This window comes from Leptopilina boulardi, unplaced genomic scaffold, assembly GCF_019393585.1.
Source record: "Leptopilina boulardi isolate dan_hultmark-lab unplaced genomic scaffold, ZJU_Lbou_2.1 LbouV2_291, whole genome shotgun sequence".
Taxonomy (NCBI): domain Eukaryota; kingdom Metazoa; phylum Arthropoda; class Insecta; order Hymenoptera; family Figitidae; genus Leptopilina; species Leptopilina boulardi.
The window spans coordinates 618,171-755,136 of record NW_026137853.1 but is presented as its reverse complement, the minus strand read 5'-3'; the positions used below and the strand labels follow the sequence as shown (position 1 = coordinate 755,136).

Sequence of the window (136,966 nt, the reverse complement as noted above, 5' to 3'; positions counted from 1 at the left end):
TCTCTCTCTCTCTCTCTCTCTCTCTCTCTCTCTCTCTCTCTCTCTCTCCTCTCTCTCTCTCTCTCTTTCTCTCTCTCTCTCTCTCTCTCTCTCTCTCTCTCTCTCTCTCTCTCTCTCTCTCTCTCTCTCTCTTCTCTTCTCTCTCTCTCTCTCTCTCTCTCTCTCTCTCTCTCTCTCTCTCTCTCTCTCTCCTCTCTCTCTCTCTCTTCTCTCTCTCTCTCTCTCTCTCTCTTCTCTCTCTCTCTCTCTCTCTCTCTCTCTCTCTCTCTTATCCAAACTGGTACCACACACCGAACGCTTAAACCTCAACGCAATAAATTTAATAAATTAAATTATAGAAGGTTACATCTAATAATTAATAGCCTATCTTTTACTCTTATTATTATTAGTATTATTTGCATAATGTGAATTTCGCGGTTATATTGCATTTGCTTAAATTTACTTACATAATATTTTTACTTTTTTTTGCATAAATTGAGTATGTTTTGTTTACACAATGCAATTTGCATATTGAACATCAGTTTCGAGATCATCATTAAGTTTAACGCTTGTAGAAGCAACTTATTACAACAAGAAAATTTCTTTTAGAGATAAAAACAACTTTTTTTCTTATTCTTGGTTAAGGATATTTAGGATATTTAAAGTAAAAGGATTTTTTCAATTTTAGAATATTTTCAAAAAAGAATATTCTCAAGTTGAGGTTACTTCAAAATTAAGAGTTATTTCAAGTTAAGGAGATTTTAGGACGTTGAGAATGTTTTCAAATTGAAGATATTTTCAAGTTGAGGATACTTCCAAGTTAAGGAGGCTTTTAAGTTAAACATGTTTTAATTTAAGGATATTTTTAAATTGAGGATATTTTAAGTTAAGGATTATTTGAAGTTTATTTTAATTTCTAGTATAGAAAACATAAACGTTGAAGTTATTGTTAAATTAGAAAAATATTTAAGTTGAGGATAGTTCAAAAATAAGGATTCTGTTAATTCAAGGATATTTCAAAGTTAATGCCATTTTTTTTTAAACTAACAACCCAGAGAAACAATAAATTTTAGAATTAAAAACATTAATTTACAATACCTTGGAAATAATTTTATCAAGTAGAAATAATTTTTTTTTTCAAATTATAAATCTCAACATTTTTCTAAAAACAGTTTTTGGTTAATTTGTTGTAATAATTAAAAAACTTTGGAACCGTAAAAGTGAAATTGGACGGAGTTTTATGTGTGGCTCGAGTATTTTTCAACTAATGAAATTTCAAGTATGCAGTTCAACTTGGTTTTATCCAAATAACAACTCTTGGGTTCTTATCTTTATTATGACTTTTTGTATTACTGTCCTTAAAGCAGAGAACATTCAAAAATTTATTATTTTGCGGAAAAGAAATATAATTTTTAATGCTCCATAAAAAGCAGTAATCATCGACCTAAGGTGCATTATAAAGACTTCGCTACTGATAATTTCTCATGGGAAACATTATTTAACAGAGGCGATATATATATATTTTTTTTTTCCTTACAAACTTTATATTATAAACACAGATTTATTTGTTTTAAACTTAAAATTTATTCACTTGGGACTCTAGTCCCAATGTGGAATTTTTAATTTCAAGTTTAAAAACCTATATTTGTATAGAAGAACAAAGTATATATTGAAAATAGATAACGTGGGAAAATTTAAATATTTGTTTGACTTCACAAAATTTAGCGCAACTATTTTTTTTTTTTTTGTGATTAAAATACTTTGAAACATTTCTAAAATATTCAATTTTTTTATATGTCTTTTTTTTGGGGGGGGGGAGAGGATCAAAATATGGAAAATTGTGATGTGGATATGAAAAATGAATTTCAATGCCTCTGGGGTATAAACGGTAATATTACGGCGGATAATTTTGAAATAAATAGCCAGTTCGTATATATGTATATACTTGCAATGCTCATACCCTCCTCGTTATTACCGACTGCAATTGTTTCATTACAGTAAACTCAACCCATAAATAATTCTAGGAGCTTTACGTGTTCGGGATTATTGGGCAGATTATGCAGCGAAGTGGTTTCCCCTTTCCCCTCTATTCCATATTAAAACTTGAGTGGCGTTAGATCAGCAACTATTATTCCTGCTGAACAAGATTTGCACATTAACTATACGGGCGATACATAAATTTATTGTCAATGTCATGTAAATTGCAATTCTTTTTTTCTATAAATAATATATTGGACAGACGTCAATTTCAAAAGAAAAAAAAGTAACTATAACATGTAGAAAATAAATTTGTAATTTTTTTTTGTATTGTTAACAGTTATTGAGGATATTCAAACTAGTTAAGGATTTTTTTAACATTAGGATACTTCAAAATTAAGGATTATTCCAAATTAGAGGAAATATTCAAATTCAGGATACAAGTTAAGAATTCTTCCAACTTTTGATTTTAAAATTAAGGATGTTTTAAATTTTAAGTTAAGGATTCTTCCAACTTTTGATTTTAAAATTAAGGATGTTTTAAATTTTAAGTTAAGGATTCTTTCTATTTTACGATATTTTCTAGTATAAAATATTTTAAAGTTGAGGATATTCAAGTTAAGGATACTTCCAAGATAAGGACTTTTTTAGCTTCAGAATATTTTAAACTTGAGGATATTTTAAAGTTGATTTTTTTTAAGGTTAAGGATAATTTTAAGATAAGTATATACTTTTAGGATATTTTAAAATTAAGAATTATTTTAAAATGACAATAATTACAAGTGAAGAATTATAAACAAACTTTGTCAAATTGTTAAAAATGACGAATAATTAGTTGTATTTTAATTTCTTTTTGTTAAAAAATTTTTTTCTTGAGAAAATTTATAAATTCAGTTATTAAAAAAAGTTTTCTCAACTTCATCTTTATAACTCATTTTGTCGAGAGGTTTTTTTTTTAAAATACACGGACTTCTCTTTAATTTGTACATTTACAATTTTAAGTGGGTCTTTAAAATTCAACAATCGCGTTTGAAACGTACGTGACTCTATATTTTGAAGTCTGGGAGTAATAATTTCCTGCTTTGAAAATGTTTATATATATATATATATATATAAGTTGCTATTTATTACTTTTGAAGTAATAGAGTAATATATATATATATATATATATATATAAATTTTATGATTTAAAGTAATGTATTAAATAACATAAAATTTTTTACTCGCGTATTGTAAATCAATCTTATTTGTTAGAGCGAAATTTGTCGAGAATAATGTATTATTACATTTTCTAATTTTACCCTATTTTTTTCGTATGAATTTATAAATACAAATATGTTGATTATAAATTCTAATAGTATTTATTTTGTTAATATTTTTATTTTGCTAATTTCAGAAATTAGCTCTTATCACATTGCGTTTTAAATTAATTAGTGAACGCGCTGTTACTTGATTTACAATTTGATAACTATAATGGTAAAATGTAAATTTCTGGTATGGTGATCATGGGGACAATATATACATAAACTATACCTTTGCATTTTAAATATTGATCGCATAGAATTATGATAAATTGAGTTGTACGATATTTATTTTTTTTTATTTTCTCACTACGATGATCACTCTTTGTCTGTCATGTACGTTTATTTAAATACTTTTTCAAAAAATAAAAATATTTTAATTATAAAAAAAATAATAATTTTTTGTTTTGTTTCAACAAACTGAAGTTGATAAAAAAGAAAATGATAATTGTTTTGTTTCGAAAACCACTGAGAAAGCGGAAGTTTTATGTTGTTCTACAATAATAGGTATAACAAAATGGTTACAAATTCTGTTACTGCAGGTCATGGTCTGTATAACAAACATAAATAGTTGCATACAATGTGTAAGGGTAGCTTAAACTTAGCGGAACCTCTCCTATTTGTTTTGTATTTGTTTTTAGTCACTTTAGTCCGTAAACTAGAAATGTATGTATATGTGAGAGAAACGTGTGTGCAAGCTTCCGACGGCTTTTGCGGTTATGACTTTCGACTGGAAGCTTCAGTTCACCACACGAACGTCTGAGTGATTTCAAACAAACTGCACCTGTGAATTTCCATTCGCGAGGAATACACTATTCCATCATATAAATATTTCATTATTTTATTGAAATTCAATTAGTTGACAGAAAAATTGTTTTGCGAAACTTTTTAAGAAATTTGGTAATTTTTTTCAAATCTAATAATTTTTAATCTCAGAAGAAAAGCGTCGATAAAATTTTTCTTTGACATTTCTGTAGGCAAGGATTGTTATCTAAATCCTCGGACTCGAGCGAGTCAGAAGGTCTGGTAAATCTCTGGGACGTGTTGTCTGACGTACTATTGATTGCCCTGCGTCTAGCATGCCGTTTGGCCTCGAGTACCGTAGTAGTAGAGCAGCAGCACAGAACCCCCAAACTGATTGTAGTGCAAAGCACATCACACCACAATGCTAGTTGCCACACCTCTCGACAAGTATCACAACCCAAAATCTCATTCACTTTCCCAAGACAAATAATAAATGATAATATTCTCATAAATTTTACAACTATTGTCATACTCTCATTAGCCATTTCTTGCTATTCAACAAAAAAACTTGTAAGCTACAAAAACTATTGTTTCATAATAATTAATAGAAAAATTAGATTCTTATCTCTTCCACATTCCACAAGAAAGCCATTTATGGAAAGTATCTACATATTTTCACACCAAAAAAAAGTAGAATTTTTACCCCAAAATCGGTATAAAAATTACCTGCAACAAATTTTATCCTAGTTGAGGGTGCCACCGTCTATGTGAATTAGCATTGGTTAAAATTACCCGCAACAAAATTTATCCAGCGTTTTTTCTGTGATTACGAAACAAATCTTATTTCCCTCGAAAATTTGAAACGAAAAAATTCCTAAATGACTGTTTTTAAGATTTGATTTACTTAGAAGATTTTCTCTAACGGAAACTTTATTTGGAGTTTATTCTCTTTGAAGATACTAAGCATCGCTTCAACTTTAACGCATGAGAGACTAACGCTAGCTTTAGATGCAGTTCGGCCCTAAATCCCATGCAGAACGAACGTACGCTTCAAGTTCTTGGGTCATAGATCGTCGAACATCGATAAACCCCCCTCTCTCTTACACACAAGTTTCATTCTAATACTATATTCTCTCAAGGATGATGAATAATAAGATCTTAAGGAAACTTTACTACTTTTTGTCAGTATAGTTCGATTTTCTCAACTAACGTCAACTTTCAAATGAATAGAAACTTTCAAGTTCATATCTTAAAACTTTAATTACAAGACACAATTCTGTTGCTAATGTTATTCACAAGTTGCATTTGTTTTCGAAACTTGACGAGATTTTATTTTTAATAAAACATTTCATATCTAATGGAATATTCCATTAATCTTTTTGTTCAAAACAAAAAATATCACTCAAAAACTAGGAATTTAACTTGAAAATTAAAAAAAAAAAGTTTTTAATGACAACAAAACATTAAACAAATTATTAATACACATACATTTTGCGTGAATAAAATTTCGATTATCTCAATTTGGCACAACCAAACTATGGTTAAGACAACAAAATTTTTTTCTCAGTGCAAACAGTAAAAGATTTTAATTTTGAAAATGGAAATTATGTTATTTTTCCAGAAACATTAATTCAGAGAAGATAGGAAAAAAATTGTTAAAAAATGTATATTTTAATGGGGATAAATCTAATCCACAAAAGGAGAAAAAGCATTTTAACGATTTTTTAAAAAGCACGTGTATACTTTAGGCGTTTTAAAAATTACATGTCCTCACTTTTAAGTTTTACAAAAAAAAATATTATGAAAAAAGTCGAGACTAAATTCAATGCAAAGTATAGTAGCCGCTTTAAAATTTCAATTCTATTTAAAGGTAAACTACAGGTTTTAAAAATAAAAAAGTAGAACTAAAAAGAAGTACTTTTAAAATCAGTTCTTTAAATCTAAAAAGCAATCACGACATATTTACTATTCTCCCTTTAACAGTGTGGATCTTTTTTTTCCCCACTATTTTGCTTTATATAATAATTCACTTAAGAATTTTAATCAACATAAAAAGAAATTATTAAAATTTATAAAAAGAAATAATTCTAATATTTAATATTTTTAGAATTAGATATTAGATTATTTTTTTTTTACTTTTCTATAAACGATTCCTATAACTAAAATCTCGTTTTATGTTTTAGAAACGAGTGCACTACCTTCATTATTCATTCATTGCCCAACACGAAAACGTTACAAAGTCTAAAAGCTCGAAAATTTAGTATCGATTTTCATAATTTATTTACCTTCACCACAGACAGGCGCATATTTTCTAAAGGTGATATTCTCTCGACAATAAATTACATGGTAAATTAATTTCGCACGTGTAACTGGTAATTTTTCAAAGAAGAACCATGGAAAAAAAATCTCTCTAAGTGATCAAGAATGTTTAATTACTTTTTTAGTTCTATTCTTAGACGAATATATTTTTACATTTCAGTAAAGTTATTTATGCTCGAGTAGCACGTAATATTACTGTAATATTACATGAAAGATTCGTAATATTACGGTGCAACATTACAGTAATATTATAATATTCGTCTCAAGGTAGTATTACTTGTAATATTACCTGTAATATTAGGGGAATATTACCTGTAATATTGAGGTAATATTACACACGTAATATTTATGTAATATTCCAATGTAGTACTAAGACATTTTTTAATTTAAGGAAAAAATCTCGCCAGCGGGAATCGAACTCTGAACCTTTCGCACACGAGTCGGAAGTCTTAACCAATGAACCAACTTGACTTGTTGAAGATATTTAGTTTATTCACTATTTATTTGCTTTTTACGCACTGAGAAAAATATTTTCACTCTTTGGAAAAATTGAAAGCTAATGAAAAAATCAGTAAAAAAATAAAACACCTAAACTGAAAAATTGTGTTTTGATAGAAACTGTCTCATTTTTTTTTTTTTTTTGCTTCTGATTTAGTTGAAAAGGAAAAAGGCACTTGTATATAACTTAGGAAAAAGAAGTGAGTTTGCACGATATAAAGTACAAAGTAAGGTACGGTGCCACAAGACAGCTGTTTCCGTGCTCAATTTTCAAGCCACTGATTTATGGATGAACGCGTCATCCCTCAACTTTCTCTCAACCCCAAGACTTAAATGTTAGGGGTAGTTCCTTCAACTTTCACGCACCATCAGTCTCTTCTCAAAAGTCGTCACATTGACTTTTCCCTTAACTTACAACTATTCGTCATCTTTCTTCTATCGCGATCACACATGAAATTTTTCTTTTTTCTTTTTCCTATATACACACGAGAAAAACTCTTATGAAAAATTAAAATATATTTTATTTTTGTTGTTAAATTTACTTGAAAAATTAGTTTACTTCGAAAGGAATATTAAAAAAGAAAAAAAAACCCATTATAACCGGATACAAGAACAATTTACTAATTTCCGGTTGCTTAAACAAAAAAAAATTTTCCTAAAACTTGACATAAGAGTTATTTTAATGTCACGCGACATAGTAATTTTAAAGTCCAATGAAACTATGAATGTATAAAAAGCCTCAATGACTTCCGCTATTTACACTGATCGCGTAATCACTGAAAAATTATACATGAATCAGATTTTTTTTTAATTACTAATTTACAACGAAGCAAAATTTTATTTATAATCTAAATTTTTTAATTTCATGATTAAGTAACAAAATAAAAATAATAAATTTTTTAATATATCGAGATTAAAAAACTAAATCATTTTATTTATTTTTTATTTTTTAATCTTGTTTCAAATTTCCAACCTTTTGTATGAATATGAATTTGTTTAATTTAAAGTGACACGACCTATGGCATTAAGGATACACGATTCCCATAACGACCACACAATCTCATAATATAATTAAACATCGTCAACTCGAGACTCTATATGGAAATAAAGATACATCAAAAAAACTATATTAAAACCAATGTGAAATCACGGTCATATTGTCCCCAGTGTAATTTCACATTAAATGCATAACATTTTTATTTTTCATCACACACACAATATATATATATATATATATATATATATATATTTTTTTTTCTTTCTCCTTTTATTTTTACTTCTGTGTTGCCTGCTCAAAAGCTTTATCTAAGACATTAACGACTTTCGCGACGTGTTAAAAATATATGCAAGAATATAAAGAGCGAAAACAAATGGAAAATACTTTTGCGAAATACGCATTTCGTTCAAAAAAAAATTTCCCCCATGAATTTCTTGCAAGTCATCAAAAAGGGGGAGAGAGAAAAAACCATTATTTTGTGTGAAACCCAAGATTCTACATATATATAAAGAAAAAGATTGTGTTTTAGTTCGGAAATTACTTTCGAAATAAAAGAATAATGATGACGCCTAAAATATAGTTCTTTTGTTAGGAGAAAATTTTTATTTATTTATTTATCACCTCAAAAAATATTTCAATCAAAGAAAAATGACAAAATACTATGGAAAATTATTTCAGTGAAATTTCTCTTTTGTAGTTTTAGACTTTCTGAACAAAAAAAATGTATGAGCTACGAAAATCTTGCTTTGTATGAAAAGGTGGAGTTTGATTTTTTTTAATAATGATTAAATTCGCCAAATAACAAAAAGATTCAAACTCCAGCTTCTCACATAAAGCCAGGTTTAAATTCGTAACCCAGAAATACAAGACGAAGAGTAGCTTAAAGGAAAAAAAAAACTTCACCTTCACATAGAATGCAAGAATTTAGTTCATAACCCTAATATACAGGATAAAGAGTAGATTGAAGAAAAAAAATCAGAGTTGACTAAATTAAAACAACATGAAGATTAAATTCAAGAAAAGAAAGAAAGAATCAAAACTCAACCTTCTCACAGAAAGCAAGGGTTCAATTCGTAGCTGTGAAATACATGATTGAAGAAAAAAATCAAATCCAACTAGATTCAGACAATTTGTAGGTTAAATTCGATCAATTAAAAAAAAATTAAAACTCTACCTTCACACAGAAAGTAAGTTTTTAATTCCTAGCCATGAAATACAAAATGGAGAGTATTTTAGAGAAAACAATCAGAGCTGACTAGATTCATACAATTTCTAGGTTAAATTCAATTTAAAAAAAAAAGAATCAAAAACTCCACCTTCTCATAGAAAGCATTCTCTTAATAAGCCGTGAAATATATTATAGAGAATAGATTGAAAAAAAACTCTACCTTTTCACAGAAATAAACCTTCTGAAATGAAACACAAGTAAATGACAAATTAGAACAATAAAGTCACACATTAAAAAAATATAGACAGAATTTAAAGTGCAATGGGAATAAGAAGATTCTACTTTTAGAATCTGAATGAAAAGCAGAAGAGAAATATGAATTCAGATTTGCGGAAGAGAAACAGAGATAGAGAGAGGAAGTGAGACAGAAAGGGGGGGAAGAGTCACGATTTCCATTGGGGTTACCATTCTCCATTGCCCAAAGGGGGTTCTAAAATAGATGGCTTTTTAATTAAACAATAAATTAAATTCCAACAGTGAAAATCCCTCAAGAAATAACATTGCGTGATTGCATTAAGTTTGTTATCAAAACTTAAAAATTAAAAAAAAAACAAATTGTAAAATTTTTTTAGACAAGACGTTCCTATTTTTTTTTTTTTATATATAATGGATTTAACAAATATCGTTCGATCAGCAACGATGTTACGGATCGTAAACCAAGAACCTAAACAATGTTATTTAGTCATAAAATTAAATCTTGTAAGTCTAGCGAAATAGTATATGCGAAAGCATTGAATCGAAATAGCACACAACAACGATGTAATAATGACACATTTGTATAGCTTAGCTTTATACATATAACATAAGACACATAGGCTCACACAGGAACGAAAATGACATTTTATGGGAGACGATATTCTTGTTTACGATGAGGAACGTAGAGACATTAAAATTATAAAGAGCATCGTCGCTTTTACTGATAGGAATGTCTATTTTCTTATGATGAGAATTTCTTTTTTTTTTCTTGATAAACATAAGTACCATTCTAATATTAAATGTGTTAAAATCAATAGTAACCATATCGAGATCGCTTACATAGTTTCATCTCAGAGAAAAGCCACTGGAAAAAGCTTTTACGTTGCAATTTTCTCGTACGCGCGGACTTTACGCTTCGAGCCCTCTTGCCACATTGTTCATGACAGCGTGATGAGAATCTCTTAGCTGTACGAAAGTGGTCCGACTATCTTTTTCACATACACACACAGAATATTTTCGAAAATTTTTCCTTCAAAACAAACTTTTCTTTAATACCACATATATGGAAGTGAAACGATACAATTAGCGCCGGACATTAATGGCAAATCATACAAGTTACTTTTTTTTTTTATAATTTTATATAGAAAGTAATTTTTCTTTTGTGTACACACGAACCGCAAATGTAGAGAAAAGCACGAGAAATTTTGTCTTCGCAATGTTGGTTTCTAATATTCAAGATGGAAGTAAAAAAATTTGTAAGTCAACGTGGCTGCGTGGTTAGCGTAAACGAATCACGTCCCAAGAGTCCTGGGTTCGATTCCCCATGCGTGCGAGATTTTTCCAAAATTATTCTTAAGTGTTTTATAATACTCTATATGTTATTACTATTATTATTATTTAATTACTATTATGTAATTAGTAAAATGTAAGTTAGACATAAAAAACTATAAATTAAAAATAATTAAATAGGACAAATTGAGGTAAAATTGCCAAGGCCCTGGTAAGTTTTTCCCTATGCAGGCTATTTCTGCATTAGGGTTTAGTCTAAATTGCAAATTCTTTGTACAAGTAAAAACTAAAAATATAATTTTAACTAACTTACAGATTGTAATGGAGACCAACTGGTTGAAATAAAATAAGTTTTCATACTCACCTGAAACAAAAATAAAAATTATTAATAACATTTTTTATTAGACAGAAAATATAATTATAAAAATGCAGAAACAATATATAATTATAAAAATGAAATATAGAAAATAATGAACGTTAAATTTTTGTTGCTTTTATTTTCCAATTAATTTATGTCAGGAAAACATTCCTTAATTAGCATTTGAAGTTAACGTTCCGACAAGTTTCGAGTTTCTCTCTCTCTCTATCCCTCTCCCATTATTGGTTTGTTGACCAAGCAATCACTGTTTTACCCTTTGGCAGGTTGAGTTCGAATTTCACTTTGTCTAACGATCTGCTATTGGAGTCAAAGACGAAGAGTGATAGCCATTGGATATCTCAAACTACCATTCGCAGTGTCAGGCTAATGATTCTACAATCTTAGCTAAGCAGATATACACTGCTTCCTGGACAATAATACCTAACCCCTAAAGCCGCCCACAACAAACGACCCTTGCCTTCAAGGCAAATCATTTTCAAACCGTAAATGCACACCAAAAAACAATTTATTCTAAAAATGAGAATATTTTTTAAAAACTACAATTCAATTTATTTTTAAATTCAATATACAATATTCTTAAATTGAGTATTTAATATTCTTAAAATAAAAATAGATCCTAAATTGAAAATTTCATACTTTTTATTATATTCCTATTTTAATAGTAAAAAATACACTAAATAGCACCGAATATTTTTTTTCGGTATTTAGATTTTATTATTAAAAAAAGAGATTTTGTCCCCCCAAAAAAAGAGAATACGCGGTATTCATCTCGAAACACGAATATTAAAATTTGCCCTAAAACACTGTATTATTCTTGCCTTACGTTTTCCTCTTGTTTTTTTATTTTTTCCCTTTTTTTGTACACACAATAAAAGCAGGCTTGTAAAGCTTGAACAATGGCTTCATGAATATTTCAAATAAGAAAGTGTGAAAAATGAATCCAAGCAAAAAAAGAAAAGTGCCAAGATATTTTTCTTTCTATATAACCAAAAATCTTCTTTTCAATTAAGAATTTCTTTAAAAAAAAAAAAAAAAAAAAAAAAAAACTCAACGTGACAAAAATTCTTATTTCGAATTTAATTTCTCTAGAATATTTATTCCAAAGAAAAAAATAAAAAAAGAAATAAAAATTTTTTCCTCACTGAATCTCTACTTTCACCCTTTTTTTTTATCTTTTCATAAATTGTATATTATTCGATTTAAATGCACTTTTGTATTGAAAACATGCGCTTTAAAAATTTGTATGTTTTTTAGTTGAGGTTATATAGTTTTTTCTCTCTCTCTCTCACTCTCGTAATATTGTGATATATATGCAGCAGAAAAATAGAAGAAAAAAAAATTCTATATATATATATATGTCGGCAAAAACCATTTCCATGGAGTTATTTCTAGCAAATTTGATATCATCTCGTTTTCATGAAACACGTTCAATCCAACCACAGAATGTAATCGCGTGTCTGCGACATATATGTACTTACACGAGTACATGCAGCCGTAGGCCGTTGCATATCTCTAGTAAACTAGTGCGATGTCCCCGATTCGATCGATCAAAATTGTGTTTTCGTACAAAACCCAGACAAAGGTTATCGTTAGTTCGATATTGGGATATCCAATCTACGCGTTTCATCTGGCCATAGTCCAACGTAATACTACTAGCCAATATCCTCATCCTGCTGGCCACTTCCGGTCGACACCCCCCCATTGCTTGCCAAGAAATTTTTTTTTTTTTTCAATAATTAATAGCTTCAAAATTAATATCAAAATTCATTAAACCCTTACCCTCCATGAATCCTTACTGTATTATATATATAGTAAATGTGTGACACGTGCAACTGATGCCTTAGAAAATTAATTTCAACGTATGAATTTCATTTTACGAACTGTATCCGAAAATTGATTATTTAAAAAAATAGGAAAAAAATACTTTTAAAAAAGGGGTAATTAATTCGATGTCACGCGGTCCACAGAAACAGAAAGTACATTATTTTTATTCATGAACCGAATAACTTTTCTCTCTCTCTCTCTCTCTCTCTTTCTCGTGGTACTTTCCAAAATTAGGATATTAATATCAAGGTTAATTAAATTACGAACTTAAATCATGAACTTTATTCTTCTTAATACTCTCTTTCTCTCTCTATGATATATTTATGAAAAAAGTTCGTTACATTAATTTTCACAAATTAGGTCCAATCGATTCAAGACTGAACAGTTTTTATATATACAGAGAAAGAGAATTCTTTCCCTAGAAATTTTTCCCCAATTTAATTATTTAATTATTTTAATTCAATTATTAATTTATTTATTAAAAAACACGTTTTTTTATATCATCTATTTTTTAAATAAATTGAATGATAAAAATAATAAAATACATAATAAATGCATATTTATAATTTATATCCAAAATTTAAAGGATTTAACTGTACAAAATTTTTAGAGAAAGAGAAAGAAATCATAGAATTACATTTTAGAAAAGTTAGCAATTTTTTTTAGGGAACAAATCAAATAAATCCCGAATCAAACCAACTTGTATTATTTCAGTATAAATGAATCCAAATTTGGACCATTGTTATTTCAGTTGCAGAACTAAATCATTCTATAATCACTGTATATCTAACTGACATAATATTGACTTCACATTATGTTATAAAGCAACGAGAGAAAATAACATTCATTATTCATTGTCATAATTTTATATATTACAAATATATTTCACAGACAAAAAATATAGTTTTCAAAAATTTTGATTTTGAAAATAAATTTTTATCAATCTGAAGTTGTAAAAATAAAATTAAAAATTTCATAGGAGAAAATAATAATAAAATAATAAATGAAAAAATAAAAAGTAATAAAATAATATAATAATAAATAATAAATCTGTGAAAAAATCGATAAAGCACGTTATCTTCTTTGGAAGATCGTATTAGACGTTAATAAATCGAAAGTCGCGGAAAAGAGGAGAGAAAGTAAATTAAAAATAATTCTCCTTGTTGGCGGAAAGAAATATACTTTAGATTAATTGTTTCTTTCAACAAACGTATATATATATAGCGCATTTATTACTAACTTTTAGTGGTACTATGCATGATAAAAAAAAAGAACACTGAGCACACGCCTCTTATTCACCGTTTCCACACGGAATTGCGGTCATTTATCTGAGATGTGGCACGAAAAACTATGACAAAGGGAAAAAAATTCATGAAAACAATTAGAAGAACGCTCGTAAATTTTCTGACTCCTCAGATAATGGCTGTTGCCGACACTGCAAAACCTACACTACTGTATATATATATATACATGTATACATATTTTCTCGAGAGTATTGTGTATATGTGTGTATACACACAAGAACGATATTATTATTGCCTATTCGTCTCGACTTGTGAACTTTTTATTACATCAGCACATAATTCACACGTATGAGAGAACAAGTGCACCTAGGCGCACTTCTGATGCATACCTTGTGTGTTTTCCCGCAGTGCCCTGCCGTAACGGTCTAATTTTTCAAAAGAATCTCTTCACTCCCAGAAACACGAGTGATAAAAAAGTCAAAACACCAGAAATTGGGCTCTTTCATATTCTCCAAGGCTTTAAAAAAAGGAAAAATGAAAAGAAAAAAAAAGAAGATAAAAACGAACAAAAATGAAAAGAAAGAAGAGAAACGAAAAAAAAGAATAAAAAAGAGAAAACAAATCAAAATTGTTATTAAATAAAAAATAAATCACCTTTTAACAATTAATTAGCAAAAAAACAATTTATTTGATTCAAATAATCGGTTACTTTACTATTATCAAATAAATATTTACTGAAACCAAATAATTGAATTAAAAAAATTATTTGAACCAATAATTTCTGTATTTAAAATAAATACCATTTAATTGTCAGAAAAATTATTTGATTCTATTTATTTGACAATAGACCAATAGCCGAATATTTGAATCAAATAAATTTTTTCTTCGGTGTAAGATTTTCCTAAATTTTCCTAATTTTACAATTCTAATTGTAAGTCTAATCCTAATAATTGTTACAAAAACCTACTTTTAAAAAAAAATCTATTCCCTTTTTTATAATTTTGTTGAAATTAAAAAAAAAAGAATAAATTTTAACATTCACAAATTATAAAATATAAGCACAAGTAAAGTCTTATGGGAAAGTTTCTTTGCACACTCGCTAAATAATATATAATGAAATTAATAAACTTTAGGATTCATTTAGTTCACGGTGGTCAAAGGATTTTGTACATTATGAATTTTGATTCACAGGATGTAGATAATGAAAAGCTCTGAATCTATTTAATTAAATTTTAACTCTTTCACCGTAGTAGCCGCGCGTTTTGTGCGAGTTGACAACTGGCTATAAAGACAGGTGGAGTTTAATTAATACTTCTCGAAGGATTTTCAATTCTTTTTTTTCCCCCATTTTACAAACTTTATAGTTCACGTTTCAGTAGCTCGAAACAATTTTTCTACATCTACTAAATGAATTTTTTTATTTATCTTTATGTAGGAAATAAAAATTCCGAAATGCTTAATTTCGGAAATAAATTTGTCCAATTTTATTTATTTCGGAAATAAATATTTCCGATTTTAATTTATTTCAGAAATAAATATTCCCAATTTTAATTATTCTGAAATAAATTAAAAAGAAAAAATACAGTTGCAAATAATTATTGTACATCAATTAGGAAAATTGTTGAAATTATAAAATAAGAAACATGTGAATTAACAAGGTCATGACTACATTTGTACATATATATATACACACACAATAGTGTAACTTCCGCATTTCAAAGCACCTTCCGTTCATTAAACCTAGTGCCATTTCAATTAGTCCATACGTGGAAGTTTATGTCCCCCACGATTCTGACTCTTCGATCGAATAATTACTAATTAATCAGCTTAAGAGTTTAAAATGTATTAATGTTCGTTGGCACTAATCGAATTTCAACGCTGCGCGGAAATCTGAGTCCAAATAAAATATAAATCCTTATATATACAAAAAAAAAAAAAACAATCATTGCTTATGAAAAATATTATAGAAATACTCGAGAATTAAAATTAATTTAAAATGAATCGAATCGAATTATAAAAAATTGATTTTAAAAAATCAATTAAAAATTTTTTTCACAAAAAAATTTTTTTAAGAAATTTATTCAACCGTTTTTCCAAAAATTAAAAAAATTGAGAAAAAACTTTTTCTCGCCCTCATAACTCAATAAGAGCCTTTAAATTAAATAAAAAATTCTGTAGATGGTAACATGGAAATACTAAAAGAACGAGAAAAATGAAAAACTAAAACAAAAAAAGAAAAAGAAAATCTAAAAGTTAAAAAAGAAATAGAATATACTGAAAGTAAAATCGAGTTTGCTTATTTCAAAGACAAATAACTGTGTCAAGTAAATTTAAACTCCTATTGACATTCGAAGTTTATAGAAAGTCTGTTTTAACTAGCCAGTTCGAGAAAACAATCTCTAGCTAAAGCAGAGAGAAAGATAGAGAGAGGACTATTCTTTTGTCAATATTCACTTCAACTACGTTTAAAATCAAGAATTAAATTTTATTCTCACCCTTTATTTAAAGGAGTAAGGATTACATTTTACCTATTAATATCGATAATCAAATCCTACAGTTAAATCTGCATTATCATTAATCGGTAAAACAGATTTGATTGAACCAGTTAAATCTGCATTATCATTTATCGGTAAAGCAAATTTGATTGTACCAAATCCGCATTATCATTAATCGGTAAAACAGATTTAACTAAATCGGTTCTAATTCAATTCCAATTGAAAAAAGAAAATGAATTCTCCTATTCAAATTTAGATCGCTCATTCTGCTATAAAAACTCGTAGCTCTTAATCAGAAATGCTTTAATTCCAAAATCATAAGTCAACAAAGTTTCCATTTCAAGAAAGAAAAGAAATAGATTTTGTTTATGTGAATATCTAAGTTTTATTCTCATGGGATTGTCGCATAATAATAAATATGTTTTGGAGAAAGAGAGAGAGAGGGAGAGAGTCTCTCCTCGTTTTGAGAGAAACCAAGCAACTACCCCATTGGAGATTACGCGACAGAGTATATACAAGCCACAATTACAAGGGTTCGGTCGCAACCACAGCGAAATGGTGGTGCAGCGAGAAACTTCACTTACGTCTCCGGGGTTCCTAATTAACACCGCAACCAAGTCAATAATAATGCCTGCTGCCAGGAAATTAGAAAAAAATACCAATTCCTTCTTTTTCTTTTTTTTTTTTTAATTTCATCTATATCAAATTAATCGTGCACCTACGATAAAATCAAGTATACTTCTCATAATTCCAAATGCATATATTTTGGATCTCAAAATTATACAACATTTTCATTGCAATTACAATGTCTAATTAATGCGCAGCTAACTTATAATTAAAACATCTGGATAATTAGTACACGAGAAACGGAAAGATGACTAAAATATTACAAGAGTCCTTTAATTAATCAGTAAAATAACACTTTTCATTATTCTATTTATACTCTTATAATGTAAATTCTCCAAATTAGACAAAATTTAATTATCCATAATGGAAAAGAGGTTCCGTCACCTGTTTATTAATGTTTTAAGTAATTATAATTTGTAAAAAATTTCCATATGATTTTTCCCTTCTCTGAACAAATTATAAATTATAATATTAAAATTGTTTAACAGAAATACCTTTTTGGAATTTATATTTGAAGTTTACTTTAGAAAAGATTTAGATGCGATCAAATTACTTTTTTTGGGGGAAAATTTAATACAAACAAGTGATTTGTCCAAACTGCAGTTGACGTTTCATTTTCGTCGATTCTACACTGACCGATTTTACGAAAACAATGAAAGAACAAACATTAGAATAGAGAAAACTATACTGCAACGTCAAGAGCAATGTAAATGTCCGTCACAGACAGATAGTTTTTTTGTATTTCTAAATTTAAAAAAAAACATTCCCAAGAAAATCTTTCTCTAAGATTTAAAAATTTTTTTAAACCAAAAAAGTAATAAACTCCAAAATTAGGAACTAATAAATAACAATATCAAATGATAATAAAATTTCTGCAAAAATTATGAACGTTAAAAAATTGTAGTTTTAGAAAAAAATTTATTTGATTCAAATAATTAGATACTTGACTATTATTAAATAAATATTTCTTTGTATCAAATAATTTTTATTTGATTCAATTAAATTTTATTTGCTTCAAATACAGAAATTATTGGTTTAAATGTAGTTTACTTGATTCAAATAAATGTTTATTTAATAGTTAAGTAATCGATTATTATTTGAATCAAATACATTTTTTTCAGTACGTAGATAATACAGTTTTATTTACTCAATAAAATCTCAGATTCATTACGATATAAATAGAAAAAAAACCTGTTATTTTTTTTGCAGAGGGGAAACAAGATTTGATATAAAGAAAGAGAAACAATTGAGGTCTTTTTATTGGTTGAGGATATAAAAAGGTAAGCCTAAAGGGATATGATGAAATCTTAAACAAAAGGGAAGTAAAGTAAGTGAGTAAAGTCTGACTAATTGACATTCGGAAGCCTAAACTCGTAAACATATAAACCACCTACAACTGAGCCGAAAATTTAGTCTCTGTTGACTATACAACCAAAATTGGTCTGAACCCATTCAATTCGTTGTGTCCACACCAAAATTCTCCTCTCCTCATTCTCAAACGTCTCTCTATATACATATATACACAAAACTGCAGCACAACATATATACCAAATCGGCTCGGTTTCGTCGAGATAATTGGATTTCTAGGGACGAGTATTTCAAACTCTCGAGATATATTTTCAATAAACTCAGAGAAACATTGCATCCTAAAACTAATTCAACTTTATCTCAACATTTGCATTTTCTCAAAAGCAAAATAAAAACAAAAATAGCACAAAACAAATAATTCTACATAAAATTTTACACCCTCGGAAAACATTAAATTTATTCAACAAATGATGAATATACAGAAATTAATTCATCATCACTAGATTTCCATCTAAAAGGAAAGATTAATGATTCTAAAAAAGAATGTATTACATTATTTGCACAATAATCAAATTTTTTCCCCATAAAAAAAAAATGTGAAAAGAATTTTTTTTCGGTGGGCTAAAAAAAGAGAAAGAAAGGAAGGAAGGTGATGAAAATTGAAAGACGCTATTCGGGCAAAATAAATATATATATAAAAAAAAAGTTTCCTCAATTCAACCTGAGTTATTCGACCTATTGTTTGGTGCAACGCGAAGTAACAATACAGGGCGTTGCCAATATTTATCGCTGTCGATTTTCCGACTGGCGGAAGCCACGACCTAGAGAGAAAAAGAGAGCATGGAATAAAGAAAGGAATAAAAAAAAAATAAAAAAAAAAATTTGTTAAAAAAGGGTTCGTTGGGCGGAAAAGAAGAGGAAAAATTCCACTGGACTTTTCTACAAGCATTTTCCTTTTGATTCACTCTTTTTTTTCCTTTCGCGGCGGCTTTCTCAAACTGACGAAGGCAGAGTATAAAGATTACTTTTCCCGAGTCGCGAAAGGGCTTATTGCAAATCCTGTCGTCAGACCTCCATCTTTTACACCTACATTCGTCACAAATTTCTTTTCCCTCTTATCTTTCGATTCAAAAAATTTTACCATTTCTCTCTTTTTCTAATTGTAGAATTTTTGGGGCCGAAAAAATTATTCTATACTCTTTAAATCTGAAGCAGTGAAAAAGTCTAGAAAGCACTGATTTAATTAGCTGAAAAGCAAATTATTTCGAATTAAGTCATTAGTGACTTTTTCATCAATCTGAATTAGTAAAAATTTTAACTAATTACTCACATTTTGCTTTTGAATTAGTAAAATTTAACTAATACAAAAGTCAAAAAAAAAACTAGCCAACCATAATTGTACTTTTCGAAAACTGTTTTCACCACCAAAAAAAAAGGGGAAAAATTTGATCTAACAAATGCAAAATAAATCGCTAGAGAGAAAAGTTTACTCCGACAGTTTCTGAAAAATATTTCCAAACTTCGGGGGTAAAACTATATATAATACAAGTATAAATGTTGATATCGGTTATATTGAGTTGAAGGCACTTCCGAATGAGAAACGAGCCTACAGGCGTGCATATATAATAAAAATAGGAAGAAAAAAAAGTGTAATACCGTTTCGTTATTGCAGTGGAGCAATTTCAATATCAAGAAGAAAAAGGAAACCAAAAGACGTTCGAGATCGGTCATGAAAGTTTCAGCGTGGCGTCGCGACGTCTCACGGATTTCAAGAAAGTTCTCCGAACCCCCGACCTGCCGTAAACAAGGGGTGCTCGTAAGTATTCTCCAACCTCAAGAGAGAAAGAGTACGAAAACGCATCCACTTATCAGTGGAGAAAAGAAGACGAAGAAGGAGGAGAAGAAGAAGAAGAAGAGAAGAAGAAGAAAAAGAAGGAGGAGAATAGTGAGACTGCACCAAAATGCACAGACACATCTGCAAAATTGCTGCTACTGCTGCTGTGTGTACTATACATTTTCCGGGGAAGAAGAATAAACGTGCAACGAGACCCTTTTGGTTATAGTATAGTACTACCCTTTCTAGACCCAGATTCCAAAGACTCCTCTACACAGAAAGAGAGACAGAGAGAGAGAGAGAGCGCGAGCACTTTGACCGCGTGCCAAGCCTGCAATTCTTAAACGCTTTTCTGGATTTTCCAGAGAGATAATCCATTTTGGAATGGGGATGAGAATAGGGGCTCTACTGCTGGGTAAATAATATCTCGAGAAAGATTATATTCCTACCACACGGGCAAAACGATACTCGCAAGAATCAAAACAAACTTTAAATTCTCATGAAAGGAAAAAAGAAAATTCACGCAAAATTATTTGCTCCTTCGGCAGTTAACATTATTCACAATATTACAATTGCCGTAATAAAAACAAATTGCATTTTTCGATGCAAAATATCCAAATAATTTTTTCTTTTTTTTCCATAATAAAAACAAATTACATTTTTCGATACAAAATTCCAAAAAAAAAGTATTTTTTCTTTCTTTCATTTTTTATACTAATAATCTTAATGAAATCTAGCAGCGCTAGCTAGCGCCATAAATTTCTTCTGCAATCTGAGTTATCATTAATCGGTAAAACAGATTTAATTGAACCAATCAAAATCTTCATTATCATTAATCGATAAAACAGATTTGATTGAACCAATTAAAATCTGCTTTATCATTAATCGGTAAAACAGATTTGACTTAATCGGCAAAGAATTCTACTAATTTTCAGTGAAATAAGACTGAATTTTAGTGTCAATCTTACTGAAATAAGTTGCTAAATTCCAACTAGAGTTTCAAATTTAAAAAGTAATGTAAATAAGGTGAATTCAGTAAATATAGAATAACTAGAATTTTTGTTCCAGTGTAGGTTAAATTTTAAAGTAAGAAGTCAGTAATAAACAAAAAGAGTTCCAATATAATTAATTAGAGAAATAAAGTCAATGGTATTCAATTATTAAATACATAAAAAATTCAAACGATATTAAAATTTAGACTGCTTCCGACAAAATTCATCTTTTAAGTATAGAAAAGCCTATATTAATGAAAGAATTAATTTTTTTAGTCTGGTCTTATGATTTTAATTTTTAAACAAAAAAGAATCCTATCATATCAGATGTGAATTAATTTTCAAAAATGAAGAACGAATCTTAGGGAATAATTATTCACGAATATTTTAGTAAATCATAAATTTTAAAATATGAGGCTCATATACATTTATTTCAATTTCAACTATGAAAATATTTTATCTAAATATTGAAACAAATAAATAATTTAAATATTCTATAAACAAATTTTAAATAACAAAAGGACAATACCTATTAACTATTTAAATTAAAAGCAATGCTGTGTATAGTTTTTGCAAAGCACAGCAAATGACTTTATTCAAAATGGAAATAACAAATTCTTTATTGCAGTCGTCAAAAACTGAATTTAGTAAATTGAGTTCATAAAGCTCTTTGTTACCCACAGGACAAGAGGGAATATTTAAACTAAAATCCATCAGATAGATTTTATGAAATGGACATTTAAACTTTACGATCAGTTTATATCTATCTCGTAAAATTACATTTTTAATACTTTCGCTTCAATACAATATATATATTATATAATTTTTGGGAAATGCACACTATAAAATGTAACAATATAGTGTGCTTAAATTTTAATTAATAAATAAAAATTGACATTTTTCTTCAATTACAATAACCAATTTTCAATTTGTATATATAATTTCCAAAAATAAGTATGTAATAATAGAAAAAATTTATTTTTAAAAATTATTAAAAAAAGATTCTAATTTTTCATTTTTTAAATGTATACAACAAACTTGTTGTGTCAGAAAAAATTTACTTTTTTTAAACTAAAAACCATGTTTTTCCTTGGACAAACTTCTTTATTATTAAGGGAGCTAAAAGTCAATATATTTACAATACGCCAAAAAGTAAATTTGAAAACAAAGAAAAAAAAAGAATTCACCATACTTAAATTTCTAAATTCTAGTGTGACTATAACGAAAGCTCCCGGATATAGGGAATGCAATAACGCCCTCTGACAGCTAGCCTAAATCAGTTCAATTCAATTCAATATTAACTTCATTTCGTTGAAGTAAATCTCTCATGAAAATCCCCTCTTTCCTCCTCCCACCCCCTTGAACTCGGAAGCGTATAGGCGAGTGACTTTCCTTAACTCACCCCCCCTAAAATCTCCCGCATCACGAAACCGAGTGTCGTTTCCTCCTTTGCAATGTCAGAGCCACCCGTACGGGTTCTCTCTTCCCAAGTGAACCATTCAAAATGGAGAACCAAGTTTCATGGTACCGTGCGGCATATCTGGGAGAGAAACTCCACCACTTTGAGCCTCTGCCAACTCAATTCTTACTCGCAAAACGTTTGAGGTGTATAAGGGGTGAAAAAGAAGACGAAGAAGAAGAAGAAGAAGGTTCCCGAATGATGTGAAAGGAGGTGTATAAGAACAGAATGAAAATTGCTCGAAAATTCGAAATGTGAAAAGATATATGTCACACTATATGACAGCTTTTCATGAAAGATCCAAGTATGACTCACTACTTTCAACGGTAATTTTCACACACAAGTGAATCCCAGTGGTAAATGAAAAAAAAAAAATATCTACAAATATTCACTACAAAAAATGCATTTCAGAAAATTTAATTTACATAATTTAATAAATATATGAATATTAAAAAAAACAATTTCATTCAAATGGAAAATTTACACAAAGAAAAAGGATTGTTACAGTAAAAAAAAAATTTATTTGATTCAAATAATCGGTTACTTGCATATCAAATAAATATTTATTTCTATTAAATTAAACAATTATTATTAATAAATGAATAATTTAAAAATATCTTTTGTTATAATTTTACACAAATATGTTAATCTGTAATTAAAATACTTATACATAATCAAAACGAATTTTATAAAATAAAATTCCATCATAATCATGTAAATTAAACTAAATTTTTAATTGAAATATTCTACAATTCACATTTATATTATATATGCGAAAGGATTGAATTCATGATTTCTGCTCTAGAGACCGGTAATGAATTGAAATTTTCCATTAAAACTAAATGACATTTACATCGAAATTCAATTTTCAAAAATTATTTAAAATTAGTTTTCACTTTACAAACAATATTATGATACTGGTTATTTTAATATATAACGAACCTATTCATTTACAAAAACAAAAGATTACAAAATTTGGAAGTTTTCTGTTTCAAACAAATCTGTTTGATGCAAATAAATAATTATTTAATTAATAATTCATTTGGTTGATTCAACTTTTGGTTAACTGTATAGCAATACAGAAATTTGGTTGAAAATTATTTTATTCATTCAACCGAAATTTGGTTGTTTAAAAAAAAAAAAAAAAATTCGGAGTGTATCTCTATTTTTGTCCGAAAAAAAGTAAATTTTTCTTATTGAAACTGACATATTGTAAAGTAATTATCGATAAACGCTTCTTGCAAATTTATGCTGAGAATGTAATTTACGAACGTGTTTGTAAGCGACACAGGTGTAGAGAAGACCCATGCACAAGTGAATATGCAGCGGAGCACTGAAATCTGAACGTCGCACTCGGCGAATCAAATTTTAATGCATCTTGGCATGGGTTAGAATCGTGCAATGTAACGACGCACATGTGCAACTATACACGTGTGGCTTTATACGTGTACCGCAAACACAATCAAGCATAAATTATGCCATTCCTCTAAATCCCAGGTATAAGGCGTTTAATCAAGACCAGATTTCTGTTCAACGAAATTTCCAATCTTCGCGCATATATATATAACATCAAAAACACATTTGACAATTTCAATTGATTACTAATAACGTTAATTCATTCATTATATTAAAATAACCATTATAATAATTCCTTAACAATAGGGAAAAATTATGGTAGTTTTGTTTTGAATGATAACAACCAAAATTATATAATTTTGAGTAAGAAAAATTCCTTTCGAAAAAAAAGTTATAAAACTAGTATGTTTTTCGACTGTGTTGTTCACTCCCTTTAATAAAACAATTGTAATTTTTCAGCTTTGTAATTTTTCTTTTAAGGAATAGTAACAAATTAGAATGTCAGAATATAAAAGTTGCTTTTTGCCTGTATTCAAATCTCTCTCTCTCTCTCTCTCTCTCTCTCTCTCTCACACTGCGCACAGAAACGTTGTGTTTCAGTTCATTCCCGGTTTCATTTGCTATTCATAAGAGACATGCCCAGTTGCTACTACTGGGGAAACTTGATAGCTTCAGGGGACACTGATCTCCACTGGCAACACACCGACTACAGATGCCCTTTGCAACTTTCGCAAATCCTCGCATTGACACAGTATATCCCTGCTTTTTTAAAAATCTTTTTCGTTAACCTCATTTTTTTTTCTTCCCTCCAATATTATACGCGCGCGTTACCTTTGTAACGAAAATCTCAAAAGAAATAATTTTACCATTCTGTTTATATTTATCTTCTTTCTTTCTCATTTACATTGTCAAATACAAAAATTCATTTAGTTTAATTAATATTAATAATAATTATAATATGATTAACATAATAATTATACTTTTAATTTCAAAAAGAAATCAAGAATTAAAAATAATAAAAAATTAATTCCAAGTTTTAAGGAGGTTAACCTCAAAACTGAAGGTCAAGGGACGAACATAACCTTGAAAATGTAGACTTCAACATTCAAAGACAACATAACCTCAAAAATGTGGCCTAACATTTCAAGACAAGAACATAATCTTAAAATTTAAAATTGCCTGTGCATAAAATTTAAAATGAAAATAAATATTATTGACTTTATGACTTAAATTCGTCAAATTTTTGAAGTAGAAAAAAATTAAAGAAAAAGAGAATGAGAAATATTAACCAAATCCCTGCATATACAAAGATAGATAATGCTGACATAAACGAAGCGTTTATCTTTTTACACACAATGTGCTTATCATAGTCCCTCTTCCTTCCTCGTTGAGAATAGTAATTTAATCCAGACAATGCAAAAACATTATAGATAACATGTATAAATTATACAATTTGGTTATGTAATTTGAAAAAAACTAAAAATTTTGTTTTCTTCCATAAAATACAAGTCACAACAAAAAATATGTTTTCTAAGAAATCAACAAAAAATAAGATCCAAAAAATAAACCCTTGGAGATGTAATCTAATTTACAATCAATTCTTTAAGTTTCATAATTTATAATTAAACGAAATAATGATATTATTAACCGACAACAGAGATTCATTATTCAGAAGCAATAGAAAAAGCAAACGCCATAAAAAAATGTTAATTTATGTTCCTTGAGCGAAAATCCCATAAAGGAAACTACCAACAAGTCTATCTTCGACTTTTTCATAAAAGTCTTTGAAGTTTTTTTTTTATTTTCTGATGCTCAGAGTATTTAGTTTGACTACTTTGGCCAGGAGTTGTTTAAACATGCATATAGCTCTAAAGCAATAATCGCACATCAAACTTCAAAAAGGGACCCCTTTTCTCCGCGGAATTGAAATTTTCTCGAAATATGTAAATGTACTTCGGAGGCGAATAAACTTTTTTACCAGGGGCATCTAAGAAACCAATTTTCTATTTCCCTTCTCGCGCAGGTAAGTATAAAACTTACTTTCTATTTTGTTAAACATTACAAGTTCTACAATGAAGGTAAATATGAAATTTCTTTTGGAATAGAAAAAAATATAACAATAAACAGAAAAAAAATTCCACTTATCACAATAAATGATATACTAAATTTAAGAATATCCGTTTTCTAACAATATTCTTAAAACAAAAATAATTTCCTTGAGAAAAGAATATTTATTACAATTAATTTTAATTACCATCGATTAAAACTACCGAGGATTATAACCACCATAAATTTCATCAACTAAATTGCAAAAAAAAAAACCATTGTTTTAAAATTCTATTCATTTTATGCAGAAAATATTATATTTTCATAACTAAATGGCCCACAATTTTTAAGTGACATCATATATATGTGTCACATGCCCTTAATGCCAATAATTACAACTCTTTATTTAAATTCTTATCACGTAGTCGCGCGACATGAAACTTGTTAAAACAAGTTATAGCTATAATTACAAAAGACCTTTCGCAACATTCTCTCTCCCAATTTATATGTTCAAAATGAATTCTTGAACACATCATAACCTTCTCTTCCGGAGAAAGTATTTATAGGTTAAAGTTCATCGCACGTCTCATTTACGAGAAATATATATATATATATATATATATATATATATATATATATATATATATATATATATATATATATATATATATATATATTAAAAAAAGAACGTCCTATTTATTCGAAATTATTTATCCAGTTTGGTCCATTATAGGTCGGAAAATAATGATCCAATGTGCCCGATATATTTTTTGCATAGAGCACTATCTGGGGATAACTCTTCTGCTTTGCCGCGGAATTCATCTCGAAAATTTCAATTTTCAAAACTTTGCCCACTTTGGTCTATTGTAGCTCGGATGCTGTTGGTCCATTCAAAAATTTCCATATATACAATTTTTGAAGAACACCATTTTTTATTAGACTTTTATGATATTCTCGCAAGTTCATCTCAAAAATTTTAAGTTTCGAAATTGTTTGTCCAATTTTGGTCTATTGTAACTCGGATGCTGTTGGTCCATTCAAAAAGTTTCCTATACAATTTTTATAGAAGACCATTTTTATTTACCTCCTGTGGTATTCCCGAGATTGTATCTTGAAAATTTAAATTTTTGATCCAATTTTGGTCCATTTTAATTCGGATGCTGTTGGTCCATTCAAAAAGTTTCCTATACAATCTTTATAGAACATCATTTTTGGTTAACTTCTGTGGTATTCCCAAAAGTTTTGGACATTTTTTGTCCATTTGGTCCATTGTATCTCGGATTGTAAAAATTTTTGTCCACTTTGGTCCAGTACAAAACGGAAAATAATCCTAATGGCAATGCAAGTATAAACACGCTCGTGATCAGCCTCGTAGTTTTTCCAAAATATTACTTTAAAACTCAAAGAGTCTCTTAAAATTTATCGGGACTTAAAAAAAAAGTTCCTACAAGTTCTTATAGAATATATAATATTCCTTAAGGTAGACCAAGCGCACATTTTCTTCTTATTCGGAATAAAGTTTTTCTCCTTCTTCACAGTAAAAAAAAAAAAAAAGAAACATACACTCTTTTTATATACGCGTGTTTTTGCCACACACATTTTCAACTTAAGTGCAGCCAACGCCGTGACTGCTTTACATTTCATTTCGGCCTCTCACTCTCCCTGCATTTACACGCACCAAGAAAATCTCCAAGAGAGAGAGAGAGAGAGAGAGAGAGAGAGAGTGAGAGGGGGGGGGGAGATAACTCAAAATGGAATTTTATATGGATTCCTGAAATATTTACTACTGGTGGCTATGAAAAATATCTACTAGATAAAGCACACTACACTCTTCGAGGTTGGAACATTTATTATAAATTCTACACTTTTTTCCTATTTTATAAAGAAAATATTTTTTGGTTAGGTTATTTTTTTTATTCATCAGTATTTCATGACCTAGATTTTAAGGTATTTTTTTTTAAATATAATACTGCGATAATTGGATGAGAAAAAAATACGATCGTCAATTATGGTGTACAAGAATATTACAAACTTAATATAGCGACTCTACCCACTATAAACGAAAAGAGGTATTTAACTGTATTTAACTTTCTATACTTTCATTTTTCAAAAAGTCATTTTCTTCTATATAATATAATTAAATTCAAATTTGTACTCTCGAAAAAAACGATCCGTAAATAATAATTTAGTCTTTATCTCCTCGAGTTTTTTTTTGATTTATAAAAAAAATGTCATTATGTCACGACTAAAATAGAAATAAATTCTAATTTTGATCTTGGAGGCTTTGAAAATCAGACAGTTTGACCGAGCAATTGGCTGATATCGGTATACTAAATCTCCTGTGCTCTACTGACGTATATATATATATATATATATATATTCCGATGGTAATATCTTCTATATCTCTATAGTGCAATATGGGCAGCCTAATCCCACTTGATTCGTATAACAATCTCGAAGCCCGGAAACCCCCGAGAGTCGAGATGGGATGGATTCTGGGTTTGTTGGAGATGCGCTAAGGGCTACAGAAGCTTGTTTAAGCTTCAGCTTCGTGATCACGTATTGTGTGGAAATACATGCAAATGTTTATCGATATATGCAAATATATACCGGAAGTAAGAGTCAAATTATCTGAGAAAGACCAAGGCACATTGCAACTTGCAGTTTTCTCCATATGGAGTGTACAATTTCATTCATATTATCCCCTCAAAATTCAAAAGCATTTTCAACTTTCATATATATGCTCAACTGATAAAAATATCTTTTTCATATTTTTTTTTTTTTTTTATCAGGAAATTTCCAAAGAAAATGGAATCAATATATTTCCAATAAGATGATTGCAATTATATTTAACAACTTGTGGAAAAAAAAATAAAAATCTAAAATATCAATTTTTTATACCCAAATGAGATCTATTTTAATTTAACCTTGATGAAGATTGAAATTCAACCGAAATTCTTTACGAAGGAAAGTCTGAGAAAGTGAAAGGCGGACCTCGATACAAGAGATTTTTTATCTCTCTTTAGAAACTGGTTAAAGGACATTTTATATCACCGATGTTATCCTTTGCAATATAGAGAATTTATCGTAACTCTAGATAGAACACGAAGCACCAAGAAATAATTTAAATACAATTAAATTTAGTTTCTATGACTTCGCAAAAAAATTATTAATTTCTATTAATAATTTTTTTTGCAGAGAAATACAAGTTCTGAAATTTGCTACTTCAAATGCAATTTGATATTTCAATACTTGGGTAGTAATAACAATAACTAATAATAATAAATAATACTAATACTATACTGAAAAAATTTATTTGATTGAAATAATCAATTACTTGCGTATGAACCAGTAATTTCTGAATTTGAAACAAATACCATTTCATTGGCTCAACTAATAATTATTTAATACAAATAAATATTTAATGATAATAGTCAAGTAACAGATTATATTTGAATCAAATAAAATTTTTTTTAACTAGAAAAATAATATACTGTATGTATAAATTGGATATGGAATAACTTTTGAAAAGAGGAGTGAAAGAACTTGTAGAGGACCTTCCTTCGCAACTTGGAAATAATGCGGTCAATCGTGAAAAAAAAAGTGTGCAGAACAAGCAAAACTTTTCCTCCATAATATCTGCACATACGTGCGTCCACATCGAACAAAGGATAGTACATCAGCAACTTCAGATTCACAAAAAACAATGCCAATTTTCTGCTGTTGCTATATATAAAACTGTGCCCCGCGTGGACGTATAGTAACTATATTGCCTTCATTTTGCCTTCAAGTTAGTGACCTACTCCGCGTGCAATTTTGTTTTCCAAACTAGAAGGAACATATAAGAATCTTCTTTTTACGACATTTTTTTTTAAACAAAATTTTTTAAAAACACTTAAAATTTGGCTAAAGATAAATTCTAAAGAATTTAATTTCTAGTGAATGAAAATGAAAATTCTAACAAACTAATTTTAGAACCTATTTGTGTATCTCAAGAGGCCATTGATTGAAACTACTATTAATTAAAATCGAAACAATATAACTATAATTAAAAATACCATAGATAAAGTAGCAACTATCTCAACCATTGTCAAATATTGACAAGAGAGGGGGAATAAGGGGCAATATATGCAGTCCAAAGTGATTGTAAAAAAAGTTAATTTATACCTTCATAAATCTTTTATATGTTGCGTCTTTATTGGCAAGAAGTGGAGCTTTTCTATATATATATATATATATATATAGTAGCGAGAGAGCAAAGTTTATGGTTGTCGTAGTTATGTTATGCAGCAGAGAAACCCGTAACTATGAACATATCTTACTTATCCTCATATCCTATGTTTGTCTATCCGCAAAACCACAATCTCTATATAATTTCATTCCCACTCGCTCAGCGTTATGCGAAATTTAATAATATTAATTAAGTTCAGTAAGTTTTAAAGTGCGGTATAATAAAGCAAAAAAAAAAAGAATGAATAAATCTTTTTTGGGAAAAAAAGAGTTACCGACAAAACATATAATATATACATATTTTTCTCAATACAACGATGACGATGAAATTTAATTAGAAAGTGGAGCTTTAAAAGCTGCAGTGCTTTCAGAACGTTACATCGCACTTTAAACTCAGACTATATATATCATTTCCAGTATAGTTCCGTTTAAAGATGGTAGTATCTTTACTAGGATACTGTGTATATACATACAACTCAGACCAGTTTTCCCACTGTGATAAGTTTGGATGCTGAGGGCCTGACTTGATTGTGTATTCTCCCTAAAATACAACGACACTTTCTATCTCTCTCTCTCTCTCTGTCTCTGTGTGTGCTCGTATGCATATATTATTTTCATAAACGAAACACTTGTACAAATATGAATGCAAGGGTCGTAATAAAGGATCAGAAGGTGGTGTTATGAGATTATTCCTTACGAATCACAAATTCCCCTATAAAACATTCCTATTCTGTACTTCCTACTTCTAAATTAGTATACTCTAATTAGTCATTTTTTCCAACACCTTCTTTTGCTACACTGAAAAAAATTCAAATAATCGTTTACTTGCAAAGATTTTTGGAAAAATTCCGGAAATGACTTCTGAAATATTTTCAGAAGCTGTTTCCGAATTTTTTCCGGAAATTCTAATAAATAATTTTTCCATAATGTTTTCGGAAATCTTTCCACATGGGGCAAAAAATAGAAATTCCAATCGATTTTTTTAAAACTACTTTTTGTTTGTGAATATAAAAACAAAATTATAATAATCCAACGTAACATTAAATTTATCAAAATTATGAGGAAATTTCGAAACTCCTGCTTGAGACAGTTTAACGTACATTGTTGGAGGCAAAATGAGGAAGTTTACTAAACTCGATTCAAACGAAACAAACATTCTCCTGAGCGCGGTTATCATGATTCGTTGCAATAATGGATGTAAAATGAGGAAATCATATTTTCGAATAGGGGCATGAGGGGAAAAGGGAGTGAGAGATTAGTTTTGTTTTACACTTTTCCTTAAGCAAAAATCCCCTATAGATTAAGATATAAAATTCCCCTTCTTTTTTTTTTCTTTGTTATCGACACTTTAAATATATAAAAATAATTATGCGTATCAGACATGAAATGCAAAAGCTGAGAAAATTGTAATTTGCGAAACGAGACGTTGCTCGAGGGCATTTTGTAGAGCTTTAATCATGCGGGATACGTAAACAATGTCTATTGAATCTAAGGATAATTGCAATTAAGGATTTTACTACTTTACTATAATAAATTGTAGTTGAATTTGACTAATGAGTTCATCTCAAAAGCTAAGCCGCGGAGAAATTTCGCTTTTCAATTTACGTATAGCGAAAATTAACTGCGTGCATTAGCATCACTAATAATAATTACTAATTTCTCCTTTGTTAGTTAAGTTTAATTTAACTTCCAATTAGAACGAAACTCACTTTATTCATTAATTGAAATTTGATGAAATAATCATTTTATATTAAATTTCGAAAAGTGACAAGTCAATTTCAGTATTATTTAATTATTTTCACACTTAGAAAAAAGATTTGAATTGGCAACAAAATATTTTGGTTAATATATACACGTACAACCAATTTTTTTTTGCTGCATCAACAAAACATTTTTGTAGTCCCAATCAAACCAAAATTTGTACGTATATTAAACAAAATTTTTTCTAGAAAACAAACCTTTTTTCTTAATGGCAAAAAGTATTCAATATTATTATGTATTTTTATTATCCTTATTTTCATTTATTTAATTATACCCTAAATAATCTCTAAATTTCTGAATAAACTCATAATAATACCAAAAAAGTTAAAATTTTTAAGAAAATTAGGAGTCAGTGAACTAAAATTACTTCCGGATAGTTTATATCATCACATTCGTGTGCTTTAATGTAACCTCAACACACACACCCAAGCAAACTGAAAATTTGGGAAACCATGCACCAAAGTCACGTGTAGATTCTCACGATGTAGCAATCAATTATTTATTAAATTTTCCACACTGACAGCTGCAAATGGCTACGAGATATTTCTGAATAGAGAAATTACAATAAAGATTTATATGTAACAATGAAAGCAATTTTTGTCTCTAAAAGAGAAGCGCGACAAAAAAAAATAATAATATAAATTTACTAATTTCGCGCACCATTAAATACACGACGTATCTCATTTGACGTCATCGGTTATAGGAAATGAAGCGAAAATACTGAGAGGCTATTATACATCCTGTTTTGGGCGTGCAAAGAATACGCAAGAGATATATGTACTAAAAAAAAGAGAGAATCTGTTGACAATTTTTTCCTTTATCGATAATAAAAACTGTTTTTCTTTTTCTAAAATTCTTTTTTTAAAAAGTTTTTTTAGGTTTTTTTTTTTTAAAAGACTTTTTTTTAGAAGAAAACAAAATTAAAAGAAAGAAAAAATGTTCATGAAATTTAAAACTGCACATGACGCTACGGAAATGCGGATAGATGATTCTGCGAGATTACCTGTTCAGCTTTAATGGTTTCCAAGCGGAAATTTGACGAAATGGACTGTCGTGAATAAAAGTAATCTACCACCCTAATGAATCTCTTCATTCAAGCAACAAATTTTTTTGACAGAAAAGACTATTAATTTTTAAAAATTCTTTCCCTTTTTACCCGTTTATAGTGACTGCTATTATTTAACAAATCAATTTATAATTTTATATACCGACTAAATGTATGACAATAAATTTTCTTTTTTCAATTAAAACGTCAATATTTTTTTAAATATAATTCGAATATTTCTAAACCATATTAAAATCTACTCTTTAAATATATATATTATTAAATTTTTTTAACTAAAACAAACAAAAATAATAACAGACAATTATGTCAATATTAATAAAAAATTTAATTATTTTTAGAATTTTTTTCTTTTATTAAATATTTTCTGCGCTCTTAAAAAAAATATTTTTTTTTTCTATTTTAAAGAGACCACTAATTCCGATGAAAAGTTAAATGAATTATTTTGAGAAAAAAGTATATGGCTGTAATTTTCCTGAGAAAAGAACAAGTATATTTAACTGTTAATTGCATATATAATGAATAAAACGCGAAGGCAAACTGAATGGTGTCATTAAAACTAATAAAGTCGTAATTTGTTTTACTGTTGATAACTTTTGGGGCAATTCGCACTTATGTCAACAATGTTTTAATTTTACACAATATTGTATTATTCTTCTTGCAAAAAAGGGGCTTTATTTAAAAAAAACTATTTTAAAAAAAATTATTTAAAACAAAATTATTTTCAAAAGGAATTATATTAAAAAGAATTATTAAAAGAATAATTTTAAAAAAAGATATAAAAAAATTATTTTTTAAATTAGATGCTTTTATTGTTAATTATTCATTTATATGTTCTTCTTTTCTAATCACTTTAATTGCTTATAATTTTTTATTATTTTACGAGCTTTAGAAACTATTTTCAAATTTTATGTATAGTGAAACATTATTTTTAATTAAAAAATTCTACAATATTAATAGCGGAAAACTTTACAGCTACTACTTCAAGTGTGTTTTTTATGTATTGCCATATGGATAATATAAATTTTCCTCAGAAATTTAAGCATATCAATTTTTAATTAAGAAAAAAAAATCTCGGAACTATTTTTTGACTAAGAATTTTCAATTTTTGCCGCGTTTGTCTCAAAACTTCAAAACTTTCCTTGTTAAAAATTTTTAAAGTAATAATAAGTAATTCTCTACATTGTTTCTTTTCGGTTTAGATTTTAAAAATCTGAATTTTTTCTTTAAAAATTAGTTTAAAAAATTTTTTAATACGATTTAAAGAGTAGATTTTAATCCGTTGAGGATTTTTTTGTGAAATATTTGCGAATTAAATATATTAATTTATAATATAATTTATAAATATAATTATATATATATAATTTTTATAAATATATATTATATATGTAATATTTATAAATATTATATTATATTTTTTTTAGATTAAAAATTAAATTCTCTTTATAAATTAAAATTAATTTACTTTTTTCGCCATAAATACCTAATGTTTGCGACATTCTTTCATTCAACTGGAATTTTCATAGAGATTGACCTTATTTCTCTTATGTAATATCATGTTTGCTTATGTATATATATATATTTGAGATGGAAGTGAAATATTCTACAGAGCCGAGAAAAATGTTTGTTTCATTCAATATATAGAAAAATGTTACACAAAAAGTAAACATCTAAAAAAGTTTTATTCATTTATTGTAAACAAAATATTTATTTTACTAAAACTGTTTTTTTTCATGAAAAAAAAAACTTGAACAATTCAAAAGTGTAAATAAATTTTTTTTGATTACAAAAAATATTTTACCTTTTTGATTTACAGCTACTTTTAAATAAGAATAAATCAAGTAACTGTATATTCTGTTTACTTTTTTATAACATAAAAGTAAATATAAAAAAAACATACATTTTTCCAATGGATTAGAAAATAATTTTCCTAAAAAAAATATTGAACAATTTCTTTCTCTTTCATATTAGTTATAATATATCTTATTTCAAGAGAGTTAGGAAAAAAAACACCTCTCGCGAGTTTTCATTGATTCCGGAAGTAATTGTTTTTAAAATAAAAAAGAGGTAAATAATTGTAAGAAACTTTTAATAAAACTTACATTGACATCGAATCTGCCCTCGGCCATTATGGCTGATGTCCTTTGGGGGAGTCAAGAAGTCACCGAATCCGTCTCTCTCACTCTCTCTCTCTCTCTTGTCACCGGTAATTTCGCCTCTCTCTCTCTCTCTCTCTCTCTCGTCCGTGGTATTCCTTTTTCGATTCAAATCCATTAATCACTAGCAGCACACGGCCAACACGACCAAAGCTCGATAAAAGCTGTATTTAATTTTTCAGCCGAGCAGCGTTTTATATTTAAATGGAAATCGGAAAGGACTTGCAACCATTGCTATACTATATACACAAGTGCAAAGCATTGGTAGCGTCGCTCTTTCAACTGTTGACTTTGACGAAGATGTATTTCAAGCATGAATAATTGAATATATACATACAAAATCTAACTGTATCTTTTTGATATTGAAACAGATTCCGCGGTATAATATATATAAAATTTTGCCATTCTATGATTCGCGGAGAAAATCGAAAAGACACGAAGAGCTTGAGATTTTACAAGTATGACACAATTTATTTCGAAAAAGTCACCCACACCAATAATTCTGAATTCAACTTCATTGGTAACATTTCATTTACGTGAATAAATTTCCCAGTCGGGAAAGTTTTCTCATTTTAGCAAATTCAAGAGCATTTCGTTTGATAATTTATATTACTTGGAGCGTATATCATTAATTGTAACTACCACACTATTTTTTTTTTTTTTCTATTATTATCTATTTTTACACTGACAGCAAAATAAATTCTTAATTTATCATAAGAATCTATTAGAACTGTAGGGTTTTTTTGTATTGAAATAAATAAAAAGGAAAGAAAACAACGATAAAGAAATATTTAAAATAGTTTCAATATTCGAAAAAATATTCTAACACTCTAAATCTGAATTAGTGAAAATTGAGCAACTAATTTAAATTAGTAAGCATTTTCACTAATTTTTAGTCACTTTTTACTAAAACTTTATAGTAAAAAAATGTTAAACTACTAAATCAAATTTTACTAAAAATTAGTAAAAATTCTTATTAATGTGAATTAGTAGCTCACTTTTCACTAATTCAAAAGAGAGAAAAAATTAATAGAAAAATTTTACAAAATAATGTTAACATTAAAACATTTTTATAATGATTAGAATGATTGGAAAATTGTTTTCTTTCATACACAGAGAAAATTCTCATTTGATGTATATTTTTTATTATTATTTTTAAAAAGAAAGCTTATATTATTTTTAATGAAAAAGCTGAAATATATTTTTTTATATAATAAATAATAATAATAAAAACGAACATCAATTTAAAATAAATTCAGATAATGTTTTTGTTTTATATATGCATTAAAAAAAATTAAATTAAAAATAATTTCAGATAAATTTTATATTTAATTTTAATTTTAAATAATACTGTCAAATAATAATAATAATAATGTACGTAAAATATGAAATGTTTCAAAATATTGGAAATTTCAATCAAAAATTTATAATCTTCAATTATTAAACAGAAAAAAGGAAGTTTTAAATAATTAAAATCATTAATTCTTTTAAAAATAATAATTATTAATTCAGTTACAATTAATAATAAATCAATCCATAATTTAATATCCCTCGCAATATTTTCCTCACTTTAAATCAATATTAATAATACCTAACAAAACAAAAAAATTTCAGCATTTTCCAATCTAATTTTCCGCAGACTTCATTTTTTAGTCTATAAAAAAAAATGTTAACAATCAAATAAAAATTTCCAAAACAAAAATACAGTTTCGAGTAACTAAAAAATGAAATTCATTCTCTTGTATTTTTTTCATGTTAAAAACTTCAGCCTCACGAAAAACTCATATTTCCCGTAAATATGAAACTTTCTTTTTCTCTCATTTTTTTTTCTGTTGATCGTTGCATAAAAATGAATTATTTATTTTAAGAAAACGTTGCATTTCTAAAATCTGTCCTCAACTTCTCTTTTTTTTCGCGTCTTTATTTTGTTGAATATTTCACGGCACGAAATCTATTCGTGTGGGGAAGCGTTAAAATGATGCCGATCAAGACGTGGAAAAGCCCGAGGGCGAAAATGGTTTGAAATACAAACAGACGCTTAGCACTGCTGAATTTTGTTTCCATTTCAGAGTGCATTTGCGATCGACGAAAAATGAGGAGTGTGTGTTTTTACGTGCACTTCACCTGAATTGGAACTTCCATGCTTCCAGCAATATAGTTCGAATTCGTATATATATATATGCTGAAATACTCGAATTCTTCTCCCATCACCGAATTTTATATATATTTACTTAATTTTTTTCCAGCGCACATTTTTTTAATTTACAAATAAAAGTTATTTTAAAAAACAATAAACAATTATTATTTATTTATAAAAATTTTGTTTCTTTCAAGAAAATATTTCTTTAACGAAATAAATAATAAACTTTTATTTATTTTTTACATTTAATATTTTAAAAATGATAAACACTTTCAAAAATTGAATTAAAAAAAAAAAATATTTAATCAAAAAAATGTACATTGTCGCGCAATTAAATTAAGAAATTGAAAGAAGAAAATTGTAATTTCAAAATAGAATTATGTCGAGATTAATAAAATTGAATGAACGCAAAAATGACATTTATTCATATTGACAAGTGTAATTTTCCTCAAAGGAAATATATAATACATTTTTTCGTAATAATTCAAAAGGTTCTAGATTGAAGTGTTTTACAATATTCTACTTCACATTTAAAAAAAAAAAAAAAAAAAAACACGAAAAAAAATTGCTGTATTCTACAGAAAAATTCTCTAGAGAATATTGCACTTTTTTTTGTATAACTTCTCAAATAGATGTTATCGATAAACCGGTCAATTTGTTTCTTCAATAAGCCTTGAAAATCCTTTATGTGCGTGTTAATCAATATAAGAAGAACTTTTGTATTTCATTCAATTCTAATATCGGGAGAGAAGAGAGAATTTCAGCACGAACGAGAAAAGGAAATGATAAAATCAATCGTGCAGAGTTTCAATCATATAACTGTACAAAAATAAAAGAGTAATATATAGATATATCACTGAAAAAAAAATTATTTGATTCAAATAATCGGTTACTTTACTATTATCAAATAAATATTTATTTCTATTAAATAATTGTTATTTAATTTAAATAAATGTTTAAATAATAATTATTTTTGTCAATTAAATGGATATTTGTTTCAAAAAACAATTTATTTAATTGAAATAAAAATTATTTGGTTCAAGTAAATATTTGTTTGGTTCAAGTAAATATTTATTTGGTTGAATATTTATTTAATAATAACCGATTATTTGTATCAAAGAATTTTTTTTTCAGTATATATATGAAATATAATATAAATATGAAATTATCAGAGACTGGTGGTAGTGACATTTTCGAAATTCTAACTCATTAGCGTATTAATTTTATATGCGCAAGTAATTATTTTCACGGTGACGAATGTTGCTTCGCGCTTTTATTATAATATGATCACACGAATTTTCAAGTACATCGTGTAATTAATGCTGCTCGGCTAATGAAGATTCTACTCTTTTCGAGTAATTAACACAGATTTTATCGTATATTATCATATAAAAAACATGCATGACATGCAGGTATATTAAGACATTATGCATAATTATATCAAAACAAAGGGGGTCACAGATTCCTACATAAATGATAATAAATTACAATGCTTTCATAAAAAAAAAATTTACTCCAAATTTTTTTTGTTGTACTTTTATATTTAATTATATTAAATTAATAAAGTTAATAATAATTAATTATTAATATTAATAATAAAAAAAAATTCTATTTAAGTTCTTTTAAATTCAATTTTCCAAGTGCATCAGTGATCAAATAATGTTAATCGTCTCAAAGAAAACAATTGAGTAAATATAATTCCCTCGCAAATCAGTGATTTCTAATTGATGCTTTAAATTTACAAAGCAAATTAATTGAAATTTTTAAACGTTGATCTTTGACTAATTTTTATTACAATGAAAAAAATATGAATCATTTTTTTTTAAAGCATATTTTTTTCAAATGTGTATTTAAATATTTTACACCTGTTCAATTATAAAATTTTAATAAAGCTGGTTTTTTTGCGAAAACAATGAATAAGTTTTCTTTTATAATTATAAGAAATACAAATGTAATATATATAAATAAACATTTTTTTTCAAACGTTTTGCAATTTTTTTACAGTACTTGTATAAGTTTATTTTTACACTAATTGTAACAAAATATATAATTTCATCGTATATTCTACTTTTAGAAAGAAAAAGTTATTAACTTTTACTTCAAGTATTTTATGATTTAGAGAAAAAGTTTCAATCATCAAAGTTTTCAAACTTTAAACACGAAAATACTAAACTTTACAGGAAATATTTCAAGCTTTGCTAAATTATTCTAAACTTCAATATAACTTGTAAATAGTGTAAGTTACATAACCATTTTTTCTAAAGTTGGAAATTTAACAGAAAAATTTCACTTCCTATTTTTTTTTTCAATAAATTATAAAATTTTACGATGAAGTGAAAAAATGTAAAATTTTGTTAATCAAATTATTTCAAATTATATAATAATTTTATTTTATTGCCTTTAAATAATATATAAGAAAAAAGTAAACTAATAAACCTTACAATTAAAAAATAAATAAAAGAAATATTTAAAATTTGCAAAATTTCGCAAAAAAAAATAAATAATGTCATTTTTTTTATCAACGAGTCAAAGATCAAGGTTAAAATCTCAGTTCAGTCACCGTCAATGCGCTACTTGAACAAAATAACTTTCTCCGTCTACTGACTTTACCTTGTCTATTTTTCTCTTCAAGCGCAAAAATCTATTTTTACCTTCACGTATATAATACACCTGACGCATAAAGTTACTTCATTCTATGTAACACATAAATTATTTTCTTCAATAAATTTATTTTTAAACGATAATATTATTATTCTTCTACAGCATATAATAACTAATTTTTTTTTACCTATTATCAAATTTGCTACACCAATTTTTTTTTTGATTATGAGAATATTTTCCAAAATTAATACATCTTTACAAAATTGATAAACAAAAAAAGGGAGTTGAATATAAAATTCTTCGAGAATATTACAATGAAGATGAAAAAGAAAAACTAGAAATATTGTAAAAGGTGTTTGAGAAAAATATGTTACAAGAATAAAACTGAATGGAAGAAATACAACTGGGACAAGTCAATCGGAATTTGAATTCCCAATGCGGTTACACTATCCGACTATTACGATTGTAATCTTACGTTTTTTATAAATAATTTTTAGAGTAAAAAATTTAATGTAAAAAATGTATTACAGAAATACAAATTATATTTTTACCTATTATTAATTACAGTAAATTTAATAAATTTTATCATTAATTATAGTTAATTTAATAAAATCATTAATTACAGTAAAGAAAAATTATCAAAAATGAATATAGAAATGCAAAATAAAAAAAATATTCATTTTTTACCTCAATTAGAATAAAGAAATCACTAATTGATAGAAATGAATGAAATTATCATTATTTCGTACAAAATTGTGTGAAAATAATAATTAATATTTACTTTACGGTATTTTTATTATGAAATAAATTTTATCGTTCCTCATGGTTCGATTACAATAACAAGCCGTAAGCCGGAACATCACTTTATACTTTATAGCAGTGACAGCTAGTTAAGTGGTTATGAGACTGGTTCACTGCTTTTCCAATCTGAACTATAAATTCAAGTTAACCTAGCCTTGGGTCGGTTTAGAGTCAAGGGGATCTGAATTTATATATATGTATATATCTATATACACATATATGTCAAAGAATTGAAAAATTACATTTGCCTGATCTTGTAGAAACTTTTCAGCTGACATGCAGGGGAAATTTAATCAATTGATTCTGTTACTTTTCCTCCAAGTTTCAAACCACACGAACATGTTGATAAAGGACTGAAAGGTAAAAAGTGCTTTTCAAAAGTGCCATTATTCAAATTGATTTTGACATCTTTTTTAACCACAGCTAATTCAAAATCACTTTATATAAATGTATTTCAATTTTTTAACAAATGGAGAATTCAATTTTAAAACAATTTAATGTTAAAACAATTTTGTACTTAAGAAAGTATTTCACTTCAAAAAAAAGTATTGTAGTAGTTGAAATAATTATTTACACTACTTGAAAAGGAAATTAATCGAATTGTTTCTGATTCAAAGAAGAAATAAAGAAACTAAATTTCGGCATTTCAAAATTATCCGTAACATGAAATGGTTGAGCCCATTAATTAAAAAACTTTTATCACCAGGATAAAGTTCAATTTAATTTCCCAATTCAAAGTTTCTCTGATGATGTGGATAATATAAATTCTCATAACCAAGAAATTGGAAGCAAGATTCATTAAAAGATTCTAATCGTATGCTTATAAATCCACGTGTATATAATTTTCCTTCGTTACCATCGCAACAAACAAAAATTATATTCCACAACTTCTTCTTCTTCTTCTTCATGCAAGATTTGATATATCACATTAAACTTTTATAAAAGATACTAATATTTGCCATTTCCATTAAAAGTTAATTATGGAGTTACATAAATGATCGCACGTTACTTATCTAACTGTCAAAACACTGTAATCTTAACAAGGTGAGATTTTGACATATTTCCCATTAATTGATAAATTTCCTTCAACTATAATTGATCAATTAAAATTTTTTCCTCCATTTTTTTTAATATAAATTTTTAGTTATTTATGAAAACATTATTTGATCACTTTAGCTCAGTAAATAATTAAATTCTTAATGAAAAATCAAGGTAAAATACTAACCAGTGATTCTTTAAGAGGAAAAATAGTTCCGTTTTTTAGAACCACAAAATCGTTTTTAGCACAGTGTCATACACAAGAAACCACATGAGGGTAAAGAAAAAGAAGCACTTTAAAGGAGATGATGTGAGTCTCGCACTTGAAGAAAAAAAAATTGAATCTCAATAGGGAATTGAAGGGGATGATAGAGAGAGAAACGTTGCCAGGGAGCAACGACCCCAATGAACAATAGAGTTCCGTTGTGGGATTTCTGATCATGGACCAAAAAGTGGAATAAAAAAAAAACCACGATTTTTATTATTTTTAAAAAACTCGGCGCGAGAAGCGACTACTTCGACAAGCGGCGCTAAACTGAACACGAATGGAGGCGCTACGCTTGAAACTGAACAAGAATACGCGGTCTGAGCGCAGATTCAAACCAGGACCAACAACCAACTGAGAGAGAGAGAGAGAGAGATAGAGAAAGAAAGTGGGGGTATAAACTCGAACCTTGTATACCTGTTGAATGCCTGCCATTGCATTGGAATATCTACTGCTCGCTAGAAGCCACACATATATAATATATTTTTGATAGTATAAATGAAAAAGGGAAAGGAATTGGGGATGAAACGAAAGGATTGAAGGGACAATGATACTGAAGGGGATTCCATAACTAAAGGGTCGACAAAATCCTCACGTGTAAACAATCACCAATTCAATCACTATATATGCCTGACCTAAAAAACTATATACGACCGACCCTGTCAATGTACCGCAGTGACCTTTTATCCTGACCTTCGTCTTTATCACTTCATTGAACGTACAACAGATAATCATAGGGTAAACCTGACCCAACGTAATTTGTGTTCAGCGATAAAAGACGTGTGCAAGGTTCGGCAGTGTTTAATCCTGATTAATTGCTTTGATTAGAAACCGCTGTTTTATATATATACACCCACACATGAGATAGTGCGATAAATTTATTCTCTTTAAAATAAACTCTTGGAAAGAGACAAGGGATGTTCATGAAATGTTTGATCTTGACCTTTAATCCACTAGAAATCAAAATTCTATATCTGAACCGAGGGTTTTTTTCAAAATATCCGTCAGTTTTTATCATACATTTTTAGAAACAAATTAAAACAAACAAATTCTTTTCAAATAATTTCGAATCAATTCGTTTCATTTTGAAGCTGATTTTCAATTCTTTTCGAATGATATTTTATTCCGAATCAACTCGTTATATTCTGAAGCTGAATTTTAATTTTAATTTCTTTCCGAACCAATACGTTTCAAAGCCTATAGAATTGATTCTAAATAAAATTTTAGGATTCAATAGGATTAAAAGTTGAAACTGATTGATACAGAATGATCCGGAAAGAAGATATATTTTGTTGTGATTGACAAATTTAGATTCGAATAAAAACTGATTGGTCTCGGACACAAATTTTGATATGCTTCAAAATAATAATACCAAAACTGATTGGACATCAATTGATTGAAAATTTCTAGATTAAATAGAATTAAAAATCAGCTTTGGAATGAAACGGATTGATTATATCATTTAATAATAATTCTAGTGTACATACATATCTATTTCAAACAAATTGATTCGAAATGAAACTGTCATTAGAGAAATAGATCCTAACCATATTTATAAAAGCGATAAAAAGAAAATATAACAAAAAAAGAGAAAGTATTTGACCCCCTACGGTGTCATTTTTACAGTTCCTCTTTTTTTATTATTATTATTTGAACTTTTGATACTAAGTCGAGAGTTCTCGTGTTCTATCTCCATCTTTCTCTTTCTCTCTCTCTTTTTTTCTTATGTACAGCCAGAGAAAATGCCACTGGAGATAAACCGATTTTGCTCTTGATATAAACAGGAAGTCGGCATTAATAGTCCCTGTGGAACGACCCTTCTCACTAGTTCCGCTGGCAATGGGGGTATAGCCAGTGGTTCATTTTATATTTTGATTTGTGTCGCGCTTTGCAAAACGGCATAACACCCTCGGGATATCCATTAACGTGACTTCCTATACATGAATACACCTGCGAAACGCGCGCGTAGACGTGAACAAATTCCTCTAAGTATATACATATATATATATATATATATATATATATATATATATCGTATCGGCAATTCCGTGAGAAGCGCGATCTCTTTTCAAATTCCCTATAGAGTTCAACGTCGACTTTGATTACTCGACCAACGAAAAAGCTACATATATATACACACATACACACTCTAGTTCGATTTCTTCCTCTCATCGTGAAATCGGTGAATCAACGAAATCTCGACTTTTCATTTCATACTCTCTTTCTCAACTCTGTTTACTTTGCACTCTTTCCATTTTTCTCTACATTCATCTCACTTCTTTTCATCAAAATCATATTTTCTCTTTAATCATTTTTTCGTGGTTCAATTTTATAATACTTGTAAAAATGCTATACTATCATTATTTTTCATTATTATTATTATTTTTTTATATAAACACTGGCGGAGGCCATTATTATTATGTTCATATTGATGTTATAATTTATTAATCTTATATTTGTTAAAATGATTTACAAACTGTTTACACTAAAAAAAAAGGCAAACAGGATACAAAATTTACCTGTATTTCAACATAAAATTTTGCAAACAATTTTTCAGAAAAAAAAATAAAGTTTAATAACCCACACTATTAAAAATAACAGATCACCGGAAAGAATTTAAAATTGCAACTTTAAATAACAATTTTTTCTGTTTCTTTTTTAAATAAATTACGAAAATATAATAATCAACAGACTGAGCAATGCAATGAGGCAAACCAGTTTAACAACAGAATTGATTTTTTCTGTAATTCACTCACAAGTTTCATTAAAAATTTGCGAATTTTGATTTTCAACGACCTTAACAAAAACGCAGCCAATGAATACAAACACAGAAAATTAAAAGGCATTAAAATAAGCTGCAAAGCTTCTTATTTTAATCCAATTTTGCTTATTTTAATCCATTTTGGTATTAAAATAAGCAAAATTGGATTAAAGTTAGAAGCGTTGCAACTTATTTTAATGCCTTTTAATTTTCTGTGAACCACATACAATGTATCTCTATAGTACTCTGTACGAATGAGCTTTGCCCGTATATTTTCAATAAATAAATAAATAATAATAATTGAGGATTTTTTCCTTTTGTACACTTTATTAAAACGATAATTACTTCTAGTATTACAACTTGATTAAAAATGTAATGAATATGTATCAAAGTTGAATAAGGGCAAAATTGAAAGTCTTTTTTAATTTCATTTTACTTTGATAATTAACAACAAATTTACTTGGAGCTTCTTACATAGTGCAGTTTGTGAAAAGAAAGAGTAATTATAATGAAAAGCGTTAAGATTTTCCGGTTAAGATGAAACTGAACAGCAAATGAAGCCTACGGCTAAACCTCTGTATTATGCTTCTCTCCAAGTATTATATACGTATATATATATAAAAGGAGCGGACACCCTAGCAAGGTGAAATTCTTGAATCTGCCCGGAGGACAGTAAATTACCTCTCTCCCGCATTTCTCTGGATTGCTCTTTGCACACACCCTTTCTGTTGCTTTTGGATCAAAAAAAAAAAAGAAGAAGAGAAAAAAGGTGGCATGGAAAATAAGAACTTCGTGTGAAAAAAGCTTATCTACAATACCCTGCGGTTATTTTTTATACCATCTAATGATTTTTTTTTAATTTTGACCCTATTTCATGATACCAAACTCCTTTCAGAAATAATTCAAAACAAAGATATAAGAATTCAAAAAGAAAATCTAAGATTACAAAATCGCAAAAAATTATTACAAAATGAATCCAATATTTCGAAATTTAATACTGAAGATAAAATCTAAATTTTCAAGATTAAAAATCAAATGAAATTTTGACTTATAGAAAAACAAGAATATTACAAATATAAAGAAATGCATATAAGGGGAATTTTTTCTTTTAACTATAAAAAGCTTGCGCAACCATAAGATAAAATGTATGTATAGCAAGAAGCAAAAATGGAGCAAACCTATTTCTCCTTTATAGGCACACGTAGACCATCTCGAAACTACTCAAGAAATTGCATATTACCTGAGGTAATCGATATTCGATTTACCTCTCTTCTGCACGCGAGCTATCACTAAATTTCCTAAACGTGGCACGTGTAATGTTTCGAATGAGCTGTTACCATTTCTATGACTTCTAATTAACCTTCATCCAATCACCTTCATCAAATTCTCATATATATCTTAATTTTTCAAAAATTCCCCTTCAAAATTAATTTATAATGCAATATTTCCATAAATGTTAATTATGAACAAAAAGAAAAAAAAAAGAAATTGCCTGCAGACACTGATTGCTGTTGAATCTATCGAAATTAATAACCAAAAAAAAAAATTATTTACTTCACTGGAAAAAAATTTTACTGGGTTCAAATAATGCGTTACTTGATTATTATGGAATAAATAATATTTACTTGAACCAAATCAATTTTTATTTGTATTAAATAAACTGTATTTGAACCAATAATTTCTGTATTTGAAACAAATACCATCTCAAATAATAATTATTTGATAAAAATAAATAATTTTTTTGAAACAAATAAATAATTTTTTTTTGTAAGAAAACAAATTTTCTAATATTTCGAAATACTTATAAAAACTGATTAAACATTAATTCGAAATAAAAATAAATGCACTAAAAATAAAAATCCAATAATTGAAAAAATATTTTCACACTATTCTTATTTTTTTTTTTTTTTTTTTCATGTTTCTATAAAAATGCACAAGGGAAAAAAAGCGTCCCGTAACATTTTTCTGTCAATTGTCGAAGTGATTTAAGCAAAACGAGAAAAAAAGTGGCGACTACAGTTTCAAAATCTGCACATGAATGAATACGTGCGTCGGTATGTATTTCAATATTCCTGTATTCTGAACACGAATAGAGACGTATTGCGGACAACGTTACAGAATAACGTAGCAAACGTGAATTCAGAACCTGAGGGCCATTGCATCGTAATGCCTCTCAGACTCCCTAGAGAAGGAAAAGAGGGGGAAGTAGGAGAGTGTTGTTCTGTTTACACGTTCCTACTGTTCTTTCCATCAGAATCAACGACATAGACTTCCTTCTCCAAAAAAGAACTACCAAAAAAAAAAAAAAAATTTCCTAGTTTTCGTTGGCTCATTTGTAAATCTTTTCACGTCACGAAACTCTTAGAAAATCGATAGAAGAAATTCAAAGAAACTGTTCCTGAATTTCTGATCTTTCAATATATATATATATATATATATATATATATATCTAAATCTTTATTTAGATTGACACAAACAGGACCATTTCTCTGTCCTTTGAATCTGATAGATTTCTTTCATGCACAAAAAGAATGGTTATAAATTTTTCACTTACCGAGTATAAAAAGAATTAGTCAACAGTTCGGTAAAATTAACATCAGGGCTCATGGCCAACTCGGAATTTATCTTGTTGTATAATAAATACCTGTAACAAAAAAAAAAAAAAAAAAGGACATTAATTTAACGAAACAAAATTATAATTATACATTTTCGGATGATTATTAAATATTACAATAATAAAATATTAAAATAATTTCAGTATTAAAAATGGAAAATTTTTTGAAACTATTAAAAAAAAGTTTACCGAGTCAAATTCCCAAAACGAATTTCAAAACTTGCCCAAGAATGATAATAATGAAAACCGAAAAAAGAGCATTCTTCTTAAAGAATAGATAATGTAAATGATTGCTTGCTCAATTTATGACCCCGAGAACATACTGTAACAGTAAAAAGGAAGCATCATAAACTCTCCAGACATCCCTCTCTCTCTCTCTCTCCTCTCTCCTTCTCTATCCCAATCTACGGGTACTCATAAAATCGCTGATTCTCACTCCTGGCATGAAATCGTGCCAGGAGCCGTTGCGTCTCGAACTGAAGTTGGGAGTTTTCACGCCATTTCCTCATTTCCACATTCTTCTCTTGCAAGTCGCGGTAGACTTCCGTCTTATATATATAGTACTATAGAAGAGCTTTTTTCCCCACCCCCCCTTCCCTTATGAATTTGCATAAATTTCTCACCGATTTCCTCGCGGCGATTTGACCCTGGAAAAATGTGTGTCGCGAAAAAATTTATTTCCCAAAAACTAACACCAATACTTGGTGTTAGTGCCAAAATTGCAACAACAAAAATACAATTGCAAGATGAAAAAGAAAGTTGGATTTCATTTTTATGGTCCTGACAGAACAAAAATTTACGATTCAACGAACAATCAATGAAATGTATATGTATTTACGATGACTCCTATGGCGAATTTTATATAAAATCCAAATAATAAGCACGTCAAAATTGAAAAGTTTCTTTTATTTCTTTAGATTAAATTCATGTATATATTGTATCGAAAACTATTTCTCGATAAAAGACCAAAAGAATACTTTTGTTCGAAAAAAATGTCAAAGCTTTTTTACCCCCCAGCATTGCGGAGTTACCGAAAAATTGTTTGGACATTTTCTCAAGCGAAAAAGTTCGCCTCACAACTTATATATATATATATATATTTCAAAGTAAAAGTTTGTGAAAAATATATATTTAAAATTGCGCTTTTATTCACAAAAACATATATACATATAGGTATAAAAAGAGATGAAGCTTTTGAAGTTAGTTTTAATAATATAACCCTTTTTCTTAAAAAATACCTGTCTCCTTGAAAAGTAGTTGAATTTCCAAAGGGGCTAAAGGTAAATTACAATTTTACCTTAAATTGACATTTATGGTTGTGCAAACAATGTTTTATCGTACATAATGGAAAAGCATGAAACTATATATATATATGTGTTTTCTTATGTATCTAGAATGACTGCAAAATATAATACCCATTAATAATGAAATTTTCCAAAAGAAATTGAATATTTCACTTAAAATATACAGAATTATAAACTAAATTCTCGAGCATACAAAACGAAACAATACAAGCTTAACAAATTCAAAACTATTTATAATGAACAACGTGAAATTTCAACCGTGAAAGAACATCGAAATTCAAATAACAAAAGCGAAGAATGGCAATGTACATTTGAATCACATTTCAAATCGCATTTATTTCTCCTTTGTTCATAATTAATTTATACGTCGAGAACCAATTAGTTAATTTTAATTCTTCTTCAAAAATAGTCTACAAAAATAAATAAATAAATTTTATTTCTTTCAAATAATCGGTTATTTGACTTTTATCAAACAAAAAAATGTATTTATATCAAATAATTATTATTTGTGTCAATTAAAAGGTTTTTATATGAAATACATAGCAATTATATTGATTCAAAATACAGTTTATTTGGTTCAAATAAACATTATTTGGTCCAAGTAAATCTTTATTTATGATAACAGCCAAGTAACCGATTATTTGAATCAAGTAAATTTTTTTTCAGTGTAAAATGACATTTTTCTTGGACTAATTTAAAAAAAAATATAAGAGAAGCTGGCGCCAAAGCGAAACTATAAGACTTGCGTGCTTGGGCCACAAAACCCTTACAAAAGTATTTTCAAAAAATAAGTTTCGAAAAAGAAGTACTTTTTTAAAAAATTATATTTCGAGAAAAATAACGAATAATTCCTTAATTTTGGAAAATAGATATATCAATTTAATCCACTTTTGTGAAATTTTGAAATAATGAACAGAAAATCGAATACATTTCAATTGAAACTTGAAACATAACTGTCATGTCTAGTTACGAGTAATTGGTTAATTTAGAATGGTTCGTAAGTTTCTTTCACAATGAATAATATCGTTTCAAGCAATGGAAATAACGGCTAAACTTTAATGACTATTGCGATTCACAAAATCCTTTATTCGAATGCAAAGCGTGAAAATAGCTTTGAGCTTGTTTCCCCCGCGAGACAAACAAAACGATTGAATCGACCGCTACCGCGCGCGCGACACGTCGCAGTCGGGCAAAAAGAATTCATTCACATTAAAAATTTGAATGTGATAAATGTTTTGAGTATTTCGCGAAAATAGTGAATATTTACTAGCAATATATATAATCCTCGCGCTCGGTTAAAGCTATACATATATTTATTGTTTCTATTATTGCAGTTGATATATATATATATATATATATATATATATATATATATATATATATCTAAATATTTATAAATTTTTAAATATTTCAAATAAATATTTATTTTATATAAATATTTATAGTAATGCAAATAAGTAAAAAAAGGACCTTTAAAATAAAACTCTTGTGAAACAAAATTTTTAAGAGAAAAACAAATTTCAAATAGTATTTTTATATATATATAAATTAACTGAAATCTGCATTTAAGAATAAAAATTAAATATTTCTTTTTAATACTGCGTGTGCCAGTGACTTTTGGAGTCACTCACTCACACGAATGCATTTTAAAGAGAACGATTCACATATACACGCATTAAAAGCGAGCCTCCCGGTGCTTGCGCCTGCATTTCGTATTCTCCAGCGTATGAAGCTCTTAAAGCTCGAATACCCAGGCGACACACGCAGTTATGTTAATCTCCGTTCTCAAAACCCTTTTCCCTTTCCTCTGTTGCGTCCACATGTTTCAACACAAAACTATACTTGCGAAAAGTTTTTTTTTTTTTTTTTTTTTTGAATAAGGGTCTTTGCCAAAAGAAAAAATACCTCATAATTTGTAAGATCAACTTTAATAAAAAGTTGTACTAGAAAAAAAAATTAATTTCCACTTACAAAAGTCAGAGTGGAAAGGGGTGGTCAATACAAATTAGTTCATGAATATCAATTGCTACCATGTAGCGTTTTTTCTCCAAGTACCAAATGCACGCTCGGAAAATGCTAATTAACCGCACTGGAAACGCATGCAGTATAAAAAGAGAGAGAGAACACTTACGAACGATTTTAGAATTTTTATTTTTAACTGAGAGAAAGAAAAAGAGAGAAAAAAAGCACTGCATTACAAACATACACGCAAACGATATAAACATTCTTTAATTGCCATGTGGCTTGTTTTTAAGAGGTGTTTCTTATTGGTCGCTAATTCAAATACTCACGACACGAGTTTTTATTTTTTTCTACCATACGGTATAGGAAAAAAAATTTAATTATTTCCACTAAAATTAAGTCATATTTTACTGGAAATTAGTAGAATTCATTACTGATTAAAACAGTCAAATCATTTTTACCGATGAATGATAGTGTAGAGATTTTATTGTTTAAATCAGTAATTTAATGAACATTAATTTCTTAATATTTGTAACATCAATTTTTAATTGTATTACTATATTTAAATTTGGTACATACAACTGTATAATAATTTAACTTTTAAAAAAATCAAAGATAGAATATAACACAGAGAACGAAAAATATTAAAATGCCAAAAAGAGATTCTAAATCTCTAAGTGAATTTAAAAGTAGAAAATCTCTGGATATAGGTTTTGAGACTTTTAGAGAGAATTTCCCAGTTCAGCAATAGGAGAAACTTAGCAAAATGTCATATTTATAGGCAGCACACGTCTTTGACCTCTCTCGGGAAAATCTTTATGAAACTATAGAACCTAGAAAATTTTTTCCTTTAGAATTTAGTGGGTGCTATAAAAGGTAGAAAAGAGAGACCAATAAAAGGTTGCAACTATACACAGGAGTTTATACCTTTCACGCAATTTCCGATTTTTTTCCAATCATCATGACTATAAGTCGTTGAATTAAAAAAAAAAATATATTTTCAAAAGAAAAATCATGTCAATTTATAAACCCCCCGTATTCATTATTTTTAAAAACAGAATTCAAGATAAACGTACATATACAATATAGAGCTAATAAAAAGTAATAAAACGTTTAAACGTAAAAACGTTTAATAAAAGAAACATACAAAAAAAAAATATTAAACCTGGATGGTTCGCGTTTTTAAGAGGAAAAACGCGCACACAATAAACACAATTAAAATACGACATGCACATTTATACAAAAGTAAATATGCTGCCCCAAGAAAATTGTACGAGTTTATCTTTTTTCCATGATGCGCACATTATCAGACAGTGCTTTTTTCGTGAGCAGCATCATATCGTGTTAAACCACACATGGCCTCTGCTCTATATAATATAGCTTAGATATTATCAACGTTGACGTCTCTCCATTTGTTATACATGTACTTTGATACAGCATCTCGTTATTTTTAATGAGACGCCTTATGGAAAATGTCATAAAGGACCTCTTGAGTTTCATCCTCAATTTACAGATGCAAATTTTAAAATATCTACAAAAAAAAAAGACTCTAGCAGCCTCCAGCGAAAAACAAAACAATACATTGTTTTTAATCCAAAATTTACAAATACCAGGTGAAAAAAGAACTCCGAAAATTTAAATCCTTAAAATGACTTTTTATAGGCTAAAACTAATTTTCTTTTACAGTTCACTAAAAAAAAAAGGTAAAGAAAAACTGTTTCATATAAAGAAAATCCTTTTTTGTATTCTTCTGTCCTCTAACATTGAAAAATTTATTTCGTTATGCCAAGGAAAGGACTTTCCAATGAGATAAGAACCAAAATAAAAATTGCTCGAAATGCAAATATAATTCAAAAAGTATATACATATATAAAGAAGAAAAGTACGCAGTCATTGTTGGGGAAGAATATGGCGAGTTTCATGTAACAAGCGCTAGCCTGAAGCGAATATATTTCTCTATATTCAGTTACCTTTGGCCTTCCGATACTATCGAGTTTCTACCTTTATAATGTCAGATTCCCTTCGATAGACTGAACGCGGGAGAGGGTGAATTGAACTTACCCACCTTCATCCGGTCTGTAAAAAAAAAAGAAGAAAAAAAAATGCCGGTACAGCTACTGCCAACGTTATATATACCCTGACGTCTCAAGAAGCGAAAAACTAGCTGACGTCGCTCTTCACAACCACATTTCAAGCATTTTTCCCTCAGTTCTTTGCTTAAAGTATTCTTCAAAAGAAATAGAAAAGTTACTTCTGTCTCTTAATCTATCCGAAAATATGTATTATTTCACCAAATTAATACAAACATATTCTTTCGTATAAGAATTAAAATTATCCCCCCCCCACTTTGTAATATTACAAAAATTATATATAGTAGAAAATCTATTAATTTATTATAATGAAGTGTCCTTGTGTGAAAACAATAACAATAAATTAAATTATGTAAATCGAAATGTTGATTCGCATCGTTGGAAAATAATTGCAAACACGAAAGCGTTAAGTCATGATCAGTGCATAGCTATATAGCAATGTAGAAATGCACGCGAAAGCTCAATCGATTGAAAGTTAGGTGTATATATACAGACACACATATGCAAATACCTCTCCAACCCCCCACTATGTTATTGCAACGAACAATAGCCAATTGTCCGATTAACGTTCAAAGGTAAGCTTATACTCGCTTCACTCGATCTGTGGCCCTGTTTCAATATGCTAAATTTTCAGTAAAACGCTCAAGATACTCCGCATACTAATATCTAAAGGAAAACAATTATTCGCGCCATTTGTTATTATCTTTATTTTTAAGTATTCAAATCTACCGTAGCAACTGTTGTCATGGTATTTGTTGCTATGGTAACAGCTACTGCAGCAACCATTGCTATAGTAAAATCTACCGTAGCAACCGTTTCCATGACAACCGTTGCTATGGTAACTGTTGCTATAGAAATATTTACAGTAGCAACCGTTTCCATAGTAACCCAAACTATGGTAACAGCTACTGTAGTAACCGTTTCCATGGCAACCGTTGCTATAGTTACTGTTGCTATGGTAACAGCTACTACAGCAACCGTTGCTATAGTAACATCTACCATAGTAACCGTTTCCATAGTAACCGTAACTATGGTAACAGCTACTGTAGTAACCGTATCTATAGTAACAGCTACTACAGCAACCGTTGCTATAGTAACATCTACCATAGTAACCGTTTCCATAGTAACCGTAACTATGGTAACAGCTACTGTAGTAACCGTATCTATAGTAACAGCTACTACAGCAACCGTTGCTATAGTAACATCTACCATAGTAACCGTTTCCATGGTAACCATTTCTATAGTAACTGTTGCTATGGAGCATTTACAGTGGCAACCGCTTCTATAGTAACCGTTGCTATAGTAACTGTTGCTATGGTAACATAATTTCCTATTTTATTAAATCCAGTTAAGAGCTAATTTTCTTTTTCTTTTTTTTAATTTAACCAAAAAATTGTCTATTAAATAAATTTATTTCTAATTGTATATGCAATAAAAATTATTTTACTTCAAAAATATGTGTTAAAAAAAATTTCACGAAAATAAATAAAAAGAATTATACGAATAAAAATGCGATTTCTTTAGTCGATTCCACGACATATACATATGTGAATAATTGTTCTGGGTGAAACCTCACGCGAAAACGTCTCTTTCGATGACCACGTGCTTTGCATGCAATTCCCTGAGGCGTGAATCTGCTACTCTGTGGCAAGTGAACCACGTAACGCTCATATGAGCAACGAGTTCGTATTGCGGCTGTGCGTTCTCTTGTTAACGGATTTTCGCCCCCTTTAGTAACCAATCCCTTGTCACTGATTTCTCACCTACCAAAATCCTATCCTAAAGTCACGATCCTTTATATAAACTTTCAAATTTAATTTCTCTAATATAATTATTATATTCGTTAAAATTTTTTTGTTTTAAATTTCAAACATTTTTTTCAAAGTTAATTACAAATAACTTTCATATTCAATCGAATTGGAAAAAAATTTTTTTAAATATTTTTCAACTGAATTTCTGGTATTTTTTTTTTAATTAAAAAACATCAATTTTTATAAAAACGAATTTTTTCATCTTTAAAGAAAAAAATATTTGTACCTTTTTTTACAGTTCATTCACAATACAAATCTCGATCGTATAAATGAAAGAAAAATTCCAATACTCATCAAATTTTTTATTTTTTTGAAGGTAGAAACAAATTTGAAATACTTTAAAAATTTAATTAAAGGAAATGTAAAATAAAATTTAATTAAAAAAATAGAAAATCTAATCAAATTACTCATTCATTGATAATGTAATATTAAAAGTTTATAATAAAAAATAATTTTTTCACAATACGTGAAATAGAAACTATAATTTTGCGCTAAATATTACCCCCTCATAATATATATATATAAATATATTCTTACGTAAAAAAATGTATTGAGTGTAAAATAAAATTCAATGGAAAAAAAAATAAAGCGAAATATGTTTCATCTCCAGGGATGCGCAAACGATCGGATATCACGAAATTCGGTACGTGTGCTATTATCAAAGTAATTGCAAGAATTCATGAAACGAATCCCAGTGTGCAATATCAAATTAATAATACAGATTGAAAGCATGATCTTTGAAAAGATAATTTTCATAGCCATATATTAAATATAGTGACAAATTAAAATTTGCAAACGTTTTGGTCAGTATAATATTTAATCAAAATTCATTATTTAAAATAGAAGAGAGTAATTTTTTTTTAGTAATATTTTTATAAAAAAATATAAGTAAAAATCTTCAACTATATTTAATTCAATTCTTTAATTCTTGCTATCGTACTTTATAAAATATTTGATTTTAACGTTTAAGTAATTATCATGATTAAAAACAAAAATAAATCAAAAAATGAAGAATAAAAAAAATACAGAATATGTGATTAAAGAGAGTTTGAAGTAGTGATGCTGGTAAACGAAGTCAAAATAGATTTAGAGACTCGCAAAGATCTTTATATAACTATATATATATGTATATACACGAGACTCAAGTTCGAGCCTAAAGCGTGACTGAGTTTCACAAGTTTTACGGAAAACTCGCGCGAGAGGATTTTCGTTTGCTCGCTTACTCACTCGCGAACTCGTAAAATCTAATTGTCGTATACGAAGCTCCTCGAGCAGTTGATTAAGTTTCTTTGGCCTGCTCATTTACCACCCAATGCTGAGAGATCTTTCGTCCCTTTTTTTTCAACCCCTGGCACCAGTCTACCTAGTCCAGTAAATTATCCGAGAATCACAACTGGTCACTTGGGATCGTGAGAAGCGTGATAATGACCCTACCATCTCACCTTTTTTATAATGTGAAAAATTGCCACCTAACTTCAATTATCTCCTAAGAAAAAAAAAATTTTAAAACCCAAATTTCACTATTTTTATTATTTAATTTTTTTGTATAACCCAATTTATTTCAAATTCAATTCTAAGCGAAATATATTTTAATCTTTAGCTGTTACAAAAAAAGCTTTTCTTTTCAGTATATTTTTTTTCAACTCTAAAGTAACAATTTATCTTGTGCCTCTATTTAGAGTGGGGGGGGGGAGGCTGAATCATTCCTAATGGTTGGAAACTTTGTTTCAGAGCACGAACCCCTTATTTTGTGAGTAAACCAAAATAAAATGAACAAAACAAATTATGCCTCCTAATGTATCAACCCTTGTCAACCAAAAACTTTTCTTCGCCCTAAATTTCTAAATCTTGTTCAAAAGTGGATTTCACGAGAAAAATGGACCAAAAAATGATTAATTATAATTTTTAGGTTTTAAAATAATGAAAAAGTTTTAATTCTGAAGACAATAACCGCATATGATTTTCAATGAATTTGAACCGAGAGAGAGGTAAAAATATAAAACTCGAAAAAGCTTTGGGGAATTTATTTCATTCCTGGCAGAGTTTCTGTGCGAATATAATGAAAATGCAAAATCTGTCTCTTATTCTCATAAGACCTTCTACCTTCTACCTTCTCTCTCCCTCTCTCTTTCTTTCTTTCTTTTTCTCCATTTCAATGAGCAAAGCGTCGATAGAATCTGCGTTTTATTTACAACACTTAATCGAAGCTCGGTCACACCGACATTGCTGTCGTAGACCGTAGGATTATTAATATTCCGCACAGAGGTAATTCAAATTTATGGGACTGCACCAATAATGGCGGCGTTGAATTATTACACAATCCTGCATACAGGACGGGCGCACGAGAGCACCTCCAACACATGATCTGTTGAAATCCTGAACCAAACCCGCAGCTGTGGCTGATCATTAATGATACAAACAAAAACACAAAAATGTTCGAAACACATACAGAAGCGCAAACATTGATTTACCTGTTGGATAAATTGTCGTCCACAATTCACAGGATTTCTATTGTAGACAAAAAAAAATTTATTAATTACTTCCGAGAGAAATACAATAGAGCTGCAAATTTTTAGCCGAGAAACTTTTATTTATTTATTTTTTTTTTTAAATAAATACCCGATAAAAAAGTTAAAATTCATTTGAAAAATATTGAGAGCCAGAGAGAGAATATATTATAAAATGAGAAAGGGAGAGAAATATTTAAAAATTTCATTAATATAAATAATAGCGTTTCGCTAAAATTTCAATTAAACAAACATTACTCTTGTTTTAAAATAATAATCCGTATTTTTTTCCATTCATTATTTTTTATATTATAAATATCCATTAATTTTATTTCCGCTTTTATATGTATTCGTTCATTAAATTAAATTTTAACGAGAAAATTATTTTGAAAATTTTGTGAATATAATATTTTTTTCATTGTAAATTAGTATATCATTTGATATAAAATAAATGTTTCAAATTTAGTGAAATTTGACTGCTTTGTACTAAACACAATGGAGGGCCCATAGCATTCGAATCGTAGTAGCATGACCTACCTAAGTTCTGATTACAGCTATATGCGCCGAATATTCACTGTACCATTTTGGCCAAAACGCAAGTAGGTTCCCTATATACATATATCTACCATGTAATTTATGGTATCCACACGGCACGTTCTATACAGTATGTTGCTAATGTTGCACCAGTCAGAATCACGAGCAATCAGTATCATCGCCAATTCACATTCATCAAAATATTGCTTCTATAGCAGAAGCGATAATACGTTGGAAAATAAATCTGCCTATGACAATTGATTTCATCTCAAATTGTATAACAATGAAATAATATTTCTTTCATTATTAAAAAAATATATGGATAATAAAATTTTTATACAGAAATACGAAGCAAAAAATTTTTGCCAATCAATTTTAGAATAAAAGAAAAAAAACTCTTTTTTTTCCAAGAGAACAAAAAATGTAAAATTACTTTTTAGAAGAGAACAAATTCAAAATCTATAGAAGAAAATTTTTTTTATTTTCCTAACTCATTTGAAACGAATATCGAAAAAAGGCGATACAATTGCGATACAATTGCGAATATATATATGAAGAGCAAGAAATTAATTTCGAACATGATGGCCTTGGGGGAAATTACCAAACAAGTATATATTAATTCTCGGACGTTCTTGTAATACGCAAATCGAGCCATCTTGCGAATGCAGCATTTTAAAGCAATTTCCGGCTTCAGGGGCTTTTAAATTAAGAACAACCGATTCCAAGTTTATACCAAGTTTATACCACCTTGGTAAAATTAGTTTCAACCTTTAATTTTCCATTCCTATATACGATTTTCAACAATGATTTTTTTTAATAAAAAAAATTCCCTAATAATTAATTCCCTAGTAATTAATTCCCTCTTTTTGAATTAATTCCCTTTTCTTAATTAATATATAATATATAATGATATATTCGATGCAAGTTTCAATATCATTTTCTAAATTACGTCTCTTTGAAATAGTTTCAAGTCAGTTATCCAATAACATTGGTGTCAAACGATATTACTCTAATTGCAACATTACACGTCATATAGTTTACATTAATGAGATACTTCGTTGATCTCTAGAGATACTATTTACATGTACCCATTAGCATTCCTCATAATACATCTCTCGCATCTCAACCTCTTGTATATAATCAACTCAATTCTCTGATATGTCAAGCACATTTTAGATAAAATGATAGTAAAAATTAATTTTGTGAAATTATTAATTTAATAACAATGCCATACTTTTATACAAGAATAGCCAAAAATCATGTAAAATAAATAAAATTAAATGTTTAATTAATATTCTCTAAATATGAATTAGTTAAAAATAACTAATTCTTATGGTAAAATCTTGGCTGAATAATTTTACTTTAGTAATAATTGCTAATTAATAAAATAATTACTAATTATTATAATAAAACAATAATTACTAATTATTAATAAATTAATTAATAATTATTAGTAAAAAGTAACTAATTTTCAGTGGAAAAATAACTGAAAAATTCTTAACTATTTGAATCAGTAATTGACTTTGTGCTATTAAATTAGTTATTTTTAACTACCTATATAATTCAAATTTAAATAATATAAAAAAGGTAAATTATGCTATAAAATTTTTGCAATCTGAATGTTATAAGAAAAATTGAGTGTTGCAATAAAAAATTATCTCTCTGTGTGTGTATATATATATTATGAAGATTCGTACTATATACAAAAAAGCAACGCAGCTTTGTCTATAATTCCGTATATGAAAAACGTATTTTACGAATGTTTGCAAGTACTTCCGTATATGCGACCAAAAGACGAAACTCGAGAGCAAAATAATCCAACCATCCTATACACTACTAGAATAATAATAATAATAATAATAATAATAATAATAATTTATTAAAAAAAAAAAACATAAGCTTTCTCAACAAAGAGTTTCAACCTTCGACTTTTATATATTTTAAAGTGTTTTCAAAAAAAGGGAACAATATTTTAAAAACACGTTAAAAATTAATCATCAAGAAAAAAAACTACCATGAATATTTTTTTTAAATCTCTCTCAGAGAAAAGAATAATACAAGTAAAATAAACTAATTCTGAATTTGTGGAAAATTTTCACTAACTTTCAAAAGAAAAAAAATTTCCAACAAAAAAATTTGTACTACACTGAAAAAGAAATTGATTTGATTCAAATGATATTTACTTGACTATATTATCAAATAAATATATTTACTTCAACCAAATAATTTTTGAAATCAAATAATTAAAATATTAAATTAAATAAACTGTATTTGAACCAATAATTTCTGTATTTGAACCAAATACTATTTCTAATAATAATTTTTTAATACAAATATTTGTTTGATAATAGTCAAGTAACCAATTATATTTGAATCAAATAAATTTTTTTCAGTGTATACTCTAAATTGTCAGAACAAAATCCCATTTTATTGACTAATATACTAAAGATACATTACAATCAGTTTTCAAAGTTATCTCCCAGAAACTTTAGATGAAAAATTTGATAAAAAAAAAGAAAATGATTAGTTTTCATTTTTGTGATAAAGACCGTTTATTTATTTCATCATCGTTAAATATATATATATATATATATATATATATATATATATATATATATATACCTAGTGGAGAGAAATTTCGTATAAGGTTAGTGGGAGGCTGCGTGGTTATATCCTCCCTCAGAGAGAAGAGCAATATATCACTGTAAGTTGCATAGTATCCTTACTCCCGGTGTTAAATGGTTCGAGCTGAATTATAGGCTAGGTAATTAAATCAAGAAAATACTCGAGCCCAAAGAGAGAGAGAGAGAGAGAGAGAGAGAGAGAGAGAGAGAGAGAGAGAGAGAGAGAGAGAGAGAGAGAGAGAGAGGGGGGGGGGAAGAGAGAGAAAAGCCTCGTGCTCTCATAATTCGCGTCGTGATCCTTCATTCGGTTCACGTCAAATAAATCCATCGTGTTAGGATATTAAGCCCTTCATCTTTTGAATTTTCATTGTAAAAAATACCACACGATGCATTGCACAATCGATATTGAACTCGGTTGTCTCTCAAGAATGTCATTTCCCTTTATGGCCATCGATTTTGTCGCAGCTGCGCGAATATCTAACTCTATTCACGTAAAAACTTTGAATTTCTTAAATTAACTTTTAAGATTTGCATAAAATAACAGAAGAAAAAAATACTATCCTATTATATCACAATTAAATAATATTTAAAGATTTTGATCAATAAATAATATTTATAATTATTACAAATATTATAACAAATTTAATTTGCGAAAATTTATTTTTCCAATATAGAAAATAATTTTAAAAAAAAATTAGATTACTTATTAAAAAATATTCATTTATTTTTTATTCTGATAGGAAATATATAATTTTGCCAAATGTATATTTTGATCAAAGGAAAAACGATTTCTTTGCCTATATATAGTAAAGCTTTGAAAACCAAAAAAGAAAAACTTGATTTCAAAGAAGTCATTAGTTTTCCTATATATGTATATATATAATATTTGATTCCTACATGTATATATATGTACAAAATGGGATTTATTAAACAGATGAAACAAAAAATGATACACACAAAAGTATCGGTTTTAAATCTCGCATATGTAAGCGATATATATATTACGTATTCAAATGCAATATCAGTGGAATGCAATATTTAGTCTCACCCATTCAATAATCAATACGCTGCCCATCCTATACGTACTTTATGTGATTTCGGCAGAAAGAAAGATCGCTATCGGAAAACGTTTCTGCTAAAACCCGTTTCTAAAGCGATAAATATAACTTTCAAATTCACATGAAAAAGCATTCGAGGCACCAGCCTCTATTTATAGTATATTGAAATATTACGCATCGTCATCAAGTTTTTTGGACAAACAAAAAAAAAACCCTCGAAAATTTAAAAGCCTACAAATAATATTTATCAACTAAAAAATTTGTATGGTATATTTTCCTATCTGTAGAAACATTTTTCAGAATTCACGAAAAATTTTATACACGCAGAATTAAATATTATTTGACTCTAGAATTTACTTATAATTCATAATAATTCAATTTATTTATTCAACAATAATTATTAATATAATAATTAATAATTTAATTAATTCTTTTACTAAAATATTTAACTCATTAATTATCGTGTCTGCTCAATTTACGATCATTTAGAAAAAAAAGAAGACGACAAATAGTAAATTAGCTTTTTAGAAGTTTATGTAAAACTGAAATTGTTTTAGGCAAAAAAAAAAACTGAACAGTGGCTTCTCATAAAAGAGTAATAGAAGGGAAAGAGAAGCGACTAAATTCGCATGATATACTAGAAGTGAATTATATGATCTCCCTTCCCATCGTAAAACGCGCTATATAGGAAAAGCGAACAAAAAAAAGCAGAGAAAACAGTGTACACTAAACTGAGTAAAGAATCAGGATTGTGATAAAAGTGAAGATAAAATCTTTATCCAATATCTAAAATTCGTAAATTCGAGAAAAAATACATTTAAAAATATTAGTGACTTTTTTATGATTGAATAAAATTAGTACAGTACCCAAAAAAAAATCAATTATTCAACCATTTTTTCCAGGGAGAAAAATATGAAAAAGCAAAAAAAAGATCTATTAAATAAAGCAATAAACTATTTTTAAAAAGTTATTTTCCTTTCGAATTAATAATTCTAATTTAAAAATTTTAATTATTTAAAATATATAAATATATATATATATATATCGCATTTAATTAAATTTTTTTAATTTCCAGTTATTTTAATATGCAAAAATAATATTTCATTTTCCAATCAAATATAAATGTTATGTTATTTTATGTAATTTTATGTTATTTTTGTACAAAATATTATTTCAGTATAATATTAATATTGCGTGACTTCAATCGAGTTCGTCAATATTCAGAAATATATTTATATATAATTTTGATTGGTTTATCAAAATTTACAACTTACAACGTATACACTAATTATTGGTTTTTATTTTTTTAATCTAATGAATACTCCGTATTAATTACAAATATATGTATTTGTATAACAGTAATTAAATACGTTTGTATCAAATCAGTAATCACATGAATTTCAGATATCCAATAATCAGAATCTAAATTTAATTTCAAATTAAAATTAAAATAATAGCAAATATAAATAAAAAAGAAAAACATAAAATATTGTAATATTTATAAAATTCTAAAATTATTTTTTAATTATTTAATTAATTTAAACTTAATTAAATTTAACAAATTTAAATTTAATTGAATTTAATTATTGTTCTTAATTAAATGTGTATTTTATTATTAAAAAAAAAAAAAATTAAGAGATACAATCTTTTTTCACTTTCTTGATATCTTCTCCCGAGATTTAAATTAAATTGCAATAGTTTCTTGAAATTTTGTAACTGACCATGACAGGCGTTGCACTTTTTTTTTTCTCTTTTGTGATTAAAGAATGGAAAAGAAACTTGCCGACTCAAGACTTAATTAAAACTTGGTTATATACGTTGAAAAAGTAATATATCTGCTTTTGCTGTCGAAGAAAATTTCTTGTCACATTGCAAGCACGTATATTGGTTTAAAAGAAAAAAACGAATTAGAAAACTAAAACCGCAATGTCAATTTTTTTTTTTTTGCCTTCTTTTTTTTAACAAGAAGTGTACTATTACAACTCGACAGTTATAAAGCGTGTACTTTACAAAAACACCTGCCGCAACTAAAAAGACCCTTCATCGACTTGGAACTAATAATAATACTCTCTTTTAAAGAAATAGCATTTAATAAATAAAGCCGCGTGTGAGAAAAAAGGACGTTTTAATTTTTTTCCTCCATTTTTTTATGATATTTATGGATTTTTTTCACTAATTTTTTTTTCATCATCCTATCCATTTAGCGACACTCTTCATCATCTTTTGGCGTTTTTTTTTTCATTTCAAGACATTTTATATATAGAGGGAGAGATTCTATAGAAAATTTACGAAGAATCGTTCTAATTCTCATATATATATATATATACATGTAAAGACGATAATCTTTTTTAAAAAAAACGAGTAAAATCGACTGAGCATTAAAACCCAGTGATGAATTATTTTCTCGATTTGTTAATGGAAAAACGGAGAATGAAAGAGAGGAATAAATCTGATTGTGGTTGAGAAACGACCACAAATTTTTTTTCCCATTGTAATGACTTTTAATCAACAACGACGTCTTTCTATAAAAGAGAATTTATATTTTCAATTGTCTGCGCGCAAAACAGTTTTTCTTGAATTCAAACGATATGGCGAATTTTATATTAAGAATATATATATATATATATATATATATATATATATATATATATATATATATATATATGTATATATATATATATATATATATATTTAGAGAAGAAGAAGAAAAGAAGACAAAATATTATCAGAAAAATATAATGATAAAAATATAATTTAAATACATTTTCAAAAGAGAAGAATTTTAACGCCTTTTTTTCGATTTTTCATATTTACGAGCATACGGAAACACAATTTTCAGGATAACACTATATATCATGTGACATGAGGGTATAAAAAAAAAGCAGGAAAACTCACTTTCCCAGCAATTGGTTAAGCTCCCACTCCTCCACCCATCATGTTGTCGAAAGAAAAAAAAAACCTTGCGATAAAAGTAAAGACTTTCACAATGTTTATAGGGGGATGGAAATGCAACAAGTAAAAGAAGAATATATATATATATATATCGGGTGAGATAAAAGTAAAGAAAGAAGAAGACGCACCGGGACATTTTGGGTGGGTTGCAGCGCGACGATTTCTATACTCTTCCAAAGAGATGAGAAAACGAGTCTGCAGGGTTGAGAAAACAGAAAATTGTTCAAGGTTTCTATATATATATAGAGAGAGGTAAAAAAGTAGATATCCCCCCGGACACGTGACTTGGTCGACGAGGTTAGATTTACAGGTCTCCTAAGGTCTCACGACCTCCACTTTCGATCCCAAAGTCCAGCAATGAAAAGAATGCACCCTGACACACGGGGAACACTTTTCCTATCTTTACGCTAGAATAACGCTTATACATTCCGCTGTTGTTTTTTTTCCCCCCTCATCTTCTTCTTCTTCCATATACACGATTGCCAATTTTTCACAAATACAATGGATATATTTCATTTTCGACTATCGGAAATGATGTCATAAAAATATAAATCAACGAGACAAATGCGCGAGCAGTAAATTTCGCGGACAAAATAAAAAAAAAATCAGATATATAATAAATTAAAGTTAAAACTGAAATACAAAATTAAAAGTTGAAACGTAAAAAAATCACGAAAGCAAAAGAGGAATTTTTTTTCGTAAATTAATTATTACTTGATTATTGAACAATAGAGTATTGTTATCAAAATCATATATTACGCAAAATATTATTCTAATAAAATTTTATGATGCGTAATTCCAAAATTAATGCTAATTATAAATTACTATTTTTTAATCCAGAAAACGAAAAATTGATATAGCAATTATAGTAAAATTATAAACAAAATAAAATTCTAATAAGATGCAAACCAAATATGATTTGAAATATATATATCGCACTTTTAAGAAAGTTTTCCGTTCTTCAAAAACATTACTTTGCACTTTAGCATATCAGAACAAGATGAATAAAAATACTGCACGAAGAAGAGTGGATTTTATAGACAAAGAATTATTATCTGGTGCTCAACTCTCGCCCTGGGCTATGAATCAAACAATCCTTCTCCATTTGCTAAAACACACATATTTTTCAAAGAGTGAGAACACACCATTTCCATTCCTCCCCCTTACCCTGTTCTAAAACTTTAAATTTGACAACATTTAAAAGAAAATTATTTTTTTTTCTTCTAAATTTAGTTTAAAAAAAATTAAGAAATATCTACGATAAAATTTCTCTATAAGAGAGAAAAAAAAATGAGTAACATTAATATAAGGGAATTTGCAGAAACCAATGATGACAACATATCTTCACTATAAAAGATAAAGCGAAGGGGGCGAAAATAGGGATATATACTGAAAAGCGGATGTTGCCTTAAAAGCAAACGCCTGCAGCAAAACAAGGGCACTTATATATATATATATGGAAGGCAACGGATGTGCACCTTCGAAAATTAGCCGCTCAAATATTTGCCAAAACATATCGCTTTGTTCCAGCATGATGCCACTAGCCACGAATGTCCTCGATATATACACACAATACAATCTTGGCACAACACAATGTATATTTGCTTCTCCATGCAATTTATCCCTAATATTCAATGTACATAAAGGAGGGACCATGTTCAACGACAGGAACAAGGAGTACAACCTATGTATAATAGCAACAAGAAAATACCATATACTAACTTCAGTCATTAACCTTCAATGTCATCGACAACAAAGATTACATTTCAAGAATTAAAATATAATTTTAATTTTTCAAATACTGATAGAATTAGTTTAAATACAAATAACGATGTGCGATAAATAAAACTTAAATTAATGTAATGCTTACATCCGCGCAAATTAGATCACGGATTCCGCGAAACTAACTCACGAAATTCGCGAAATTAGATCACGGTTTTTGCGAAACTAGGTCACAAAATCCTAAATCTAGGTCACGGATTACACGAAACTAGTTCGCGGTTTTCGCTAAACTAGGTTACGAAATCCGCGAAATTATATCAAGCTTACGTGAAATTAGATCACGAAATCCGCGAAATTAGGTCGCAATTTGCGCAAAAAGTAGGTAACGAAATCCACGAAATTAGATCACGGTTATAACGAAACTACGTCACGAAACCCGCGAAATTAGATCACGGATTCCGCGAAATTAGGTTATAAAATCCGCGAAATTAGATCAAGCTTTCGTGAAATTAGATCACGAAATCCGCGAAATTAGGTCGCAATTTGCGCAAAAATAGGTAACGAAATCCACGAAATTAGATCACGGTTATAACTAAACTACGTCACGAAACCTGCGAAATTAAATCACTGATTCCGCGAAATTAGGTTATAAAATCCGCGAAATTAGATCATGAAATCTGTGAAATTAGATCACGAAATCCGCGAAATTAGGACACGGGTTCCGCGAATATATAGTGTCGCGAATTCGCGAAATTTGATCATGGATTTTATTTATTTAAAATAATCGTAATAAAACTAAAGATTAATTGAAAACTAACCGTAATATATAGATTACTTACATAACTTTTAAAGTATTTTAATACATTATTTTGTTCAAATCTTTTTGAAAGCGATCAATGGTTTGGCAAAAAGAAACTATACTCACAAAGAAAGCGCGACAGTTCAGATAAAATTCTTCGAGTAAAGTAAAATACCATTTACTTAAGTTCGATTTATCGGTGACGTTGCGGGAGATTTATGCGAATAGCAAAGAATCTCTCTGTGAATTCTTACACCAAAAAAGAAGTTACGATCTAACCATTGTAAATATTTAATAATACTCAAAGAATCAAAATTGAATTTTCCCAAGAAAACTTATATCATTCTTCATTTTATTAATTCTAAATTCCTCCTGTGAAAATTAAAATTTAAAAACTACCTCAAATAATTCTTTTTTAAATTTTCTTAAAACAGAAAAGCGAATTTAGAAACAAATTAAATGAATTAGTAATTTAAATTAAACACATTTCATTCGCCTAAAAAAAATAGTAAACTTTTCGAAATCCAAACTTGTAACTGGAAAAAAATATGTTCGTTTTCAGAGACTTTAATTAGCTTTATGTTCGTTCTCAACTAAATAGTTTTAATTATCAAATAATCGAATGAAATGAAATCACCAATGGAATATATTATTTAATCGCAAATAAATCGATGAATAACATTGACATTTTAAAACATTTTATCTTCTCAAATACCAGTAGATAAACAAAACAAAAAATCCTACTAAAGAAAAATAGCAGCTGAAAAATCTCATTTGGGATTGAACTAGATTAAAGCTTAATTAAAAGAAAATGCCTTTGTTTGGATTTATCCGCTATTTTCCAGGAGAAATCAAAACGAACGAAAAAAGAACTCACCTTAATAATACTAGAAGAATTGATTCTATTTCCCTGTAGTTGTACCGAATCTCTCATCTTGTGTCTGTCGAGATTTTGTCGGATCAAAGGAAAAAGGTCTTCCGACTCGTTTGAGGAATCACTAAAACTGTAATCTTCCCTTTCATTTCCAACATTTTTTATTTGTAACGTATATTGATGAGCATAATTTTTCACTGACATTATATAACACAATATTCCACTTTCATTTGAATTATAATATTAATCGACAAAAACGAAAAAAAAAATGTATATTCTATAAAACACTCATTTCCAAGGATTTACTTTCAATAACCGAAATTATTATGGAAAATTATAACAAGCGACTAACTATTTCGAAATTCATGACCAAAACAATTGAGATATATATTCGTTCAATAATATATACATTATATTATAATAATGAATGAACTTAGATTTTATGAAATTCAATATCAATTTAATAAATTCATTTGATTTGGTTATAATCTGCAAATATATATCAGAAATATACGAAACTATAATATGATAATAGTTTAAATTCAACTTTAATTAAATCGTTGATGAGAAAATTTTCCAGTTACATGTCATCATAAAGAGATTTATATATACAGTTAGCAATAGAATATCCGTTTTCAAGTCTACATGTACAAATTTCCCGAATATCATGGTCTCGCTTCAATTCTCAAAGTTAATTCAACTGCAACAGCATTAATAATTACAATATTCCTCCTTTTGCTTCCATAATTATATCAATTAGAATTAAATAATTGTTACTAATTAACACACAATTATCATCATTATTATCATTTTTATTTAACATTCAATTTAATTGTGCTAGTAAATTTTTGTCACTAAATCGAAATTCGAATTTTACTAAAAATTTTATTTTAACAAATGAGAGAGAACAAAAAACGTTGCGAATCAAAAGATAACATATTAAACTGTTTTCAAACTACTTGATTGATCAAAGAATCAGATTTTAAATTGAAATCCTTTTTGTGATGAAATTAATTGGACAATTTTATTTTTTTTTCTGTTATAGACGAATAAATCAATGAAAAAGAATTTATAATCGATATTATATAAAAATGCAATTGGAAAAAGCAACTCTAAACCAGTGTGTTATAATATTTGTTTTATTGGCAGGGGTCATGCGGAACGTATTCCTGTATATTGACAACGAAAACGTTATCAAAGGAGCCTGTAGGGAATCAACACGCTCGCTCGATGAACTTTATACACACTATCGCCTCATCGTCCGGTTGTAACAGTTCGCTAAGCTTCGTCTCGAATTTGCAATATTCATCGTCTACATTGGAATTTCCACGACAATAGAACAGTGACAGTGCTGTTTAGCACTTCACGAAGGCTACTCTCTCTCTCTCTCTCTCTCTGTCTCTCTAACGCTTCGAGCATTTCAAAGGATTATTAGGTACTGCCACCTCTTGATAACAGAAACGGGAAATTTATTCACAACAAGGCTCGTTAGTATCCACTTTAACGAATAACATCTATTTTACTGGTATTGCATATATATACACTTCAAAAAAAAAAATTATTTCTCCTATTTTTTTAAACTTATTAAAATATATAATAAATTAATTAAAACACTTTGAATGAAAAACTGAAATTTCCACACTCAAAATAATAATAATAAAAATAATAAAAAAATAATAATAAAGAAGACAAATCTATCTATTATAATGGAGATAACAATACAATTATAAATTATGAAAATTGAAAATATAGTATTTATAGTAATAATTTGTAATAATAATTACTCCATCTTTGAAATAATAAAGGAGATCATTTGAAAGGATTTAAAAAAAATTTTAATATTAAACAAATTCATGAAAAAAGTTTTTTCATTATAGGAAGTTATTAATTATTTAAAAATTAATTATTATTATAAAATTATTATTAGTAATTATACAAAAATAGATAAATGAATAGAAAATTTCAAATTTAATTAAAATTCATTTTTCATATTTAGAAAAACAACCTTCAAAGTAATATTCTGAATGACAATTTTTTTACGTATCAATTTCAAGTGTCTCTAATTATTACACAAACTTCCTATAGAGTAATTGTCTTCGCATTTTTCATTCAATTGGTACTATAGAATTTTTTTTTATTATCCTCCGCAAAAATACTGTAGAACATTTTGCAATTTAAAACGAAGAACAAAAATTAATTTTTATTTTTGAACACTGTTAAAATTCAATTTACTGTTAACATTATTTTTAAACTTTTATTTTTAATTACTGTTAAATAAAAAGAAATGATCCATTAATAGAAATGTTTTTCTTATAATTATAATAATTATTATTTTTTTTATTATTTTATTATTATTATTATTCATTAATTATATTTCATAACTGCAGATAAAAACTAAATCAAATTTTAAAAAAAGTACAATATAAAAAGAAATTTATTAAGATTCCATTTAATTAATTTTCATTCGATTTTGTGCTATATTATACTATTCATGAAAATCTTTCGAATCTAAATCTCAATGCAGGTCGAATCGACAAGGAAAAGTGGACTCAAGTCAACTCTATAGTGAAAGTAAAGTCTGCTCTTCTCTGTACCACGTGCACTTTTCACCAACACAAATAATTCACTAAATAATTCATAATAAAATAAACAATGACAACTAATTACGAAATAGTTGACAAATATTTTCTCAAAAATTCGTTAATTTTGTAAAGGTATATCAATAAATTAAAGAAAAATACACTTTCCAAAAAAATTATTAAAAAAAAAAAAAACACTATCTTTTTGTAAAAAAAAAAAATAGTTTCTCTTTTTATATATATATTTTTTTTTATTCTTCACTCACGCTATCACAAGAATGAGCAAATTTCTAAATTTAATTATATTCACAACTCAAAGCAAGTAGAGAAACTTGAAAAATTATTCTCGTATAATTCTTGGTATAATAAAAAAAAATTATATATACAAAACGTGTATATAAATCTGGACGTGACACAAAGATTAAATAACTTATCACTTGCAATTATCAAACACTAACAATTATTTTCATAGAAACTAAACAATTTTTACAAATAGAAATACGCGATTAACTCTGAATATAGACATGTTCATGCCTCTGCTATTTTCCAACTAAATGCAAAGAGGAGAAAGGATTTGCCGCAGAAATCTAATACTGTACAGTCTTATAAGACATCGTTTGACATCTGAGCTTATATCGAAATAGAAATAATTTTCCCCACTATACAAAAAGTATGATATTACAGATATTTTGAAATACCTATACGATAATGAATTTTAATTCAAAGAAAAAAAAATTCTGTTAAATTAGAATTTAGAAATATAAAAAAAATTTTAATTTCAAAAATTAGCCTTATTTAAACTTCCAATTTAACTTATTTAAACTCCACTTTCCAATAAGGAAAGACCGAAGTTGATTATTTTGATTCTTTATGATAACTTTTTTTCTCCTTGAACTTGAACTTCCTCTCTTGTGAAATTAATACCAAAACATAATATTCCCTCACTTTTAAACGTTTTAACTAAGAAAAAGTTTTTCGTAATTTACTAATTATAAATTTTTTCATAAAATAATTTATTATGGAAAAAAAATACTTCCTTATTTTATCTTTTTTTTTTTTATAAAATTCACCTGAAATTTCCAGCATAAAATTTTTATACACTCGTGACAAAAAATAATCTTCTGATTTCACAAAACAGGAAATATTTCATGAGAAATTCTACATATCAGCGGGAAAAAAAACAAACTTTTTATAGATTAATTCAAAGACTATATATATATATATATAGCCAACAAATCGGATGTTTACTTGGCAAATATGTTATGTATTAGTCAATTATCTAGAATTAATGATTAAGCATTCAATTGTGTCAACGTCATCAACACGAAGACAGAGTATTGTGTGGTATACCTGACGAAGCAATTAATTATGTTTCTCAAAACAAATATCACTGGCAACGGACTACATGCTGGGATTGTATATCAGAAGCCAAGCAATTACTATGAGGTATAGCGTGAGATTCGGTATCAGAGAGACATAATTTGCTCAATTTATAGGACAAAGCTCTATATAACAAACCACGCATGTAATTAAGTAATCTCTTCATTTTTTATTCACTTCCTTAAATTATTAACGAAAAAACAATTATTTCTAATCTAATATAAAAAATATAACGAAGACAATTTTCTGAATTATTACAACCTGATGGAAAGTTTGTCGATTTTATAAAATTGTACTTGAAAGAAAATTTACAAAATAAATTTAAATTTGCTTAAAACAATTACAAATATACTCAACAAGTTATAATAAAATCACTTGTTAAATATTGATAGCAACTTTTTTCATGTTATCAATAAATATTCATAGAAAAACAATTTTTTAACGAAACGGTTTTAGCAAAGGCAAATATTCAAGAAAATGTATATATTATTTTAGAATTAAATAAATTATTAAAAATATTCTTTTTTAATTTTATATATCGATAATAAAATATACCCGATGCTGCTATCTATAAATACAAGAAAGTAATTTTATAAAAACGATCCTGATAAAATTAAAGTCGATACATTTTTATATCTTAATGATAATAAATATATTATCGAAGTTCTTTGTATCATATTTAATTATACACTGATTTATAATAAAATTATAAACGTTTTGACGATTTTGTAATTTACTATTCAACACAATGAAAAAATTTGAGAATTTAATTTAGTTGTTAGCTTCTTTTAAATTATAACATACGAAAAAAAAAGATCTGTAAATAACCTACATATCTTAAAATCTAAATAATTCGAAATTCACTGCTTGTTGAGAAAATGCGTATATGGAAGACACACCAACTCCTGATAATTTTAAAGATGACAAAAATTGTTCCAGATTGACCTCCAAATGCCTCTGAACAAAATAAATTCTATTGTTATAAACTTCTGTTTTTTTCATAAAATCTAAAAAGCCACTATTAAAAGCAAAGGCGAAACTTATGAAAAGAAATACAACGAAATGCGAAGAAAAGAACAAGAAATTAAAGAAACACCATTAAAATGTGGAATAATTTTAAAAAGAGCCCAAAGAAAAAAAGCCACACACCATAGGAAAAAACAAATTACAAATATCGTGGAAAACTTGAGAATATCGAAAAAGAAACAAAGAAAATAATCCCAAAAAAAAATTGTTTCAATAAAAAGACCAACATTAAATAAAAAACCAAAACAGCACCAACAATAACAAGCAATATTAATTATTTTAAAATATACAATATCCCAAAATAATAAAAAAATAAACGTAAAACCTTTATATATCAATTCTTAAATAAAACTTCCATCTTGCACTTTGCAAGAAGGCAAAAAAGTCAAATAATAAATCAATCAACACGAAAAAAAGTGAGTTATTGTAAAAATAATCATTTTTGCAAATAAAAATTCAAATACAAGTATTTTTAAAAAATACTGGACATTATTTTATAAAATAAAAATTAATCCAAATAATTTTTTTTAGTACAATTAATAAAATTTATCAAAAAATATATTAAAAACATTTGTACTTAAAAATTTCTAACCTCACTTTTGTACGTGTTGAAAAAATTTGTTAAAAGCTTCAATAAAAATATAAGAAAATAAGGCACAATAAGCAATAAATATTCATTAAAGAAGCACATGAGAAATAATAGAAATTAAATAAAAATAGTTAAAATAAATAACTCACATTATTCAATTCAATCAGATTGTTGTTTGTTATCAGTGCAAATAATTTCTTCACCCACGGACGAGAGATTAAAGATTTTAATTTCACACATTCACTAAACACTGACTCTATCAAATTACTTTACTTTATCTAATTAATTTAATTTAAAAGAAACTATTAAACTTTTAAAAATAAACAAAATACTTTGTAAAACACATGACTACTTTAAATAAAAAATGGCGATAAACATGAATGCCAACTTAAGATAACTAACTATAAGGCGCATTTTCAAAAAGGATACTGCGCGCGCATTGGCTGATTATTCCGCGAAAATTTAAATCTATAAATAAAAAAAACGAAATTTAGAAAAAAAATATATATTAAAAAAATTTTTTAGTTTCTTTTACTTTAAATTTAATTTAAAAAAATTTTTTAAACCCGCACTGACTCTATACTTTTTTAAAGGTGGCTCTCCCATTGTTTTCCTCAGGTGATACTGAAAAAAGGAACAAAGAACAAAACAAATTAAAAACTAGAAAAAAACAGATCTAAATTTAGTTTTACTTAAATATTTTCTGACAAATATAAATTTTATTTGAAAAAAAAATATTCGTCTTTAAATTTTTCATTTCTCTATATTTTGGTTTTTTTTATTTTAACCTGCAATTACAGGTTAGGTTTCTTTATTTCCTAGAAACTATTTCTTCCCATTTTTATCAAAAATAAACAATTATTTACGTAGCGTATTTTTTTTTTTTTTTTGTCAAAAAAAAGTTAAGAAAACATAACCTACAAAACAATTTTCTATAAAAAACGAGATATTTTCAAAATTTTCAATTAATACAAGATCTTTTGATAGTGAATTAATTGAAAATGGAAATATTATTTAATTAATAGAGGAAAATTACCTAAGTAGGGATTTTCCATAGCTTGCGATTCTTCCGATTCTGTCAAGTCCCCGGAGATCCCTTCTCTGAGTTACTAACCAAATGAAAATTTAGAAAGTAACCTTTCAAGAAGACCGGTTTCTTTTCAGTTTCGGGCACACCCTTATATGCTCAGAATCATTTTCACCGATCATTTTTGCTTTTAACTAGTAACCACCCAGGAATCTGTAAAAAAAAATAAATAACACTTGCTAAAAATTTTCCCAATCGCCGACATCTTGAAAATATCAGGAATTTTCTTTAATTTTTATGCAGGCGATATATTAAAATAGTAGGAAAAACTAATTCTAACCTACAATTGTACATTTACGAGTTTCTTCTTTTTTTAAAATATTTTTTCTCATATTTTACATTTTTTTTTATTTTAACCTGCAATTATGTAGGTTACGTTCCTTTATTTCCTATAAACTATTCCTATTCCTTCCTATTTTTGTTAAAAAAAATTATTCACACTGCATTTTTTTTTTGTCAAAAAAAAAGTAAAGCAAACATAACCTATAAAACAGTATTTATAAAAAATGAGATATTCTCAAAATATTCAAGTCATACAAGATATTTTGGTCAAAATTTAATGAAAAACGAAAATAATTTTTAATTAAGAGATTAAAATTACCAAAGTAGGGATTGTCCACAGCTTGCGATCCTTCCGATTCTGTCAAGTCCCCGGAGATCCCTTCTCTGGATTACTAACCAAATGAAAATTTGGAAAGTAATCTTACAAGAAGACCGGGTTCTTTTCAGTTTCGGGCACACCCTTATATGCTCAGGATCATTTTCACTGGTGATTTTTGCTTTTGACCAGCCACCACCGAGGAATCTGGAAAAATAAATGAGCAACGCTTGTTAGCCAACTTTCCCAATCGCCGCCATCTTGAAAATGCGCCATCTTTCGACAATGTTATAAACTAACCCACAATACATTATTTATTGGGAAAATGTAAATTACTGAACAAAACTGAGTTAAATATGATTAACAATCCATGAAAATTGCCGAAATGTGAGAAAAAATATGCAAACAATGAGAATACCTGCACAACACGTCAAATGCGTAGTCATTATTCTCATTGGTCATTTTATCACTTTTCGACAATTTACCATTCTTTTTCTCATAAAATATTATTCCCCTCGATTGGAGAAGTAAATAAAACACAAAAGTTGCGGAGAAATAAATAATATTTACCATTTTTGAAAAAACAATGTTGCTGGAACAAAAGGACGCCACCGAGTGATGAAAATTTGTCGACAGGAATTGCAACTGTTTTATCTAGCCTGTGATTGGCTGCTGGACGGATTTCCACAATTCTCAGCTTGGAAACCAATCTTCCTCATTGGTGGACAATTTTTGTAGCTAAATAAAAGCGGGAAATTAGAGAACGCTGATTGGTGGCATACCCTTCCTTATTAAAAAATAGAAATCCATTTCATTATTGGCGGTAAATTTAAATTTCAAAAAAAGTAATCTCAACAGTTTTTTTTTAATTTTACATTATTTAAAACAAATTTGTCATCTAAATGACTTTTTTTTAGTAATTTGTAATTATTAATGAATCAATTTTAATTTTAATTAAACTTTAATTAATGATTGTAAATAATAAATTAAAATTTAATTAAAATAAAAAAATAGAAATTGATTTATTAATTAACTTAATTAATTGCAATTAATTTTTTATAAAAATATAGAAAATTTAATTATAGTCATCAAAAAATATTCAAATAATATTGTAATAAAAAATATAAAAAAATATATTTATTTATAAATATAAATAATATGCAATATTTATTTTATATTTCTCATTTTATTACTTGCTTTACCAATAATGAAAATAACGATTATAATAACAATAATAAAACAATTTAACAAATATAAAAAATCTAAAATGTTAAATATTTTTTACAATGTAATATATATGTACAAACTTACAGTTTTTTTGTTAAAATAATTTGTTGATCTTTACTGGGAACTTAATTGAGAATAAAAAAGTGCAATCGCTGGATCTTCACTCTCGCACGTAATTAAAATATCGCGAAATTTATCAAGTATTTGTAATAATTGTGAACGACGAATATTTTCCAAATACATAATTTCTTCCAAATGATGTGCACCACGAAAATAGCCTAATCGACAAAGTTTATCCAATAAAATAATATCATCCGATGGCATTGAATAATTTTCCGGTTGAAAATCATAAATTCCATCCTCCTTATGAATTGACAATGACATATCTGTTTTTGAATCACTTGGTGTACCTTTTGGTGTATCGCTCAGACTCCAACTACTATCCTCCTGTTGATGACCATTTTCATTTTCCACAGTTCCCGTTGGACTCGACGTATCCGAGGACTTTGAATCCTAAAACAGTATTTTTTTATACTTTCAAAAGACTTACAAATTTCTTTTTAATTTAATAAAAAATAAATCGAACTGAAAATAAAAAATGTTAACAATAAAAAAAATTATGAATACAAACAAAAAAAATTAAAAGAAATTATAGTTAATAATTTTTAGTTTGAAATAATTTTGATGATTTAATTACTTTAATTATTCGGCCATGAACTGTTGGCATATATTGCACATAAGTATGTAATTGCAACAAAAGATGATATTTCAACATCCAAATAATAATTTTCACTAGCTGCGTTTGCTGCTGTGGTTGATTTAGAGGATTTAATTTTTGACTAATTGAAGTTGGTAGAGAAAAATCGCTCAGCACCTTAAAAAAATATTAAAAATTATATAAATTATATAAATATGCAAATTAGAATTTCAGAAATTAATTTTAATAATTTACCTGCAATAAACACAATCCTGGAAATTGTTCGGAAAACATTTCCAATAATTGATTTGTAATAATTGCATCTGGTGAAACAACGTAAACATTACTTTCACAAAGTGGATAAATAATTGTTGCTTTCGCCCAATAAACCAAATGTCCAGTCAATTGAAAAACTTGTGACAATGTGAGATCTGAATCGGCAGCTAAAGTTTGCAAACTCTTCAAGGGATTATACATTTGAATCATTCGTTTTAACGCTGGCGATGAATCCGATGGAAGTGATTCCAATAATTCCAATTGTTCAATCAATAGCAATAAACCATGATAAGGCCTCAAACTTTTTAAGCACCTGGTAAAATTAATTCATTAGCAATTGAAATTTCATTATTCTTTAATTAGCACAATAATTTTTAATCGAATTTTATTCAATCTAATAATAGATTTTTTACCCCAATTATTATTATTTTTTTAATATTAATTTTATTCGAGGGAAATAACAAACCTGTCAATCATTTCTGGATTCATAATAAAACCCTTTTTGTGGGATTGATGAACTTTTTGCGGCAAGCAAAAACTAACTTGAATCCATTTATTAATCATAATATTAATTACTCCCGTTGTACTTAAACTGTTGAAAACAGACTTTAAATCGCGAGCGAGAGAACATTTTTGAAGTATCACTTCGTATGGCGATTCGTCGCCATCACTCTCCTCTTCTGATCTGCAAAAAAAAAATTTTCATTTATTTATCAACATAAAATTAAATTCGATATTTTGAAATTGTTAAAATTTTTTTAAAATATCCTTTTTACCGAGCAGCAGCTTCATCATGAGTAGAGACCATCATTTTAATTTCTTCACTAAGATAACCGCATCGTTTTTCCTCGTGCCTTAACGCAATTCCAAGTCTAAACAAAATAAATAAAATTGCAAAACTAAATTAATAATTTAATGAACTGCATTTTCTAATTTGAAAAAAACAAACCTTCTGCTAAGATCGTAATAACATTTCACAACCGAATGTGTCGCTTGTGCTTGAAGAGCAAAAACGACATTGAACAACATTGAGGAATTTGTTTCCTTTGTTCCACGTGATGAAAGAAGCGTTGGATGTCCAACAAAACGTACATTATTTACTTTTAATTCAAATTTAAGTTCACATAATTCGGGTTTTACTGCAAATAAAGTTGAGAGAACTTCATCTGATAATCCTGTGAGATTTCCATTTGTTATATTTGACGTAGGAAATGGCAACGACTGTATTTAAAGAAAAACAATAATTATTATTGATAAATACAAATAAAATAACATTAATAAAATAAATTTATTTTATCTTTTTAGTTTACGTACGAAAGGTGTGAAAATTTTACTAACCTGCAACAAATCTTCGTTTATAATTAATGAATAAGGATTTTTTCGTTTTGTACATTGATTCAAGTCTCTTTCATGATTAGTTGTGTGTGGATAACGAAAAAGCATTCTGTCACCTTTACTGTCACTTTTTACAAGAATAATACTCAATGGATTTATCTCCATAATTAAAAAGTGAGGTTATAAACAATGTTGATCTCGTATTTCTGTTTATCCCAAGTCACTAGAAATTTACACTTTCTTTTATTGTACCTTTAATTATTAACGAGTGGATTTATTTATTTATTTATTTATAAAACAATTGATTACATGTTTGTTAATTTACAATATCCAACTGTCAAATCACTGTCAAACACAATAATTAACACATACACATTTACACACACGTGCGTCAGCTGTCAGATTCATGTAAATTCGAAATGAAAAGAAATATAAATTCTTTTTCATTTACAAACAATAAGAAGTAAAGGAAATTAATATTTGTGTTAAATTTTTACATTTTGCATAAATTATTATTCAATAATTTAAATCTTTTTACTTGATAGAAACTGAGGTTATGTAATAATAATTTTTTATAACATGTTCTGTTTTCTATGGTAACAATTAATTATGTTAATTAATGTAATATTAATTATGTATAATGGTCAATTTTTTCTTTTTTTAAAAAATATATCACTTATATATAAAAGAAAAAATATTTTCATTTTGAAACTATTTAAATTTACGTATTTTACGTAATAAGTCACGTGACTTATTCAACCAATCAGCTTCACTTTAATTTTCATTGGTTGTTGAACTACATTCCAAACCCTGAAATTAAAGGGTTGATCATTTGTTGATTTTCTGCTTAATTAAAAAATTTGTTTAAATAAATTGTTTTTGTGACATTATATAACGTGAAATGATACATTATTAATTATTTTTATTAATATTTGAGAAATGTAAGTTTTATTTTTAATTATTTTAGAAATATATTAGAAATTAGATATGTGAACTTTATATACACATGTGACTTAACCTATAAATTTGTTTTTAAATTTATATTAATTTAAACTTTATTAAAACTATTTCTTTCAAAGATTTTGCTTACATTTTTGTTTATTATTTACGTAATTTTTTTTTTTTTGTCTTTTTAAACGATTCATAAATTCCATCTAAGTAATTACATTAATTAATCTAAATTATATATTAAATGTTTGACAAACACGTGGAATTTTCAAACATATTTAATTTTAGAATTTAAATATTACGTTTACTGTATACTATAGTAATTTTTATATTACTTTTATTATATATTTTATGTATAAATATAATTTAATTGTATAAACAGCTATTTAAAGAAAAACTTAAATATTTTATTCGTAAATTGTTATTTATTATTAATATTTAATTTTTATTAAAATTTATTTTGCAGATGACACGTTTTGCAAGAGCTAAAGGTTCTAAAGCTTCAAATGAAAGGGTCAAAGAGGAAGCAACACCATGGCATATTATGAAACAACAACTCAATGAATCTTTGGCAAAAGAAAAATCATTTGAAACTAAAGGGAAAACTAAAACAGCAAAACAATTACTTGAGGAAAAAGAAGAATCTTCCCCCGTGACAAATGATTGGGCGGAATTTGATAAACCAACGAAAAAAACAAAGAAAACAAAATTATCAACTTCGAATAAAATTGAAAAACCAACCGAGAAGAAAATAAAAAAGAAAAAAATTAAAGAAGCTCTAAATAATCAAACTGAAGATAATAATACCAATCTTGTAAATGATATTAGCGAAAAAGTGAAAAGAAAACAAATAGTCACTGATAAAAATAAAGAGGAAGAAAATAATATTTTGAAAATAAAATCTGTTTCTGTTTCTCCCCAAAAAAACAAGAAGAAACGTGATAAAATTGATACATCTGAAGATGCAGTTTCAGAACAGAAGGAAAAGAAAATCAAAATTGATGAAAAATCCGATGAAAATTCAACAATAGAAAAACCCACGGAAAAATTAAGTAAACGTCAAAAGCGAAATTTGAAGAATAAAAATAAAAAAAGTGAAACAACAAATACTGATTTGAAAAAATCGGTATTTGACACTAAGGAAAATGACTGGAATACTGAAGTGAAATTCGGAAAACCTGATAAAAAATTGGAGGAAAATTCTAATTTTCCAAATCAAAATAACAGATTTGAAAGAAATAGGGCAAATATGAAAAATCATCATTTAAGAAAGCCTAAAGTTAGAGACAACAAGGAACATCAAAGAAGAAAACCAATGCAATCAATGAAATTAATGATCAATGGAATGGAAATTGAAGTTGTCATGTACGATGGATTTCCCGTTCAAAAAGAAGACGCCGAACGATTAAAAGAATTAAAACAACAAATGATTCTCAAAGGTTCGTTCTATTTTTGAAATTTTCAAAACATTTTTTTGACTTTAATTTTAAAAATTTTATTATTTTCAGGAATTCCAAAATCAGAAATAGACGCAGCAATGAAACTCGAGAGGCGAAAAGCAGAAAAAGCATTGGCACGCGTGAGAAAACAAGTTTGTTTTCACTGTCGTAAATCGGGTCACAATTTATCCGATTGTCCCGAACTTGGTAAAGAAGAATCGGCAACTGGCATTTGTTTTAAATGTGGATCAACAGAGCACACACATTTTGAATGTAAAGTTACAAAATCCGATGACTATAGATATGCAAAATGTTTTATATGTCGTGAACAGGGACATATTGCAAAACAATGTCCCGATAATCCAAAAGGACTTTATCCAAAAGGTGGTGCTTGTAAAATATGCGGTGATGTGACACATTTAAAGAAAGATTGTCCCGATGCTGCGAGAGAAAAAGAAGAAACAACAATAACTGTTAAAACAATTTCCGATAAGGCATTAGAATCAATTGAAGATGAGAATGATAACAAATTTAAACAAACTAAAGAAACTAAAAAGAAAATTGTTAAATTCTAATTATTTAATTTTTACTTTTATTAGAAAAATTAAATTTTCTTCTTCAAGGAAAAATTTAAAAAATTAAAAGATTTAATGAACATAGGTTTGTTTCGAAAGAAAAAAATTGAAATAAATTTTATATCTGATAATTTAATGAGTAGAAATATAACATATATATGTTTAAAAGTCGCAAAGCTAGAATAATAGCTACATGTCATTGAACACACAGATTTTTCACCAAAATTTTTTTTTTAAAGAGCGCAATTAACTTTATCAACTCTGATAATAATAATATTTTTTATTTATAATATAATATATATATATTTATATACTTCAATCGACTCCTATCTATACATTTTTTTTTCTTACATTATTCTACAATAAGTGTAAAGTATTTCGTTTACTATGCCAATCATACAAAAAATTGTGAGAAAAAATCGTGTTTGATTGACAATAAACAAAAAAAAAGTATAATTCTACTTTTTTCTTTTTTTTAAAAACTATTTTATATTTAATGGAAAAAAATTAATAAATCGTTAAACAATTTACTACACAAAAAAGAGATTTTCAAAAATGCATCCTTTTTACTATAAGTGAATAATTTATTCACGATTTGAATGAAAATTCTCAAACTACAGAACTATATAAAAAAAAATTAAACAAGTAAAAACTAATTAAATCTAATTTTAAATATACCTTCAGTAAATACTAAAAATAGCAAATAATGAAAGTATTTATTTTTTTTACGTATAAAGAAAAGATACGACGCTTTTTCTTTTTGAATAGCAATTCTTTGCAGGATTTGAAAAAATATCAAAATTTTCCTCGTCATTTTTAGTAAATTAGATCTTTGTACACACTTTACAAAGGCGGCTAATTAAATTGAAATTTTTTTGTTTTATTGAAACCAAATTTTTTGTTTTGTTCTCTATAATAAGTTTATTAGCTTATGGAGCAAATGATCGATTTTGAATTGAATTTTCGCCTTTTTTTTTGACGTACAAAATTTTTTTTAATGTTATTATTATGCTAATCATTTTTATCTTGATCTTACATTTCTCTATAATTTATATACAAATTAAATTTCACAATTTTTCCTCTTTTTTTTCTTGCCGATGAAAATTTCAATTCAATTAAATTGTCAAGATCAATTACTCACAATATCAATATATTATATATGATTAAACGAGTTGATTAAAAAAAAAGTGTTAAAAATTCTTTTACCTATTCTCGTGCATTTTTTGTTTGTTTGTAAATCGATGCTCTTTTCGAAATAAAAACTGATTTCAGTTTTACTTTATTTTTGTCCATACCATGTCTTTGGTATTCTTAAATTTCAGTCATTTTCTTTTCTTTTAATCCATCGATTGCTTTTTTTAATGCGCAAGGATAAAATTGAAATAATTGTGGAAATTTCGTTTTCTGATGAAATATCCCTGCTAGATATTTTCTGCTTTATGGGCAGATTCTATTATTTCTTTCAAGCATCGTCCAAATTCTTCGATTATTAATTTTTGCGATGTTTCCTCGTCCAACATATTTCGTTCGGCATCGTCTGCTTGTGCCATTAAACATTGACATGTTATTTCAACAACTTTATCAGTTAGGAAATTGAATGGTTGTCTAAAAAGAAAAAATAGAAAAGTTATTATTGAAAAATTTTAAATTATAATTAGGAGAAAAATATAAAACAATTTCTAACCTTGCTCCAGTATTTGAAGTTGCTGCCGGTCTAAAAGCCGTGGAATCTAAATATTGTTGCATTTTAGCTTTATTTAATGTGAGTTGTGCCGTTCTAACTTCAGCAGCGTCAGCTAAATCTTTCAATGATTTTTTCGTTAAAAGTGTCTCTTCGACATTTCGACAACCTATACACTTACAATTTCCAGAACATGGGATTTTCGCCTAAAAACAAAAGAACAAACTTTACTTCAAAAATAAACAAATGACACACGAGATAAAAACAAATTTTTTTAAAATTAAAAATTAAATTAAATAATTGTTTTTAAAAAAGAAAAATTAATTACAAACCTCGTAGCATTCACAGTAATTTTTCAAGCAACCACTTCGTTTACAATTACAACCTTTGGTGTGTCTTCTGACAATATCTTCACCGATATCGCGCCCTTTTCCAATTTTCGGTCGGAATGCATTTGGATTGCGTTCTAAACATGATTTAATAGCTCTCTGTCTTTCTTCCTCATTGCCTAAATTATTCGAACAATTATTACAATTGCACATATGACAAAATTCTCCATTCGCAAAACAATCGCAATATCTGAAAAGAAAAAAATTAATTTAAAAGAAATTAAAATACAAATAAAAAAAAAGATAAAAATAATTTTTTCCTTCTTTCTACTCACAATTTAAGACATTGTGATTTGGTGCAATTGCAAGGCTTTCGTGGACGAATTCCATTTGGTTCGCTATTCGCCACAGATCTTTGTGACATTTTACTCTCATTGTATGAAGCAATTGATATATTTCCAGATGAACCAATTGAACTTTGCGAACTATTTAATAAACTCGATGTTGATTGATGAAGTGTTTTCATTTTCAATTCATCCTTCTGTAAATTTAAGAAAAAAAATTAAATTAACTATTTAATTTTAATTCCACAAATTTTCGTCTCGTTAAAAGGAATTATAATTAAAATTTATACCTGTTGAAGATATTGAGCAGGGAGAACGACAATATTCCCAACGTTTGAACCTCCAGAAATAACGGCTTGACCCGAGGCCAATTGACTAAGAGCTGATGCTGGAATGGCGACCGCACTTTTTCCCTGACCACCAACTGAAGCGGGAATCAACAATCTTTGTCCTGTTCCACCTTTTGGCGTGACACTTCTAATTGCCTAAATTTCGTTTTGAGTAAAATTCAATCAGTTATTAATTTTATTATAAAATATAAAACTAATAGAATAAAAAATAGTATTAAATAGAAAAAAAAAATAATTTTTTGTAAACTTGACAACTCGAAAAAAGTGAAATACTTGAAAATAAATTGAAAAAGATTAAAAAGATTTTTTAAAAAAGTGACAAATTGTTAAAAAAAAAATTCCAAAAGATACGAAAAACATTTTTTTTTTTTACTCACTTTAACAATTTGCTGTTGAGGTCCAATTTTTTGATGAACACCAACTGTTTGTAGTGTCGCTTGGGGTTTTGCTTTACCAACAGTGACAACATTACTTGTTCCAGTTGCTGGTGTACTCACTAATCTAACATATTGCACCTGACGTCCGGGCATTTGAATTTGGTGCACTTGATTTGATGTTACGATATTTTGATTAGCAGGAATTCGAATCACTTGTCCACCTCCAAGTACTGTTCCTGGTTTCAAGGAACTCTAAATAGGAAAAAAAAATAAAAATTATTTAAAAATTTTAAAAAATTAACAAATTAATTAAAAATAAACAAAATTTCATTACCTGTCTAATTATAACTTTTTGAGCAGTTTGATGTTGCATATTTCCTTTACTAACCAATGTTGGTGACGATGAAATTGTTTTTGTCTGCATTGTCGGCGCTGGTAAAATTTTAGCCGGCGATTTTATTGAATTTGAAACAATAGTCATTTTTGAAGCCGAACCCGTCGATGGCATTAATTTATTAACAATAATTCCCTGTGAGAAAAAGACAATTTTTGTAAAGAAACAAAATTAGATTTAAAGCGAAAAAAAATTTGAAAAAACACAAACCTGTTTCTGAGATGGTGAAGAAGGTAAAATATGTTGAACTTTACTTGGACCTAATAGACCCATTTGTTGTGCTTGAGCGAAAGTTATTGTTTTCGTCGGATTCGATATATTTTGCGATGAATTATTACTTATAATTTTTATCGCTTGTTGACTTTCACCTTGTGATGAGGCAAAAAGAACTTGTCCCGTTTGTGATTGATTACCAGAGAGTATCATTTTTGTATAAACCTACAAATTTTTTTGTTTGTTATTAATAAGTAATTAATTATCTAGAAAAAAAAAGAATGAAGGAAACAATTCTTACATTTCGATTTTGTTGTCCACTTTGAACGGGTCTTTTAATAGAAGATGATTGAATTGTTTTAACTCCTTGAACATTTCCCAATGTTATAGTGCCAGATTGTGTTGTCGTTATAATTGGTTTATTTGGCTGTGCTGAACGTAATTGAACAATATTTCCATCGGCTGATTTTGCTGTTATTAAAGTTTGTGCCAAACTTTGTAATTGTCCTGGCGATGTACCGGAGGGATGGGAAATTTTCAAAATTTGACTATTTCCTTGTCCACCAGCAGGTGAAACAATCATAAATGATTGACTCTGTGACGGTTGTCCAACATGTTGTTTCATCTAAAATAAAATTTTGATTAATATTATCCAATGTTAATTTTAAACAGAAAAAAAAAGAAATTAATTATATACCTGAATCGTTGAAACAGGAACTCTTTGTAATGTGGGTTTTGTTTGAAAAATTAAATTCTGATTATGTTGATTTGCCGTTGTATATATAATTTGTTCATTTTGAACATTATCGGAAACATCCGTCATTTCAATATCGGGAAGAACACTCTCTCCCTCGGTTTCTGATTCTTGTTCAATAACAACATGTTCTTCATCAGTTGTCATAACTTCCTCAGCGTTCATACATTCTAAATCACCAGAAATACTTGTATAGGCCTCAAAATTAGTTGACGAATATTGTTCATTATGTGAAAGACTCAATGCACTCAAATCCTGATCATTAAGAGTACGTGAATCCAAAGCCACAGATTCAACAAGGGCTCGAACAGTTTGCCCTTTATTTGTAGCCATTGTGAATTATTCCACAGAAGAACTTCCTCCTATTATATAAATAAAAATAAAATTTAACAAATTTTGAAAAAAAACTACTAACAAAATTATACTAAAAAAAAAAAAAAAACATATGCTATTACATTATTACAACTACTTGACGTACATTTTTGTAGCGTCAACAATGGTCAATAAAAAACAAAAAGTTCACGTCAGTGTTGAATATAAATAAAACAAAAAGAAAAATTTCTAAACCTTATTTATATCCAATTATGAAAAAACATGTTTAAAGATTTAAAAAATTATTCCTAAACATTTAAAAGTATCGTCAACAGAAAGATATAGGTTAGAATCCCAAACCCAAGCAAGTATAACACATTATATGCATTATTTCTCCTAAAATTATGAAAACATGCAAAAAAAAAGATAACTTAACAAGTCTTAATTAATTTATGTAATATATATTAATATCGACAAAAAAAACGTAAATATCTGATTCAATTAACTATCACTCATTGGGCCTAATTTAAAAATTCAAAAATTCAAATACTTTCTTCTTATCTCGGCATTTCTTGATATTCCCATAAATTAATAACACTTTTAGGCAACCCACATAATACAATTAGAAATTTAAACACTAATTTTCTGAAATTAGAAACGAAAAATTTGAATAATAATCAAAAATTCGAAGCACAGTCACACACAAGTCAACATTAGCGCCATTTATTACTTCAACGCGCCATTTTCCAGAAAGCAAACTTTTACCCTTGTTTATTACTATTAATCGACGGAGAATTTACTTATTATAAAAAACAATTACTTCTAGAAATGACGAAAATCTTCAAACAATAAGTGATTTAAAATTTCAAGACACTCGACAGGAATAATTAGAAGAAATACAACTTAACCTCAAAAATTGTACGTTCGTATCTGAAATGCGTATACTATTGGGTGGGGGCGTGTCTGAAAAACACTTTTCCTGTCAAGTAGGACATAAAAATCATTCATAAAATCCAATCAAACACAACTATTAATATTAATTTATCACAAAAATATGAAAATTCATCATTTTATTGTACTTACCACTGTTTATCACTAATAACACGAATTTGTTCAAAATCACGCGCCCACCATTGCTATCCCAAGTTGCATCGCGCGCCGCTTTTATAATAACACAAAGATTAATAAATTAAGAAGCAAAGGTCACTATTTTATCAAATTTATTTATTCTACCCGACAACCAATTCATTTGACTTGACTCAAAACACAATGATGATCGCAACGTGGCATTTATTATGAACATGTAAACAACAATCACTGACAGGCTTTCGCGCACTTTAGGATTTTCGATTTCGCCATATTTTGCCTTTTCACCGCTCCAAAAATTGTCCAATACATTCTTCTTTAACCAATCAAAAAAGAAAATTACAATATTGGAATTTCTCTAAAAATCCTAACCTAACCTGCATCCAAGCAACCTGATGCATTTTTTTTTTTTTTTTTTAAAGAAAAAATATTTATAAACAAATTATTTTAATTTTAATATATAATTTGAAAGATTTTCTAGTTTTTTCATGATTAGAAACTATTTTGTTTTAAATATATTTAACTTTTAAGAGTAAATTATTATCGAGAGAGAAATTGACAAGTGACCAGAAGCAAATTTATAGAAATGAGAGCATTTAATTGAATTAAATGAAATAAAATTTTTTTAAAGAAGATAAAAATGTATATTTAATACCTTTTAGGAGTTATTTCTTATTTCTAATCAAACTAGATATGAAATTTTCAAAATTTTGAAAAAAGAAAATCGGGAAATGATGCCATATATTGCGGAAGTTATTATCTAAAGTCACTTCCGTTTTTAGAGCGGGAAGATTTAAAATATTATTTCCTTGATAGATATTTTTTGTTTTCTTAAAAAACTTTTTTTTTAAATAAATTTTATTTATTAAAATTTAAAATAGACGATTTTTGAGTTTAAAAAATGTATTAATTTTTTATTTGGTAAAAATTTTTTTCACTCGTGTGCGAGTTTGTTCAGAAACAATTTAAAGGTTAGGGTCGCTTGACACAAGATCAAAGCTTCATGATGTTCATGATCTTCTTGTTATAATAATTTAGGTGGTATTATTTATGTGCGGTTATTAGTGTGGATATTTTGAATAATTTAGTGTCTTAAAAAAACAAAATCCAGCTATCTAGTATGCATAATTGATAGAATACTTATTGTCTTATTGGAAAAACGTGCTGCCATTAAAAAAATAAAGAAGGTTTTATCATTCGAAAAAAAGTTGTTTATGATTGTTTATGTGATTAATAAAATTCGGAAAAAATGGTAGTCACGGTAGCCTCTGTACGTCAACAATTAGCAAATTTGGCACATTCTGGAGGTTCCCATAAAGATCAAGCTGACAAGTAAGTTTTTTTTATATAAATATAATTTTTTTTTTTTTTTTTGTTATTGACTTATATGTTATTATTTCAGATATCGGGCTATTTTAGATGCAATTATTTCATCATCTGGTGATGAGCTCGCAGAAACTTTAAAAGTTTTCATTGAAGCAAGTAAGTTTTATGTTTTCTAATAAATTTGTTTGTAAATTGCAATTTTTTTGAGGTATACATTTATTTTGATTTTTATGAGATTGTTATTAAATTCGATTGTTAATTTTGGTAATAATTATTAGAATTTAAAAATTTTAATTTTTTTATTTTATAGTTGTAAATGAAAATGTCAGCTTGGTTATTTCAAGACAAGTTCTTACGGATGTGAGTAGTCGACTTTTAAATCTACCCGATGAGATTTCGAAAGCAGTTTCACATTATACTTTAGATAAGGTAAGATATAAGAATTTTATATTGTAAAATTTTTCTGAATTAATAAAATATATATTTTTTTTTCTGCAGGTTCAACCGCGAGTGATTTCTTTTGAAGAACAAGTAGCTAGTATAAGACAACATTTGGCCGATATTTATGAACGCAACCAAAATTGGCGAGAAGCTGCTAATGTTCTCGTTGGCATTCCTTTAGAAACTGGTCAAAAGTAAATTTCTTTCTTTCTTTTTAAATTATAATTTTTCCAATAGACGAAATATAATTTTTTTTATTTACATTTTTTTCAGACAATACACTGTAGACTATAAACTTGAAACGTACCTCAAAATTGCTCGACTTTATTTAGAAGATGATGATCCAGTTCAAGCCGAAGCGTTTATAAACAGAGCATCTCTTTTACAGGTTTATTATTATTTTATTAATTAAATTTACAAGAAACTAATTATTATATTTTAAAAAAAAATCATATTTTTAGGCCGAATCAAAGAACGAACAATTGCAAATTTATTACAAAGTTTGTTACGCTCGAGTCTTAGATTATAGAAGAAAATTTATTGAAGCTGCTCAGCGATACAATGAACTTTCCTATCGTTCAATTATCCATGAAGATGAAAGGATGACGGCATTAAAAAATGCTCTCATTTGTACCGTCCTTGCGTCCGCAGGTAATTAATTAATTAATTTAATCGAGTCATCAAAAACAAAAAAATTCAAATTTTATTATTTTAGGTCAGCAAAGAAGTCGTATGCTGGCAACTCTTTTTAAAGATGAACGATGTCAAAATTTACCTGCCTATTCAATTCTCGAGAAAATGTATTTAGATCGAATAATTCGTCGCTCTGAGCTTCAGGAGTTTGAAGAATTTTTACAACCACATCAAAAAGCATGTACGACAGATGGACTTGGATCAACAATTCTCGATCGTGCAGTAATTGAACACAATTTATTGTCAGCCAGTAAACTCTATAATAATATTACATTCGAAGAATTGGGAGCGTTACTTGAAATACCACCAACAAAAGCTGAAAAAATTGCAAGTCAAATGATAACCGAAGGCAGAATGAATGGCTATATTGATCAAATTGACTCCATAGTTAATTTTGAAAGTGAGTTTTGATATTTTTAAAGAAAATGAAAATAATTTTTAAATTAATTTGATTAACTTGTAAAAAAAAATTGTTTTTTAGCTCGTGAAACTTTACCAACATGGGACAAACACATTCAGTCTCTTTGCTATCAAGTAAATCAGATTATTGAGAAGATTGCTCAAACTGAACCAGAATGGATTGCAAAAGCCATGGATGATCAGATGGTGCACTAACTATTATTGAAAATTAGAAATAATCTAATCAGAGATCCTTTTTTTTTTATTTCTTTTTATCTAAATAAAAGTATTAAGTTCGAAAAAGGCTAAAAAAAAATAACAACTTTCTACTTTGAAAAGTAATTGTAACTTTAGACTATTGATATGAAAAAAAACATACTAATTTAAAAAAAGTAGCTTATTTGATTTTAAAAAAAAATTGTCGAACACGGAAATATGTTTTTCTTTGTAAATAAATCACTACCACGCCAAAACTTAACAATTGTGTCTTAATTTTATTATTTTTTTTTCTCAGCAACTATTCAAAGGCATTCGCTCAAAATATAAACTACAAAAAAAAAAAAAGATCGTTGATTATTATGATTATATAATATAAATTAAAATAGAGTAATCGAACTGGGCTCAATTTGTTGAATACTATTTTTCTTTTCATTTTCATATATATAATAGAGAGATAATTACAATGTTCTTATTTATCATTAACAAAGTCGTAAAATATTTCAATTTTTAAAAAGTGTGTGTATATTATAATGAAAAAAAAAAAGATTAAAATTCATTAGGTAATTTTCTTTGTAGTTTTTATCATCTATTTACAGAACTACATGGAAAAAAATTGTGTATTAAACGAAATTTCGATTATTTGTTATACATTGAACATTTTATTCGTCCTAAACACATTTTTTTTCTTATTACTCTATTTCTATTTTTTTCCCCTCTCGGAATTTTTTTTCTTTATCGTCTCGACATTAATAATTATCTCAATCGTCTTTTTTTATCTTTGAATGGAATAATCATTTCTTCTGTCACTCGATTAATTAATTATCGTAGTAATAAGTTTTTAAGAAGAAATTCGTCATAATAATTCAAGATCGACATTCATTCTGTTGTAATTCGATAAAACTCAACTGCTTTTATTATTATTTTTTTTTTTTTTTTTATAATTGAGCTAAAATCGATGCGTGAAATTCTATATATCTAAAATTACACGTTAACAGGCGATTTTTTTTCTCTGAAGCTTCTGGTGAATCTGTCTCTTTACGACACAAGTGTTTTATGAAATTAATAACAGAGGGGTTTGAATTTTCATTCCTCTCAAAAATATTAAAATTTAGGCATTGAGCTCCAATGATAAACCAACTTTATGTCCACCGGATCCAAAGTTTTTGCCGTCAATGTTCGTTGACAAAGCAAGTATAACACCTGGATGGAAAAAATAGAAAATTAAATATTTGTAAAGAAGAATTGAAATCGTGATTTAAATTTTTTATATACAGTCTCTAGATTTGAGAATAAATAATGTTAATCAATAAAGAAAGAGAGAAGACACTGTCTGGTGACCATTGAGCCAGGAGGTTAAATCTAATTTTAGATTAGCACGTGGTGAATTATATAAATAGAAATCTCTAACTACTTTTGATTAGTTTTACAATCACAGACACATTCTAGACACAAGGACAAGTTTGATTATCACCTTATGAATATTACTTTTTCAAAAATGCAAAAAATACTTTTTTAATCGCAAAGTAAAGCTTTTTGATTAATAAAAAAAAACATTAATACCTTCACGGAGCTTCTGTTGATATCCCAATCCAATTTGAAGTTGTGAATTGACCTTGGCTCTGACAGAGGCATCTTGATCGAGATCGTATTTAGTACCAAGTCCAAATTCAGTGACATTATTACTGGAATTCCAGGCCAAATTAATTGCTCCCTCTAATCCTGGTTTCACTTTGTGATAAATTGATCCTCCAAATTCGCGACCATTACTCCTAGAAAAATTATATTTTAAACGTTAAATTATTTCACGAAAACGATATTAAATTTTTGCAATAGTTTTATAAAATAAAAAAGATGTTTTTAACTTACACGGAAGTGTGAATTGCAAAATCAGGACCAGTAAATCCAAGTGCAAGATTATTCTTAGTCATTTTGCTCCTTTGAGTGTCAAAACATGTTTGATAACCGCATAGCCAACCTTTGGAGAAAAAAAGAAAACAAGAGTCATAAAAAGAGAGAAAAAAAATCGCATAACACTTTTAATTTGAAAATTAAAAATTTACCTTGGAATCCAACAACAAATGATCCATTAACGATAGGACCACTTGAAAGACTGATATCCATATCAGAGGTAATTGCTGCATTTTCATTTTTATAAACTGTCTTCAATTGTCCAGTTTTGCCTCTACAATAAAATGTAAAATAAAATATTTGTTTTTTTTTAATCACTTTTTTATTGGATGAATGTAAATAAAATATTTTACCCAGTTTGCGGTGAGAATGTACAACTATAAGTAAGTTGTAATCCTTTCAAAAGTTGATCAGCAATGGTAACATCAGTACCGAGAGTATTGTCAGTATTCCATTTTTCAGCAAATGTAATTCCATATTCTTTCATTTTATATTTACTCTCAAAATTACCAACAACTTTGCCAGTGTCTTGATTTGATACACCGCCAGTGGTGAATTCAACACCTGTATCAGTTTTAGTTTTTACATTCAATTTTAAAAGACCAAAATGATAACCATTGCCGAAAACATTTCGTGCGTCTTTTCCCAAATCACTGTATGTTGGTGGTGGTGCCATTGTCTATTAATGAAAATAATAAGTTTTTTTTTTTAAAACAAATAAAAATTAAATTTTTCAATTATTGATTCTATTAATAAAATATAAATAAATTCTTACAAGTGTTTTTTTATAATAAAATTTAACAAGAAAATCCCTTTATTGAACTAAATCTCCTAAAGATGACCCAATTCTCGCAGGTAACCTTCAACTTAAAAATCGATCAGAAATTGTGAACATCAAAAAATATCACGTTTTTTAATTACTGCGTTTTTTTGTACAGGATTTAGAAAATACGGTTTAAATTTATAATTATGTTTTATTAAATTATAAATTTTTTCTAATTCGAGGGAAAGTGGTATTGACCTGGGTATTACATAAGCCATAAACTGAATTTCCGAGCATAAAACATGGGTGTTTCTAACCTATGAAGATTTATTTAGGAGGCAAAATATTAATTATAATTAAAATCTTATAATTTAAAAAGAATTGAGGTAAATTTTTATTAAACTTTGCCCTTTGGCATTAAATTCGGCGAAGGTCAGCGATACTACGTCGTCGTTAACAATTTGCAAACCATGCCGGCGTCTGAGATTTTCAGTATGTCTTATATTCTTTCACAACTCCTTTCAATAATAATAAAAATAAATGCATTGAAATAGGCAAATTATGATAAGAATTAATAGTACTTACATTTTAATTTAAGAAGCTTGTTTCGTGTGAAAATTACGACTTCGTTGAGGAGAACTACTTTGGTCTTAACAATCGAAGAAACCCAAGAGGGAGGAACTATTTGCGCATGTGCAGCAAACATGGCCCTTTGCATATTGAGGAAGTTTGTTTTATAAAGAAAAAGAAAAAGTGTCATTTTATTTTTAAAAAGAAACTATCACTGCTTTGAAACCAAGTAAATATTTACGATATAGTGAAAAAGAGTTCAATGTCAGTATTTTTACAAATGGAAGCAATTGACAGTAGATCAACATTTAACCTCAAAAAGTAAACAAAAACGTGAAAAAAAACATTTTACTGATATAAAACAGTTATTAAAATGTCTATTACTACATTTTTGTATATTAATTTAATGAATCTACAATTATTTAGAATAATGAACAAGAAAAAAGTTCGAGGTAAAATTTTGAGGTTAGAAAAATTTCAAACTGTAACGGCGGGAAATAAAGGAACTACGTAAGTCATTTTTAAATAATTTTTTTAAATTTATATTTACAATAACAAAATATATTTTTATTATATAAATTTTTTTAAATGAGATTCGATTTTTTAAAAATATATTTTAAATATAATTCATTAAAAATTTGTCTTTTGATTTAGGAAAATGTATAATAATAAATAATTATTTTGTTTACGTTTTATATACCTAATTATGTGTTGTTGTGATGATAGTAATTAATTAAACTATTGAAAAATAGTAGGAAATTTTGTAAACACAAAAAAATTGGGAAAGCAGAAATCAATATTAAAGGAAAATATTTTAAATTTTATAAATTTGGAATTTACGCATATTATATATAATGTAAATATTTTGCCAAAAAAAAAAAGAAGAAATAAATATATGAAACGAGTGAGCCTAAAAATGAATGAAAATTGGATGGAAAACTATTGGATGTTATTTGTACGTTTCAAGCGCCAAAAATATACTCAATCAGTTGGTCCTCAACTGACGTGGTGAAGAATCGAGACTAGAGTAGCACATTCTAGATTCAAAGTTTGGCAAGCTTAGAGGATTTTTATTTTTGATAACGCTCAATATATATATAAGATTATCAGGACAGTTAATTTCACATACGAACAGAAACAGGTGAACGAGATTTAAAGAATAAAAAAAAAAGTGCATCATGTCTCAATTGTCCGTAAGTTTCATTTTATATTTTTATTATCTAACATCTATTACGTCAAAAAAAAAACTATATAATTTGATTTTTCTCAAAAAATTGTTTTTAGAAAAATGGCGAAGGACTTTCTAAAAATTACGAAATTCTTCAAAACGAACAAGTGGGACGGTAAAATGTTTTTTTTTCTTTTTATTTGTTAAAATTTAAATATAAATTGTAAATTTAACAATTTTGTAAAAGCAATTATATTTTATATTTTAAGTAACAATATTAAAACTATAATTTTTGTAATTGTAGATATTTGGTGGCATCGAAAGATTTAGAAGAAGGAGAAGAGATTTTTATTGAAACGCCCTTTGTCGTTGGACCAAAAGCTTTTACATATCCTCTTTGTCTAGGATGTTATTCTGCCTGGCCTCGTCTTCCTGACACTCATACACTTTGCAGTAAATGCAGTTGGCCAGTTTGTGATTCAGAATGTGAAAATAATCCTCATCATAAGGATTATGAATGTCAAGTATGTATAACTATGAAATTTTTTTTTAATCTTCACAAAATTTTAATCTTAATTTTTTGTTTCTTTGAATTATTTTTCCGTTTTTTTCAATTATTACGTTAAATAAAAAATTCTAAATTGTTTATTATTATAATTAAATAAAAATTAAACAGGTTTTCGCAGAAGCTCGTGAAAAATTTAATATTGCAGTGGCTTTAAGTGAAGAATTACAAACTGGAGTTCCACAATTGGAATGTATAACACCTCTAAGATTACTTTTAGCTTCAGAAAAAGATTCAGAACGATGGGAGAAACAAGTGAAGAAAATGGAAGCTCACAATAAAAAGAGACAGGGAAATTGTCAATGGAAAGCGGATCATGTTAATATTGTTGAATACATAAGAAATCGTTTAAAATTAACAAGGTGAGAATCTTTTTTCTAAAAATATGTATTAATTTATCATTAACTTTTTTTTGAATTATGTTACAATTTAAAATTTTGTTTTCTAAATATTTCTAAAGATTTTCAGAAGATGATATACAAACGGTTTGTGGAATTTTGCAAATTAACACTCATGAAGTACGAGCAGCAAAAGGATATCCAGCAAGGGCTCTTTATCCACAATTTTCACTTATGAATCATTCTTGTGTTTCTAATACAAGTCATGGTGTATCGCCCACCGATTACAAGTAATAACAAAAATATTATTATTTTCCCATGACACTTTTCGATTCGTATTATTAATATGCATTCAATAGAGAAAACATAAATACAAATACATATTTTCTAAATTTAAATTACAAAAATGTTATTCATTTTTAATATTGAAGCAAATTTTATATAATTGTTAGAAAAATTGATTATTTATTTAAAATTTATTATTTATAGTTATAGGAAAATTATTTAAGTTATTGAATTAGTTATTTTTAAACTAATTTTGCAAATTTTTAAAAGTGGCAATTTTCCTTTTTTTCAAAAGGGTTTATTTGAGAACAACAGTGAAAGTTCCAAAAGGAGGTGAATTATATGGAAGTTATACTCATTCCCTTTTGCCAACAATTTTAAGACGAGAACAACTTTATGAGGGAAAACATTTCTCTTGCGCCTGCAACAGATGTTCCGATCCAACAGAATTAGGAACTCACATGTCTTCTTTAAAATGCAGTAAATGCGATAATGGAATCGTGGTTCCTTTGGATTCTCTCGGTTTGAAAATAAAATTCTATATTAAAACAAAAATTAAAAAGCAAAAAAAAAATAAATAAATAAATTATAGAAAAAAAATGTTTAAATTAAATTTTAGATTCCGATAGTTCGTGGAAATGTACACATTGTGAATTTATAACAACCGGAGCGGCAGTTTTGAAAGTTTTTCGAATAATGCAAGCCGAAGTGGAAGCAGCGGAAATGCTTGCTGGACCCGATGGACCAGAATCAATTCAACAGCGTGAAACAGTGATAAAAAAATATCATTCTGTCCTGCATCCTCATCATTCCTTTCTAACGATGCTGAGGTGCTAAAAAAAACGATGCAAAAAATTTAATTTAATTTAAAAAAATGAATTTTAAGAAAACAATTTTAATTAATTTTTCAGATATTCATTGGTTCAAATGTATGGACGTGTTGATGAATATCTTCTCACTGATTTACCGGATGTTGTACTTGAGCATAAAGCTGAAATGTGTCGTTTATTACTTCAGGTATTGGACGTTGTGGAACCTGGATGTTCAAGAGCAAGAGGTATAAAATTAATTAAATATTAATATTAAATCAAGATTTTTGAAAAATTATTTTTTTATTTAATTTGATAGAATTTTTAATTCAATTAAAAATGTAATGTTTGTATTATTTTCTTTTTTTAGGAATGGTTTTATATGAATTGCATGCTCCTCTTTTAATTTTGGCAAGGGGTCAATGGCAAGCTGGTGTTATTGATAAAAATATTTTAAAATCAAAAACAACAGAAGCTGCAAATATTTTGAAAGAAGCAATTAGAATTTTGTGTTTTGAACCGGCTGACACACCGGAAGGACAATTGGGAGAAGAATCTAAAGAATCATTGGCCGAATTATGGAAATCAATTAGTGAATTATAAAAAAAACAAGAAGTTTTAAATATTTATATATGACAAATTTACATTTACGTATTTTTTACTACTTTAATCATCCGATTTATCTGAATATTCAGATATTAGTATTTAGTAAAAATTTATCATTTCATAATGATGAAAATTATTTAAATATTTATTAATATCGAAAATAATCTATGACTCAGATAATTGAAAATCATTTATATTACAATTTCTTGTAATAATATATTATATTTTAAAATTATTTGAACATTAATTAAATATTGAATAAAAGGTACTAATGATAAATTATTTTATTAATTTATTTTAGTATTTATTATCATTTATTTTATTATTTTCTAACGTTAATTTAATTCATTGTTATAATTATTAATAATATTAAATTATTTTAATTAATAAATAATAGTTATTAAAAATAATATAGAATTACAAATAATCTATTTTTATATGAGCAGTATATGATCTTTTTTTTATTTGGCCTAAAAAGATTCTAGCTCTTTAATTCTATTAATATCATCTTGAGAGAAATGACTACCAACGTAGTTTAGTACACCAACGTTTTCTAAACCTTTAACAAATCAAAAAATTATTTTTCCAAAAAAGAAATTTCAAATGTTTTCAAAAAAAAACCCTAATTGTGTATAATTCTTTAGTTTACATTTTAACAAGTTATTTAAAACAAAAATTTGTTACTACAACTTGAAATTTTTATATTTTATTGAAAATAAAAATTATTTATTATGGCAAGTAAAAGTAGTAATTGTTTAAAATATAAAATTTGTCATTCGGAAAATTTAGGAAGGTAAATGTTTTTATAATTAGTTTAGAAAATGTTTAGTTTGTAAAAAAAGAATTTTATGAAGTAATGAAAAAAATTGCATACAAGTTTAAAAATGTGAAAATTTATTTAAATTTGTATTGTTTTAGATATTTGGTATCGGCAAAAAATATCTCAGCGGGTGAAGTGATAATTAGAGAAGATCCTGTGGTCGTTGGACCTGCAACTTTTAATAAATCATCTTTATGTTTTTCTTGTCTTCGTCATCTTTCGGCTGCTAGCAAAAAATCACACTACATTTGTTCGAAATGTAACGTCGCCCCCCTGTGCAATAGTTTCTGTGAGGTAAATATATAAATGAAAAAAAGGTTCTAAAAAAACCGCCTTTTTAAATTAGAATGATTTTAATTAAAGATAAATAATTTTTATCTACTTAAAAAAGAGAAAATTTAATAAAAAATTCTAATTTTCCATTATAATTAATTTTTATTTATTTATAATAAAGGATTCATTGGGCCATCACACAAAAGAGGAATGCCAGCTATTAGAAAGTGATAAAGAATTTTATTCCAAAAATATTCAACAAATTACTGAAATTTTAATGCATTTTCGAATGTGGCTTTTAAAAGTGAAAAATTCAAATCAATGGGAACAAATAAATGAGATGGAGGATCATTCAATTAAAAGAAGAAATACCGAAATATGGCAAGAGAGAGAAGAAAGTGTTGTCGATGTTTGTATTTTTTTTTTCAATTTACAAATTTTTTTTTACTATTTTATTTTTATATTTTTAAATTTTGTAGGTTTTTCGCGAGATGAAATTAATTTCTGCGAATGATAAGAATGCGGGAGAGCTTGTGCAAAAAATTTGCGGTATTTTGGATGTGAATTCATTTGAATTGAGATCTCCAGGAGGTATGGGCGAATCTCCCCTTCGTGGTCTTTATTTAAAAACATCTCTCATTGCTCACGAATGTCGAGGAAATACACACATAACTGTTGATGATAAATTTCAATTAACAGTTTTTGCAAGTCTTCCAATTCAAAAAGGAGAAATAATTTATTTTAACTACACTTCTTCTTTATTGGTCAGTTTTAAATATTTACAAAAAAAAATTAAAAATATATTTCTCCGTTTTGCAAAATTAAGATTTTTTTTAATATTATTAATATTAATAATTAGATTATAAAATTTAATTTCTACAGGGCTCAGCGGAACGAAAAGAACATCTTCGAGAAGGAAAATATTTCGAATGTAAATGTTCTACTTGTCTTGATCCTTTCGAAGGTGGTTCACATTTGAGTTCAATAATTTGTCCAAGATGCAGAAAAGGTTTTGTGACAATAAAAAATCCATTGACAATTAATCATTATGACAAAGGGACCAATTGGGAGTGTCAGTCCTGTAAAAGAAATTATTTTGGATGTCTAATTAAATCAACTTTAGAAATATCAAAATCGTTGATCAATAATATTGAAATTGATGACATAAAGGTTTGAATTTTTATTATGATTTCTAATACTAAAATTATTTTTTTAAAATTCTTATCTAATCTAATATATCTAATATATAAATATTAATGAATCAATTTCTTTTCGACAGAAAATGGAAAATTTATTAAAGACTTTATCCTCAACTTTTCATACAAATCATTTTTTAATTTTAAATTTGAAACAAAAATTATTGACCGAATATAGAAGAGAATTAAGTTCTCCTAATCCGCAGAAGAAAACTTTATTAAAAATGTTTCAACTTTGTAAAGAGGTTTACAATGTTCTCGAAATAATAGAGCCAGGAATTTCCAGGGCTAAAGGTGAGAATTTTAATTCATTTTTTTTTTTTTTGTAAATTAAAATATATTTCATAATAACAGAAAAAAAATATTTACAATAGGTATATTATTGTATGAAATGCATTTTCCTGTTGCAATTTTGGCAAATCGTGCCTATGCAGCTAATGAAATTTCATCACATGATCTTCTTTTAAAATTACAAGAAGCCGAAGATTTATTAAAAAAATCTTTGAAAATGTTACTTTTGGAACCGGCAACAACACCAGAGGGAATATTAACAAAAAGAGCGCTTCAGGAATTGAAAATTTTATCTCAAAATATAGACGATGTAAAATCACTTTCATTAACGCAATCACCAAAAAATAGAAATTTAAAAAAAAGAAATAATTTTCGAAAACACTAATAAAAAAATCTCTTAAATTTACGCGCGGAATATTTCCACCAATCGTATTTCATTCTTTATGCGCGATTTACAAAAGAAAACTAACGTTACATTCATATAAATAAATATTTTTTTTTTTAAATTGTGATTAAAATTAAAATTTTGAATACAGTGTTTTAGAAATTTATAATTAATTTTTTTTAAATAAATAAAACGATAATCAAAAATAATATTTACGCCTTAAGATTTTTCACAAAACACACACTCATTGGTTGTTTATTAAAGCGCAAATTTGAAAACAGCCAATGAATGGAATTGTTATGACGTATATGAAAATCACTGATTGGATCACACTCCTGATTAGTCCCCTGATGGATAAACATTTTGACATAACCTCAAAATCTGATCATCTGTCAAAATGAATTTTTTCTTTTTTGATAATAATAATTAATTAAATAATTGAGAAAAGATAAATAAAACTCAAAAAGAATATTTCTATTTCCAAGGGCAATTATTAGAAAGGTAAACGTTACAATTTGTACATATATATTTTGTATTTATTATTTTAACAAGTATTTTAATTGTTTAAAAGGTTTAAAAATTTTATTCGAATTTTTCGACACAATTGTTTTTTAATAAAAATTAAATTTTCAGTAATTAAGAAGTAAATTTATTGTTATTGCATATTTACTATATATCAGGAAATCAACATAACCTAAAGTTTATTTATAAATATAATTTTTGTTGAAATATAAAATATATATATTAATAATTAGAATTAATAGTCAACATTTTTTCAGGTATATTGTATATTTCACTGCAATTAAAACAATGATTGACCAAAGTGTAATTGGAATCGGCATTTTAATTTTTCTAGCTGTGATATTTAATTTTTCTCTTCATCGTATAGAAGAAGGACATGTTGGTGTTTATTTTCGTGTACGTAAATTTTGCTATTTTTAGTTTTTTATAATTATTTTATTAGTTTATATTTTCAATTTGATTATTTTGTTTGTTTTAAAATGAAAAGTTTTAAATTTAAAAAAAAATTTATTTCAGGGTGGAGCATTATTGCCTCATGTCAGTAATCCAGGATTTCATATGATGATTCCCGTTCTTACATATTATCGTGCAGTACAAATAACTTTGCAAACAGATGAAGTAAAAAATGTTCCATGTGGAACAAGTGGTGGTGTGATGATTTATTTTGATCGAATTGAAGTTGTTAATATTTTAGACGCCGGTGCCGGTAAGTAAACAATATTATTTGATTTATTTCCAATCTATCAGAATTAATTTAATTTAAATGCATTAATATTTTTTTCAGTCTACAATATGGTTCGAAATTTCACTGCTGATTATGATCGAACATTAATTTTTAATAAAGTTCATCATGAATTAAATCAATTTTGTTCGGTGCACACTTTGCATGAAGTTTATATTGATCTCTTCGATCAAATTGATGAAAATTTGAAAACTGCATTACAAAAAGATTTAAATGAACTTGCACCAGGTTTACATATTCAAGCTGTTCGTGTTACAAAGCCAAAAATACCGGAAACAATTAGAAAAAATTACGAACTCATGTAAGTAATTGAAAACAATTTTTATTCTATAAATTAAAATTGTTACAAAAATTTATATTTTTTTCTTTTTAGGGAAGGTGAAAAAACAAAACTTTTAATATCAACACAACATCAAAAAGTCGTTGAAAAAGACGCTGAGACAGATCGTAAGAAAGCAATCATCATTGCCGAGAAAGAGGCACTAGTTGCAAAAATTCAATTTGAACAGAAAATCATGGAAAAAGAATCACTACAAAGAATTGCTTCTATCGAAGATGAAATGCATTTGGCACGTGAAAAAAGTCGTTCTGACGCTGAATTTTATCAAACAAAAAAACAAGCCGAAGCAAATGATTTATTATTATCGAAAGAATTTTTAGAATTAAAAAAATATGAATCACTTGGACAAAATTCGAAAATTTATTACGGTCAAGATATACCGAAAATGTTTTCCCTTGGCGGATGTTCGAATGATCCAACATTGGGTCATATTTCCGGTAGGACACACTCAACATCTTCTGTTGATAGTAAAACATAATTTTCACTCTCTACTTTATTTATTTTTTTTTTATTTTTTTTTTACACAAAATCTGTTTTTTTAAATTTCTTTTTCTGTTGCCTTTATTTATTCTAGTAAACATCGAACTGTAATATGTAAATATTTTTGTTTATTAAATTCGTTTATTTACACATACACAAGTTTAAAATAACACAAAAATACAAGTTTTGTACATATATATAAATTTTGTTCATTTTTTAAAATGAAAGAAAAACAAATGTAAACTGTTGTCCTATTTATGAAATACATATTTTTTATCACTATTTTCTATTTTTATAATATAGAATATTTCCTGTTTCAGAATTTACTATTTTTGAAATTTCCCGCTAAAGTTAAATGTAGTGGATAATTTATACTACAGGTGGCGCTTCAGTCGGTCACGTGATGACAACAAATTGAAACGTCATAGTTGGTGAGTTTCTTTATATATTATTGAAAATAAACGATAATAATTGATAAACAATGAAATAATGATTTAATTTTATATATATAATTTATAAACTATAATTGATTTTAATTATTTTAATGATTAAAAGTACAATAAGTGGAAAACGATAACTTAACCTTAAAGTGACAGAGGAAGTTTCATTCAAATGAATTGAAAGCTAATAAAATTGATAATTGTCAGGTAAATATTAATTAATAATCATGTCGGCGCCGATATCAACTGCAATGGACAGTATGACAGCTGCAATGAAAACGAACATTATTCCAAATCAGGAATATCTTCTCCAAGGTTCTGTTTTGGATAGTGCAGTTGAAGTTTTGCTACATCGTCTTCGTGGCTTGTGTGACAATGTTGACACTGGACCTGAAACTTTTCACGATCACGAAATGTGTTTCAGCATTAGACGGTAAAGTTTGATAAAAATTTGCAATTGTACTTTTTTTTCTTTTGTGAAAAAAACCAAAGGAGAAGTAAAATTTAATTTAATTTTCAGAGGACCACTACCGGAACAACCACTTCTTTTAAGAATTCGAAGAGCTCTTGATTATCCCGAAATGCCATGGCAATTACGTTATATTGGTCAAACGGAAATTGGCGATAAATCACGTCCAACATTAATAAGAAGTAGTTTAGATATTGCAACAAGTAATACTGTTGCTGAATTTTTATCAGAATTGGGATGTAAATTAGATTTTGAATATATTGTACGTGGCTATATGTTTCGTAAGGGACGTATGAAAGTGACTGTTTCGAAAATCTTTAAAATGGGACAAGGAAAAATGCCCGACAGTGTTGAACCAATGTCACAAAGTTATCTCGTTGAACTCAGTGTTCTTGCACCATCTGGACAGGATGCAATTGCCGAAGATATGCGATCATTTGCTGAACAATTAAAACCATTGGTTCAACTTGAAAAAATTGATTATAAACGTCTGGTACATTAAAAATAATTTTTTAATTTTTATGAAAAGGAAATCGATTTTATTTTTCATTTATTAAAAACGTATTAGGTTAGTATTTACTTTTTTTTCATTAATGAAAATTATTTAGTGTATCATTTTTTTTTAAATGCAGAAAATAAATTTTTTTACAGTATATATAAAAAGAGCCCTTTCCATTTTTGAAAATGTTGCGGATTTGAATTACGTTGTAAAGGGGGAAAAAATGACGCCCCCTTGTTGACAGTTTTCTAAACAGAGATGATGTTGCTTGTTCCTTGTTCGCCATTTTGTATTCACATTTTTGGTGTAATCGTCATCAGACAAGCTTTATTAATGCTTGCTTTATTATAGAATTATTTGGATTATTTTTTTCAAGAACTTATTAATCAAGAATGTGAGTAAATTAATTTCTTTATTTTCTTTGAAATTGAAATGATATTCAATACGAATGAATGATTTAAAATACATTTCTTTTGTTTCTGTTACATTCTTATTTTCTCCTTATTGAATACAAAATTAATAATTTTTTCACCTAATTAGGTCTTTTTTAAATTATTTTCTTATAGAAATTATTGGTATAATTTAATTGATTTTTATTTTTTACAATATTTTGAAGTATCACATGTTTCTATGAGTCGTAAATGCTAAGCAGTTAAAATGAATTAGAAAAAAATCAAATTGTTTAGATTTATTATTATATCAACAGCATGGCGCGTTATCGCGAATGGGATTTAGCCTGTAAAGTATACGTTGGAAATTTGGGGAGCAATGCCAATAAACATGAAATTGAATGTGCTTTTGGCAAATTTGGTTCATTGAGAAATGTGTGGGTTGCCAGAAATCCACCTGGATTTGCTTTTGTCGAATTTGACGATCCCAGAGATGCCGAGGATGCAGTTAAAGGATTGGACGGAATGTAAGAATTATTTATGATTCTTATTAAAAGAAAATACATTCGTTTTTAAAAAAAGGAAAATGATAAAATATAATTTTATTACAGTCGTTGCTGTGGTTCAAGAGTACGAGTTGAAATGTCCTCAGGTAGAAGTCGTCGTGGAGGCGGTGGTGGTGGAGGTGGAGGAGGTCGCAGACAAGTTGGAAAATATAATTCAAGGTAAAGTCGATAAAAAATTATTTACAAATTGTATTTTCTATTTATTATTATAAAGAAAAGCATACATAACCTCAAATAAAATTTATAGACATAGAATAATGAAGAGCTATTAAAATGCAATTAAAAATTTTAATTCCATTTATTTTAGATCTGACTCACGTAGTCCAGTAAGAAAGGGCAACGGCCGTTCCCAAAGGTAAGAATTGATTCTTTTTTTACCAAGTAAAATTTATCTGAAAAAATGCCAATTTTGTTTCTATTTTCTCTCTGTAGATCCTTCTCTAAGAGCCCACGAAGATCGCCTGTTAATCGTTATTCCAGGTAATTCATTTTTTTTTTTAATCTATTAAATGTATTTTCAGAGCCTCACTAAACTCAAATACCGTTTGTTTCGTAAAAAACGAGGCTATTAGAAATTGAAAATAATTTATTTTTTTTTTTAACGAAACATTAGGTGATCATCATTCATAATCGCAATGATGGTATTTTCTTTTTTTTTTTGTTAAAACTGACGTTTACAGATTCTATCAGCGTCTAGCTTTATTCGTCTCCCCGACACAACAACTACAGCCACCGTGAAAAAAAAAAAAAAAAATTCGCTAGCAATTAAAATTGAACAAATATTTTTGTCCATTAATCTCCCAACCACGTCATCATCATCATCGACAAGAAGTCAACTTGTCCGCTCTTTTGCTGTTCGTCACTTTCCCATCAATCAAAAAACGACATCTTCGGGCTACCTCAACTTCTAAGTGCGACAAAATTGGAGCATCGTGAAAATAAAAACCCAACAAAAAACGGCTGACGCGATTCAAAAAACAAAAAATTCTGACTTGTGTTAAAACAAACAAAAAAAAAAAAAAACCCCAAGCTCTACTTCTACTGCTACTTCTACTCGTCAACCATCACGTTTTACTTGTTAGCTGACATGCAACCACTTCTTCTCTTCAATCGAGCAAAAGTAAAATGATCACCACCTACACACCATCCCAACCCAATCAACTATCACCACTACATGTTCCACAATTGTTTAATGGGTATTTCATCGATTTTCCAAAATTTTCTATTCATACTTGACATTTTTCCAAGGAGGATATAAAATTTTCTTTTTAAATTTATATTTTTTACATTTCACAAATTCTTAATTAGTTAATTTTTTTTTATTTATAAATTATTAACAGAATTGATAAATATTCTTTTAATAAATAATTTCGTATAACCTTCTTGGGAAAATTGTCATATAGAATTTTAATTCAGGTCTTTTTATTTTATTTCAACTAAATCGATAAAATTAAACATTAACAATAAATTGATTTAGACATGAAATAAAATAGAATTACTCTAACATAAATTTAAAATATATAATATTTCTAAAAATTTCTCAATTCCTAACTGTTAATTTTTATTGTTGGTTGGTTCACCATTTGATAATAATTTGTCATCTAGTATTAATAATTATTATTCGTATTCTAAGATTTTTAATAGGATTTTAATTATTTGTCTATCTTAATCCATTTGTAATCACAGGTTATTTCAGAAATGATTTTAGATAAGAAGTTACCAATAATACAAGAAAGATTTAAAAATTTTATTATATAACAAAACGTCTTTTTTCAATGAGAAATTCAATAATCATAATAGTGAGAATATTACTTTCAATTTTTCTTTAGTCACGAAATCATTTCTAAAATGATATACTTTATGTTGTATACGTTCATAATTTATTCACTCGATATTGATTTATTTTTTGTGTATAAAATTTTTATTTTACTTATTTATTTGTATTAAGTAGAGATACATTTTTGTATTTATATTAAAATTATATATACAAACTTTTAAAACAAGTAATTCCAATAACATTGAATAGTTTTTAAAATATATTGATATAGATTGTTTTATAAAAATAAAACAGTATCGAGAAAATTTTTAACACAATTTTTTGAAGTCTTTAAAAAAAAGTAAATAAAATACACATTATTAATGTTTGTTGATTAATTTTTTTAAGGTCTAAATCACGTTCACCACGCAGGAGATCTCCAACTAGAAGCCGAAGCCGAGATCGTCGCTCTCGATCGAATTCTCGTGAAAGACGGTATAATTAACTTTTAAACAATTATTAGATATTAATTACATTTTTTATTAATAATTTATAAAAATTGTAATTATTGCTTATTATTTATTATAATAAATAATTATTATTTTATGATAAAAATTGTAGAAAATTAAAATTATTTTTTGCAGATAAAGTATTAAGAGGAAAAAAAAATCGAATGGATCGCTGACTGTAACGAGTGGAAGAAAAATGGAGGAAAAAAAAAGAACCCGTTGTATTTGTGTGTACATAAATTGATAGATTTTTACCTATATAAATATAGTAGATAAACGAAAATCTATTGAATATATGCAGATATATTTGCCTAAAAATTAAAGAAAATGATCAGAAAAAAATAAATAATAGTCACACAATTACAGAATAAAACTTTTGTATAATATCAAAATTATCTTCCATATATCGAATTGAATATTGTTTATAATAACGTAATTTTTACAACAATTGTGACAAAATATTAACGTAATCTCTTTTTTAATGTTAATTTGATATCTGTATAGAAAAAACAAAAAACTGAGAATATTGATAATATTCAATAGGACAAAACAAAAATTAATGTTTTGTGTAGTATTCAATTTTTGTACTCTTTATTAAAATAAAAAAAATATGTAATCGATTCTTGGCCCTTCATTTTTTAAACCTCAAATATAATAAACAATAAAAAAAACGTTATGTAAACAATTAATTTAATTATTTAATTTTGTTTTCGAGTATTTTACTTATTTTTAAATAATTTTAAATTACGCGGGTAACTCGTTTTTTTTTGTTTACGTCACTACCCATCCCTGCCCGGAAAGGTTAGGTTATTTCGACCGTAGCGTTCCACACTTTTGTGATCATTTTCAAAAACATTTCGTTCTTCATAATTCGACACATTTATTTAATCTCTCCTACTACACAAGTTTGTTGTTGCTTTCAGATGAAACAATTGTGAATCAAAACACAACCACGAAGAAAAACAACAATAATCCCAACAATACTCAACATTGACGCGCGAAAAAAGCAGCAACATGAGTGTCACAACTGCTTCGGCTCCTAAAGAAATTCAAGTAAGTCTCTAAATATTATAAATATATGTGAATATTATTTAAAATTATATATAAGTATTCTCCGGGAAACAATTCTCATAGTAGTCGCACTTTAATAATATTTTTAAAAGTCAGAATTGCCGGTAAGTAACGTGATAATTTTGAGGTTAAGAATATTTTATGTATTTCTGCATGCATTCGTTATTTTAATATTCAAATTGCCGTTACTTTATAATAAATTCTTTACTTTATTTGGAAATAATAGAAACTATAAATATCTTCATGTTTAATGTTAAAGAGGTTAAAATTAATATTCACAATTTTTTTTTGTTTTCAGGAATTTCAATTCAAAACATCAAGTAAACATCAATTATCAGAAAAACTTTTGGTTCCTGTGAATTGTAGTCTCGTTGCTGCAGATGGAAAACGAGGTTTACTTTACATTGGTCATGAAAAAATAATAACGGTTTTAAAAATTGGCAATGAAGGAAATATCGAATTGAGAATAGATCTTAATTTACCGGATAATATTACAAGATTATCACTTAATTGTGATTTTTCACTTTTGGCAGTAACACTTTTTGGACCTTCTGTTTTAATATATTCAGCTGCACTTTTATCGAAAAATGTAAGTAATATTTTTCGTAACTATACAAAATTTTAAAAATTTATAAATACATGAAAAAAAAACTTTATTTCAGAAACAATTTTATCCCGATTTTTTTAAAGTTAACATTAAAAAGGTATTTATTTTTTAAAGGTTTTGGATTTACTACATGAAATACGACTTTCAAGTTCAAGCGGTGATGTATCCGTTTTTGATCTTCGATGGAATCCCGCAATTCCAGGGATGCTGTGCACAGTTACGAGTGATCATACAATAGGAAGTTTTCAAGTGAGTGGTGATAAAAAATTAGGTTTTGTAATAACTGGATCAGGACGAATTGACAATGTCGAAGCACTTTGTGCAGCATGGAGTCCAAAAGGAAAACAAATAGTTGTTGGCTGTCGTAATGGAAATATTATTCAATTAAAACCAGAATTAAAAATTGCAAGAACAATTCCAGGACCAAATCCAAATATGGGAAGTGTAATAGCAATTTTATGGGTCAGTAATTTTCAATTTTGCGCAGCATATCAAGAACCAGTTGAAGGACGTATCAATGTTTTAATTGTCGATGCACTTAAAGGTGAAACTGTGGGAAAATTTACAAATTACGAAGATATTACTTATGGAGGAATTCCCACAAATCAATATTATTTCGATTATATTCCTGAATGGGGAGTTATTATTGCAGCAAGTAGTTCGAGTAGTGAAATTGCCGTTTTAGGAACTTTTGACAATGGATTAACATGGGAACAATGGCAACTTATTGATAATAGTAGAGCTGAACTTCCATTAGTGCGAACGGATGAATCATTTCCCGTTGGATTAGCTATCGATAAAACTCCAACAACTCCACTTGCTCTAAATCCAGAAAATATTCTACCAAATCCTGTACCAATACTTCATATTCTCGCCACGTCCGGTCAACTTTGCAGCTTTCATATTGTTAATCTCAAGGCCGATTGTCCTGCAATTTGTGTTCCTCCTTCGGAAATTGTTGTTGCACCAGTGGCACCAGGTTTAATTTTTAAAATTTGTTTTTCGAATTCTAAAATATATTCTTTAAAATGATAACTAATTTGTCTTTTTGATTTTCAGTTAATTTGCCAGTACCTCGACCATCGTCTTCTGAAATTTCATTTAATTTGGCAACAGGAGCAACAAGTACGCCACGTGCTAAAATGGATTCACCAAAAGAAAAGCCGAAGAATCTTATAGCAGCAAACTTTTTTGCCGATAATTCAAAATCAACAATTGGTTTCGCTCCTAAATTTGAACAAGAAAAATCACCGGCACTAAATATACCACCACCTGCAACAAATTTAATTCCCGTCAATCTACCACCTGTGAATTTACCAACATCTGTAAATTTACCACCAGCACCATTAGCAAAATTAGAAACAAAAATGAATACCTTTATTCAACCACCCGAACCAAAACCCATCGATTTTGCACCCGCTGTTGATCTCAATATTCCAAAACCAAGAATTGAGAAAATTGTCGAGAAACAAACAAGACCGGAAATTAAAATACAAAAAGAAATCCCATCAAAGGATTCAATACAAGAGAAATCAAATATCGATGAAAATCTCTGTTTAAGAGCTTATCGAGAGGAGCAAGTGAATTTTGAAAAAGAATTAAAAGCAAAACTCGAACCATTAATTTGGGAAGTTGGCACTAAGTCAGAGAAAGAGCAAATTATTGAAAAAACTGCATTAATCGATGAATTTCTTCGCGATTTACAAGAAACAACAACAAGTCTCGCCAGTGATATTACATATTTACGAGGATTTCTCATACAATCATTTGCCTGGTTGGAAGAAACAAATTCAAAAAATTCCGATAATGTTAAATTAAGTTCAAGAAATCGTAGAGAAAATTCAAAACTCAATGAATTACAAGAACTTTTTTATTATACACAATCACAATTAGTTCAGGCATCAAAAGTTCTTGACTTACAATGGTCCGAACAACAATCGAGAGAACAGAAAAAAATGAAAATACCAAATATGGAATGTATTTATCAAAGTTTAATGCGACATGGACAAATTTTAGCAAAAGAAAAAAGTAACATTGATAGTCTCATTAAAAAATGGAAATCAATTGCACGTGGCAATAATACAGTATCAGATCTAAATCGTTCAATATCAAATCTTCATATTACATCAAATACCTCTAATTATTCTCATGATTCGACAATTGATCTACGATGTAAAACAATAATTCAAATGAATCAAAATTTCAGTCGTGAGAAACAAATGAAATTACGTGATTTTCTCTCAGAATCAGCACCGCGTATTATAAAACCAGCGAAACCAACTTTAATTCAAGATCGCTTAGAATCAACACTCAGTTCACTAGCCTCAATGAGTCCTCCAAAAACAATTTCTAAACCAAAAATCGAGCAAAAATTAAATCAAAAACCAAAAGTACAAAGCAGTCCTCTTGCATCTTTAAATAACATTGTCTCGAAAATTGTCGAAAAACAAGAATCTGATACGAAACTTTCAATTTCACCAGTAAAAACTTTACCTGCGCTAGTTCCAGCATTAGCTTCACAAAAACCAAAACAAACAATAAATATTTCTTTCGCCCAAAGTCCACAGAATTTAGCTAAACCATTTCCAAAAGTCGAGGCTATTAGTTTTGGTCAAAAATCAGAGATTGATAAAGTGACAAAAGACATAAAAAGTGGAATTGAAAAAGAAGTGGTAAAAAATTTGGAAATTTCACCAACACCGGCAATTAATTTCACTGCAAGTAATCCGGGAAATATTCTCCTAACTCCACAAATTCAATCAACGTTTAATTTACAATCCACTGCACCACCTCCTCCTCCATCATCATCATCATCAACAGTTGCACAAAATTTTTCATTTGCTTCCAAACCACCAACAAATTCACCAGCATTCTCATTTGCTTCGAAACCGGAAGAAAAAGCAAATCTCGATCTTGGTGGTCTAAATCTTTCCCAATCTGGATTGACAATTACACCAATTTCAGAAACAAAAATTACTAATCAATCTACTCCTGCAATGTCAAGCATTAATTTTGGAAAGGCTGGAAATATTTTCGGTGCTTCCGGAACAAATTTTCCTGCTTCTCCTTCTACTAATTTTGGAACAAGTGCACCACCAACAACTCCTACGGCAAACAATTTTGGAACTTCGAATGTTTTTGGAACAACTTCGAGTACAACTTCTGTGACAACTGCAACTACCGTTGCAAATACATTTGGATCACCGAGTATTTTTGGAACATCCGGCGCAAATGCATTTGGAACGACAAATACTTTTGCAACATCGCCATTTGGAAAAAGTGGAAGTATTTTTGGTGGTAGTAATTCTAGTGTATCGACACCACCAGCTTTGAGTTCAATTAGTATAACTTCTTCTTCTTCTCCTGCAACTCCTTTGAACAATTCAGTTACATCAACAAATTCAACACCTGTAATTAGTTCAATTTCGGCTGTAAATTTAACATCAAGTCCAAATAGTTCATCAGCTTCTGGAGTTTCTTCAGTTATTGTTTCCAAACCAGTTTCCGTCTCGAGTCCAATTTTAGCTTCAAGTTTAACATCCTCCTCAAATTCTGTGGCTATTTCTACTCCACCTCCAAACTACACATCTCCAAATGTTTCATCAACAATGGCCACATCCGGTATGGATATGCTGTCACTTTCTTTAAATTCTTCAAAACCAACAACTTCAATTAGTTTTCAAACTCCTCCTACAACGTCAATTTTTTCGACACCTACTTTTGGTGGTGCTGCTCCTGCTTCAAGTGTAGCGTCAACATTAAATTTTGGCACTGCCAGCGCTATTACATCGTCGAATATAATTGCTCCTGCCTTTGGTAAGGAACAAAATTCATCAATTTTCGGTGGTTCGACAACAACAACATCTCAAAGTGGAAGTGTATTTGGTGGTAAAAGTTCAAATACACCTAATGCAAATCCATTTGGTGGTGGTAATACACTCGCTCAAAGTCCATCCGTTTTTGGTAATGCAAATTCATCGGGTAATTCAATATTTGGTGGTGCTTCAACGACTGCCACGGCATTTGGAATGAAATCAACGCCAACATCAACGGCATCTGTTTTTGGAATGTCAACGCAGCCTTCAGTTTTTGGCAGTGGAACATCGGATAATAGTACATCATTATTTGGAGGAGCAAGCGCTCCAAAAGCCCAGGAAACGAATTTTTCTATGTTTGGTGGATCATCGTCACCAGCAGTAGCAGCAGGAGGAGGCGGAGCTGGTTCATCAGTATTTGGACAAGCTCCCGCTTTTGGTGCAAAACCAGCATTTGGCGCGAGTCCCGATTTTGGACAAGCAAAATCAGTTTTTGGAAGTGGATTTGGAGCCGCTCCATCGTTTGGTGGCAGTCCTGCATCTACTGGTAATTTTCAAAAATACATTTTCTAAACAAGAAAAAAAATATGAATCTTTTTTAATTAAAATAAAAATTTGCAGGTTTTGGAAGTCCACCAATAATGGGTGGAAGTCCACCACCTTTAGGTGGAACTCAAATGCAAAAAGTATTTGGTGGAGCGACTGGTAGTAATACATTTGAATCACTTGCAAATCAAAGTGGAGGTTTGTCATTCAGCAGTTTGGCTCAAGGTTCACCTTTACAGCAACAACAACAACAACAAATGCAACAACAACAACAACAGCAGCAGCAACAACAACAACAACAAAAGCCACCAGATTTTGCAGCGTGAGTAGATTTATATTTTATTTATTAAAATTATTAATTATTAAAAAATTTTTAAAACTTATCTTTTAAATAATTTTTGTTTTCTTTTGTTTCTAGAAAAAGCTCATTTTCAAGTTGGCGCTGAATCAACATCCAAAAAAAATTAGTATTCATTAATTTAATATTAAGAAAATCTGATTCAGTCTATTAAAAAAAGGCTGATAAAAATTGAATATCGTTTTCGCTACATTTTCAAGATCTAAAAATAAAAGAGTCTATTTTATGAAAAATTTTCCCTTAATTATGGTAAGTTTTTATTTTTGTTTAAAAAAAATGTTCTTTTTGAAAATTAAAATTTTTATTTTCCAAAAAATCGAAAATTAAATTCCTCGCTTAACAGCTTTCGGTGAAATTGACACTTTAATTGGTTTACATAAATCAATAACACACGGATCGTCTTGAGGTGAATGTGTACACATTGTCGACGATGGGGCAATTAATGCTAGTGAAATTTCAACATTACATGCTTCCATCCAAACTTGATGGGAAAACAAAACAGTTGTTCTTAATCGATAATCTTTAAGTTCACTATTTTGTTCTTTGAGATCAGTTTTTCTTGGCAATAATAATTGCACCTGTTGATCGGGATGTCGTAATTTTATTCTCAATGTACTTGAATCGCGTAGATTATAAATTTTCGCTGTCATTGGAATGCCCAGTAATAAACCGCCGGTAAATTTTAACGCTGAATCAGCATCACCGCGTGGTTCTTCAATAACAGCACGGCAAAATCTCGTCGTTGCTGAAGGTCTAGGTAGTCTCTCGTCACCAATTTGAAGCGGTGCCAATAACAATGGCATCAATAGTCTCGTCAATGGACCAGGTTTCACTTCACCAAGTGCCGGTAATTGAATAACAAGAGCTTTAGAAAATGGTGGTAATTTCATTGTCTCTTGTGGAAGTGCATCGGCCTCAGATAAAAATTGTCTTGTCAATGGAAGAGCACTTCCCGTTGCGCTTCTTGTTACGCGGACCAAATCAATTGCCAATGCTTTTAACCAAACGTCCGAAGCCAATGCCATGTCAATTTCACTCAAACCAGAGAATAATCTCTGCAATCTAGAAAAATAATTTACAAGTAGTTAAATTTTTAAATTGAAAAAAATAAATAACTTACTTTTGTGCATGTTGAAGAAGGAGAGAAATATTACTCGATGTATTTGAACCCGATGTAGATGATGGTAAACTTGATTGGGAAAAATCTTTAATTATTGATCGAATTAAAAGAAGACATTTTATATACAATGCTGTGAATGTAGCAGCGCCTTCCATTTGTCTATCCATTTCTGATAAACGTTCAACATCAACGGAAGCAGCTTCCAATAGTTGAGTGTAAACTTTACCACCTGGTTTTGCTCTCTCAATTCCCGTTACCATCCGCTCAAGAAATTCTCTTCCTCGTCGATCCCTTGATTCTTCATCTTCCATTTCTTCTTTTCCAAAACCAAGTCTTTTCGTCAAAACTGGAGTTAATCGTGGCACTAAATGTGGCATTGTATCGCGTAAATATAAATAATGTTTCGCCGCATGCTCCGTAAATAGAGCATGCATACTCGGACAATGAAGCGCTGCATTAAAAATCAAAACCAATGTACTTGCATCTAATTTCAATTAAGGAAAATAGAAAAAAAAATATTTTTTTCAATATTGTTGATTATAAAAAAGGATACAGGGAGGATCGTCGACATCAGGCTCGGGTGTATCGAAAAATGGATGTCTTCCCAACATTTGTGGAACAAGTGGTAATGTTAGATAAGGATGAGAAGCACCAAGTTCAGCTAAACAACTCCTAATACTCTCTTTGTCCTGTGGATATCGCGCTAAATTTTCCAATAGTCTTGTGACACACATTTGAAGACAATTACGTGTTGCAAGACGACTTGCTCCCAATGTTGCGTGTAAACCTTCACGAACCTCACCATTAAAATCCTCCAATGCTCCTAAAATTGTTTGCAATTGATCCTCACGTAATGTTACACTCGCTGACATTTTTCTCAACGATTCAATTGCTTTTAATCGTACATCCTGAATTTCATCGTTAAACATATCGACCATAAAATCCAATGAAATACAAGCGATACATGGTTGCTCCAAAGATAAAGCACACAATGATTCCACAGCTGCTGTTCGTACCTAAGAAATCATTTTTTTTAAATTCACAAATTAAATTCTAATTTAATTTTTCTCACCTCCAAATATTCATCCTCTAAACCATGAATAAAAGCTCCGCATGAACCACTTCTTTCTTCAACTTCTGAACTTTCATCCTCGACAGTTTTTGGTTTTTTATCCAAAGCCTGCTCGATATAACGTCGAGAAACACCTTTCATTGATCCCAATAAAGACATTGCTGAGGCACGTACACGAGGCGATAAATCGCCCATTAATCCACATATTTTCGAAAAGGCACTGTCTATCATACGAATTTCTTCTCCCTCCTGTTCGGGAATCATTCTACAAATTAAAAAACAAATTTAGTTGAAATAATTAATTTTGAATTTAAAAAAAAAAAAAATGTCATTACTGGTCGGGATATTCGTTTCCAAGTAGCCAAATTAATTTCAAAACAGCACGACGAACAATTTCGTAATCATCTTTTAATGCTCCACAAGCTTCAGAGAAAAAAGTAGCAGGAAGCCGACAGCCCCTGTGCGAATGAAGTTCTGCCATTGTTTCAAAAGCTTGAGCTCGTACTCGTGGATCTTGCGATCGTGCATAATTTCCCACTAATATTAAAGTATCATCCGATACATTTGCAGAAAGATATCTTCCAATTATCATCAAACATCTTGTTTGTACTCCATGCCAAGTGTCCGGTAAATGTTCACGAGCAATTTTCAAAACTGCAGTTCTAGATAAATTAAAATAATTATTATATCAATAATTAAAAATTTGTTATAATTTTAAAAAAAATGAAATTTTTGTTTTACTGATTAAAACTGCCTAATTTAAGGAGTGTTGCAAGTCCTTGACTCTTGACACGATGTGATTCTTCGTTTTTTAATAGAATTGCCGTTTCATTAATAATTCGCGCTTTCTCAGCAGGATCATTTGTAACTTCGCCGAGTTCAGCAAAAACCCAAAGAATTTTTGTTCTCACAGCAGCTTCTTGTTCAATTGCAAATCTTTCGACTAATTTTTTCACAGCTGTTGGAACATCATCAGGTATCATTTGCGAAAGAATATCAGATATTCTCACGAGTAATTGTAATGCATCATTTCCACCTTTACATTTTTCGAGACATTCAATGTAAACAAGAACCGAACTACCATTAACTCCTGCACCATTTCTATTTGATCCGCTTAGAGAAAGTCGTAGTGTTTTTAATCTTTTTACCGGAGGTTCATTAATTACCTTCAAAAAAATAAATTAGTTTACAATGTAAAAAAAAATCATATAACAATTAAAAACAAGAGACTTATAAAAAGTGTTAGAAATAAATAATAATAAAAATATTTGTACTACTTACTTGGCTTTGGGTAAATTCCGCCAAAGCTCTTTTCTTTATTAATGCTGCCATTGTTAATTTGTTTTATTTTATTTATTCAATAATAAAAATAAAATTCATTTAATCATTGGCACGTCATTATAGTTTTAATTAAAAATTTGTCAAACTATTTAAATTCTCGAGGTTGGAAAATCCATTTGTCAAATTGGTAATTTTGAAAATATTTTTCAACGACAAATAAATATTATTAATATTAATTATTAATCTAAATTTAAATAAAAATAACTGATTAAATAATTCGGAGAACTTAACCTCAAATATTCAACAATGATTTTGTTTTTATATCATTCGAGCAATGAGGGTTAGAATTTCTCTAAATTGTCACCAGGTGGCGCCAAAGTCGAATTAAAATCACCACTGCCAACCTTGTTATTTGTAACGTTTGAATTTATTTTATAAAAATGTAATTAAAAATCAAATAACAATTAAATTAATTAAATATAAAAAATAATAATGATTAATTAATGCATTAAGAAATTTTCTATAATCTGAATAATTCATTTTAGTGAATATGTAAAAAAGTTTAATGTGCATTTTTTTTTGTTACAGTTGCCTGCCATTATTCAAGCAGCCAATCAGAAGACAAGAGGTTCTTCGTGTTTGTACTTGTCCGTTATTATTGAAAAGTTTTCGGTGCATGATGGCGTCCCTCGACATCAAGATTTTTCTTCCTAAATAAGGTATATTTTCTATATTTTTTACAAAACTTTTTGCATTATTCAATCTTATTAGTTAAATGAAATATAAATTTATATAAATTTGTAAAAAAATCCTTTAATTAAGTGGATGGATGACGATTTGTCTCAAATGGTAGATTCATTGTTGATTGCATTGTCGTATAAAATGTTTCCAAAAATGTGAAAATATTTCCCAATTCGTAATGAGTTTCTACAATATTTCGAGAAATATTATCTTTTTGTCAGAAATAGTATAGTAGGTTGTGTTTTATTGGCAAAAAAAATTGTTGATTTAGACAAAATGTGAAAATATTTGCGACAATGAAATATTTTCAAGATGGCGTCCCATGCAAGTGCATGTGTTGAGTATTTTTCTCATCATTTTTCCAGTTTCCTGCCTAGAAAGGGTGCAGTAAAATTATCAAAAAGGTGATTTCTGGGTAAAATACACGTTTCATCAGCTGCAAATAACATTATTTTCCAAATTGGAAATCTGAATTGAAGACGAGGTATCGCCCAAAGAAGGGGTTCGAATGGCTTCAAAGTCATCATGTCAAAGAAAATTTTCTTTTCTTGAGGTAAGATAAAATCAATAATATGTAACAATAATCATATATAAATTCATAAAAATGAAGATTTTAATTGTTTTTCGTCAATCTGGTAAGTTACTAATAGAATATTGTATAATTAATTATCGAATTATTTGGCGAATATAAAGTAGGGTTAGGTTTTGATAAGTGATTGCAGTATTGTTAATCGTTAAAATGGTTAAAATAAATTAAATGCAATAAAGATGGGGAAAAAATAAAAAATTATTGGTAATAATAAAGGGATTCTTAAATAATAATTGATTTTAAGTGTATTTAATCCAAATGTGTCTTAATTATTACAAATAAAAAAAAAATTATTTTGTTAAGTAATAATTTTATATTTTTAGGTTAAATATAATACAAAATTATTAAATTGGAGAAAATAAAGTTTAATAAAATATAATAAATAAAATATATATGTTATATATTATATATAAAATATAATAATAAATAAAAAATAAAAGGAATAAAAATTAAATTTAAAAATGTTAGCAAATTAAATTTTAAAAAATTTTATTTAATAAAATGTTAATAAAATTAATTTCCAAACAAATTCAAAATATTTTTTTTTTTAGCAATAAACTGGTAAGTTAATATTGATTTTGATTTCTTTTCAGAATCATTTTGAAGAAAAAAAGTATTGAAAGCTTTTTTTTTATGTGCGACAACTGAAAGCATTCCAATCAACTGTGTTCCTTTTCCAAATAAGGTAAATAATGCCATTCAAGTTTAACAAAATAATAATATTTTAAATATTATCAAATTTGTTTTTTAAAATTCAAAATTAACAAAATTAGAATAAAACTAAAATTTTTATTGGAAAAATTCTTTTTTTTACAAAATGATTATATTTTTTTTTATTCTTTAAAATTTAGAGATATGCAGGTATAATTTTTTACAAATAATATATACTTTTTTACAGCTCTAAATGTTTTTTTTTCTATACATTTTCTTAAAGTGTAGAAAACAATTTCGTAAAAAAAAAATCCTTAAATTGAGAATAAATTCTTAGAGAATGAATTAAGATTAAATAAATTTCACAATTTAAAAAAATTTGTTTAATTTATTTTTTACTGTTTTTTATAAAAATAAATGACACATTTTTGTCTATTTTGATAGAATCAGAAGCTTCATATCTACATTTGCTGATACTGTGAGCACTGAAGGAGAGGATGACTATGAATGCAGAAAATCAGTGGATCTGGAATGCCTTGAAAATCATCAGTAAAAATGGTGAGTCCCTCCTGTCTCGATTTTTTTCTATATTTTAATTATCTTCAATACTATTGTTATAGGTTTTTTTTTCGATGAATTAAATTTTAAACGGTTTTTAACTTATTTTAATTTATTTACAATGATTATAAACTAAAAGTAATACAAGACTTAAAGATAAAACGGTGGCATTGATTGGGGGGGGAATGTAAAAAAAGTATTTAAATTATTTTTTTTTCATATTAAATAATAATATTAATAAAAAATAATAAAAATAATAAAATAGAAAGATATTCTTAACATGACGAATAATTAGGTATGAAAGGCCTCTGTGATTAGAGAGCGTAACCAAATACCATATACAAGAGATACTGGCAAATCAAATTATTTACTGGGAGATCTAGATGTAATTTCTTCCATGTTTTTCGCTATAGTCTTTTTCTTCTCTTCGTGAATGTAGTAAATAGCTTGTTTAGTACTAGTTGTTGCGTTCTCATTTTTTGAATCCCAATTTTCTAAGTGCTTTTAAATCCACATCACCATAGTAGTCCTCGCTAAAGAAAATTTTATTTCATTCTTATTCCCGAAATTATATAAATATTAAAAATGGCAATATTAATTAATGTTGTCACATTTATTTATTAAAAAAACTGCTATATTACTTTTTATTTATAAATAAAAGGTAACGTTTTACAAATACATTTTTTTTCAAATAATAAGTATTTTAAAGACATTAACTGATTTATCTACATTTTTACAATTAAAAAAGTATTTAATTTTAAATCTAGTAATGAGAATTTATATTTGATCGAAACATAATTTTTTTTACCCTCTGAAGAAAATTTATTAATTTTATATATTTTTTGAAATAGAAATTAGTAAATTTACATAATTTTAAAAATGTAAAATAATTTAAATTGTTATAAAAATTTTGATAAGATTGTTATTGTAAAAATTACAGAATAACTGTTTAAATTCGATATTAGAGTTAAATAATTTTTTTTGATAAAATATTAGATTTTGAGAAGTCTAAAAATTTTTTAGAAGAAAGAATGAAAAAGCAAACGAAAAAGCAAAAATGTTTTTACTTACCTGTAAAGTTTATTCAATTATTCGTATCATTTTAAATTGTATTATAATTTGATATATTTTTTAATTTTTCACCCTTTATACACTTTTATTATTATTTTTATGTTTAATTAATTAAATCTAAAATAAATCAATTTATTTTCAAAGCATTAAAAGTGAACATTTTTTAAAAAATTTAAATTACGGGTGCAAATTGCATTGTGAGTGTATGAGCATGCAGAATAAAAAAAAATCCATTTTAAAATGAAAAGTAAGTGTGTCAGGGTATAGTTGCATTGTGCGGAAAAAAAGGTGGAAAGTTTAAAGGACACCAAAGGTCAAGCACACATCAATCGATTTAAATACTATATAAAAAGAGATAAGACAGTAGAGAATTTTTAAGATTTTTTTTATTTTCTCATTCTTTTTTTTCTCCTTACACTTAGGTATATAAAAAAAAATAGATGACAAAGGGGTATAAAAAGTTTATAACTTCTCGAGGGGGGGAGATGGGATCAGTTCAAGTCTGATTGAGGCCAAGAGTACAAGATTATAATTTATTTGAAAAAAAAAATAATAACATTTTTCCCTCGAATATAAATTTGATGTTGAGTGAAATGGACACAAAAATATTTATAAATTTATAATTTTACATAATATTATTTTTTATAGAAAATAATTAGAAAAATTTTCAATTTAATTTAATTTAAATAAATTTGAGCAATGAAATTAAATTTGGAATCGAAAATTTTTTTTGATTTGATTTTTGTAGAGGCAATTTTAATAATAAAAAATTCACCCACGAAATTAATTTAAAAAAAAGTGTTTCATTTCATTCATTGATCGGATTTCCAAAAAATGTGGAAAGGAAATTGGTTTTTTTTTTGGGTTTCACGCCCTAATAGGGACTTTGTTTTTAAGGGGTCAAAAAAATGGACCATGGGGGAAATTATTTTTCTTACTTCTCAATAAATCTCGCTTTCTCTCTTTCTCTCCCTCTCTTTCACTCGTGTTGTCTCGTTCTCTCTCTCACTTTCTCTCTATCGGAAATTCTCACTCTCACTTTATTATTATTATTATTATTATTATTATAATTATTTCTGTGACTACTGGTACCAAAAAAATTTTTTTTTTTTGGTACATATAGTTTTTTTTTACTCTTGGCTCTCGGATGATAGATAGATCGATGATAAATTGATAATGTCAAAAGAGCGCGTTTTTTCTTGGTTTTTAAATTTTTTTTTTTTTTTTGAGAAAGATTTATTCCTGATTGGATGGTGAGGGCCTGGCGGCAATTGGCGTAGGCCTAGGTTTTGATTGGGGTTTGCCCGTGTTCCTTGTTTCACCAGTGCTCTGAAGTCCAGCAAGCAGCTCACTCTTCCTGATGCTCTTCAGGTCCAGATCTCCATAGTAATCCTCACTGTGAAGCAAAATCGATGATGATGATGAAAGACCAATATTGGTCAATATTTCATTCTTTCGATTCGATTTGCTTTCCTTTAGCACGATTTTTGGGTTTTTTTTTCTTCCTTTCGTTTTTTTCAATTTCAAAATCTCTTTTTTTTCTCTTATGTTTTGTTTTGTTTTTACATCTTTTCTTTTTATTTTGAAACAATTTCCGCGCGGTGAATAAGGGATTTGTTTTCATTGCGGTTATTTTTTTTTTCTAAATCATACTAGCATTTTTACTAGCATTTTTTTTACTTTAATATATTATTGTCGTTTTTAAATATAGTTTTTAGTTTTTAAGTTATATATTTTAGAACAAATTGAACATGAAAACTATTTTGAAATGATAGAAGACAGAAGAAGAAAATATTTAAAATACACTGAAGGAAATTAATTACTATTTTTTGGTTTTTAAATAAAATTCTTTATAATTTTGAGAATAATTGATTTTGCATTGAAGTAAATAGTAAATGAATCTATTAATAAAATACAAAAAAAATCTAAAATATTTTATAATATTCAATTAGTCGATTACTTAAACCAAATAAATTTTACTTTTAATAAGAAAATTTATAAATTAAAATATTCTAAAATAGGCGTATTTTTCTAATATTTATTATTTTTCATAATAAAATTTTTAATACTTTTTTTCTAAATTATAAAATAAATTTCCTTTTCAGTGTATATAATTTTTGTTATAAACAATATATTAAGAAAAGTATAAAGTTTGATTATTCCAAAGAAAATTTTCATTAAAGTTAATATTTTGATACACAGAAATCATGTTAAATTTAGTTTTTTTTGAAGAAAATTTAGAGGGGTAAAGAAATTATCGACAGATGTTGATTGACCTCTTCGATACAAAAACAAGTGTAGAAAAAATGGAAAATTTTTTTCTCTCATTTGTTTTTGTTTAGCTTAGATTTTTCTAATAATTTTCTATATTTTGATTGCGTTAGACACAGATAATTGGTTAATTTGTTTATTCATTGTTTTGAATATCCCTTATTTACCAGCATAGTTTCACATATATATATTATAAAGAGAGAAAAAATTCGAGCACGTATATAAGTTAGGTGCATAATAGAGATTGAAAGGCAGAAAAAAGTTAAAGAAGTGTTTAGTCAAAAGCTTAAAATAGAAATAGAAGTCATGACAGTCCCACTTCATCCCATTGTCATGCATTTTTGGTTCTTCAGTTAATGTCTCATTTATTATTATCTTTTTTCATCAATATTAAAAAAAAATAATTTTTTTTTATTTTTCACATTGAAATAAATTAAACTTTTTTATCTTAAAAAAATATGTGATCAGAAAGATTTTTTAAAAATTTGTTTTCCTTTTTTTTTTTTTTTTTGAAAAATATTTTCTAATTTTTTACCTTTTCTATTAATTGTTTTTTAGGGGGATAAAATTTAATTGTATTAAAAAATAAAGAATAAAATATTTAAAATTAATTAAAAACTATTTGAAAATAAAAAAAAATCTTTTTGATCTCTCTGTTTTTGTGGGATAAATAATAATAATAATAGAGAGATTAACTCACCATCCGGGAACGTCTTCTGGATCTTCGCAAGCGCCACTTCCGTCAGAATCGCCAATTTTGAAAACGGTACCAATTGGACATCCGTATTCTCGGGCAATTCCCTCTAAGCAAATGTAATATTTTCTGCAATCATCGGGATGAGCGTGTCTCGAGAAACTTCCAGAACTTCCACTCACTTCTCCAGCAGCTGGACACGTGAATCCTCCAGCAATTTCTAGTTAGAAAAAAAAAATTGCAATTATAAAAATTTTTTCAAAAAAATTCTTTTCAATTTGCTCAAAATATTTTTTTTATCTCAAAAATCAAAAAATTGTTCTCCATTAATTATATTTATAATTAAATTAATTTACCTTCATTTTTGCATTCGGGAACTTGATCAGCCCACATGCAAACTCTTGCTTCACGATCGTAAGCTAATCCAGGACTGCATTGATACCTGGACGCTTCACCGTTCCAACAATTCCAAAAAACATCACATTTCTTATCATCAGGGAAAATGCCATAGAGACGTGAGCAATGTGGTGTTGAAATTGGTGGTTCCAATTGTGTTCTTTCACCACAATCAACATTATGTAAATAATCGCAATTTTCCGTTAAAAATTTCGAATCAGAAGCATCAAATGCCAAACCATTGCCACATGTTTTTAATTCGGCAATATTACTGTCACACTTCCAATATTTGTCACATGAAGTGTGATGTGGATAAAATCCAAAATCATCTGGACATTTAAAACCTTCCTGCGCCCTTGCACCTGAAAAATTATGAAACAATTTTTTTTATTGTTTTTCTATTTTTTTTTTTTAATTATAAAAATGAATTAAAATTTTTCAGAAAAAAATTGAAAAATAATTAAGAAAACAATTGGTTTTTTTTTATATTCAATTAAAATTTTCGCCTTTAAATTAAAAACAATTTTTTCATAAAATATTTTTCTATTAAAAAAAAAACAGAAAATTTCAATTTGCGATTAGAAATGAAAAAAAAGATTTATATAGATCCTGGTTTCTCAGTTCATTGAATCGTCACGAACACGATCATTTTAATTCAATAATAAGAGTAATTTTAAATCTAGATATATATCAATCATAATGTATTATGAATCGTTCGATTTTCCACTTTTAATCTCGGTAAACTTGTTTCGAAAGTGAGAGAGAGAGAGAGAGAGAGAGAGATGAATCTTATATGCTAATTATTTTTCCTCATTTTATTCACGCATCAATAGACACTCTTTTCAAATAATAATTTATCAATGGCAAAAAAAATGGATTATTTCTTTTTTTATTTTATTGAGAAAGTTTTGATTAATAGTCTATAATATATACACTCGAGAAAAAAAAAATTTCCTATCGCAGTAAAAATAAACTTTTTTCTATCTCTTTTTTTCCGCACTCTTTTAAGAATTTTTCTATTCAATTGAAAGAAATTCCTTTTATTTGATAAATTATTATTAAACTTGCGAAAAAAAATTTATTTATTTATAAAAATCAATAAAATATTTAAATTAATATAATTAATTAATTATAATTAATTTCACAAAATTGATAATAAATAGAAGGAGATACATTTTTTGGAGGTTAATTTCTATTTTTCGGAAGTTATTTTTAATGAATGCAATTTTTTGAGCTGAAGTAAATAAGTCAAAAATCTTAATATAACCTTACTAGGTATATTTATATATTTATAATGATATCTGAATAGTTAAATGTCTTATGTAAGAGTACAAAGACTTTCGCTATGGACTTTCACTTGGGACCGAACCGACAACTTGTCTCAGCATCCCGTTCACTTGGGGCCCATACGAGAATTATTTTTACTTTCATTTTTCTCTGGGTCCAGCCTTCGTTTCACTGATCGAAGGACCAAAATCAGGTTTCATGCCCCAGTTTTCGACCCTCGTTTATAATATTATATTTTCTCCTATACCATTTTTTTTGTCTCCTTTCTTTTTTTTATTGCTGTCTCGTCATAAAAAAATTTGAGCTATATATCAAGGATCACATTTTTTCAATCTTCATATATTAATAATTATCTCTCATTATATACGTCAGACAATTTTACTTTGGCAAAATTTCATTTTTCTACTTTGCCTTTTTGTTTAATTTTTATTTTAAATCAGGCTGATTCATTTTCAGATTTTAACACTGAAATATATTATTTTCTGTATGAAAATTTGTTAATTTTAAATAAAACCAATTGTATAAATAAATTTAAAAATTTTAATTATTTATTTCAAATTTATTTGTAACAGAAAAATAAAAAAAATTTAATTTATAAAGTTTAAAATAAATTTTAATGGTTTAAAATTTTTAATATTTTAAAAAAATGAAAACTATTAAATTAATAGTAATTTTTAATATTTTTGAATTTGTTGTGACAAACAATAATGTTGAATTTTGTTTATTTTATTTATTTATATAGTATATAAAATCTAAAAATTAATGCAGCCTGTCTGATAATTTGAAATTAATTTAATTATGAAATTTTATCAATAACAATTATTTGTTTATAAAATTTTATAAATATTCTTTTTTTTTGAACTCGTATTAAAGGAAGCGGAAATATATATCGGCCAAGGTTGTAATATTTTTAAAATCAGGAATCACGAGAGAATTTGTAATTAAATGATACATTCCTTGAAGGTCAACTTCGTGATCTTTTGTGCAAAGTTGTTATAAATATATACATATATAGTAAATTATCACTAAGAGAAAGGATTATGGTACAGCGCGAGATTCTCAAAGACAAAGTGAGAAGTCTTCTCTTTCTCATTTTGCTTCTGAATGTCATGAATAATTTTTTTTTTCTACAATTACCTAAATGTCGCAGTTGATTATAGATGGTTTTTAGCGATTCCTAAATTCCCTGAAGTAAATTATTATTCTTTTGAAAAGTCAACGCGATACACAATTCATTTAAGATTAATCTCTTCATTGGCTTCTCTCTCAATCTGTTGCAATTTATGCGGTGAAGCAATTCACGATTTACTTTTTATAGAAGAAAAAGAAGAATAATTTTACTCGAATTTTAATCTATTCAAATTTAATTTATTTTTAAATAAATAAATAAATTGTTAATGTAATATAAAAAAGATTTAAATAATTTTTTTTATTTTAATTAATTTTCATGATTAATTATTATTCATTAACTTGATTGTAAAAAAGAACACAAAAGTTAAATAAAATAAATAAAATTAATTCGCAATGTTAATAATTTGTTTTTTTAATTAAAATTAAAATTTTTAAATTAAAAGTTGGTAATTTAATTGGAGTTTTTATAAAATAAAAATGTCTATTTGCTATATATTTGTCACTGATTAAATTTCCGAGTATAAATTATTCTGCTTATAAATGAATAAAGCAATTCGATGAAATTGAATATAATAAAAAACTAATAGAAAAATTTTTTGTCCCGGAAAAATCGTGCTCCATTTTTGTGATAATGATTTAAAAATAAAAATAGCTTTGGTTTTTTTTTTCCTTTATTTTGTATATTATTATTCTTGGTATAAATGAAAGTGATTCTGAAGAAGAAAAAAAACATTCTTGCCCAATTCGATTAAATACAAGTCATTGATCTTTTGTATATTAGTCGGCGTGAAATTAATTATTATACACGTGTTTTTTTTTATTACTTTTTTATAATTTATTATGCAAACTTGCATTTATTTCCAAGAAAATGAAGAAAATTATTTTCGCAAATTAATCAATACTGATTTTTGAAAATTGTCCTTAATATTAAAAAAAAAAATTAAATTTTTAAAAAGCAAATATTTGATTTGAAATAAATCAAGGTTTCATTGATATATGTTAAGTATCCGGAAGTGCAGTTTAGATGCAAATTGCTATTTAAAAAAAAAAATGTTTTTATAATTCTGTGTAGAAAGTATTGTCTCGTAAAATCCAAACTGACAAAAATGAAAGTTTATTTTAAATCCATGTAAATAGTCATTTAGTTATTATATAGAGTGAGTGCAAATTTTTTATATACGAAAGCAGAAACTTTCAGAGAAATAAAAAAAAAGTGGAAAATATCTAATGTATAATATTTATACATATTAATATTAAATATTATATTATATTTATATTATTATTTATTATATTATATTATAATATATATTTTATTTGTTTATATATTTTAAATGGAAGTTAAGGCAAAATAAGTAGTAAAGCTCAATTATAGTCAGACGAGTAGTGAATGTCTTATTAAACGTTGTAAAGGCGTTTAATAATAAATTTATTAATAACTCGATAATTAACTTTAGTTTGATAACGTTTATCAAAAAAATAAATAAAATCATTTTCAAAATTTTATTTAATAGTGAAAAAATTATTTTTTTTTTTTTGGTCTTTCGCTTATTCTCGTGTGATTTGAAAACTTTGATTGACAGTAGTAAAAACTAATTTTTGTCAGACATGTGTATATATAGTTGTTATTCAGTAGTAGTGCGCGGTTTATAAGACATAATGCGTTACATAAATATTTATTATACAATGTTTTACGCGAGTAAAATGTATTATTTAAATTTTAATAATTTTTCAGAGATATAAATTTAACTGCTTTCAATTCCTTTATGAATTTATATAATTAAAGAAACTAGTTTTGTCTCATTTCCCTTTTATATGTATACATATATCGTCAAAAATTTTACGACAACTACTTTTTCTTCCTTCTATACGTACGTCATTTTTAATATTATATACTTTCAAATTAAATATTATAGGTGATTAAAGAATATAACGATTCACTGATTAAAAAGAAAAATAAATTTAAACATTTTTTTTCTTAACGTTTAGAGAAAACTTTTTGCATAAAATAAAATGTTCAACATTGAAAAAGTAAAATTCTATTAATTAATATTTTGTTATATTTGCATAAATTATTATTAATATTAATTAATCAGTTATCGATATAATTATCTAAATTTTAGTTATTTTATCGAAAGAAGTGAAATAAATTTAATTTTTCACATTTTATTTAACATTAAATAATTTAATATTAATTATTATTGATATTAGTGGGTATTATTAATTTATTATTAATATAATATTAAATGAATTAAATATTAATTATTAATTAAATTCCAGTTCTATTTTTATAATTAAATATTACCCCCCCTTCCTCTACTGAAAAAAATATTAAATTAAGAAAAAAAGACCCCACTTTTTCAAATTTCCAATTTTCACTTATATTGAACGAAAAGGATTCACTTAAAAAAAAATTTGAATGATTTTATCACTATGAAGTAGCGTCTCTTCGTGTATACATTTTTAAATTGAGAAATAAATTAATTATATTTTTTGTGTATAAGATTGGATTTTCCGAGACAATCACTTTATATGAAATTTTCACAAATAATGAAACCATAATAATTAATCACACACTGATTTCACTAAAGTTGCACTTTTTTTTTTTGGTTTTGTTTTCTTTTCATTTACTAAGTTTTCAATTGTTGTGTTGATCGTTGATTTTTTTTTTTTTTTTTTTTTATTTTTGATTCCTTGATGAATGATTTTTCATGTACGTACCGGCGAGAAGAATGGCGGCTAATACGACGTACGTCCTCATGGCAATTTCTGTGCAAATTAACTGACTACTACCGGCTTAAATCTAGTGTAAGAAAAAAAAAAATTTTTTTTTTTGTTACTTAACACAGTTCCAAAAAAAAAAAAATGAATGGAAATATTAATAGACACTTTATATATCCCCCTTACTAAGGAGAACTGTGTTGGCGCCCTGCCGGTTCTTACCTTTATATAAGTCATTGGTCACGTGTCAGTCCCACCTCTCCCCCCCTTTTATTTTCCGTCAGTTCAAGAAGAGGTACTCTTGTGTGTTGTGGGTCCCAACTCTCTTTTTGCTCGTCTCGCCGCATGTCTTCTTTGACTTTTTCTCTATCTCTTCTTTTTCTTTTTGTTTCCTTTTTGGATTTTATTATATTTACTATATGGAGAGAAAACAAAATTTATTCTAAGCGTAAAATGTCTTCAGTAAAAAAATATTTTTGTAAAAAATATATTCTTTGTACAAGTTTAATAATATTTGAATCGCAATTTATTGTTAAATTTAGTATATTTTTTTTATTCAAAACAAGAATATATTCTATGTTTAAAAATATATGTTTTTACTGAAAAAATAATTCTGAACTAATTCTATACTGTAGTTAAGGATATATTCTTAATTTTAAAAAAATTAAAAAAAAAAATTATAAAAACTTTTAGAAAAAATATTCTTAGTTTGAGAATTTTTTTTTATTTTAAATTGCATTCTAACTATAAAGAGATTTGTTGGTTGTTTTGATTTCTTTTTCTTCAAATTTCTGGTTGCAATAAAAGTGGAACCAGATTGTAAAACAAGTTTTGTGGGAGATGAATTAGGTTCTGAATTTTTTAAACAGATTCGTAGGTTTTAAGAAGAAAATATTCTGAAAATTTATTATTTATGAACATTTGTTTATTAGTATTTATAATCGTGAAAATTTTTTAATTTTAACTTTTTTTTATATATTCAAAAAATATTTTAGAAAATATATGTAAATATATCATTTAGCATCTATTTTAAACATTTTAGTGCTATTATAAAAAAAAATTAATTCTACTTTTAATTAAAAGGAGAGCTAGATATTAAAATTTAGAGAAATTTAATTGTAGTGTAATTAAAAAAATCTCTTTGGGATTATTCAAAAAAAAGTACAAATTAAGATTTGTCTATTTATAATAGATTGCCTTAATTTTTTTTACAAGCTTTCTAACATTCAATTGAAAAATCATTGATGCTAGATTTTTTTCTTTAATATGTATTGACTAAAGGAATATCATTTTCAACACGTATATAATATAGTGAAAGAAATCGTTTTCAAAACACACACACATATACACGAGGCAGTTAATTAAAAATAACAGTATTTTCACTCTCTGATGAAATTTCCCAAAGAGAATCATAAATTATTTATAGTTTAATACACATATATGTATATATCTATAAATTATGTAAAAACCGGAATGGTAATATTAGCTTATATCCATATAACAGATGCTATAGATATGCTATCGATTAATATCCAAATTCAAATAATTATATGACAATATTTTTTTTCACAACAAAAATCAAATGTATATCAAGTGTCATATATAAAGTAAATATATAGTTAAATTATTATAGTAGGAAAAAAGAATTTTAATTAAAATGTATTTTGAAATTCAATTTTTTTTTACTTTTTGTATAAAAAAAAATTATTTTCTTTGCCGTTAAATCATTTATGGTAAAATTAGTCATCCTTTTAATTAACATGTTTCATGACTCATAGTCTCACAGCAAATGGGGAGGCGTTCATTGATCTTAAAAAAATATTAATAATTTGCAAAATATTAAATTCGGATTATATGAAATTTGTTAGGTATTTAATATTTAAAATATTTAAATAATAATAATAATAATAATAATAATAATAATAATATTAATAATAATAATAATAACAGTATTAATAATTATTAATGACTTATAAATTAGAAATGATTTTTTTTGGGTAAAATAAAATTATTATGGATAAAGAAAAGAAATTATTCTTAAATATATAAAGAATTTCATTTCTTTATAATATTTAGAAATATCAAATTCTGGTAATTCCAGTATTCGAAAAGAAAAACAATCGAGATGTAGTTTCTGTAGCAAAAGAGAGTGGAAGAGGCGAAGGTCATTTTGGAGAGTAAAATTATTGATTCGCCGTGTCCATATCCAGAAATTATTTTACAAAATAAATATTATATTTATTATTATTTGCAAATAGTTTGTTCTAATATTTCTACGGGCTAAAATAAATATTAAGAAAAAAAAACAATTGAATACATAATTTTTCAAATTTTAAGTATTTTTGAACTATATTAAGTATTCAATTATTTTTTTGTAAAAAAAAAAAAGAACTTCATTTATAATTATAAAAATTCTTGATGAAGAGATTATGATGTTATAATAATACGTGCATTGAAAGCAGTTTGAAGGACAATTCCTTCGAATAATTCCTGTTGCACATAATAATTAAATTAAAGAGTTACATCGATTAGGTCATCAATTATATAACAATAAATCATTTGCGAAATTTTAATAGGTAAATTATATTTTTCTTAAAATATATATTTCAATTCATTTACAATATTTTTTTAATTCTTCCTATAGAAAAACGTGGGAACTGAAAAAATATTTAGAAATAGTAACAAATTTCTATATCAGATTAGTTTTATTGTTATTATTATTATTAATTAATATTATTAATTATTAGTATTATTATTGTTGGTACAATATTTCTATACATGTGATTTTTTATCTACTCGATTGTTTTATGTATTAGAGAAAATTTCATGAAATTTTTCTGTCATTAAATTTGATGTAAATCTTTTTAACTTATTCAAGTTTTTTGGAAATAATTTTGATACATATTTATATGTGTTATGTAAAATTTGAAATTTCTTTTTTATATTAGCTGAGTATTTCTAATTGATACTTTATAACATTTTTCGAATTATAAAATCCACTTTTATTGGTACCTTTTATAACTTTTTAAAATATATATTTTATTAATTTTATGACAATTTTTTTATTATATAATTTATATAATATATTTTTCTTCTATAGATTTGATTTTCAAAAAAAAAAAAAAAAACTTTGTGATATTTTGAATTTTCTTATACTTGATAGGTTTCTTTAGTAAAAATATACTCTCAAAATTCTCTCGATTTTTCATGATTACTCATCAGAATAGTTGAAATATTAAATTAATTCAGGAATTCGATGTTTGTTCTTTGATTGCTTGTTAGATTAAAAAGAGGAAATTGGGAATTTTTCCAGATTTTTGTTTGTTTCAAAAAAAGGAATATTTGGTTAGTTGGATTAAATATTATCATTATTTTTGTTTCGTTGAAATTTCCAAAAATGAGAAAGCAAAAAGAGTTTGTCCTTGATTATATTGGTTCGCGAAAAAGTACTTTTTAAAGAAGAAAAAAAAGTTGGAATTTCATTTGAAGGTCACTTGGGTCCATGAAGTGACATTGGATATGCTGGGATAGTATGAGATATAATCAGGATTCGAAGGAGAGACGAGATGAAAGAGCAAGGACGATGTAATATACAAGGTAAATACGCAGAATGTATATAAGTACGTGACACTTTCAACAACGGAACTTTCTCACTTGCTTGCGATCCAGTTTCTTGAATAATTCGAACAGGCTCTTTATAATTCTGACTTGCGGAAGAACTTCATTAATATCTATACTTCGAAGGTGAAATTGTTTAGCACAACAGAAATGTTTCTGATTTTAGAGTTTTGATTCTTTCATCTCGTTTATTAGGAAGAAAAAAATGCTTGTAAATATTTATTGTATAGAACAAAATCCAATAGGAATTGCAAACGTATTGTAATTGATACATCCTTATAGTCAAAGAAGTACCGTTCGTTTAAAAATCACGTCAGATAGCCTGAATAACGTAATTGGTCTTGAAAGGAACATTGGCATCGATGACACGTATAAAGAATCCTCTGCAGGTGCGACGCGATTAAGGTTATATGTTTAACTGACCGGATGACAAAAGAATAAATACCTTCCGGGTAACGGTTTTGTTGCAATTGTTCAAGGGGTTTGTCAATTCTATAAAAAAAGGTTATGTTCGATTTTACCAATTTAAAAATTGAAATTTTATCTTAATTCTCAAAGATTAAGATAAGAAATATAAAGTTAACTAACTTATAAAAGTTAATTAGTTGTAATTTTCATGAAAATGCTAATTTCAGTTTGTATTGGTGATTTTGAAATATATTTCTCGAAGAGTGCATATGTGTCAATGAAGATTTTATAAATAATTTAATCGTTTAGATGAATCTAGCTTAATGTGAGGAATATTATACGGATTGGTATATAAATTGAAAAGTGAAAGGCATCTCTTTATTCAAATTCCAACAAAATAGAATATTTCATTGATGTCTTTCGAGACGGGCGTAACTATTTCGTAAGTCTCGGAAATGCAAATAAGCCTTTTTTTCACTTTTAAAGTTCACATGATTTGGAAATCCGTCTTTCACTCCTACAAAAAGGTTAAGAAAATTGACACTGATGAACATTTCTTTTTTATTTAAAAAAATAATATTGATTTCTTATTATATATATTTAGTCCGATATGAATGGGCTAAGAATTTTTTTTTTTTTTTTTGACGTTACAACGTCTTACTTTGAGGTCTAGAATTTTGATGAATTTTAATGCGCAATATTAAGTTTTGTTTGTAAATTGTTGAGAAATTGAATTTATCATGATTTCTCGCGACTAAATTCTCGCAGTTGACTTGTTTTGCGGTGTGATATTAACCACCATTAATGCTACTGTATTCGTCTTACTATGGCGTTGAGGTAATATCTAGTACATTACATAATATGACCGGAGAAGCGACGTTTGTATATATGTATATAGAAGAGAAAAAAATTAAAATCGTGAAGGCGAGAAAGAAGAGACCTGCTTTGGCTCTACATAATCTGATAGCTCATCTTGCGAGAGTGAAAGTATATGTAATATACAGATTTAACAGTTGCTTTGCTCTGATCTCAATTCTTCCAAAACAAATAATGTAGCAATAAGAAAAAAAAATATTGCCCTAAAAAATATTACACTCATTTTTATTATTATTTTTTTGTTGTTGAAATTTTTTTTAACAATTTGAAAATAGTTAGAAATTGTAAATATTTTTATTAGAATATATTATTTGATCTCTCATTTCAAGAATAGCACTAAAAAAAATTCTAAAACAGGTGTCAATGATATATTCTCAATTTTAGAATATTTTTTTTAGTATAATAAAAAAAATTTCTTGACTTTTGCAAAGTTTATAAACTTTCGCTCTTGGATTGCGTGAATTGGCCAATTAAATGACATAACTATTCTCTTTAAATATTTATACATGTAGCGAAAATAATAATTTATTTTACAAAATTATAGTTTATAATAATTTTTATTAAACTGAAGAGAAAATTTGTTTGTTTGATGAGATAATATGAAATTGAAGAGAAAATTGATAAACCTGTGTATTAATGAAGTTTTAGCATCAACAAAAGTGTGAGGTTGATGACACCTTACGTTGTCATCGACAATCGTTTATAATGTCTCGAATACTAAATAATTCTCTATCCTTTTCTAATTCTTTTTTTTGTACAAACTGTTGGCTATGTTTCTATTTCTTTACGTACGTGAAATCTATTCAAAGGAAATGTTGTCTCGGTTCATTCTTATCAGGTTCAATGAGATGATCGAAAATAAAAAAAAAGTAAGACAATAGTAAATTCTGTTCAATAGTGAATTATTTTTTAAAAAAAAAAATTTGTTAGAAAATTTTTCCATTTTAGAAAATTAGGATTTCGCTCTTGCTTTGTTATTGTTTGAAAATTTTTGGTTGTCTTATTTTTTAAAAGAAAGATTATATTTGTTTATAATTTGTAACAGACGAATATAATTGTATTTATTTATAATTTATGATTTTAACAAAACCTAAAGTGTCAGATATATCATCAGATTAGAGGGCATTGACGTTATAAAATTACTCAGTCCGGTTGCAACACAAAATAAATTTAGCTTCAATTGATTGATTTTATCTGAAACTGATCAAAGGAGGCAAAGTGTCTGCGCACGTCTCGAGATCTCTTCGTAATGATTTCCAAATGAGATTTTTTTTTTCTTTTAAAAGATGAGAAGATATTTATGTTTTCTATAATTTTTAATTATTTTTCGATCATGAAAACAATTGTTTTAAATTGGTTCTTGCTAAAAGTAAACTTTTTGTTTAAAGTGTGAAATTATTTCATATAGAAAATGAAATTTTTTATTCTACTTTTTACTTTTCTTTTTTTTTAAATAAAGTTTTCTCTTGGGAGATAAAGTCTACGATGCATGAATTCTTGTGATATCTATTCGTCTCTCTATTTATTTACAATTTCCAGTAGAAAGTATCAGTTCACGTCACTTGGCGTTGCTCGACATACAAAGTGGTCTCAACTTATAATTTACATTGAGAATCCCTCTCTGTCACTCTCTGTCTATTTCTCTTTTTCTTCACTTTTCCAACTTATATGTATACTGCCGTTGAAATAGCATTTACTGCATAAGACATTTCGCATTAATGCACGAGATGACTCCTAATTGTCGCCCAATTTCTTTTTTTTCGATTCTCCTTCTCTTTTTACTTCTGAAACTTAAAACCGTTTTTTTTTTATTATTTAATAATTAATTTCTCAATTAAATAATTATATTTTGTAAAAAATTTAATTAAAACAAGTATGAATTAATTTTTAGAGGAAAATAAAACAATAGAAGAATCAAAAGGAGAATTAATTCTTTTTGGAAAAAGTTGCTAGGAAATTTTAATTGATATGTAAAAATTAGGGAAATATTTGATGTTTCTAGAAAATGACAAATTAAAAAAATATGCTAACTTTTGTTTGTATGTTTCTAATATAGTTGTTTTTTTTCAATTTTCAGGTGTCCGTTTCTTTGGAGAAAAGGTGTTTGTTGCGGAGCTGCTCCTGGATGAGATCTGGCATTGCTGAGTCGCAGATGAAAGTAAGTTGATTAACATTTAATTAACAGATATGCGTGTCCCCCCTAAGAATGAAATTATTTTGACATAGTAGGCTCAAAATTAGTACACATTATATTGACCTAGAAGGCTAAAAATCAGTAGAATAGTAAATTTTTACATGTAGTCGTCACAAAATATAAAAAACCAAATTGAAATTGATTATATTAAGGATAATAAATTAAACAGAAAATTCGACCAAATGGAGAGTTATACTAGAGTTTATTATATTTGCCCTAGAGTCCTTAAACTCTGTAAAAATGTAGATTTTTGATCTCAGGTTTTTAGAAAATGTAGTAAAAGTTATCAAGGTATATTAATGTAACATTAATTAAAAAATCGGACAAATGCGAATTCCACTCGAGCAGAAACCTAGGGTTGCATGGTTGTGAAATTTTTGTATGTAATTTTTTTCTTTAGTATAGTGATTAGTTTTAGTTGTTATCAATGGTTGTAGAAATCATTGGTAATTTGTGCATGTAGTTTTTAGTTAGTTGTTGTCAATGGTTGTAGAAATCATTGGTAACATTGCTTGTAGTTTTAGTTGTTGCCAATGGTTGTAGAAATCATTGGTAACTTTCATTGTAGCTTTTAGTTAGTTGTTGCCAATGGTTGTAGAAATCATTAGTAACTTTGCTTGTAGTTTTAGTTGTTGCCAATGGTTGTAGAAATCATTGGTAATTTGTGCATGTAGTTTTTAGTTAGTTGTTGTCAATGGTTGTAGAAATCATTGGTAACTTTGCTTGTAGTTTTAGTTGTTACCAATGGTTGTAGAAATCATTGGTAACTTT

At 27.4% G+C, this 136,966-nt stretch overlaps 13 protein-coding genes and 1 long non-coding RNA gene across 26 annotated transcripts; 9 read left to right on the top strand and 5 right to left on the bottom strand.

Moving 5' to 3' along the window:
* Window positions 1-35,253: 35,253 nt before the first annotated feature.
* Window positions 35,254-79,021, bottom strand: LOC127282191 (GATOR complex protein NPRL3). Of its 6 annotated transcripts, none has more exons than XR_007843167.1 (13): window positions 78,557-78,912; window positions 78,168-78,439; window positions 77,995-78,090; window positions 77,685-77,903; window positions 77,198-77,531; window positions 76,943-77,119; window positions 76,330-76,758; window positions 75,589-75,756; window positions 75,022-75,225; window positions 74,370-74,573; window positions 73,483-73,957; window positions 47,463-47,552; window positions 35,254-35,400 (listed from the first exon to the last, which is right to left on the bottom strand). XR_007843167.1 is itself a non-coding variant. In XM_051306309.1 (7 exons), exons 1-7 carry the CDS (start codon window positions 78,716-78,718, stop codon window positions 76,360-76,362), a joined length of 1,659 nt encoding a protein of 552 aa, XP_051162266.1. In that variant the 5' UTR covers window positions 78,719-78,912; the 3' UTR covers window positions 76,185-76,359. The 6 variants fall into 6 exon arrangements, 1 of the variants encoding a protein (XP_051162266.1); XR_007843166.1 differs by lacking the exons at window positions 35,254-35,400; window positions 47,463-47,552 and adding an exon at window positions 71,598-72,675 and having other exon boundaries at window positions 78,557-78,776; window positions 78,863-79,021; XR_007843164.1 differs by lacking the exons at window positions 35,254-35,400; window positions 47,463-47,552 and adding an exon at window positions 71,600-72,675 and having other exon boundaries at window positions 73,483-73,801; window positions 73,910-73,957.
* A 334-nt stretch (window positions 79,022-79,355) lies between these two features.
* LOC127282216 (zinc finger CCHC domain-containing protein 9-like) lies at window positions 79,356-81,971 on the top strand. Its single transcript, XM_051306354.1, has 3 exons — window positions 79,356-79,494; window positions 79,968-80,940; window positions 81,010-81,971. The coding sequence occupies exons 2-3, from the start codon at window positions 79,968-79,970 to the stop codon at window positions 81,513-81,515; spliced, it is 1,479 nt and encodes a 492-aa protein (XP_051162311.1). The 5' UTR covers window positions 79,356-79,494; the 3' UTR covers window positions 81,516-81,971.
* Window positions 81,972-82,078: 107 nt separating this feature from the next.
* LOC127282214 (protein lin-54 homolog) lies at window positions 82,079-87,646 on the bottom strand. Of its 4 annotated transcripts, none has more exons than XM_051306350.1 (11): window positions 87,353-87,646; window positions 85,901-86,319; window positions 85,505-85,828; window positions 85,201-85,428; window positions 84,931-85,125; window positions 84,597-84,848; window positions 84,160-84,354; window positions 83,861-84,066; window positions 83,529-83,775; window positions 83,200-83,402; window positions 82,079-83,120 (listed from the first exon to the last, which is right to left on the bottom strand). In XM_051306350.1, the coding sequence occupies exons 2-11, from the start codon at window positions 86,288-86,290 to the stop codon at window positions 82,937-82,939; spliced, it is 2,424 nt and encodes an 807-aa protein (XP_051162307.1). In that variant the 5' UTR covers window positions 86,291-86,319; window positions 87,353-87,646; the 3' UTR covers window positions 82,079-82,936. The 4 variants fall into 4 exon arrangements, with proteins under 4 accessions (XP_051162307.1, XP_051162308.1, XP_051162310.1 ...); XM_051306351.1 differs by lacking the exon at window positions 87,353-87,646 and adding an exon at window positions 87,090-87,202; XM_051306353.1 differs by lacking the exon at window positions 87,353-87,646 and adding an exon at window positions 87,178-87,201.
* A 666-nt stretch (window positions 87,647-88,312) lies between these two features.
* Window positions 88,313-90,695, top strand: LOC127282209 (COP9 signalosome complex subunit 4). Its single transcript, XM_051306342.1, has 8 exons — window positions 88,313-88,687; window positions 88,758-88,837; window positions 88,992-89,110; window positions 89,180-89,316; window positions 89,396-89,510; window positions 89,584-89,773; window positions 89,838-90,215; window positions 90,297-90,695. The coding sequence occupies exons 1-8, from the start codon at window positions 88,605-88,607 to the stop codon at window positions 90,428-90,430; spliced, it is 1,236 nt and encodes a 411-aa protein (XP_051162299.1). The 5' UTR covers window positions 88,313-88,604; the 3' UTR covers window positions 90,431-90,695.
* Window positions 90,696-90,994: 299 nt separating this feature from the next.
* Window positions 90,995-93,842, bottom strand: LOC127282211 (voltage-dependent anion-selective channel-like). Its single transcript, XM_051306345.1, has 6 exons — window positions 93,690-93,842; window positions 92,695-93,020; window positions 92,494-92,615; window positions 92,300-92,408; window positions 91,994-92,202; window positions 90,995-91,633 (listed from the first exon to the last, which is right to left on the bottom strand). Exons 2-6 carry the CDS (start codon window positions 93,015-93,017, stop codon window positions 91,542-91,544), a joined length of 855 nt encoding a protein of 284 aa, XP_051162302.1. The 5' UTR covers window positions 93,018-93,020; window positions 93,690-93,842; the 3' UTR covers window positions 90,995-91,541.
* Window positions 93,843-93,989: 147 nt separating this feature from the next.
* On the top strand, window positions 93,990-97,724 carry LOC127282208 (SET domain-containing protein SmydA-8-like). The gene is made up of 10 exons (XM_051306341.1): window positions 93,990-94,184; window positions 94,427-94,867; window positions 94,959-95,017; window positions 95,147-95,366; window positions 95,519-95,769; window positions 95,868-96,035; window positions 96,326-96,552; window positions 96,650-96,860; window positions 96,942-97,087; window positions 97,210-97,724. Exons 2-10 carry the CDS (start codon window positions 94,853-94,855, stop codon window positions 97,440-97,442), a joined length of 1,530 nt encoding a protein of 509 aa, XP_051162298.1. The 5' UTR covers window positions 93,990-94,184; window positions 94,427-94,852; the 3' UTR covers window positions 97,443-97,724.
* Window positions 97,725-97,827: 103 nt separating this feature from the next.
* Window positions 97,828-100,431, top strand: LOC127282207 (SET domain-containing protein SmydA-8-like). Its single transcript, XM_051306340.1, has 7 exons — window positions 97,828-98,238; window positions 98,364-98,559; window positions 98,720-98,947; window positions 99,018-99,302; window positions 99,421-99,708; window positions 99,818-100,028; window positions 100,109-100,431. The coding sequence occupies exons 1-7, from the start codon at window positions 98,177-98,179 to the stop codon at window positions 100,408-100,410; spliced, it is 1,572 nt and encodes a 523-aa protein (XP_051162297.1). The 5' UTR covers window positions 97,828-98,176; the 3' UTR covers window positions 100,411-100,431.
* A 320-nt stretch (window positions 100,432-100,751) lies between these two features.
* On the top strand, window positions 100,752-102,776 carry LOC127282210 (erlin-1-like). Its single transcript, XM_051306344.1, has 5 exons — window positions 100,752-100,911; window positions 101,190-101,328; window positions 101,449-101,638; window positions 101,717-101,975; window positions 102,048-102,776. Exons 2-5 carry the CDS (start codon window positions 101,221-101,223, stop codon window positions 102,490-102,492), a joined length of 1,002 nt encoding a protein of 333 aa, XP_051162301.1. The 5' UTR covers window positions 100,752-100,911; window positions 101,190-101,220; the 3' UTR covers window positions 102,493-102,776.
* Window positions 102,777-102,805: 29 nt separating this feature from the next.
* On the top strand, window positions 102,806-104,292 carry LOC127282212 (mediator of RNA polymerase II transcription subunit 18). 2 transcript variants are annotated; one of them, XR_007843169.1, is made up of 4 exons: window positions 102,806-102,925; window positions 103,142-103,367; window positions 103,455-103,971; window positions 104,055-104,292. XR_007843169.1 is itself a non-coding variant. In XM_051306346.1 (3 exons), the coding sequence occupies exons 2-3, from the start codon at window positions 103,162-103,164 to the stop codon at window positions 103,903-103,905; spliced, it is 657 nt and encodes a 218-aa protein (XP_051162303.1). In that variant the 5' UTR covers window positions 102,806-102,925; window positions 103,142-103,161; the 3' UTR covers window positions 103,906-104,049. The 2 variants fall into 2 exon arrangements, 1 of the variants encoding a protein (XP_051162303.1); XM_051306346.1 differs by lacking the exon at window positions 104,055-104,292 and having other exon boundaries at window positions 103,455-104,049.
* On the top strand, window positions 104,135-107,742 carry LOC127282213 (RNA-binding protein 1-like). Of its 3 annotated transcripts, none has more exons than XM_051306347.1 (7): window positions 104,137-104,296; window positions 104,609-104,818; window positions 104,903-105,016; window positions 105,165-105,212; window positions 105,290-105,337; window positions 107,022-107,108; window positions 107,258-107,742. In XM_051306347.1, exons 2-7 carry the CDS (start codon window positions 104,610-104,612, stop codon window positions 107,259-107,261), a joined length of 510 nt encoding a protein of 169 aa, XP_051162304.1. In that variant the 5' UTR covers window positions 104,137-104,296; window position 104,609; the 3' UTR covers window positions 107,262-107,742. The 3 variants fall into 3 exon arrangements, with proteins under 3 accessions (XP_051162306.1, XP_051162304.1, XP_051162305.1); XM_051306348.1 differs by having other exon boundaries at window positions 104,159-104,296; window positions 104,589-104,818; XM_051306349.1 differs by lacking the exon at window positions 107,258-107,742 and having other exon boundaries at window positions 104,135-104,296; window positions 105,538-107,111.
* A 220-nt stretch (window positions 107,743-107,962) lies between these two features.
* On the top strand, window positions 107,963-113,763 carry LOC127282204 (nuclear pore complex protein Nup214-like). Its single transcript, XM_051306338.1, has 6 exons — window positions 107,963-108,175; window positions 108,492-108,782; window positions 108,915-109,779; window positions 109,860-113,162; window positions 113,237-113,483; window positions 113,580-113,763. The coding sequence occupies exons 1-6, from the start codon at window positions 108,137-108,139 to the stop codon at window positions 113,605-113,607; spliced, it is 4,773 nt and encodes a 1,590-aa protein (XP_051162295.1). The 5' UTR covers window positions 107,963-108,136; the 3' UTR covers window positions 113,608-113,763.
* A 65-nt stretch (window positions 113,764-113,828) lies between these two features.
* On the bottom strand, window positions 113,829-117,318 carry LOC127282205 (integrator complex subunit 4). The gene is made up of 7 exons (XM_051306339.1): window positions 116,993-117,318; window positions 116,453-116,877; window positions 116,047-116,373; window positions 115,712-115,976; window positions 115,193-115,655; window positions 114,640-115,123; window positions 113,829-114,581 (listed from the first exon to the last, which is right to left on the bottom strand). The coding sequence occupies exons 1-7, from the start codon at window positions 117,041-117,043 to the stop codon at window positions 113,843-113,845; spliced, it is 2,754 nt and encodes a 917-aa protein (XP_051162296.1). The 5' UTR covers window positions 117,044-117,318; the 3' UTR covers window positions 113,829-113,842.
* A 261-nt stretch (window positions 117,319-117,579) lies between these two features.
* LOC127282244 (uncharacterized) lies at window positions 117,580-119,632 on the top strand. Its single transcript, XR_007843176.1, has 4 exons — window positions 117,580-117,711; window positions 118,099-118,286; window positions 118,916-119,007; window positions 119,418-119,632. It is a non-coding gene; the product is annotated as an uncharacterized LOC127282244 (long non-coding RNA).
* On the bottom strand, window positions 119,626-129,308 carry LOC127282237 (protein obstructor-E). 2 transcript variants are annotated; one of them, XM_051306412.1, is made up of 4 exons: window positions 129,100-129,308; window positions 123,924-124,325; window positions 123,574-123,787; window positions 119,626-120,064 (listed from the first exon to the last, which is right to left on the bottom strand). In XM_051306412.1, exons 1-4 carry the CDS (start codon window positions 129,137-129,139, stop codon window positions 120,004-120,006), a joined length of 717 nt encoding a protein of 238 aa, XP_051162369.1. In that variant the 5' UTR covers window positions 129,140-129,308; the 3' UTR covers window positions 119,626-120,003. The 2 variants fall into 2 exon arrangements, with proteins under 2 accessions (XP_051162369.1, XP_051162368.1); XM_051306411.1 differs by lacking the exon at window positions 119,626-120,064 and adding an exon at window positions 120,971-121,998 and having other exon boundaries at window positions 129,100-129,305.
* Between the last annotated feature and the right edge of the window lie 7,658 nt (window positions 129,309-136,966).

Excerpts from the sequence above, each read along its gene's own strand:
- LOC127282204 (XM_051306338.1), top strand. The coding sequence starts at position 108,137 with ATGAGTGTCACAACTGCTTCGGCTCCTAAAGAAATTCAA. Across the intron at positions 108,783-108,914 it reads CTGCACTTTTATCGAAAAAT|GTTTTGGATTTACTACATGA; the intron begins GTAAGTAATATT and ends TATTTTTTAAAG. Across the intron at positions 113,484-113,579 it reads AAGCCACCAGATTTTGCAGC|AAAAAGCTCATTTTCAAGTT; the intron begins GTGAGTAGATTT and ends TTTTGTTTCTAG.
- LOC127282213 (XM_051306347.1), top strand. The coding sequence starts at position 104,610 with ATGGCGCGTTATCGCGAATGGGATTTAGCCTGTAAAGTATACGTTGGA. Across the intron at positions 104,819-104,902 it reads GTTAAAGGATTGGACGGAAT|TCGTTGCTGTGGTTCAAGAG; the intron begins GTAAGAATTATT and ends ATTTTATTACAG. Across the intron at positions 105,213-105,289 it reads GGCAACGGCCGTTCCCAAAG|ATCCTTCTCTAAGAGCCCAC; the intron begins GTAAGAATTGAT and ends TTCTCTCTGTAG.
- LOC127282212 (XM_051306346.1), top strand. The coding sequence starts at position 103,162 with ATGTCGGCGCCGATATCAACTGCAATGGACAGTATGACAGCTGCAATG. Across the intron at positions 103,368-103,454 it reads ATGTGTTTCAGCATTAGACG|AGGACCACTACCGGAACAAC; the intron begins GTAAAGTTTGAT and ends TTTAATTTTCAG.
- LOC127282216 (XM_051306354.1), top strand. The coding sequence starts at position 79,968 with ATGACACGTTTTGCAAGAGCTAAAGGTTCTAAAGCTTCAAATGAAAGG. Across the intron at positions 80,941-81,009 it reads ACAACAAATGATTCTCAAAG|GAATTCCAAAATCAGAAATA; the intron begins GTTCGTTCTATT and ends TATTATTTTCAG.
- LOC127282208 (XM_051306341.1), top strand. Across the intron at positions 95,367-95,518 it reads ATAAGGATTATGAATGTCAA|GTTTTCGCAGAAGCTCGTGA; the intron begins GTATGTATAACT and ends AAAATTAAACAG. Across the intron at positions 96,861-96,941 it reads TCCTTTCTAACGATGCTGAG|ATATTCATTGGTTCAAATGT; the intron begins GTGCTAAAAAAA and ends TTAATTTTTCAG.
- LOC127282214 (XM_051306350.1), bottom strand. The coding sequence starts at position 86,290 with ATGGCTACAAATAAAGGGCAAACTGTTCGAGCCCTTGTTGAATCTGTG. Across the intron at positions 85,829-85,900 it reads TTCCTGTTTCAACGATTCAG|ATGAAACAACATGTTGGACA; the intron begins GTATATAATTAA and ends ATTTTATTTTAG. Across the intron at positions 84,355-84,596 it reads CTCAACAGCAAATTGTTAAA|GCAATTAGAAGTGTCACGCC; the intron begins GTGAGTAAAAAA and ends AACGAAATTTAG.
- LOC127282209 (XM_051306342.1), top strand. The coding sequence starts at position 88,605 with ATGGTAGTCACGGTAGCCTCTGTACGTCAACAATTAGCAAATTTGGCA. Across the intron at positions 88,838-88,991 it reads AAAAGTTTTCATTGAAGCAA|TTGTAAATGAAAATGTCAGC; the intron begins GTAAGTTTTATG and ends TTTATTTTATAG. Across the intron at positions 89,111-89,179 it reads CACATTATACTTTAGATAAG|GTTCAACCGCGAGTGATTTC; the intron begins GTAAGATATAAG and ends TTTTTTCTGCAG.
- LOC127282205 (XM_051306339.1), bottom strand. The coding sequence starts at position 117,043 with ATGGCAGCATTAATAAAGAAAAGAGCTTTGGCGGAATTTACCCAAAGC. Across the intron at positions 116,374-116,452 it reads AAATTAGGCAGTTTTAATCA|AACTGCAGTTTTGAAAATTG; the intron begins GTAAAACAAAAA and ends TAATTTATCTAG. Across the intron at positions 114,582-114,639 it reads CTTCTTCAACATGCACAAAA|ATTGCAGAGATTATTCTCTG; the intron begins GTAAGTTATTTA and ends TTATTTTTCTAG.
- LOC127282207 (XM_051306340.1), top strand. The coding sequence starts at position 98,177 with ATGGCAAGTAAAAGTAGTAATTGTTTAAAATATAAAATTTGTCATTCG. Across the intron at positions 98,239-98,363 it reads CATTCGGAAAATTTAGGAAG|ATATTTGGTATCGGCAAAAA; the intron begins GTAAATGTTTTT and ends GTATTGTTTTAG. Across the intron at positions 99,709-99,817 it reads TTGAAATTGATGACATAAAG|AAAATGGAAAATTTATTAAA; the intron begins GTTTGAATTTTT and ends TCTTTTCGACAG.
- LOC127282237 (XM_051306411.1), bottom strand. The coding sequence starts at position 129,139 with ATGAGGACGTACGTCGTATTAGCCGCCATTCTTCTCGCCG. Across the intron at positions 123,788-123,923 it reads TCCCGAATGCAAAAATGAAG|AAATTGCTGGAGGATTCACG; the intron begins GTAAATTAATTT and ends TTTTCTAACTAG. Across the intron at positions 121,999-123,573 it reads CCAGAAGACGTTCCCGGATG|TGAGGATTACTATGGAGATC; the intron begins GTGAGTTAATCT and ends TTTGCTTCACAG.
- LOC127282211 (XM_051306345.1), bottom strand. The coding sequence starts at position 93,017 with ATGGCACCACCACCAACATACAGTGATTTGGGAAAAGACGCACGAAAT. Across the intron at positions 92,409-92,493 it reads ATTTGTTGTTGGATTCCAAG|GTTGGCTATGCGGTTATCAA; the intron begins GTAAATTTTTAA and ends TTTTCTCCAAAG. Across the intron at positions 91,634-91,993 it reads TCAACAGAAGCTCCGTGAAG|GTGTTATACTTGCTTTGTCA; the intron begins GTATTAATGTTT and ends TTTTCCATCCAG.
- LOC127282210 (XM_051306344.1), top strand. The coding sequence starts at position 101,221 with ATGATTGACCAAAGTGTAATTGGAATCGGCATTTTAATTTTTCTAGCT. Across the intron at positions 101,329-101,448 it reads ATGTTGGTGTTTATTTTCGT|GGTGGAGCATTATTGCCTCA; the intron begins GTACGTAAATTT and ends AATTTATTTCAG. Across the intron at positions 101,976-102,047 it reads AGAAAAAATTACGAACTCAT|GGAAGGTGAAAAAACAAAAC; the intron begins GTAAGTAATTGA and ends TTTTCTTTTTAG.
- LOC127282191 (XM_051306309.1), bottom strand. The coding sequence starts at position 78,718 with ATGGAGATAAATCCATTGAGTATTATTCTTGTAAAAAGTGACAGTAAA. Across the intron at positions 78,440-78,556 it reads TAAACGAAGATTTGTTGCAG|TCGTTGCCATTTCCTACGTC; the intron begins GTTAGTAAAATT and ends CTTTAAATACAG. Across the intron at positions 77,532-77,684 it reads AATCCAGAAATGATTGACAG|GTGCTTAAAAAGTTTGAGGC; the intron begins GTTTGTTATTTC and ends TAATTTTACCAG.